Genomic DNA, 113523 nt, shown 5'->3' with positions numbered 1-113523 from the left:
GGTATAACTGTACTGCTGGCTAGTCTCTGTCCAACTTCAAACACTATCTTCTGGAACTCCTCTTCCCCCATGCCTGCTATGTCTGGTTCACTGCTAACTTCTTGGTCTATGTTGTCAGGGATGTCCAGCAACCGCCTCTTTTTAGGTCTCTTTGGTGTCTCTGATGCGTTCAAACAAACAGAGGAGACGTTTCAGAGTTAACAATCGTATTGGGATACAGAGAGTACAGCAGATCCAGGCAAAATTGACACACTAACACTTGAATGTTTCCCCTAGTACGAATTTTTCGTACGCATTTCTCTCACTGACTTTAACTCGTTTCAAGGTGGAAATATCACTGTCACATCCACTGTACTGATTCACCCACTCTGCATGAAGCAAATTTCTGCACTGTTTTTCCAACATAATGACATATTTGTCTGTCCTTATTTTGAACTCCTTTTGTTTTCACAGCCAAGATTTAGACGTCAGTAGAGGCTCCGCAAAAAGATGGTTGAGGAGGATAAGTCAACTCCACAGGACAGAAGAGACATCATCAAAACCTTTGGTTTTTATTTCAACGGTGAATGGGTAAAGAAAGTTAATCTGTAAAGAAAAATCATTGTTAAAAAAATCCCTTTTTAATTAGTGTATCTGATCAATTACACAAATAAACATCTTAATCATTTTTTAAAAAGATACTAAATATCATCTCTGTCTCCATATGTGTAGTATTTATTCCAAGTTAATCCTTTAGTTTTTGGTATATCCATTTAGACATCACGGTACCAATCCAGGCTTTCATTATACCGTATATCCAGTATTTATCCCAATGATCTAATTTTCGGGGGGTTTTTTCGCGATGTCTTTCAAATCGCAAATAATACGCAGAAATAATATTCTGTATTATTTTCTATACGAAACTTTTTAAATCGCAATAGATGACTGACGCAAATTAAAAATGCTAGTACACATTTTTCCCATTTTCGCAAATATTGTGACACGTGAAAAAAAACCCGGATATACTGTGTATACCAACTTTTAAAGCCAGAAAAATACGAATTTAAAGCAAATGTCACGATCACTTACTAGCTCGTCTCCAAGGTTGGGGTTGGGGTCCCATAATTTCAATGCAAACCATAATTTACAACAATGATAATTGTCCCACACAAAGAAAAATCTTATATAACAAAATTTCAAAATCATTTAAGTATGTTATGGAAGTATAATGATGATAATAATTAATTTGTTAAAAGTATGTCTTCAATCAGGAAAAGTGGTTTATAAGATGATATAAGATTGATGGATAGGTATGTAAGAATTTTTAATCTATTTTCCAATTTTGGGCCCAGAAGGCGTACAAGTTTACAATTATTATAAAGAAAGTCCTAAATGAAGGATGAAAAGCGATAAATAGGCCGTACGCATGTGTATATGACCGTGCAGAAGTTGGATATATTCTGTGTATACACATATTATTGTTTATTATAGATTTAATTTTCTATATTTACTTATAGGTTACTAATTGATTGTTGAAGTATATTGGGTAAATGAGTTTCATAGACGGCGAGAGGAAGCAATAGTATATAAATATGAAGATGATATCATGATATAAGTATCATGTAAAGTATTTCACTAGTTCACTTAGATCTCGTGGTATCGTTAGTTTTCGTTTTTAAAGCATTCATTAGAAATTCGCTTAATTTGATAATTATCGTTTTTAAGAGGGGGGGGGGGGTATATAATGAAAAATGATTATGTTTTACTTTCTTCTTTCTATATATATAAATGGGGGACATTCCGTACAGACAGGATGTAGTAAAGTAAGAAAGGAATTTTGGGACCGTGTTATTTTTTTTTACACTTTCATATCTACCTAGTGTTTGTTTTGCTTGTATCATGAGATTTAATTTTAAATTGCAAATTATTAATCACAACAGTGGTTAACTGGGGCTGTGGAAACGTCTTTTGAATTTAATTTTCATCAGTTTAATGTCTTTGGAGTTCATATATATATATATATATATATATATATATATATATATATATATATATATATATATATATATATATATATATATATATATATATATATATATATATATATATATATATATATATATATATATATAATTTACACGATCGTGAACTCAGAATACAGGGCGACTTCGATTCTTTCGGAGGAAATTCCGGCGAAGTTACCGATCATAAAGCGAGTATTTTGGCCGTGTTGATGATCAAGGCAAATAAAATGATTGTAAAACGAAAAAGATGTGGGTTTCCTTAAAAACAAAAGAATTTGGGGTAAATGAGGCTTCTTAAAAAAAATCTCTATTCAATGTGGTTAAAACATAATTCAGTCGGCGGGATTTCATTGGGTCGGTTGCGTTAGGGGAAACATACAAATGTAGATATTTTTAATTTTGGCCTAACGTATGATGTTTAAAGAATTTTTACACTCAGATAATGATAAAATAATTTTCTTACTGAATAGACTACATCAACAGTTAACACATCGGATAGACTTCACAAAGGTTAGTATCTTCTTTATACGCATGGTGTAACAAGGGAGATTTAGAATTCAATTCCAACTTATGCCAGAATAGTAAAATGATTTGAATTATTGAAAAATACTAAGGATTTCGTCATTGTTTAGAGATAACTGCAATTTTTGTACTCCCCCCCCCCCCCAACTCCCAAGAGATAATCACAAAAATTGACATCATCTAAGTTTTCCATTGCCCAATTTTTAAAGTAAAAAGATTTACATTATGTTAATGACATGTAAAGCGTCCTCGTCGGAACCCACGGGTTTTCTATCCGTTACACTGCTTTCAACTCAGTTGAAAGCAGTGTAACGGATAGAAAACCCGTTCGCATGGGTACCGACGATGGTAAAGCGTGTTCGAAAACATATTAGATGTATGCACAGTAATATTCTAACCATGGCAATAGCAAATAGCTTTTATTCAGGATTTTCCACTGTCCAGCTTTTTTGTTGGGAGATAGCGTGACAATTGTAACCTCATCACAATCATTTTGTCCCAAAACCAAAACAAATCAAACCAACGCAAAAATTAGAGTTATCTCTCTTTGTTCGAGTTAAATTGATTTACTAGTATGTACAAACCTGATTGATGACAAATATGAGCATAAAATGTCCTATTTTACCAGACCTACAAATTTCATTTAGCTTATGGTGTTTTGCTCTATTTTATATATTAAATAAAACAATAAAAATATGTAAAACGTTTAAAAATATTTTCCCTGCCTTGTTGATTTTCGTTGTTTTTCGTGCTCAGATAAACATTAACCGTAAGTCTTATCACTTAAAAATAAAAAATTTAAGAAAGGGAAAGTAAGAAAAATATATCATTACATGTTATACAAGCATACGGCAAGATATAGACATTTAATACTATCAAAATTGACAAAATTGTGTTTTTTCATTCTTTTTGTATGAAAGCGAATCGAATTTTCCATATTATGATCACGAAATGTACATGTACATGTGATGAAGTAATCAAATTGATGTGGTGACTTCAAAATATCAATTATTTTTTAATAGAAAACTCTTTGGTGAGTGGGTGGTTTGTTACTAGTAAGTCTTCTATATGCAAAACGTTCCATACGTTATAGCCAATTTCAGCTGAAAAAGTCTCCATGATAACTTCCATCTGGTGTTGGTAAACCGTCGCCACCCTTCTATATGTATATATTACAATACATTGTACAGTTTATTATAACAGAAATTATAATCAAACCTCCGCCAGTGAAAAATAGCCAGTGTTATGGATAAAAAAACCCCATCTACTTTTTGTCGGGAATTGATTTTTATCTAATAATCAATACATTCAAAGTACATGTAGCGCGGTGTTACCGTAATCATACATTGTATTTAATTTCCTTTCTAAAATCTTTTACTGTTTTTTGTTTTTAATTAATTTATGAACTTGATAAAAAAAATTACATATTTTCTGAGAGATATACATGTAGGTCTACAATCATTACCATTTAGTACAGAATAAATATCTTTTGGTATGTCATGATCATTTATGTATCTTAACAGAGAGATTCTCTGAGGATTATAATATTGACAATGAAAGAAAAAATGTAATGAATCCTCATAGGAATAAGCACATCTTAAACATTTACATATAGATGATTCAACCAAGTTTGGATTGTAAAAATCATTAAGATTGCTAGATATTGTCCTAGTTGACAATGGTGTTCCATAACTTAACTGTTGATGGTAAAAAAAAAACCAACTATCATAGTATGCAACAGTTCCAGTAATTTGAATGTGAAACCAGTTATTATTTCGTATGGAATAATTATGTGAAACTGGTGGACATTGTTCAACCATATCATACAAATGGTCATATGTGTATAATTATTAAGTATTTTCTACATAAGTGTAACTTTATGTTTTTTCTTCTATGACTTATTGTTTACCATCCTAATTCATTATATCGGTTTTGTTTTGGAGATATGCTTCTTAATCCTGTGATGATGCGCCCGGTCTCAATTTGTACACTCTTTAATAAATTACTCTGTTCTCGTGTACATTTATCCAATACTACATCACCATATTCTTAAATAGGTCGGATAAAAGATATGTATACTATAATTTCAATCAAAGACTCTCTGTTTAGTTTATTTTTAAGGGTGCGAAGGATATTTAAGCACTCACATGCTTCATAATAATTTTTTTGAATATGTTCAGACCAACTGAATTATTATGGTTAAATTTCACGAGCCATTGTGAAGACCATTTTTAATTTGTTCGAGATCATTTGTTTAAGATATAGCAGGTCCTATTGTATCAGAGTCAGTATCATCTGGAAATAACCTAATTTGATTTTCTAAATTAACAGTTATATCATTGATATATACCAAAAATAGAAATGGACTGAGTACGGAGACTTGGGGAACACCTGCATTTGTACTTTGTTTCTGTTCTCTCTCAATATGTTACAAAATATGGAAAATATTCCTTTGTGGCTATTTTTACATCATCCGATATGATGAGGTTAAATTCGTCTGCGTAACTTTAGGGGGAAAATACAGAAAAAATACTTATACGTCATGATGAGTTCGCTATTTTATTTATTTTTTTTAATGTTATTTACTAATATGCGTCTGTAATTAAGCCGACTTTCACGTCATACGTCAAATTACTTATTCCAAGATCGAGGATTTAAAACAGCATTCTACTATCGCACCTGTAACATTTTAATATTCATTCTTGCATGTTTATTCAATGAATCCAGAAATTTTATGCGGGCGTTCTTTGGTTTGTCATAGCCTATTGTTTTTACACCAATTGAGTACTTTCTCCGGTGTTCCTCAAGCAAATTAAATTGCACCCCTTGTCAGTTGTAAATGCTATACAGCTTGTCTTACCGGACAAATCCTGCTATATGTACCTTAAAGCTTATTTACCGCAAAGGTGGCAACTGGCATTGTATACTACAAAACTTTATTTTCTTCATTTTTATATTTGTTATCACAAAACAAAAACACATATAGCTCTTCAATCTGTGTACCTAACAATCAATAATGCGGACATACGAGATATTAGCTACAATGTATATAACCACACCACACCATAGCGGATGCGGTATATTTCTATCCAAGGGCGGATCCATGAGTATTAAGCGAACCATGGAAGCCCCTGGCTTCTAGAGACTGTGTTCGCCGTATATTTGTTACATTTTTTTGCCATATATAGTTAATCACAAAACTTTAAAATATTATACAAGGTATGTGGAAACAAAAGTTTGAAGTTCATTTTTAACACCCGAAATTAGTACTCTGTTTAATATTAGAAAATCGTTACCTATGTGGTATGGTAACGAAATGTGGACTAAAAGATCATTCACTTTAATTTCTGGGTGTAGATTTAATATTCTCACGACAACGGTAAAGATCAACCGACAAAATCAGTGGTAACACGAAGTAAAATTCACCAAGTGACAACATAAAATCGAACGTTCATGATTTAGATTTGATTTGTTTTGTTCTTAAATTGTTTGTTTGTTCGTTAAATGTTGCTGTTGGTTTTTTCTTTTTTGTTTGTTTGTTGTTGTTGTTGTTTTTTTTTTTTTTTTTGGGGGGGGGGGGGTTTCGGGGGGGGGGGGGCAGTATATATAAATGGAAATATGAAATATCATAAGTGATTTAAAAAGACATATTCGCATGATTCTTCTGTTAGTTTAACTGTTTAACTTTCGTCATTAACAAGATTTGTTTTACATTTCCATGCTGAAGGCCAGTAAGTTTACCACTATGAAACTGATATATATTTTGGGAGTATTTGATAAAATGGAATTAAAATGAGAAAAATTGAAGTTATACATGTAAGTTATAGATATACCCCCCCCCCCCCCCCCCCCCGGGAATAGGAATTTGAAGATCATGGGAAATTGTTTTTTCCCTTTTTTTTTTCTTGTCAAGATTTTTTGGAAGAGTCTGCCCCCTTTCAAAATCGATGCTACATGCCTGTCACTACCCCCCCCCCCCCCCCCAACACCCCCCTGGATCCGCGCATGGAATTTGATTATGCTGAAAACCAAAATGTTTAGAATTGAACCTGGGCCTCATCATTATTTAATCTACATTAAAAAAAAAAAAAAGACAAACGTTACTGAAGATATACCGTCCATATTTTAACTGCACGTGTTTGTTTCATATATTTACATGATCTAGTTCCGGTCAGTTAATGAGATGAGATATGCATAACAGAAAAAATTGATCTTGGACAGTGAAACACCGAACGTTATTTCCAGTGGTCATATATCTACATGGAAACAGTATGTAAAAATATCTGAGGTTCTTTTAAACTTCAATATCGCCCATATATACGGTAAATAATGCTTTTTTAGTTACGAGATATGCAAATGATGTCAATTCCAATATGGCGGCTTGTTTTGTGGTAGGTCAGTGATAGAAATAGAGATTTTTCTACATTTTCACAAGAATACGCTATAGTCATCGCTATAGAGTGCTATAATATGAAAAATTGCATTATCTTACATGAAAAATACACGCTGACAATTAATGGAATCCATCGATTTTCGTTTGAAATGTTAAATGTATCTGTGTACATGGTGTATGGTCTTGGCAAATGGTCAAATTGCTCATTGGGTAGTCAGTGTTTTTTCTGCAGTTCCATTTCTGATTTTCTTAACTATCTGCAGAGATAAATTAAAGTCAAAGCAAGAACATATAATTTTTATGCCGTGTGCATTGTCATCTGTAAAGACATATTGACACACTGCATGGTACACAAATTAGGGCTTGGTCTTAACTCATGTATCAGAAACTGTGTCTTGCCATCTTTTTTTAGTAAGTGAATCTCTCAATGATGCAAGCCAGCTTTGCCTACTTTGAAATGATTAATTATGTGTAAATTGTGCATTCAATTTGCTCATGTTGCACAATTTCAATAAATGCGCAGCCAAAATTTAGATAGATGCATGCTATTGGGTGCATTTTTTGTAGTTATAAATCTAAGCTCAGTTTCAAAACCTGCATGTGGAACTACTGTCCTGAGACAATAGTACAAATTACATGACTATGTAAAGAATTGAATTAATTTATGAAAACATATATTGATATAACTAAATTAAAACTTGTTTTTCTTGTTGGGTATTACCGCTCATGACAGCCCTTAGGTACTAGGCTCTCCCAATTTTAACATAGGTGGACCCTGTCCCCATGCTATTTTATGCTTTTCCAGCTGCCATGGAATCCATCAGTTGTGTTTGTTTCAATACAACCATTGTTTAAATTCATGTCATTGTAAGCAGACTATGTTTACTATCCAATGGCGAATGGCTGTTCATGCTTTTTAGATTTAATGGTTGCTTTTTGTAGCATATATGATAAAGCTGGGATTTGTCATACATAAAGATAAGTGTATATAGGTTAATGCTCTGAAATTTATATCTAGCTACAATGCATAGTGCACATTTTATCTGATTGAGAGGTATATATTAGTAGGTAGTTATTTAAATTTAAATGGAAACAACAACTGATTTTATTTATGGACAAAATATTTTTTCCACATGTACAAAATCTCACAATACCTTATCCATGTACAAGAAATGAAAATGCCTCCATGCATGAACAACTCACTAGCAAACCATATGAGAATTTTTATATTAATATGATTGTAACAAATTTTTCCTCACATTTCATGGTGATTAGTTTATAAATGATTTGAATGCACACAAATTTACAAGATGTGTATGTATGGGATATGTGTACTTTTCGTTTTCATATATAGCTTCTAATATTACTAATGTAAAGATATAAATTTCCTGCAAATATAACAGCAGAGTGAAACATTAAGGACGATTGAATCAGATATGAAATTTCATACTACGTACAGCTGTATCAGTTATGAGAATTTTGATAAAATATAAATTTTTTAAAAGGACTATATTTAGTATGGATACATTTCTGCCCCAAATTTTAAACATTTTTTAAAAAGTGTCATATAAAAATCAAATCTCCATAAATAATTGTACTGAGGATACCTATCACTTTAATCTTGATTTTAGTCATCATTACTCATTCGCTGTTTATCTATGATGTCATCTAAATGACCCTATTTCCGCAATTTTGCAAAGAAATCAAAATATTGTCATTTTTTCTTTATATTTTGCATTAGGAAGTATTGAGCGCAGGTCTGCTCAAGTACGATTTTAACGTATATTTTTCTTCCTATGATTATACACATCATACTAAAAAATGATACTAAAGCAAGCCTGCGCTTGATGTTTCCAAGTCGATAAACTACGGAAAACACCCTTATTTTGCTACAAAAGATCAATTTATCAAAATAATACAATTTTTAAGATGTCATTTCAACCTTATGTCATAACTATGGTGATAACATTTTACACACTTATTTTCAAAATGTTATGTTATCTTATGTTATATGTTATCTTATGTTTCAATATGATTTCAACCGTCTGCCATCTTATTTTCAAAGCTCTTTGAAAAACTTAAATTTTGGGGACGAAAAATGCATAATACAGCATATAGTCCTTTAGACACACACTTTTATTTTGCTGTTTCTGCTTGCACTGCAGAGATGTTGATCAGGTAAAAAAAAAAATTTGAATAAAGTTTACCACAGTAGTTTTTTGGTACTAGTAAACATCAAAGTCATACAGGTATATATATATTGACGGGTATATATGCAACTTGTGTCATTTCTATTCCTTTGCCTAAGCAGGGAAATAAAAAAATCACAACTTGTTGGATAAAAACTATATACCATATAACAATCAGAAGAGATCCTATATGTAATCATATGGAATATTACGCTTTTTTCCCATTCAAAATAAAATTGTACAGATTTTGCCTTTTTTTAATCAATAGTGTCACACTTTTCGGGTCCTTGGCAGTGCCTGACAGGTAGATAAAACTAGGTAAGGTGGTAAGTCCTCTGTCTGTCTGTCTGTCTGTCTCTCTCTCTCTATTTCTCTATTACATCCCTGTGTCTGTCTGTATCTGTCATGTATCTCTCTCTCTCCTTTCTTCTTCTCTTTCTTTTTTTCTTCAGGTCAAAGAGTTAATTACAAATAGCAATATTCTCTGCAAAATCACAAGCTTTCCTTCTTAATTATAAGTTTTTTCATATGTGCTAATGAATTTAACATAACTGTCAAGATTGTGTAAGCATTGTAATGAAGGTGTAGCTATGGTTATCCCTACTAAACAGATTGTTGTCATGTAGATTATAAGTGAATGTTTATTAATCTTAAGAGCCATTTTTCCATGGCAAATCTTTGATAGAAATAGCACCGACAAATTCACTGAATAAAGTTTATAATTTTTAAAGCATAGAATGTCGTCAGAGACAGTGAAGGACTCAGAAAATCCTGGAACAGATGAAAAGAAGCAGGTGTTGAAGTGAGTAGAATGATGTTTGTTCAGTGTAGATTGTGATGCACACCTGTCACATGTGTGCTAAATATAGAGCATGCACACTTTTTTGTTGCCCAATACCTAAGGACAATATGAGCAATCAAATAAAAGCTCCTATTGTTATACCCCCCGCAAACAAAGTTTGGGGGGGGGTGTAGGAATCACCCCGTCCATCTGTCTGTCCGTCCATCTGTCTGTTCGAAATTTGTGTCCGGTCCGTATCTTTCTTATGAAGAAACATTGGAAATTCTTACTTCACACAAAGATTGCTTATGACCTAAGGGCGTGTCATGACCTTGACCCAAGGTAATTCGGGCATGACCAAGGTCACTGGCAGAAAAAGTGCAAAATTTGTGTCCGGTCCATATCTTTCTTATGGAGAAACAGTGGAAGTTCTTACTTAACACAAAGATTGCTTCTGACCTAAAGGTGTGTTATGACTTTGACCCAAGGTCATTCGGACAAGGTCAAGGTCACTGGCAGAAAAAGTGCAAAATTTTTGTCCGGTCCATATCTTTCTTATAGACAAGTATTGGAAGTTTTTAATTCACATTAAGATTGCTTATAATCCGAGGGTGTGTCATGACTTTGACCCAAAGTCAATTGAGAGATTTCAAGGTCATTGTTTAAAAAATGCTTGATTCCTGTCTGTGTCATGTGTTGTATTAATTAGAATAGAATTAAATAATTAGAAGCTAAAATTTGACACAAAGCTTGCTTGTCCCAGGCCGCATAAAATTATTTTTTAGATTCTAATCCCTGTCTTTCTGAAAATGGCCTTCCTCGATTTATGAATTTTTTTGAAAAAAAAATATATGGAAAAAAAATTTCGAAAATAAAATCGGGTTCAGTATACCAATTATTCAAAATGTTTATATAAATGGCTGCTTGACATGGATTTTCATTTTGATTTGAGTCATGTTTATTAACAAAGGTTGCAAATGTCCTCATGCATTAACGGTTAACTTGAAATAAAATGGAATTTAAAGAATTATAGAAATTGGTTTGTGTACTCAAATTAGCATTAACAGTTTTAAAAAATAGAGCAGTTGTTATTTATAGACAATGGATGGTAAAATAGATTCATCCAGTATTTTCTATAATAGAAAAAATACATGAATTATGATTTTTTCTTTGCAGGGGGTATCAATTGTGAGCTTGCTCACAGTACCTCTAGTTTCTAATTGATAGCATGTTATTCCTGGTCATGTATGGATGTTTATCATTACATAATCATGATTTTCAACCCGAGCACCCTTGATTGGTGAATAATATATTATAGATATGTTTATTCACCAATCAAGGGCGCTCGGGGGGCATATGCATTATACCAATAAAACAACCTGATTATAACAAAGAATTGATAAAATACATAGATATTGTACTGTTAAGTAAGCATAGTAATTTACAATGGGAGGTACATCTGATGTAACACATACCAAGTTGTCATACCCATATGCAAGGGTACACATTCATTTGCAGGTACAGAAATAAACAGCTATAAATACACAACCCCTCAAAGCAATACGTTAGTATTGATACAGACACATTATATACAGCCCCCGATATGTATTTGTATTCCATATACAACTGTGTGTAGACATATTATATAATTAAACATTTCTGATATTTTTAACCGGGTTTTCCAACAGAAAAATCCGGTTATTAAAATGGTGAAAATGGCGGGCGGGTGGGCGGCTGTCATAAGCCCCGGCATAAAGGTACCCTTATTGTACGGATAACTCCTCCTACAGTTTTCAAGATAGGAAGTTGTTCTTTTGCAGATCAATTGTACATATATGAGAGGTGTGCATATTGCTAGGATTTTTATTTCCGATAATTTATCGAAAAAATAACAGCTTTTGAACTTAGTCATTTTTTGGCAAAATATTGCATATAGGGTACCCTCATTGTACGGATAACTCCTCCTACAGTTTCCAAGATAGGAAGTTGTTCTTTTGCAGATCAGTTGTACCGGTACTTATATTAGAGGTGTGCATATTGCTAGGATTTTGATTTCCGATAATTTATGAAAAAAAATACCAGCTTTTGAACTTAATCATTTTTTGGCAAAATGTTGCATATAGGGAACTCCATTTCACTGGATACGGGTTGACATGGATTATGGATACAGTTCACATAAGAGAAAACCCGGTTTGCTGTCACATTGACAGCTTTTCACTTGTTTCAAGGTAGGACAGTGAGTGGAAGTATAGAATTTTATATAGAGGGGTGAAAACTGTATTTTGTTGGCCTGACCACATAAGGCACCAAGGGACAATGCCTACTGCAGCATATTGCTATGCATTTTGTCAGAGCCATATCAGTGCGGTCTTGGCCTTGATCCTTATGTTTGAAAAAAATTGATGCTTACATATACTTACTGCACAGCAGCATTTTCTCTATGTTAATATGGTAAATATAAATTTTTGGCAATATGGCTGTCTTTGTCTGACACTTCGCCTTCTCATTTAGGCATTTCATATTATAAATACAGAAACCCAATGCCCTAAGTTCTTAAAATATTTGGAGTAGTTGCTCTTTGAAATTCTTTAAAATTAGAGTAGTTGCCCTTTGAATAGTGATGTCACATTGTTGTGTGTAGAGCAGAACAAAATTAGCGTCGAAATTTGCTCAGATCTCTGCAGAGTAAAAGGGAGAAAATGTTTAGTATTGAATAGCAACAAAACATTGTATGTAAACATGGGTGAATCAAAGACTTTTAAAAAGTATTTGAAAGGTGATATTGGTAATTTTGAAGAGTTTAAATGTGTTAAATTATACGAGATGTAAGGTATCTAGTACATGGCTTTGCATAGATCATTTCGATGTGTGAATAAATTTGTCATTTAAAAAATCCTCCAGAAAACAAAACACTTATTAGGTTTCTTACTGACTGACTACAGAAATATATCGAGTTGATCAATCCCATAGATTGTATCATAGGATAAATATCATATTTTATAGTAGTATATTTATAATTGTTATATACAGTAGTATATTCTCACTATATTACTCTATATAGACAAATTGTCAATAATTGTAATATTAGCAAGTCCGAAAAATATTGACTGGTCAATATTTTTTTTATATTGACCGGCTAGGAATAATATCTAGAGAACATTCCCTCTATTTCAAATAATCACCTCTGATTTGTTGATTTGTAAATGGTGACGTAAATAAATCTCACGACTCCAAAACAGGGTGACGTCATAATAGGCAATCAGTCAGGGCAAGTAAACAACGGACGCACAATGCAATGGTTCGCTATCATAACAGGGATATGGAATTGCACGAATTATTGTGAAGTAAAATCAGGTAAAACATCTTTAGCTTACTTCCTAGTGAAATTTCACCAGTGACCTTTTGATGCCAACGATAATTTGTAAATGAAATTTGCGTAAGTTCAAATATTTGAATTCTATGTTGAGCCGAAAAAATCTGTTTTCAAATCCTTTCTTGAATTTTAGGTTTGTTCCTTTATATAACAAAACAAATGTTGACTGAGTTTTCGGGCAATATTGATTATATAAGCCCCCTTGGGACGAATATATTGCCCTGGAGGTTTCGCGTCAGGCAATATTTTGTCTTTCAGGGGCTCATTAATCAATGTTGCCCTCAACCCCATTCAATATTTGATACAGTATGATATTTACTGTACATATGATATGATAAATATTATCATACAATTTTGTATGTAATATTTTGTCAAACCACAGTACAGTCTCCAATGATTAACTATGATTTTCATATGATATGATAAAGGTGGTCTCATGAAGGTGATGCCTCATTTTGGTGATGCCTCATTTTGGTGAGCTTTGTAATCTGTGAATACCTATGTTTAGTACAAGTCTGAAAATTCAAGAACATATTAGTAAGAATTATGAAGCTACATTTTATGACAAAGCACTACATTAAAGAAAATGGAATTTGTTGGCTAAAAGGCAAAACTTTCAAAATTATGATTCTTTTGATTATCCTTCTTGCTGATGAGGAAAATATATATAATGTTATTGAAACAAACTTATTTAAAATCAAAGCTTATCGAATGAGGGAGACCTTGCTAGTTAATTAAGTTTTTTGAATCTGAATAAGCTGAAAACTGATTAAGTTAGATAGGGATTTGATCAGCCTATGAGAATTATGCTAACAGATTTTAGCAATTAGAAAATTTCAACTGTATTCTTTAATCCACAGTAAATAAGAATAAAATGTGAGTCACCTTCATTTATTTGATTTGAACTTGCATGTATTTTTATTGTACAAAAAAAAAGAGAAAACAACTGGGATTGCATGGGCACACGTTCCATAACTTAGACCACCCTCTCCCAATACAAAGAAATACATTGGATGTGTACAAAACATAAATAAAGGTCAGTGGATAAAATAGCAGTTTACATATATGCAACTGGCATGTATATAATTAGATCAAACAATGGTGCACTAGTAGTTTTAAAATTAGTTAAATCTTTGAGTGTTTTTGATATAATTGTAAACAAATGTAAATAAATGTTTGTTTTCTTGTCACTTATTGCACTGTCAACCCAAAGTAATACATAATTATTGACAATGTTAAAATAGATTTACAATAAGAAAAAATTCACTAAATAGGAGTTATAGGACATTTCTAGCATCTTTATATTTCATTACTTCCTTATTCAAGGATACTATTATGTGGACCGATTCGGATCCAAACTAAAAGCCGAAACCAAACTGTACAACTTGGACTGTGTTTTTTCGGTTATTTTTGAGTACCTGTGATGACCGTAATGAGTTGGTCCAGCGCACAGTCTGTAGGAATATATAACATGGCTATGGTTCAATACCATGTCGTCATGTAGAACTCCATTTCCCTAACTGTGTAGGCCATGTTATATCATTATAATTGATTCACTTTTCATCCTGATATTGAAACGAATTTTTATGAATTTTTATGAATGGACTATGGATCAAAAGTATTAGTGAACTATTCGAATGTCAGATACATTTGACAAATTTTTTTCTAACAATGATACCGATAATACTGACAGAGTACTGATAGTTTTTTTGATAGTATGAGATGAACAATTTTTTAACAGTTAATTAAAAAACTAGCTATGCTAAAACCACAGATTCCATTGATAGAGAGGTATTGTTGACCATTTTCTATTGGCATATGGGAAAGTTTTACAAGGTACGCAAGAATTTTGTTGTGGGCAGCAAACATTTCTTGCTGCAGACCATTCTTCAAATGTTTCTTATATAATTATTATTCTACATCTTTGTTGAGAATATTAGTCACCATAAAGTACTTTACACATTTTTGTTATACTATGAAATAAAGTTGTCACAAATAAAAAATGGTTTACAGTAAGCCATGTGAATAAAATCTATAGGTCTACTAAATTTAGGAGAATGTTTTGTAGGAATAATAATGGAATAAAATGGTATGAAAGTTGTGCATGTGATCCCAGTGGAGACATTACTGCATTCAGTGGTCTGGTCTGTGTGGTAGGATTGTATGTCATTGTCTAAAATGCTTGTTTCATGTATCTTGTTTGCCTTGATCAATAATGATGGTACAAGAAAATCTCCTCTAGAGTAAACAAGTCATTCTGTGCTTCATTACGTTTGTGAAATGTTAGAGAGAGAGAGAGAAAGAGAGAGAGAGAGAGAGAGTGATGACATCCATGAAGAGTCAAAGTTTTGAACATTTCTTCCATTTTTTGTTTTCTTTGCAATAGGTTGGTTTTAATGAATAAGGAAAACAACAGCATTGAATATTTTGCCTGTATAAAGCCTATTGTTTAGCGCTGAACTCTCCCATGGTTTCTTCATTGAAGTGAACTTGGCCATGTTCTATTCACATGGACTAATGAAGACTGTAGTCTTAAGTGTGTACATTTACTATGTTTCAATGGCTTCAAAACTTGAGGCATAAACAACCAAACCCACAGTATATCATGTTTTCTTTTGTTCTATGTGTCCAAAGATGCTGAGAGATCTGGTAGCTAAGACTTCTGTGGTGGTTTCTTTAGCACAGTGGCTAGGATTTAATCAGTGGGCCGGTGTGCAGCTGAGGCTCTGATCGTCTCCAGTTCTCTCCGTTCACACACCACAAGGGTTTGAACTAGAGTAACAGTAGTCATGGTAGTTTTTAGATGCCATTGGGGACACAAGCCTGTGGTTGCTTGGTTACAAAATACAAAGGTTCTTAAGATTTTTAATGATTTCTAGTTTCTTAGCTTGTAAAGTTGTAAAAAGTAATGTACGACCTGTATGAATAAATACTTTTAATTGTAAGATGTGCAGTGTTTTCTGCTTTGATAAGATATATTTTTTTTACATCAAAATTAATAGTCAATCATTGGTTTAATGGGCTCCTCATGTTTTTTGCTGATGTTATTTCAGACATTAATGTTGATTAAAGATCAGTTGCGGAGCTTTTTGTCATTTATATATCCATTGTTGATAGGTAATGTACTTTATCCAACTGTTGTAGACACAGCACTGTGTCTCTCTGTGCTTCCATTGGTTACTTTTCCATGTCCCATGCAGCTGTAACTTGTGCTCAGGGACAATTTATTCCCTTTATCACCACTTCTCTTTTTTTTCCCATCATCTTAGACAAGGCAACCTGACCTGAAGCAAAAAGGTCATGCTTCAATGCAACTGGTCAGTTGTGGCATTCATTATAAGTTTGGGTTTTTTTTTGTCTGCTACCCCCATCTCGTTCAACTGTTTGAAGTTGACCATATAATTGCATGCGCTGATGAATGCTGTAGTATTAATGAAATATCTTTTTCCAGCATACACAGAGACAGTCATTGTCCGATGCCGAGTTTATCATTGTGCACTAGAGTGGCCTTTGTTAAGAAGTCAAACTGAATTATAAGATGGCATCAGGATTTATTTCTTCTACCAGCAACAATCCTGAGTAGAAGCTAATCAAGACCGGGGTTTGGCCAGCTAGTATGCAATCTGTGTTTTAAGATTAGCTTATTCTGTTACCTGAATAAAATTACCAGTAATAGTTTAAAACCAGAATCCATAGTAGTTTTTGTGTTGTCATAGGAGATGGTGTCACATTTTTCAAGACATAAACTGCAGATTTGGTATGAATATCCAACATTTATGTGATAGGGTAATTGCATATTGCTTGACACACATTTTGAGGAGGAGAAATTACATATTGTTTTGACGTGTAGATATATTGCCTCCAATCTCTACGAAACTCGGAATGTCACAAACCCTGCTGCCATCTAAACCTGTCAAATGGCCGTTGATCGGAAATTGGTTCCAGTGTGACAAAAATGGAGAGAAGGCTGAAGGAAGTGGAGTTTGATTTATTGTTAATATGTTTTACTTGGGCATTAGGATTTCTTCAAGGTTATGTTTCTCTGGAACTTGTTGCATATGATACTTGATATGTTTTGAGAAAGAGAAAGAAGATCGAGAGACGTCATGTATTGATCCATAGTCTAGAACAAGCAAGCCGCTTTCTTCTCCTTGTTAGCAACTTGCATCCATGTCAAAGCTTTGCAGTGGGATAATTTTTTTTTTTTTGGGGGGGGGGGGGGGGCTCAAATTTTTTATTTTTGTGGATTTCGTAGTTAAATCCAAACTTGCAAATTATCTTCGTCTACAGATTATGAAACATGATCTTTATTCATTAAACTTTGGGCATAACAATGAAATTTCATCAAAAGGAACATTTTTAATTCAAACCAATAAAAACTCTTACGAAAATTGGCTCACACAAATTTACCTAAATCCACAGTGCCCATTTGACAGCTACTGATGAAAAAGAAGACACATCCTTTAATAGTCCATCAATAAAATCATTGGTCTGTCTTCTGGATTGGAAGGCTGTATTGGAGTTGTTATAATAGTACAGTTAGTCTGTAATAGAAATATGAGTGCAATGACCAAAGGATGACCATGATCTGCCTCTTGTGCAATTGTCAACAACAAACTCCACTTATTATCAAAATTGTACATACATTGAGGTAATGGAACCTAAGGGATGATTTTTTTTTAATGCAGAGCAGACACTCATCTCAAAGGTAGAATAGAAACTGGTTCATTCATGTTGTAGCTGCCATGTTGGCACATATTTATGTGACCTTTAGTCTTGGTGGAAGTGTTCATTAGAAATCACACACTGTCGTTTAAAACAACTTTTATCGGGACTGGCCTTGGATTCCAGAAAAATATGGAGCTCTATAACTGTGGAAAATAATTGAATTAATTAAAGTATTAAAATTTCCCCAATCAAAACTTGATATTAATGTAATGTAAATGAGATCTGTAGAGAAAGTTGCGTTTTACTAATGATTTCGTAGGTAGTTGAGACACCTCATTAATAATCGCAAGTCTTGTCATGGGAAACAGTTGAAACGGTAGTTGTCTGTATGAAGCAGCAGCAAGGGTTTTTTCCACTGAAATTCTGGAAATGTTGAGGACTTAAGGTAGTACATGTATTTCTCTTTCGCTTTGGGAGTATAATGAAGCTGGTTTAGATAATTAAGATAAAAGTCAGCTGCATGCTGTTCAGTAAAACCTGCCTATTGTCTGAGTAAGCATTAAGATAAAGTAGAAACAGGATTTCAAAATCATAAGAAGTACACATTCTGTGCTAATAGTGCAGCAGATATATTTGGAGGTGTAGCAGAGACATAAGTGTTTTATAACAGCAAACAATTTGATATTTTAAGCAATAAATGCTATTCATTAAATGGAATAAATTCAAAGATAATGTCATCCTTGTTCAAGGGCAAGGATCCACCTCAAAGATGTAATTAATGCAAGCAATATTTGCATTACAGGGAGAAGTTGTTAGACACTGAAACAGGTGTCTGAATGCATTCGTCCCTGGGTTTTGCCTAGGAGCTAAGAAATGTATACAACTATAAACTAACTTGTTACTCTTCAGGACAGAATGGGGCTTGTAATTTTGAATGGAGGATGAAGAAACAAGTTGATGCTGAATAAACCAACATTGAAAAGGATCAATCAAGAATACTAAATCCTTCTTTTCTCTACTCACTCGAGCCTTCCTTTGAGGCCATTTTGTATGTAAACGGTACAATTTATTCATCTCTTGAACTTGTTTTAAGTGCTAAATGCATGTTACAGCACCGTCTTATCAAGCTCTCTCACCAGAATTTCTGGGGCCATCTGAAATTGGAAAAATGACTCAGAACTTAAAGCAGTGTGAAATTATCCAAGGGCAAAACATCAAATATTTCTACTGGAATCACACATTTTTCCAGTATGTAAATTCATGAGAATATGATCTATGTCAAGATTTTTAAGATAGGCTTATTAAATACCTTGAGAGAGGGAGAAAACTAGGCAAGCCTAACTAGTCGTTGCTGATGGCTGATGGTAGAGTTTCTTGTCGTTGCTGATTGAGAAGAAAGAAAGAAGATGGGAGATTATGGAAAAAAGGGTCTGCAATAAAGATTGATTGAATCATTGACTGGTTTTTCAGGAGATGTACCTGACACACATATATAATCTTTACATGGGGTCGATCACCTAAAGGGTGAAAGGGGACTATTACCTTTATCTGCACGAGATTGTATTTAGAGCTTATGTCACCAAAGGTCATGTGACCTCGGCCGGTGGAAGAGAACCAATAGTCATCCTGATCAAAAGGAATCGTGAGTTTTTCCTATTCCTAGTAATGGAGAATAGAAGTGATCATCCCCCTGAAGATGATATACATATGTACTCCACGGCATCTGAGAAAGGAAAAAGATGGCAATGCTCCAAGAAGGAATAAAAAGATACATTTTGAATAATTACAGCAGCCGTGGTAAAGCTTTCTCTCGGTTGGCATAGTACCTGTGAAGAGGGGGCCTGTTTGTGTAAGATATGGTGGTTTTTTGCATATTCAGTGAATAAAGTGTTCATTGTATCAGGGACATATAGAACCAAAGTCTATCCAGCTTCTAATCAGAGGAAATATGCATAGTGCCTCACTCACAGACCCCAATGTGTGGACTTTCTCACAACTATGCCTTTAGGCTAATTTCGTAATGGATAAATAATAGAAAAAAAACCCATTGGCAAACAATACAACAAAAGTAGAAGCTGATTTTACTGTCACTACCCAAAAGCGCCTATTCTATTTTCAGAAGACTTTGTTTCTATGATAACATATACCCGGTAAACCCTGTATGTAAATTTGTGAAAGTTTTTTTAACAGAGGGGCATATTCTTTTAATTATGGCAAATAATTTGCAAACTGAATATTGCTGATGTCAGATTAAATCTAATCTAAACCGGTAAACAGATGTCTACAAATTTTTACTTCTAAAACATATCTTGAAATTATGCTCAAATTTTGCAAAGAAGAAGCATTATTCACACCCATCACTGCTTGGACTTTCATGATACATTGTATCTGCCTTCAGTACACTGCATTTAACAAGTCTTCTCAAGGTTAAAAGTCAGGTCTTACATAAGTATTGTTTTTGTCTTGAGAGACTGTCTGTCGTTGACTATACTGTGTAATTACAGTGACGATACCATGTAATTATACGGAGTTTATAGGGACCACTCATAAAATACTTGGATGTCGTCGCTGATTAGTGAATAGTCTTGTGATTTACAGAGCGAGTCGCAATATGTCAGACTTAAGTTAACTTACTCCTACAGTTTCAATAATTGAACTGTTCAAAAGATTTGGAATGATGATTGAACTTAAAGATTTGTAACAAAGGGCGAATTTACAGAAAGTTGTTCTGTTGAAAAAAGGTTGATTGTCTGTTACTACCTCATTTGTACTCATTAAAACATGGAAACTAGTATTTTGTAATTGTATAACCATTGTTTGTCTCTGAGCATTCATAAAATGCTTTTATGTATTAAGGTTTCATGTTGCATGATGAAACTTTTTTTTTTACATTAAAAAGAGGAAAAAAGAATTTAATAATGAATGAAATGAAAACTTATATTAATGTCAGTGGTTAAAAGCCAGCACTCCAGTCTTACAGATGGAGAGAGAGAGAGAGAGAGAGAGAGAGAGAGAGGAGAGAGAGAGAGAGAGAGAGAGAGGAGGTGCAGGTAATGTCAATGATGAATGCACATGGACTCACAATTCGTCATATATAACAACTGACAGCCTGACAAAAGAGAATTGATGACTTCAGCTTCTGTCTTATAGAACTTATGTCATATGGTGAATAAATATTAATATATAATTATAAGGTATTCAGACAATCACCCACTGTAATTCAACCAACACTTGATGTTTACTGAAAACTTCACAGCTTTTTATGGCCCATGTCTTTAATATTTGTATAATTAACGCGAGTCTCGGTAGTTCTTCAATCACCAGCCCAGCCTAGCTATAAATGAATAATTTATTTTATAAATGTATACAGACATTCAACATAATGGATGTATTTTTACTGAAAACACTTTTCTGTTCTATCTGCATGGAAGGTTGTGGAGGGAGTATTAAAGAACTCTTTCAGCCTGTTGAGTTTTAAATGCTCCCGTCTACAACACTGACTCGAAATAATGGCTATTACATTTCAAGTAAATGGTTCAATTTACCAGTAATTCACATGTACTTATAATCAGATGGCAAGTCCCTTGTAAATGGCTCATTGCATGTTTTATCAAGCAGGCAAAAAAACTCGGGCAGTTTTATTTATTTGATTTTCTACTATGCAGATTTTGGATCTTTTTTCTTTCTTAAATTCTGTTTAAAAACAGCTAGCTTTATTTTTTTTTACCATGCTGTGGTAATTTTATGCACATTGTCAAGGCAGAAGTATTTTAACAACTGCTAATCCTCTTATAAATAATGGACAGAGTTAAGTCTGGCTATGTGGCGAGCCATTCTACACACAAAACTTGTAGTCTTTAAAAAGCCTTGAATAGTTGTCTTCATTCCAGTAATCAGTCAGCCATACGGTAACTTATTATGCAGGGGAGAGATAGGTTTTACACAAGCCTGTGTTGGTGTGTATACTGTGACGTAGCGGAGACCTTGAAAATGTGTATCTCTCTAGCGGTGTGCTGTGCGCACTGACATAAACAAGAAGACACTGAAGTATGGCTCAGCTGTTTTAAGTTTTAGCAGACTGATTTCCAGGGAGGGATTGGATCTCAGTTCTGTTTGCTGTACTGGCACGGTGGAATTAATTGGAACAGTAATCAATACTTATTTCTCTGTATAACTGTTCCCCTAATTTTGTGAGGACTTTACTAGTGGCAGGAATTTTCTGGTTTCTCAACCTCTGGGAAACTAAGCATGGTAATCTAGGCTGTATAACACACACCGAGACTGATAAAACTGTGTGTGTGTGTGTGTGGTGTGTGCTCTGACTAATTTTTGGAATTTTACAAACATATCCATAGTCATGTAACAAGTAAGTATGTTTGTAGTTTTTATTTGAACTTAATTTTATATGACAATGCAATGAGGCCTGCCAACACTTTGGGGGAGAGTGCTGTCACAGTTTTCAGTGTCGCATTACTATAAGTATGTCTAAGGGCTGTGACCTCTCTTCTCCTGTACTGGTGAAATATTAAGGAAAAAATGGTAGATTTTCTTGAACAAATCAAACTAATTTTGACAATATTCAGGGAAGTTATTGTGACGGATGCTTTACTTAAGGTGTTTGTTATAGTAGATTTGAATTCTGTGAGCATGCAAAGTGACTTCACATTCTGCTAATATGGTAGGAAATGTGGTATGAATATTTCACCACAATATTTCCTTTTCGTGTGCATGCTCTATTCAAATTTAGAAGCGTTCTAACACAAGAGTACTTCATGCGATTGTCTGTTTATTCAAGTTGTATTTTGAAAACATTTCAACCGTATATGAAGCATTTAAACATTTTGACATGTGAAAAGCCCATGCCATAGAAGGCTTTCTGTTTACATGGGGCAATTTTCATAAACCCAGCAACATACACGTGTTTAGGCATTTTGATCTGTCTTGTTTTTGCTGTCAGTATAGTCCTATTCAAATAAATGTGAGCTCTTCAATAAAAAGAAAAGACGCGGCATATCTAGGCTGAGAGGGAAGATGAGTCTCTAGTTACAGGTGTTTTTTATGTCAATCAAACTTGTCTAAGTTGTAAGTGCAAGTCGCATTATGAATCACAGGCAAATTTAAAAGCCATGGTCATGCAATTGTAGAAAAAGCCCTCGTACACTAAGATTTTGTTTTTCCTCATGAATTATATATTACCGCCTGCACACCTCATATTCTAGCCACCTTTGAAAAGCACAAGTATTAAAACTGAATGGGTCGTGTATGACAATGGCTGTGCAAAATTTGTTCAGTGACAAGATCCCAATGCAATTTGGCTTCATTCATTTGCTCAACCATTTAATGGCTCCTCTCTGACTTAATTGTAGCAGGTAGTATTGATTTTTATCAATATTTACATGATAAAGATTCATGTTCTGCTTTTTTATGTACATTATTTAACCAGAAAAGCTCTCCATTACAATAGCTAGAACGCTGAATTTGGTAACAGGTGGGGTCTGGTCAATTGATGCAACAGCAGGGATGCTTCAGGAATATGTTGTATTGTGTATGAATCGGGACTTGGGTTGTGTTCCACACATAAACTATTGTTACCTTTGATTCACTGTGGGCTTTACTTTACAGTCAGTTTTAAGATAACGATAGATAACATTAAACATTATGTGCTTACAAAGTGCAGTTTTCGATATCTTTTCATTGGAGATATCCTATTTCTGGCAGAGTAGTTCTTTGCATACAATTTCTGGCAAAATAAATCTTTGTATATTTTCATTCCTCACAGAGTTAATCTTGCTATAACTTATTCCTGAACGAGTACAAGCAAAGTAATTCTTGGTACCCATCTCTGGCAGAGTATATATATTCTTAGCTGGCATAGTAAATATTGGTGTAATAAATTTCTGAGAGAGTACCTATTAAAATATTGTAAACCATCTTTTATTCGAATGCAAGAAAATAAGGCAAGGTTCACAAAAGTATTGCTGTCACAAATAGTTCACACCTGACACCCTTGTGAGGTTGTCCTTTTTTTAGTTTATAAACATAGGCTTAGCCCACAAAATAATGTATCCTATGAAAAATGTCATTGTGAATAAAAGTTAATTTACAGTATGTCGTCATGGATATTGTTTTGATAGCCGGTCTTACAGTTTTTACCAGGTTCTGTCATGCCATGGATTCTGTAATTTTTTCTCTGTAATGTAATAACTACATGTGTAATTACAGTTCTTGTTTTGTTGTTTATCAGTCAAAGTCTGTTCTCCTCTAAGTATAAGGTGTCCATAAACAAGAACGTGCAATGATCCAGGCGCTGGTTTCATAGCAAGGGATTCATTTATTCATTACAGTGATTGTACTGAATCTTGGGATGAATGATATAAATAAACACTTCAAACTTCTTTAAACTGGCAAATATGTATTTATTGATTGATAACCGCATAAGTAACTGCAAAAGTAATGTATATTGAAAATGGTTGGCTGAAGTGGCAAGTTCCTTTGTTTTGTTATAGGGTAAAGAATTTAAGCTTTACAGGACTCTCTTTGACCAGTTCTTTAAATTAAGACTTGCAGATTCACAGATTTAAGGACCTTGGAAAAACAACTGTGATATATCCACAGTTTTATATTTGTTCTTCCTATAAATTGCCAAATTTTCTCTCGTTTTTCTACTTTTGAGGCCCCGAAAACATCCTTCCTTGATTTAGAGACAAGGTTGCTCTAAACAGTACCATTACTTGTATATCTTTGAAAGGGAAGTAGTTCATTAACATATTTCTCTGTTAGGAGTGAATTGTATCTAGAGTACAGAGACTCTGTACCGTGACACTGCTAGGACTTCTGTAACTATCAGATGGGGGATTACATTATAAAACATAATTACGCAGACCGGAAATCAGAACTATTTTACATACATGTGTTTTGCATGCACTAGGAGACTGCTCTTGGAGTGATTATGTAGTTAGGTCTGTTCATATCCTCCAGCCTCTGTAATTCTGTAAGTGGTTGACAATTTCAGTTGCTGAGACGTAGTTTGCTTTCATTGTCAAACTCGGTCAAACTCAATCACTGCCTTAGGACTGGACTAAGCTAGAAACTTGAAGTTCAGAGGAAGTTTCACTATGTAAAATATACAGTTCTCAAACCAATCAACACCACATAATGCACTAAAACCACTGAACTATAATCTTTTCTTCATGTTTTTTGTGATGAACCTATAGATTTATATATTATAGCATTGAATCATGATTTTTAAGTATACAGTCTCATAACTGCAGTGGTGTGTGCATACAAATTGAGTAATGCGCGTTAGCGCGTTATGAAAATTTGTATGTAAGCATCGCTGCAGTTATGAGACTGTATGCTTCAAAAAATCATGATTTAATGCTTATATTTACATTATTTTAACTTCATGCCTTGTCTGAAAATGTGATTTATACCTTAAAATTCCTATCTTATCCTAAGGGTAAGTTCATATTAATGGAATAGCCACAGTAACAGCTGCAAGCGTGAAATTTGATTTTCGCTTGTGACGTTGCAGTTAACAACGTTCAATGTTTGTGACGTCATAATAAAACTCGTCATTTTAACCTTTGAGTACCCTGTGTGCATTACAGAGTTTTAACTGCCGTAGCTTTCAACACACTTTACAAGCAAAAAATATGTGGAATGTAAATATAAGGTTATATATATATAAGATATTATGTATTTTCAATGTGAGAAAATCAATAAGGGATATTTCTCAATTTCATTACTGGCTGATGACTAACTGAATGTCGGCAGGTCATTCACTTGGTGAGCAGGACGACACAAAATCCAATTTCTTTACATTTTTTCCGAGTGACCTACTTGTATTTTCATCGCTTGCTGAGCACAGCAGCTCAAAGAAAAATGTAATGAAAATTTGGACGGAAAATAAAGAAAATGAGATTACCACACCATTGCCGATGGATTGTGATGATGAGGGCTGTCATTGACAGAATTACGCTCCGCAGACTCGTAATTTCTGTATTCTTGCACTCTTAGTTTCTAATTATTCAGGATGGAAATGAAAATATTTGAAATAAACTTCATGTCAACTAGGGATTGATGAAGCTATAGATGATGTGATCTCATCTCAATTGATTTCATTTTGGGTACTAGCAAGTCAGCATCCCCAAGAAATGAGAATTCAAATGACAAAAATATCAAATTCCAATCAGTTAGAAATTGCGAAAAAAGAATTAAAGTCCAACTTATTAATGCATGTATATGTGATCCAGTATCAAAGATTTTTTGACTTTGGTCTAATCCATGTTCTTTTAAGGGTTTCTCGTGGTAAAAATGAATCCTGAATTAATGTTTACATATATTGTATACTATGAAGTGAGGGAGCCTTTGTTGGGGTGACAATGGTCTTTTTCAATAACATTTCCAGTAGAATATACTGACAAAAAGTGGACAGGAAATGATCAGGATGAAATCTCAGTATGAATGAATACCGATTGTTAACTCAAATTCACAATGACTCTCAATGGAGATTGTTTAGAAAACTTCAGAAGACTATAATAACATGCTCTCAGACGTTGACTTTTCGGGAAAACGGTCTTTTAATGAAATGTAGGGCTGTTGAATACATTATCAATAGAATCATTGAATAAATTAACAAATTGATCAGAATTCTGATTATAATTAGCTGGAACTAGAAATTAATATTTCAGCACGTAACTAAAATTAGATGCACTGTCATCATTATGTATGCATATCATATCAGTCTTTGAGGATCTCGATTTGTCATTAGTATATAATTAATACAGTAGCACCTCTTTTGATGCCTATTTCCTGTATATAATCAATGTAAATTTGGTTTGAATGCTGTTCTGCTTTTTATTAGTGTTTGTGAAAGTCATGATTGGCTTTGACACTGGCGTTTTTCTTCTAATCAAGAGTCATCAAATGATAACGATATATAGACATCACAGTATAATGACAGTAAATTGAGTAAATTGGAGAGTTGCAAAAAGCAGACTAATGCAGTCCTCACTGTCTCATACATGCAAAGGCAGGTTGCAATTGTGCTACATTAATGATTTATTATAATGTCCCTAGTTTTCCTTGTCTAAAGAGAATTTTTCAGTGGCTTGAGAGGCCTTTGACTTTTATGCAATATAAGATGTGTGCATGTCAAAGTATTGCAATTTTGAAAGTTCAAATAATGTATATGATTTGTCTGTTTTATTTACGCATGCAGTGAGCAGAACATTATGTAAGAGGACTTCAGTGTTGCTACATCAGTCAGCGGACAGGGTCTTTTATGATAAGGAGGAAGATATGTCCAAAATGTATCTAATTCCGACCATAGGATCATGAAACATTTTTAGACACAATTCCAAATTTCAATCATCATTCATAGAATTATAAAATATCATAAAACTAAGCTGATGATTTTTTACTATTGGTGTAATATACAGAGACTTAATAATTGTTTTAATAGCATGTCATTTTTTTATGCATTCAATCATGCTGAGGATTTTGGGTTATGTGTTGAATGATTGTGACTGTATGTAATGTAAGCTGGTGTATTTAATATAGAGAATAATACATACCTTTTTATATATTACACCCTGTATCAGCCCTAGACTCCAATATCGGCTAGAGGACTGAGGCACCGAGGGCTGATATTGGTCGAGGGCTGATACAGGGTGTTATATGGAAAATGGTATGTATTATTCTCTATATTAAATACATACTTAGTAATAACATATCCAAGACATGTTCTATGCCTAAATTCAATGAAGACGTAAAAACATGTGAATTATGTCAGATGTTGTTTTGTTGCGTATGGATCATTGCCTTAAATTTCTACCTAATTCTGAATTGGAAAAAATCATAGGAGTTCCGAGAGGGGTGTGATGTACGGATATGTATCAGCCCCGTAGATCGACATCAGCCCTGCATAATCCATATCAACCTCAAGGGCTGATATGGATTACTATAAAGTTTGCTGTATCGCATATGCAAAAACCCTGTATTTATTACTAAGTATGTAATAAATGTGTGTACATGTAAATGTTTGTGGTTGTGTGTACTATAGGTGACACTTTTAATATCGTGTGTGTGTGAAACATTGTCCTGAATGACATGTTTAAACATCAAATTCCTTTTTCAATACTTTCTAATTTGTTGTTAGATTTTGGCGGAATCAGATAGCACTCAAGATTTGTCAGTAGTAACAGTGTCTATTGAATTTGTCCCCAGTAATTGATAGGTTAGATTGGAGTCTGCGGTTACAAGTTCTTTTTCTATGGAGGGTAATGCTTTTTCCTTGATAATGCAGTTTGCATGAAAATGTCTCTCCATCGTAGAATTTTCCCAGGAGACTGATGGGAATGCTGGTGTCTTATGAAATAGCAAGGGCTCCCTCCATTGTAATGGTAATAGAGATTGACTTGATCTGCTCTTGGTATTCCGAAACCATTCACACATCTCCTACTACAACAACCCACAGAGCACCTCACAATGTAGGTACCATGAGACTCAGAATTGTCCATTATCGCTGGTCTAGAGGTGGCCTTTGTGAAAGATAACATTAGATATTAGGACCTCATAGAGCTGGCTGTACTACTGAAAAAATATAGATGGTATCGCATTGTCTTTGTTATTTTTTTAAGTCAAACCTATATATAAACAGATTGAAATTTCTGTGTTGTGGAGCGTGACACTATGTATGAAGACTTGCCGTGCAGGGACAGGCTGAATGGACAGTAACTCAATTGTTGATTTTTACCTGAGAGATTCTGTCCCCAGGACATGATAACAGACAGGTGATTACATAACCCCCAGGGTCATGTGACTGGTCTTCACACCTGGATGGCTGGACGAGACCAGAAAATTGCTAACACCTTATAGAGAGTCTGTTGATAATATTCCGTAATCTGTGCAGTTTGTGAGATAGTGTATTGATGGTCTGTGGGTTAGAGGGAGAGAGTTCACTGTGTGTTTGTGTGTGTGTGATTCTACAATACAGGTGTATCGATGATCTCTAGCCAGGTAGAGGTCAGTCAACTCTGGTGTTTGCATTCAATGGTTTATGGCCAGTGACTTCAAGTCTGTCCGGGCAGCTAGTTACGTGTCCACATATTTGTATGTGTAATAGCCAACATTCCGCTCGCTGGTGTGGATTATGGACACTGTGTGTGTATTACCTCTAATTAACACTGGATTTAATCATGCTCAAGAGTAATTGGGGTGAGTTTGATCGTAACTTCTGATCTTTTTTTATCATTCACCCATAAGGTCAATTGCATGTAAGCTGACGACAGCTGACTGTGTCATTTTGGTTTAATCCAATATGGCAGAGTTTTTGATTATGAATATGTGGTCTTATTTAGGATTGTGAATGGACTGGAATAAATTTTATTAAGATTTTGATAAAAGATAGTACTTATTTTGTAAATATAAGAGCAGGTGCTTGTGATATTTTCATTGTGACCAAAAAACAACCTTCTGAGTGTATATACTATGTGCCTCAGTCAGTGAATAAACTGAGCCATATCCTCTGTTTGTTTTCTAAGATCCATTTAAATGTTACTTTGTCATCAATATGTCTCAATGTATTAAGGTGTTAAGGTTTTACAAGATTTTTCAGTGTGAACACTCAACCATTGAATCAATGCGAGAGTTGGTCATTCTAGAGGAGATTATGGATTAGAACCGGATCAGTCTGCTTTATCAAGCTACAGAAGTCTGATTTCTCAAATTATAACAGCCTCATGATAATATTCAACTCAATTCTGTTTACATTTTGACCAAAAACATATTATAGTGTGTCAGGGTGAATTCCTTGCTTTGCCTGAAGCCTTTGTAATTTACATAAAAATGTACACTGTAAACATTTTGTAAACAAACATAATTGCCAAATGTATGGTACTTTTTGGTATAAACATATTTCATAGTTATATAAACAAGGTTGATGGGTACAAAGTCATTTTCATCAAATGCTGAGACATATTTTTTTCTTTTTACTGCTGTTCATATCAGCTGTGAAACTGAGAAGATTTTAAATGTTCTTTTAGTCAATTAGTGTGGAGTATTAGACAGCAGTAACTAAAGCTGCTTTAAATTGATCCAAGCCACTTTGATGGGAAGTATTTTCATCATTATTGCACGAATTAATGGAATAACATTTAAGCAGACCCTGTCATGTAGAAAAGAAGTTCTGTATAGATTGTTTAAAAAGGAGGTGTAGGTAAGATTTAATCATGGCACATGATCAATCAAAGATACAAAAAAAATAGTCAGAAATATCATGGAAATATCTGCATTCAATTTACAATTTTATGAGGTTTTAAAATGTTTGATTAGAACTTGATAAATGAGATAATTACATTTTTGGGGGAAAGAAGTTTATGTAGACTAAATGAACTACTGTGAATAATATTACTGTTCTCAGTCCTAATGAACATAGAGGGAAGATGCATACAAACATATACTGGTTACTACTGGGTATTGGTCTCAAGAGGCGGTTGACAAAATTTTTCATGGTGGTATTCAGGATCTGGATTAAAATGAAAAGCAATTGTTGAAAGATTTTATGATGAATAGATTAACTGGATGTTGAAATTGCTGGGTCACCTGCAATTCTGGGTCTGCATGGACAATGGTCAGAAAAGCTCCCCCCTCCCAAGATATGCAGTCTCATTCAGGGACCTTTTGTCATTCAGATTCAATGACAATTTAATTCATCTTTGTTGAGGAAGCAAGGTGCGCTGTTCTTGTGAGCAGGTGGTGTGGTAAGCTCGGAAAGGAAACCTTTGGGACAAGATCTCTACCATCAGTGCCGCCGTTTCCTGTTCCAGAGATATCAAAGGAACAGAATAAAAACCTTCAGGATCTTCTCTACAAAGAAAATTATACCAACGTAATTGGATTATCTCAGTTTTTATGCAATTGTGTGGATGTTATTTAATATTGCAAAGAGAGTCAGAAATAGAGAAATGTTGTTAAGGAGATGAAGACCCGAGAAGAGACTAATGGCTGAGTGTGGAACAGACTGTCTGTCTGGATCTATGGGGTTTATAGGAAATTCGTTTCAGAGACTGAGAAATACATGAGAGTATTGATCTGTTTTTCCTGCAAGCTTTATAGAACCAAAGCCAGGAGGGTTGATACAGTTGTAAACTTGCAGACCAAAACATAGCAACAGAATGTCGTCTGTCCTTGTGTGCATGTCACCACTGACAGAATATCATATAAAACTGAAGTGAGCAGATAAACACACAGCCCTAGTTGTCATTACGTGTCCAGTTTTTAGATGCCTGCCATCAGTCGCAATGCACGTAATGCTAAGTTGTTAGGCTGCCGTGTTTTGTTTCACAAGCCTATGTATTGAAGAAACACAGAACTATTGATTTTAAAACCCTTGAAAAAAGCCTACAATCTTGTGATTGACTTTTTTTTCGCACAAGATATACTGAAAGGTCTTCTGAATAGTAATTATTGAACAGGAGAATAGTGTATTGCTGGCTGCAATTTGATCAGCCATTTCACACCTCGTGGGTGAATCTCTTCCCAACGATCTGGCCATTTTGTTTATAGCCCAGATCAGCTGACTTGTGTTTGTACATGCTAATACACATGCCATGTTGCTCAAGTGCAGCAGGATTTACAGGTGAAAGCGTCAACTGACATTCACTGCATCATGACGGTCAACATAAATGGATCACCCGTGTAGGAGTATTCCCAGCCCTATGTGACAGTTTCTGTTGTTGGTTCCAGGGAATTTTAGCTCTCTCTCTCCTGCCAGAAACATTGATAATCCTCCAGATCTGATGGCTCCACTGCGTTAGTGAGATTTGGGATTTTTTTTTCTTTTTGCCAGCATCAAGAGGGAATGTAGTGGAGCTTAGAATGCTGAAACATCTCCTGACTTCTGAGAAATCTGGGTGAGGCTTTCTATAATGTCACATCTAGCCAGTGCTGCTAGTAAAGCTGGGCTTGGTAAACTAAGGTGTCAGAAGATCAAGCTAGGGGATTTGAAATATATGTGAAAAAAAAGGATTTTTATTGATGTAGAAAAAGCACCAATGTACAATAGTTACAAATACCAATATAATATGCTTGCTATATTTTCTTTTATTAAGGCTATTGTAAGTACCACGTTTGATTGTTATTTGATCTGGTAGGTTCTTATCAAATCAATAGTGATGTCATCATAAAGTTGAAGGAATGTCTTATAGGTTTATGGCATTTGTTAATATGGGATTTATTCATGGTGTTAATCGTAGGTTAAATGAAAGAACACTAAATATATAGTGGTGGGGTAAATACTGATGTGGTCTAATTCTCAGTTTCTAAACTCAATTTAACCTGACATATTTTTCTTGTATTCTTTTTAGAGTACAACTAGCACATGTATTACTGTAATGTTTTCACTGGTAATGGCTGACATGGAATACTCCTAAAGAAGCCGTCCATGAGACATTGCCTGAAGTGGTCCCAATGGTTCAAGTACTTCAGTTACTGATGTTCTAGTTACATGCATTTCCAGCTAATTAAGGTCTGAAGTATGATTCTGTGTCTTGATAGGAATGTTTAACCAGCAGACAGGTGTGTTTTTTTACAGGTTGACTGAAAATTAAGCCAAAGACAATATCCGATCTTCTTTGTCATGTCAGACTGCTAAGTTTTCACATCAGTAACTTTATGACATTTGTTAACAAACCTGATTGCCATCAAGAGGAAATGCAGATTGAGTTAGGCTTTCATCTTGTACATCTTGTCATTTGTACATATCTGTAAGCATTCGCATCAAACCTCAGTGAAATTGATAACACGGATGGTGGATTGCAACAGGTATCTTGGATTGTAACAGGCACCTTGGATGATATAACTTCTTTTTTTTACTATATTGTTGTCGATGAACATTTTATATGTATGCTTTTTCTCCAGTTTGTGTTTGGTAACCTTCCCATATACATGTATATCTATTAAGCTTCTTTCTTGCAATTTGGTGAAGATGAAGCTATTTGTGAGTAATAATTTACCTGACAGCTTTTCAAAAGAACTATGTTGACTTTCAGGACAAGTTAAGCTTTGGTTTCAAAGGTGTTCAGTTCCATACAAAGTTCACCTCACTTTGATGCTAGGAACTATAATGTTCCATAACAAAAAGATAAACCCACAGCAAATTGTGATCATTAAACAAGTGTTTGGGAATTAGAGGGTGTGTTGGTAGAAGATTTTAAGATGAAAGAAATTGATGTATGTTCGGTTTTGTCTTTTAAAAGTTGCACTGCTGCTGTGAAATAGTGTGTTGGTTTCTCAGCAGGGAGCTTGGCTGTGTGGAAGGAGGTTTTGTGGTTTATTTACCACTAGTGGTATGTGGATAAACCTGCCTGTTTGTGTAAACAGCTTTATTGAACAGCCTGCTTACGGGCTGCAGTTATTTTTTCATTACCAGAAAATGGCCTTGAATATTCTATGTGTTACGATAACTGCACACACAAATCAATGCAGTATTGATTTCTCGCTGTGTTTCTTTTTGTTCAGTATGTACAGTAAACAACTTGCTCTGCATTCATTGCTTCTAGTAAGTGCCTTTCTACACATTGAGAATCCATATTTCTTCACTCCGTGTTCCACCTGAATCACGGTCCCTGTGTGTGCTCTAGGGGTGCAGTGATGTGGAGCTGTGCTTGGTTGCTGTCACATGAAGACAACTTGTACCTACCCCGGACAGCTGTGACAGTCCAATAAATGGCTGGCATCCCAGTGGGGCTACAACAGACAAGTCTGCATTATTGATGATGCTTAGATCTTTTCTGTCTTGGATTCAGATGCAATGAATTTTTCTCCTCTGTCTTTCTGAAGCTGTAGGAAATTTAGAGACCATCTATGCTAAGGCAGACTGTCTGCCAGGAATTACCCAGGAATATAACTGATCATGCCTTTAACAGGTAGGCTGTATTCAAGTTGTTCATTTTACAGAATGGTCAAAGCATATGGATGTATAAGTTGTGGGATAGCCTGGAATATTAAGGAAAGTCTTTAGTGTAGTATTGATAACAACTAGTTTTAGGATCTGAAGTTTGTTAAGGGTTTTTTTTGTAATCCCTTACTTTAAGTGAAGGATATAGTAAAATGTGTATTTTGGTAGAATGTTTTAACTTTGAGTGTTTACAGAATTCTTGTAATAGGAAGATATATGCCTTGTTAAGTATTTCATTCCTATATAATTGTTGATTTACTGGGAATGGGATAAGTATGTTTTGGAGACAGCTGATGAGATATGATATGCATTGACTTGTAGGCAGACATGACTGCACATGACATCAGTGAAGACACTGGCCTAGCTAAGTTTTATTGTGGCCATTTTACATGTTTTTTAAATCCAACACTTTGATTCTGGATTTTTAAATCGATCTAACACTGCAAGCAAAACATGGTTTGATTTTCAGCATTTTTAATCTGTTTTCCCAATAGCCCTCTAGCTTAAAATCACATCCATGGTGAAGGTTTAGTTTTATTTCCCCCCTGTTACGATATTGCCAATTGTTTCCATCAGATTAGTGTAACAATAATCCTTGCATTGCAAGCTGTCACAAACCAGAACATCAAATAACATTTTGCAGTGCACCTTGCAGTGCTCCTATGAATGGTCTGTGTATAGTGTGTATTTTGAGATATATGTAGAGTACCTTCAATTTTGTTTTCTGTCCATGTGAATGCTTCGTTGGCTTCACTTACAGACAATTAAAAGTTTAAAAGACTGAGCTAAATTATGTGCGTATAATTTTGGCATTAATTAGATATAGTGACTGAGTTTTAATTCAATATATTTGCACCTTTACTCATCTTTTTCTTTACATTAGAATTGGTAACTATTCAATTTCCACACCATTAGTGAGTAATTACGCCTTTAACATTTACATATGTAGATGGTATGTAGAAATTCATGAAGATTTCATAACAGCTGATTCTTAATGGGGTAAAACACAGCTTAAAAAATGAAATATTAAAGTTGATAGGAATAAACACTGCGGTTTTGTTTAAATGATTATTGCTTGCACTTTAAGATTGGAAGTTGCGGATGAATGTTTATTAGGTTTTAATCATTACTGTTGATATACAGACCAGGTAACTCAATAATATAACATGATTGATCCATTGTTGTGTATATAGTTTTTATTTTTTGGCTGTGGTATTTATAACAAGCTACTGGTCCTACAGAGGATACTAGTATTGTCAATGTAGTTTCCTGGGCAACCGTTACTGCAGCATCATTAGAATTTGTGGTGGCTTAGTTCGTGTTGAATTTGTGGTTACCCCTTGCCCAAGAATTAAAATCCTCATCAAAATATATAACAGTTATGTCCACAGGAACCTTTAAAATATGAACGGTCTCCATGAATTGATGTGATTCCTCGGTGTTTGTTAGTCATTTTACATAATACTGCAAATACAGACTGCATTATTTGGAGACCTCAGAGGTTGTCTGTGAACTCCTCCTGTGGTGGACCTTTTTTGTTAAAAGAAAGAGTATTATATATAAGGTCTAGCTATATAGAGTTTTTATGTGGTTGATTTGCCCGTGTTCTTTTGATGTAGTCTGACACTTGACATATCTGATGGATCAAAACAAACAACAACAAATCGGGTTGTAAAACATTGTTTTCACTGCTCCCTGGAAAGTAAATGGTCTAGTATTATAAAGTATAGCATGTGGAGGGGGGGGGGGTCAATAAATATCTACAGAAAAAATTGTCAAATCACTAAGAAAAATCTCACAACCTTATGAGAAAGGTAAAGATTTGCTAATTCTTTCAATGTTGTTTTAAGAAGGCCCACTTGTACTCTGTAGAGCAGCAATGTCTAGAATGTATCCTCTCACAGTAAGAGACGGTATACTGTATCCCTGTACCCTTAGATTATGCAGACCTTCATCAACTGCCAGCTGAGAGTCGGAGGAATTCCTGGCTGAGATGAAGCTGTGTGTGCAGGCGATGTGTTTGTTCTGAAATGTTTTGTGTATGTTTCCTAAAGTTTGTGTATGTATTGGTAAGTAGGCAATGTATTAAGAACAGGTGTTTGAAGTTGGGCTTGATTATAACACCAAGGCATTCAGTAATAAGATCTCTTTTGAAGGACTTGGCTGTTTAGAATTACATAACTTGGCCTCATGGTATTGTGCTTAATAGGGAAAAAAATATGCATCAACCTATAGTGGATTTCGCATTAAGCTAGCCTGTGTTACAATAATCCGGTAGTTTGAACAATTTCAACCATACCGTAAAAACAATCTCTCATTTTCCTCTGGGTTTCCACCATCATAGAATTAGGAGGGAAAATTTGACATTTATTAACTTTTGGATCTTTAATCAATGCACATTTTTTGCTTCTCAAATTGCAAAGCAAGCAATGTAAAAATGTATACATGCATAATTTTTGTCCCCAAGGGTCTAAAGAGTAGAAGAGAAAATGGCTGAGATATTAGACCTTGTTATTATGGATGAATTTAATGCCTAATTAAGGTCAATTATCTTAGAATGGGTATCTCTGGGCTCTATTGTTTTTCACTGATTGTGGCAGCCACTTGAATACAGGGGTTTTTTTCACTGAAGTGTTTTGAGATGATTTTGGTTTTAGCAGGAAAGTGACGTATAGTCTCCAGTGAGAAATGATATCTTTCCTGGGATTGTTTTCCATGCAGTTTTAATCAGGTTGGATTTAAGAGTCATATCAGATATGTGTCTCCGAAAAATTCCATCAGAAACACTAGATATTGCTTAAACTATTTTATAACTCAAGAAATTCAAATTTTAAGAGATTGTTTCTAAAAAAAAAATTGTTCTTATGCCTCAGCATTTCATCACTTAATGAAGACAATGTTTCCGAGTCGTGCATGTTTAATATATGTTGCATGCAATGTTTGGTTGAAGTTAATTTTTAGCAAGTAAAAAGTGAATTTGAAAAAAAAATCATTTTTTATGTAATCAAGTACATATTTGATGTTAATTATCTTATTGTTTAGTATAAGCTGTGCTCTGCAAAATGTACAAAATAGAATACACATTCAACTGTAATACATTAACAGTTAAATATAAGGCTGGCTGGATATTGTGTAATACAAAATCATTCCAAATAGAGTAATCCTCTTACCATGGAATGATACGAGAATCTGATTTGTGATGATGCAACAATTGATTTGCATTCTTAACAAAACCAGATATACAAAATATCTGCAGAACACAATGTAATTTACGAGTACTAAGGTATCATATTCTTCTGAATAGAGGAGTTGTACAAAACAATTGGTTTTATTAGGTATACAGGTCTATACATAACTTGGTTATGATCTGAAAATTCTCTAATCATAGACATACACTGGTATATATTCATCTGAAACCAACAACTATATTACATATATATGCTTACTGACTATGGAAGTGCCAACTCATTTATTTTTTCTTGTTTGATTAGTAAATCTTAACATTACATGTATTAATGAGAAAGCAAAACTCATCAGTTTTTTTAGGCAATTGAATATGAGAATCAGGTCATGAAAATATGAAGTATTAACATAATTAATGAAATTGTCTTCAAGAAAGTGCGAGGGAACCAATCAGGATAGGGTATGAGTTGTACATGAGATGGAGAAAAACTCAATGAGTTGGCACATGGTCAGTAAGTGGATGTGAGTATGGGTATCTTACAATGACATCATCAGTCATGCAGCACAAAGGTGACAGCCAAAGTCTGTACTCAAAACTCTTACAATCAGCTTCTACCTCTGTTAAACACTCACAGAGCTCTCAGTCACATTTTTTTTTCAAATTGATTTATGCATAGCATTTCTAATTTGTTGGCCCAATGTACTTTATGGTATCTTTACAGTCATATAGTTTATAAATACAAGGAATGTCGTCTTGATTAATAGAGAGATAGACTTGTATTATCGCATTCAGAAAAAAGGTGTTTCATATATACATGTAAATAAACTATGGGTTGAAACCAGAGTAGAGTGAGCTTATCATATATTTTGATGAATGTGAGGGGGGGGTCATATTTGAAATATTTATCTCATCGTGAATTTTATATAAGTTGGGTAATGGTGTAATGCAGTAATCTCTGACATTTCTTCCTTGTATCTGCGGAAAAAACCTGTAGTCAGAGGTGTTTATTTGAAGCTGAGAATTTGAAATCAGTCTTCCTATGACACATTTATTTCTTATATTTATGAAGACATATTGATGTCAAGTTTATGAAATATCAGCCAAACTAAGATAGCAAAAATTCAAGAGCAGTCAGTGGAGGCAAACATTATTTTAGAAAAAGATTGCCATTATAAGTATTCATTCAAATACCTCATGCAAGACACTTCTTGAAATAATAATTTTTATCTTATCCCCAAGATGTAAGGGGATCCCAGTTTGATTAAAGATTTATTAATAATTTGCGTTTTTTGCGCATTAAATATATGCAGGTTGACTGTTGTTGATTTCCATAGTATTTAACACAAAATTGTTTGTTTTTTGACAGAAGCAAGTGCCTACATGAGCGTCGGAGGCGTGATCAGGAGAACGCCTATTTCGAGGAGTTGGCGGAGCTGATCTCGGCCAGTGTGACGGATATGAGCGCCCTCTCAGTCAAGCCGGAGAAGAGTGCCATTTTACAGGAAAGCTTAAACAAAATCAAACAACTTAAACAAGGTGTGTAATCCTACTCCTTTATCGGGCTATATAATACCTGGGGAATCCCCTGTCCCAATGTTTACTTACAGTCAAACCTTGACATGCAGGGAACTGCATACAACCAGTACCTGCATTATTCATTGGGATTTTAGATTTTATTCCTTCCTTTGTCTCTTTAGTCAAGTTGATTGATGTATTTCTTAGGAATTATTTAGATAGGGGGTGAGGATGTTCCTCTCTTGGGTTTCATGGATTTGTGAGCAGATTGAGAAATAAAAATGTAAATGAGGAATGCAATTTCATGGTATCCAAGCTTAATCACACAGCCAGCAGCCATGACAGTTCGTATCTCATGACATAAAAGTTATCATCGAACACTCCAGACTCGTAGTAAACGTATAAGAGGTAGTCCAATTAAAGTATCCTCTGACAGTATTTCATATCATAAAAGTCAGTGCTAGGTTACTTATATGAAAGTATTAGAGGTACTGTTGTCCAATTATCTGCCAGTATAACTGGAAAGAATCATAGTCAGAACATAGATGTCCTTTTCAAGTTATCGTTATACCTCAGTGGGTTGTTTGAGCTCAGATCAAACATTTTCATTTTGTTGTGACATTTTTGGGTTGGGGAGGGTGGGATGGTGGAATAAGCTCAATCATTAGATATATACCTTGGATTTTCTCATTCTTTGGAAAGAGGGCAAGCCTTATGACCTGTCCTTGTTAGATTAATATGCTGACTCGATGACCCAGAACTCTTTGAAGATAATTTGATGTAATTACCTATGATAGCACCCAGTCTTTTTTATATTGCTTTGTCATCTGAAATGGGTATTTTGTCAATCCCTAATGATTCGGAGTTATTGTCCTTGGTTTTTAGAGGTTTAGACAATGCCTCGAGGCTACAAGGACTGGTATCTCTGTACAAGAAAAAACCTGACATTGATTTTATGACAGAGTTTTGTTACATAAACACGTGCTGTATTTTAAAGCAAACACACTATCAAGCTATAGATGAAATAAATATTTGGGCCTGGTGTTGTAAATGTTGCCCCATTAAAGTGTGGGTCTGGTGTCTCTGTTGGTAATACACTTTTAGTGTTTCTTGTCAGTGGTACAAGGCAGATCTTGTGGTGTAACGCAAGGTTCACAAAACCAGAACAAGGACAACTGTGTTGTACAGCTGATAACACCAGATTCCATCACCCCGCTAAGCAGTTGCTACTTCTGAAAAAGCAAGCAAAAATTGGTTTCAATCCTTCAGTTTTTCGTGGATCTCTGTCTTGTAGAGTGCAAACAGACTTGTTATGTGTTGGGGAAGGGAAGGTATAGTTCCCTCAGATTTGTGTTTTTGTGTTCAACTTCGATATTGCATTGGAAACTGAGTCATGCAGAGATATATTGTATTGGTTTTGCACTTATTTTTACCTGAAATACTGAAGGTTTATTTACTATTCAAGGCCACCTTATTTTGGATACAAAACCCCAATGTTCACTTTTAAATGGTTGTTTGTAGTAAAACTTGTTCAGGGTTCTAATAGCGAGTACAAAGGCAAATGGAAGGAACAGAACTGTCCCAATAACAGGGATTATAAATTTTTTCCTATTAAACTTATCAAAATCAAAAATGAAGTTCTCATTTTGTCCATTGTTTTCTAATGAAAGTATGTAATCAAGATTTAAAAAATATATGTATAGAATGAGAAAATAAAATCGGTGTTCGAAAAAGGAAACTCTTTCATCAAATTACAAAGTATAACTGATTTTTGTGTAATATGTACTTTAAACTGAAGAAATCCCCAAGTTTGTGCCAGTTAGCATTATGTTACAGTACTAAGATTTTATAACAGCTTTTTGTCTTTCATTACCTAAAGAAAATATGAGATGGAGAATAAGAAATAAGACAGAAAGCTACACTATTTTGCACAGGTTTTCTACAACTGATGAGAATAATTGCAGCTACTGTATCGTATAATTTTTATTCTGAGTGATTATAATTGTTGTATATAGTCACATGGTACTATTTGAGTGAGTACTGTTTGAGGCGATAGGTAGAGAGAGGAATAAGATCATATTAAATAAGTTCAACAGCATTGGTAGCTGGTGCAGAGGGTGGTAGCTAAAAAGCAGTTTTTTAAAGATCAGGTATAGCCAATATCTCAGTCTGGGCTTAGCTGTGATAAAAGCCAAGAATCGCTAATGGCCTGCCTTCCCCTCACATAAGTTTACACACTTCAATGAATACTTGTGTTTTTGTTGATAAACAGATGAAGGATTGCAGGTCTGCACCAAGTCATATATTGATTGAAGCTGATTGAAATGATGATAACTACAAATCCAAAGTGTAAAAGCTTGCATATTGATTAAATAATGGCCTGTTTTGTACACAAAAAACGATAGCTGGGCAGGGAAGGGATTTGACTGCCTAAAGATAATGCAGACTCCATGTAGGGTGGATTGACTACACTTTTTTATTCCCCTGAGAATTGACATGTTACATGGTTTTAACAGAAAAGACATTTTCCAAAGTACAACTTGCCATTCCAGCAACTAACTTGTTACTGTGATCAGTTCATCCACTAATCCTTGACCGTGACTAGGCCAGGCTGATGTTTTAGATGTATAGAATGTAACAAAGATAATTTACTGTAAATTTTGCGAAAGAAAGGACTCCAATATTGAGAAATTAAATGCTGTGTCTTAGAAACTATAACAACTTTTAACATGTAGTTTTAGTAATGACTTGTCTATACAAAAAAAAGTCCTATTGTGGTTTGCTTGTTTGTTTTTTTGTTTGTTTGTTTTTTTACATCAAAACATTCTGAAAGAGTTACCAAGCATTGAGTTGAATTAAAATCAAGTAAAGCGTTTGTAGATGAAGACTAAAAGGACAGATGATTTAATGGTTGCTTTCAGCTCATTAGCTCTGATTGACCATGATGAAGGTTGAAAGTTTTGATTTCCCAATGAATTATTGAGACTCATTTTGAACTTATTTGGTAAACAAATTGTTTATTACATCAAAGTTCTTCTTTTGTGGTTGTGTACCTATTTTGGGAAAAATGTAGTAATATATGGTAATCTAAATATGAGATTTGGGGAGAACAAACCTTTGCTTGCAATCACTAGTTCAGCAACATGCTTATTGCTATAAATTATTTACTTGCATTTGCAGAAAAAGCGTCCTCAGACGCCGTTCAGCAGAGTCAAGTGTCCTCGAGCAAGCCCTCTGTCCTCCCGACTGAAGTCCTCGGACCACTTCTTCTGGAGGTAGGTTAAAAAACGACATCCATTGCATCAGGTCACTTTTCTTGCTGTCTTGTGTATGTCGACCCTGACAGTAAAATCACTGGCTCTAAGACTTCATAAACAAGTTCCTGCAACAGAGATCCAATCCTCTATTGGTTGAGGTTATTCAAAAGTTATAATGCCAGACCTTTGTAAGAAGAAACCACACTAGAATTTTCTTGTAAACTGTAAAATATGAATCCTGGACCCGTTATGTGAACATAATGCTTCCATATCTCCAAACAATCGCATGTCCCAGTGTTTGCATTAACATTAACTTTGACTTCCGTGTATTATTTCTTTGAATGTTGAATCTATTCTTTGAATGTTGAATCCATTAGTTTCTTAAGAATGATATTACATTGCATAGGTTAATGTAAACTCCACCTCGGTATTTCAATGATTAAGTACAATATTGTTGGATAGTTTGTAATGAGTGAATGCACGTTTAACTGATTATCAGACATTGGGGAATGTAATAATTTATTGTAACGACCAATCTCTTTGATTTCATTGGGGAATGTAATAATTTATCGTAATGACCAAGCCCTTTGATTATTGGGGTATGCAATAATTTATTGTAATGACCAAGTTCTTTGATTTCATTGGGGTATGCAATAATTTATTGTAACAACCAATCTCTTTGATTTCACTGGGGAATGTAATAATTTATCGTAATGACCAAGCCCTTTGATTATTGGGGTATGCAATAATTAATTGTAATGACCAAGCTCTTTGATTTCATTGGGGTATGTAATAATTTATTGTAACGACCAATCCCTTTGATTTCATTGGGGAATGTAATAATTTATCGTAATGACCAAGCCCTTTGATTATTGGGGTATGTAATAATTTATTGTAACGACCAATCTCTTTGATTTCATTGGGGTATGTAATAATTTATTGTAACGACCAAGCTCTTTGATTTCATTGGGAATGTAATAATTTATCGTAATGACCAAGCTCTTTGATTTCATTGGGGTATGTAATAATTTATTGTAATTACCAAGCTCTTTGATTAATTGGGTATGTAATAATTCATTGTAATGACCAAGCACTTTGATTTCATTGGGTTATGTAATAATTTATTGTAATGACCAAGCTCTTTGATTTCATTGGGATTTGTAAAAATCTATTGTAATAACCAAGCTCATTGATTTCATTAGGGTATGTAATAATTTATTGTAATGACCAAGCTCTTTGATTATTGGGGTATGTAATGATTCATTGTAATGACCAAACTCTTTGATTTCATTTGGATATGTAAAAATCTATTGTAATGACCAAGCTCTTTGATTTCATTGGGGTATGTAATAATCTATTGTAATGACCAAGCTCTTTGATTTCATTGGGGTATGTAATAATTCATTGTAATGACCAAGCTCTTTGATTTCATTGGGGTATGTAATAATTTAATGTAATGACTAAGCTCTTTGATTTCATTTGGGTATGTAATAATTTATTGTAATGACCAAGCTCTTTGATTTCTTTGGGGTATGTAATAATTTATTGTAATGACCAAGCTCTTTGATGATTGGGATATGTAATAATTCAATGTAATGACCAAGCTCTTATATTTTATTGGGATATGTAAAAATCTATTGTAATGACCAACCTTTTGATTTCATTGGGGTATGTAATAATCTATTGTTATGACCAAGCTCTTTGATTTCAGGCTCTGGACGGCTTTCTTTTTGTTGTCAACAGCCAGGGAAAGATTGAATTTGTTTCCGACAACGTTACAGAATATTTACAGTATTCCCAGGTAAGCTTTTTCCTATGTTTCCTTCTTGTTTTGATTCACCCTGCTAATACCCACCTGTAACATATTCAACTAGCAGAAAGAGATTTTTTTCTAAAAACTGCCAACCCTTTTTCCAAAGTCATCTTCATTGAATAAACTTGCATGTTGTATGAATTTTCCACTCCTGCCGAAATAAATATTTTCATCGAAAAACAGTGAAAAACAGATGTAGATATAGGACTATGGCCTCATTTTTCCTTGAGAAACAGTTCAGATTATCTGACCACAACAGACATTTGTCAGAGGGTTGGTGTAGTAAATCGTTGTAGATCATAAATTTGAATGTGCCTCACTGCAGACAGGTATATATGCAATTTATCTCAGAAAGCAGTGAAATTGTGGTGTATCGAGATATATTTTGATGACACGTTTTGCTGTTTGTCATATCGGACTTCAAAGATGTTGCCAGCGACGGTTAGACGTGATAAAAAAAATTAATGACTATTAAAACAGTATGGTGGTCAATTGGGCAATAGTTGTGTCACATGCAATATTTTACCTGACAAAATATGTTACCTAGATTAATTGCATGAAAGCAAACAATGACCAGGTGTGAAGGATTTCCACCTGGACGCCTTCTTTCAGCCTTTCTGTATCATCATTGTCTGTGTAGTGCTATCACATGTGTACCAACGTAACAGTACACAGAACAAGGTCTGGTCTTGCCATGCTTGTCAGATAGGTGCTAAATTCATTGCAAGTTGTAAATTACCCAGTGGCCCACTGACCTAGATTTGTGGGTCAGTCTGTGCAGCTAATTCCATGCTGTAATCTGTACTGCCTTCTGCCACCACTGGGGGAACCAGCTCACAGACTCCCCCAACCAGCAGAAGGCAACTGATAAATATACCAGTTTCTATTAGGACATGTTTTGTCTCTATCACCCACAAAAACAAATTGTAGATATATATATATATATATACATCTGGATGTGAGCTGTGAAGGATAATGCTCTGTGATTCAGCAGCGCTGTACAATCAATACGGCTATATGTGTATATACCACCGTGTACTCTCGTTTTCTCCGCAGATACTTCCTTTCTCACTGACTTTCAGTGTGATAATTCTTTAACCCTCTCTTTCTTTACACAAACCCACTGAGCTGGGTTTGCAGGATGTAGTTGATAATTCTGAGATGTTTATTGTTTACACATGGGTGTAGATGTAGTGAGGATTTATAATGGTGGCTACAGAGATTCGGAAGGTATGTAACACACTGAATACATTTATTGCCATAGAGTTCTCAGGCGAACTGAAAATTAACCACCACTAGAAAAGATAGTTAATGAACCGTGCATTAAAGATTCTATCAAAACTTAATGACATCAAGCTTCTCATTCTTTCTCTCTCTCATGAATTTGATCAATGTGTTTTGTTTGTTGGTCTATCTAGACACTCACCCATCCTTCCCTTATGTCAGGGATCACATCATGTGTTAGAGGTATACTTTCAAATACAATAACGTGCATTGTTTTGGGGATTTTTGGCCATATCTTAGCCTCCAAAATAGATATACATATCTGTGGATGAAAAATAATTTTTTTGGGAAATGATCATACCAAACGATTCTAGTAATCTGAGAAAAATGAGGATAGCCCTGTATCCTCTACTAAGGATACTCCAGTGTTACTTGTAAGCTTTTCGACCACAAAAATAGCCCTGTAACTTCCATATGATATCCCTGTATTGTCAGATATTCCACTACTAAGGTTAGCTATGTATCCTCCACTAAGGATAGCTTTGTATTGTCAACTTTTCCTTCAAGAAGGATAGCTCTGTATCCTCCACTATGGATACTCCAGTGTTACTTGTCAGCATTACCTCTACTATAATAGCCCTGTATTTTCAAATGTCAGGATACAGACAAAGGATATAGCTCTGTATTTCATGTCAACTTTTCCTCAGCAAAAGATACCTGGGTGTGAAACCTACACTAAGGATAATTCTGTATTCGCCACTAAGGATAGCTCTGTATTCATCAATAAGGATAGCTATGTATCCTCCATTATGGATAACCCTGTATCCTTCAATAAGGACAGCCATGTATCCTTCACTTGAGACACCTCTGACAGTATCCCTTTATAGGGATAGCCATACATCTTCAACTAAGGATAACCATACATCTTCAACAAAGGATAGCCATACATCTTCAACTAAAGATAGCCATACATCTTCAACTAAGGATAGCCCTGTATCATCCACTAAGGATACCCCTATATCCTTCACAAAGGATACCCCTGTATCCACCTCTAAGGATAGCCTTTTATTACTTGTCAGCTCTCCTCCATAGAGGTTCACCAGTTCTCCATTATTGATTGATGGAACTTTCAAGAGAATATTTAAGGACCACTTATTTGAATAATTAAAGTCTTTAATCCTTGATGAATTTGTATGCATAAAAAAATTATGATCTTTAGTAATAGAATTAATTTACATACAAAATGCTCTTTAAAACATTATTTAAAGGCATGAATTTCTAATCCAATTTCTCAATATATAATTGTTACTCTCTTGTACTTATGTGTACCTATCTGTTCATTTGCTATGGAGTAGGGAATGCAGTTTTTCTTAGTAAATACAATGTTCATCATTAAATATCAGTCTAGTATGTGGTAGCTTGTGTATGACGTTATATGAATTACACATAATATGTGTGTAAATTGTTATGATGCAAATGTTTTTGTGAATTAAACATGTGTAATTTTTGTAATCATCCTCTGTCTGGCCTGTCTCTTTAGTATATGATTTTTTTTTTCAGGATGATCTGATTGGAAAAAGTGTTTACAACATTATACATATCGGTGACCATGATCAATTCAACTACAGCTATCTCCCCATGTCATTGGGTGGGTACTTTGTTGTTTTAATTCACTGTCAGACTATTTACAATAATGCAGTTAAAGTGACAACCAAAAACAAGAACTGTTGATATTTAATAGATTTAAAATACATTCTTATGGAATTTAGAGGAATGAAACTGACTTCTCTTTAAGCCTGAATTTTTTAATAATCATGTTCCCTTTTACTCTGTTTTACTGAACTGTGCATTGCCTTAGCTAAATTCTGTCATCATCTTAAACATTTTTGTTACCAGAGTTTGACATTTGTTGAGTTGAATTAGTTCAATTATTTTAATTCTTTCACTCATCTAGAGTGTCTGATTCAGTTGTAATATTTTTCATGGACGCTAGCGGTAGGTTGAGACATGTTAAGAGCACACCTATTCTTTTGAACATGTTAGAGTCAGCGTCCTGTGTAGTATTAAATCATCCAGCTCTAAGTGTTGGTATAAGAGGGAAAGCTGAATCGACTGATGGAATCAGTATAATTAGACACTACAGTGTAAGAGTGCAGTCCAAGTCAGCTAGCTATAAGAGTGACACAGGTTAACAGTCTCTCAGAACAGTAGAATCAAGCATTGTCATCAGTAAAAATTGGACCTGCTGCTGAATAATTTGATAAGCTTGTTTCGCTGATGAAATTGGAGGAGACAAAAATTGAGCTCATTTCGCTGATGTAGCAATACAGATAAATGAGCGAGCATGTAGCTCATCAGAGGTCTGATAGAGACCATGCTTGTCACAGATGTGTTTTAACGTAACATGTACTTATACATTATCTCCCAAATTAAGGCACAAAAATTGGTTCATATCATAGATAATTCAGCACATAGGACCATCATTGATTATTACTTCCCTTTGATGTCGAAACAGAAGTACAGTGAACACTAGCATGATACTGAGAAGAAAAAAAATAAAAACCATTCTAGCCTACCTATAAAATTATTTTCAGATAACAAACAGAATCCATAGATATATTTGGATCCATTGAGATTTTATCTGACAGTTTAACTTTGTTTTTCATGGAACATAGAGACAGTATGTGTTTGTGTGAATTTCACCTTTCTGATAGCGTATTGATTTGACAGGTATTTTTTGTTTCATCTTTTGCAGGGAGTTTGATACCATGGCCCAGTGACTCCACAGTAGCAAAGGGAAGAACATTTAATTGTCGCATGCTCGTTAAACCCCCATGTGAGTAATTAAAACAAATAAGCACATAGAAAAAAAAGTCATTATCCAGGATTTGGATGACGGCTTTTAATCATACAACACTTAGATTATGGTTTGCTTCTGTTCTCGTACCCTTTACGATGATGGTAATTTGTAAAGATTGGGAAAGATCTAAAAGCAAATTGCTCAAGGGGAAAATTACAGGACAAACGCTTTTGCATCGTTTTATGTTTTTTGTTTACAAGTTATTGAATTCAAAATACATTTACATAGGGTTTATCAAAAAAGAAACTCCTGTTTGATTAAATCTTACCCTTGCATTAACGTTTTCAGTTTTCGTATTTTCTCCAGCCTAATAACGGGGAGAGTTCATTGTCAATTTGGAAGAAATTTTCAAATGTTTAAACATATAAAACAACTGGATTTTGTATTTAGTGTTGTTTCTGTTTGCATTTTCTGTTCATACCATAATTCAGCTCCAAATGTCTATCATTAATTAATTACTACATGGCTGGTGATATAATAAGGAATAGGTCTTGATGTCCAACCCAACAAAATTACATAATTTTAATGACTGCATCTTTGTTTTAGATGATGAGAATGATGATGTAGAAACTAAACAGACTTACGTGTCACAGTATGAAAATCTTCAGATCTCAGCCATCTCACAACCCGGGGAAAAATTCTCAGATGGTGCTGAACACTCAGGTAATCGCAAAGAAAGAGAACTCTTGTGTATTATCAAAAATCAGAATCTGCACTCTACAAAGTGTTGTAATGCAAAGAAATGTTTCAGATCTTATAATGGTGCTTTAAGGGCAGACGACACGTTCCTCAATTTTAGATAACTTTTTCCAGGAATTTGTTAATGGTTTACTACTACTTTGACAAGCTTTCTTGCCAAAAATTAGGGTACCTTACCAGGCATTTCTGCAAAATACTAGAGTATGCAATTTCCAATATATTCTTTTTAATAATACACTTGAATTGCTGATATAAAAATAAATACATATACAGCACAGTGAAATTCACCATATTAGAACTACGGTATATCTCCGCCGGGGCGGGGCTTTGAACTCACGACCTCTAGATCCTATACGCTTCTAACAGTGAGTGGCCACGGTTCTAACCACTCGACCATGTACACATGTAACCAAATTCAAGTAAATTTTGATCATTTTTAAAGTAATTATAAAATTAATATTTTTATTGGAACTCTTTATTACAAGGAGATACAAAAAAGATTCTCGAGGAACGTGTCGTCTGACCTTAAGTCAAATTTTCCTCTGTTCTTGAAAAAAAAAAAATATATATATATATATATATATATATATATATATATATATATATATATATATATATATATATATATAAATATATAAATATATATATATATTTTTTTTTTTTTTTTTACAACAGTAAAATTTTCCGCTGTTCCTTGAAAATAAAGAAAACTATGAGGAAAAATATTCTCATGTTCTGAATTTTTTTTTTTATGACTGGAAAATGCTGTACAGTATGTAAAAAAGTCCTGGTTTTGTTTTCTTGTAGAAGGGCTATCATGCTTAGTGTGTATTGCACGTCGCCTTTCTTTCAACGAAAAGACAAATACAATGCTGGGGATTGAACAGTTTACAACAAAACAGGATATCAATGGAAAAATAATCTCTCACGATACCAGGTAACATTAACATCCTATAGGCTGTGTAATAGATAACACCGAGAGAAGTCAGATGCCTTGATTCAGCAAGCTTCTCTTTACCAGCGAGGGCTGCTGATTCTGTCAAAGATTTATATTTATTAGCTGTGACAGGATGTTGTTTTGTCTTTATATAACAAGTGTGATCAGTATCAGAAGTTTTGATCATTTTAAAGTTGTCTCATTTAAGTATTTTGATTAGAAAATATCTCTGATCAGCATGGAAGGATGTTTTGCAGAACATCATGTTTATGATTAGGATTCCTAATAGCATTAGATATTGTATTGAGGAGTGAGTGGTAGGGTGGGGATGGGGGGAGGGCTCTTTGTATTAGAGTATTTATGTACCCCATATACTGCGATAACACAGGAAATGGAGATCAAATATGAAATGAGGACTATTGGTGACTTTCTGGTGGTTTGAGTAGATGTATTTTGACATGTTTGTTGGTTAGCCCTGAGACATAGACATGGAGTATTACAAGGTCTTACCTATGCGGTATAGCCAAGGTTTTCCTATATTGCATAAATTGACTGTAAACAGGGATGATAAGACAGGACTTCACTTCTCTGTAGGAATTCATAATCAGCTTTCCCAACTGTTTTACCGCATTCAGTAAAATGTAAGGAGAGTTTTTTTAGACGAGAATTTAGAGGTATGGTTGACTAGTTCAGTGTACATTATATATATCCCACATGTAACTGTCTCAATTCTAGGATTAACATGTATATAATTAGAAAGCTTTTATTTGTGAATTCTTATGTGCTGACATAATTCAATTCCATTTTAGAAGATATTGTTTATGTACAGTATTGAATGTAGGATATAAATGTATAAGTATAAAATTGTCTTCAAGTGTAAGCTTTAGATATATTTGTAAATAGATGAACTAGATGAGGGTTGCTATAAAAAAAAAAACTGTCTTAGGTACATCAAATCTTTCAACAAATGTTATTTCATTGTATGTTACCTGGTAACTGAAACTTTATTAATAATTGTTGTTACATAGGTAGCCCCAGTATCAATAACCACCTTTTTAGGTATATGCCTATTTAGTACATAAACATACATAGGCATATTGCTTCAGGTGAGATAAGCTTGTCAAACCGCACCATCAGGTACATGTAGGTGTCAACAAGGTGTATTAAAATTATATCGATGGTCACAAACAGGTGTTTATAATATTATTAATCCCGTTCAACTCAGCCACTGATCTAGTGGTTGATATTTATGGAAACAGAGATAAGTGACCCATCATTCATTAACACCATTATCACAATTTTAATTAAAGAAGAAATATCTCTATTTGTGGAGGCAGCTTATTGAGTTAAACAAGCACTATATCTGGGCTACGATGTACGATGAACCCTGTCCTGGGCATTGGTGTTTTTCCTCTAATGGAAATTTCCAATGCCAAGAAAAGAATCAATTTTAGACTATTTCCTCATTATACATTACATGTTAAGATGTAGCACTTAATATTTTATCTTGTTATGTGCTTCGTGGTTAAGGTAATTAAATTAATCACTAGGTGGATTCTTTTACTCATTTGTTTTTTTCTTATTTTCAGTGGAATTGTTCGAGGTCATTATTCATGCCCAGACTTTACTGGACAAAATATTCAAGATTTCTGTCACCTTAATGATGTTCAAACATTGTCAAAACATTTCCAAGAAGGTGGGTAAAATGGTTACATATGATGGGGAAAATTTTAAGTGGAATCTCATGATGAACTTGAGATCTGTTTCATAAACCGAGTGTGACAACTAACAGTGTTAAATTTAGAATTGTAAAAGGTTTTGATAATATAATTTATTGCAAAGTCAAGTAACAGTTAATTAGCACCTAACTATCTGTGCTGTAGATATACTGGTACATGTAGTCTTTATCGTGTGCTAGTTTTATAAACTAGATTTTTTGTCTTGAAAATAGACATGTTCGTAAGTACTTGTTAAATGTGAATGTCTTTGCAGAAATCTGCACATTAATGTTATTGTATAATGATTCCGCAGTGGAAATTGTTTCATCACAAAGCACTTTGATATTGGTGGACCATTATATAAAGATGGCTTTGAAGGAAGTTGGTTTACAATAACAGTGGTGTTATATTTTTTGTCTGGAATCAGATTGTATCATACTTTATCTTTTAATTTGATTGTATAAGGGTTTAATGACTTAAATGACTGCAAAAAAGGAAAATCATTTGACAAATATTTTGTTTTTACAGTGCTGAAGACAAAGAGTAATACAAGTAGTGTGTACCGTTTTAAACTACAAGACAATCGATACGTATTCGTGCAAACACGTAGTCAGCTTTACGAAAACGGCAACAATGGAGACCATAGCTTTATCATGTCAACCCACTCCATCATACGAGAATGTGACTCCGACGTTGAGCTTAAAGGCTCTGCGTCCACAAGTTTAATGAAATCCATCATTGGACAGTCGAATACTTCGGTGCCCAATAACCAAAGAGAACAGAACTCTGTGCGTGGATTACCAAACAATATATCTCCAATGGCGGTGTTAAGTGCTATTAATCAACCTTTTCAGAACTCTCTGAGCCAGGCTATAGAGGATGTTGGGGATCAATTCGACCCCTCTTCCAATAGTTGGGACTTTTTAGATCCTCCGTTCCCTGGAAATTCTGGACTCGGTGGCGCTATTCCTGTTTCTCATAACAATAACAATGGATTCTCCTCAGGAAATTCAGCCAATCTTAATAGTTGGAATAACATGCAGCCACAAATGAAGATGGGAAACTCCCAACAACAGCAGCATCTGGTGCGGAATGTGTTAAACATGCAGCCACAGCCTAACTCTGACAAACAGAGGCAACTGTCGTTAAACTTTCCCAGAAGTAACTCTTATGAGGGAGGAGGTCAGAAAAGCCCTAGTTTTGCTTCCAGTCCTAGAGGTAATCAGTATCCTCCATCAAGTCAAAGGGGCATGCATGGTGCAATGGGCATGAATAGTCAGAGAAGCCCTGGGAGCAGCATGGGTCAGAACCCTCGCATGTCTCCAGCCGCTGGGGTAATGAACTACCCCATGCAGCGTACCCCGCCCATTTCTTCAGGTAGATACTTGTTTTCTCTTCTCATTATAATGTTCATGAGTTTTTATTTAATATTCAGTGTTAAGTGCTTGAAGTTATGTTATTTTTTATTTACTTTCGTAAAAAGAAATTTGTTTGAATGATAAGGCCTAAAAAAAAAAAAATGGCTTATTTTCACTTTTATGTGAAAAAAATAAGGTTGGTAGGTCAGAAATTCTTTTTGAATTTTTTTAAATATTTTTATCCCCCTGCTTTGAAGGCGATGGGGGTAAACTGTTTTACCCTTGTGTGTCTGTTTTTCTGTCCTTTAAAAATTTCTTAAGCTAGGGTCGATCAGGAAAGCAGAAACAAACCATTCTTCTTCCTTTGCCTTTGACAAAAGATATTTTATAATTTCTGGGTATTCTTAAAATCATAGTAAAATGTTTAAAATGGATTCTCTATTTAAACAAATTTAAGGAGAATAGTTTGAGTAAATTATGTCAAGTGAATGTGTCAAATTTTGATTGCACATTTATTTTATACATAAAGGATAGAAGATTTAGATGAATTTATGAATGAAATCTCTTGTAGTGAGTCAGAACTCTTGGGGGCGTGTTCATCACAGTGGGGGACAGTTCTCGGCCCCACAGACACCAACTAGTAGCATGATGTCTCCTCCCAATGACGGTCACCATCAGGCCTTGCAGAACTTGGGGGGTGGAATTAGCCCCTCCCCAAGGAGGTCCGGAGAGTTCACATTTCCGTCGTCAGCACGGCCGGGAAAACTGAGTCAACTCTTGTCTGGGAGTAATCTTAGCTCGGACCTGTTCAAAGGGAACTCTACAGAGTCTGTCCAGTCCTCAACCAAGGACCGCCCAAGCGGTGAGGGCGTAGTGACAAAATCCCCGGCGGACAGCATGCATCAGTCACCGCAGCCTGGGCCAGGCCAGAGTCCCCCGGAGAAACCACAGAGCACTACGAACACGGATGACTCTGATAAAGAGGCCCACAGGAATGTGATCTTGAAGCAGCTGCTGAGCACGGACGATGACGAGGAGGAATGTAATGAGGCGGCTCCCACGGAGGACACAAAGGGGTCAGACGGCAAGGCCGACATGGAGAAAAATGAGGCCGAACCAAAGAAACCCTCAAACGCTCTGCTAAAGGTAGATCCAATGTGTAAACCATTAAGAAGTCATTTTGGTAGATTAAAATAATATTTTTGGTTTTTATGTACAGCATTTCTTTGGAATTTTATATACAGCATTTCATTGTTTTTCATACACAACATTTCATAGATTTTTATGGCTTACGGCCATCTAGTTGCCGGATAATCTTTACGGCAAAGAGTTCAGTTATCTGAACATGCGCGACAAAAAATAGTTCTATTCGAATGTTGCAATGTTGCAAAGTTAACTGTTTGTTGTTCATAATAAACATCTTTAGGCAAGATTATATTTTCCATATGTTATCATCACTTATGTTATTGTAACCATTATGAATTGACCTTATTTAAATAAACTCGAAATCTAACGCGAATGAATATTAAATGCAGTGTTTTTGCATAGAGGTATACTGGCCCCCGCCATGCATCACACAGTGCCGCCATGCTTTCCGCTATGCATACTTACATGTATTATAAGCAAAAAATCTTTTCCCAATTCTTTCAGATCCTAACAGTGATAAGTAAATGTAAAGTTGTCGTTATTTCGTTCAATCTTCATAAAAACGGTTGCACCCGCAGAGAGCGTCGCTAACTTCGATCGACATCGATCTCAGCAAGGGGGGAAGTGTTTAACGGTTAAAGGAATGTACTTATGATTGAGATATATTGAAACTGGGATTATAAATCGGTAATAAATGCATAAATTGAGGGGCAATTACTACTTGTTTTAATATAATGTGCCTTCTTCGACACCTCCGCCATTATTGAATATTGGGGGTTTTCCAAGATCTAAAAATAGCACAATGTTCCCTCGATGGAGTTACCTTGGTTGTGCTATGTTTGAACTGTTTATTTGTCGTAAAAATATTGGAAACTAGAGACCAATTGTACTCAAATAAGAAAACAATATACAGTTAAGCTTGATTGCAAGTCATATACAGAAGCGATGTCACATTACTATACCATAGAAACATCGTATAGCATGGTATAGTATGCCTCTGAAAATGACTGTGTACACATGTCATGAAAAGAGAGACTGACTGCAAAGTTATAGTGCAGTAATTAATTTTAATTAAATTTGGTGTCAAAACAAGTTTGCTGTAATTGCATTGTTCTGCCTGTTTCTTGCCCCCCCCCCCCCCCAAGAGTTTATCTCTGTACAAAGGGAAAAAAATAAAACAGAAGGTGTTAGAACTGCCTTGTGAATCTATATTTCTTATAAAAGTTTGTGAAGGTCAGCCTCTTAAAAAAGTAGAAAAAAACCAGAAAAATATGAATAAATATACATTTATGAAATACAAATAAAATGGAATAATACTTGTTGGTGTAGATTTTACGAGAATTCATTAATTATAGTACATAACATGCAGTACATTTCATCATTTGGTTATATTATTTTTACGGGCAATGATTTTGCGCTGGCTGTGGCACTGTTACGCCGCACCGTGCACCAACTCTCGCGCAAGTTCATAGTACGTAGGAATTCAAGGTATACTGATATTTGAGAGCATGTTGGTTTTAAGTGTTTTTGTGTCCTATATCGTGGAATGAATTTACAGTTGATGCACTTCAGTCATTGGATATTGGAGTTTGAGTCTGACATCATCATAATTATTTCATGCAGTGAGTCTATGATTTTCCTAAAAGCAATGGTGGTTTCAACCAATTGATAAAAGAGGCGTCTAGATTTCAATCCTGTCTGTTTCGGTCACTAAGGTTCGACCAATCAACAAATGGGGCATGTTGATATCGGTCCTGTTAGTTTCTATAGATCTATGAATTACATGTAGCTAGTTACTTTCTATAGAGCTATAAATAAACTAAAGTTTTCGTAAGAAATAGAGGGAATCATACTCGATCCATGTAAATATAGTCATATCAAACCCGTAAGCCATTATGGCCCTTCAGGCCTTTGATTTAAATACAGCATATTGTTGCTTTTTATATATACAGAAATTACTAAGTGATGATGGAGAGAAAAAAGATGGAAAATCTCGAGACCGCTCAAGACAGACCTCAGGAGATCTTCTGCAGATCCTTCTGAATGAAGAAGAAAGTGGTTCCTCTCCAGTCATCGCCACAGCTGTAAGTGGGGAAAATAATTACCTTCTCCATTGTTACATATGTTTTATCTCTGGTAACTTGATGTAACTGACAAATGATTCAGTTGCTCATTTCAGTTTAGCTTGTGTGAATTGACAAACTTTTGAATTTGAATAGCACCTTAGATAGCATTGTTGTTTTGCAGGAGAGCACTAGTCATGAGAATGATCTCTTCTCGCGCCAGAGACACCAATCTGGGCCCCAGGAGCCCCAGTCTACCACGCCATCTACCTCCCTCCCACAACCCTGTCTGCCTCCCTACTCCCAGGAGCACCATCCAGCCACACCCGTCAGTGCAGCGCCGAGTGAAGCCGGCAAAAAATCGGATGCCATTGGTGACAAGGCACTGAACTCTCTACTGAACTGTCTTTGGGAAAAAGGGGACAATGACCCCCTCCCGAAGCCCAGCAGAAAGAGAAAGGCTTCAGGCACGGACGGAAGTGTTGATAGTACGGACATGGAATTGGGCATGTCCAGTCAACAGCAGGGGAAGATGGGTAATAACTTTAGAAACAAGAATGTGTTACTTGCTCAGTTGTTGTCAAAGCGGACACCCAGTGAAGCGGTGGTGAACACTGGCCGTCTATTGGTGAGTAGTGATCCCTGTGAGTTGCCGCAAAGTCGCTTCACTGTTCCAGAGAAACAAATGAACTTAAGACTTATTGATTCAAAACGTTTGTCAACGGAAAAAGAAAAGGAAAACCTGAAAGATAGTTTTCAGGGATTTTCTAATTCTAGCCAGTTCGGGAGTTTGGACAATTCAGTTAAAACTAGTGTGGGAAGCAGCTGTGCATCCAGCATGATGAGCACTGTGAACACTAGTTCATTCAATGGAATTAGTATACCAAGTTCTGGCACTAATGTAACTTCTGTGTCTAGTGAATATGATGAACTCCAGAAGATTCTGGGATTTGGGTCCAACAATGTGACTTGTGATTCAATGAGTAACCCAGTATCAGGGATGGATATAGATTCCTCAGGGACCCCCGACCCGCTACTGGCAGAGATTCTGAAGCAAGCAGCAGACTTGGAACAGGAGCACATCCTGCATACAAGTAGCAGTATGCCAAATATTAGCCAGGACATGAATTGTTTGACGGGGGCCAGTGGAGGCGACTTGCATCATGTGGCATCGTCCGAGGACCTGCAGCTGTTATCACAGCTAGAGCAGGTGATACAGGACCCGAACTTTAACATCGGATCTCTCCCCGGACTGGAGCAGGAACCCCAGCAGTCTGATGACCGGGCAGCCATCAGGAGAATTCAAAACCAGCTGATGAGTGAGGACCCCTTCCCAGCTGTTTCATCCATGGGACAAATGAACAACTTGGGACAAAACCTCTCCTCCCAGGCTTCTATCCCACAGCAGAACAACTATGGGATGAGCAGCAACCCACAGCACCCAATGTCCAGTCCGATAGGGGGTGGGGGCATGGACATGCAGTACCAGCATATGGCCAGTCAGCAGTCCCCCTTGCCCACTCAGGCTGGACCTCGCTTCCCCCAGGGGGCGCAAAAGTTCCTGCCCCAGGGTCCTCGCCACTCCAACCCACAAGGTGTGTGAAGACTTATTTTGGTTGAAATTCACTGTGATTACTCATACAAGATTAACTAGCTACATGTAATTAACAACATTTCACTTAGAGAATAAATTGACAATTTTTTTTTATATTATGATGACAATTGGGTTTTTTTTTTTAAATTGTTAATTTTCATAATGCTATGGATAGTAATTAATCTTTGAATGATGTTTTTTTTTCGTCATTTTCAAGGCGGGTCCTTAAACAGTGCCTTACAGAGCGGAGGTCCCCAGCAGCAGCAGAGGCCCATGGGATACCAGTCTATGGCAAGTCAAGTACGACAGTCGCTCCTACAGCAACAGAAGCTGAAGCAGCTCAGAGAGCGCCAGGCTGCTCAGCAACAGCAACGCCAGATGATGCATCGGCAACTCAGCCAGCAGTTCAACCAGAGATTTTCTCCGGTATGTTGCTGTGGCAGCAGCTTATAGACTGATAATTGGTGTTGATGGTTTATTGGCCTTATGAAAAGATTCAGAGAACAGTGAGGTTGTATATGACACCATTTATTTACATCACTGTTTAAATTGATTTATTTTCTGAATTTTAGAGCATAGATAACAGCCCCATGCAGCCTTACACTGAGAATTTGAGTGAGCTGATGAACAGTGGGACGGTCCCTAATGTGACCCTACAGGTAGGACTCTAGGGTAGAGGAAGGTCAGCAACGAAACGATCTGTTGAACTGTTAATGTCATTCTCTTAAAAAGCTAAATTGTTATTAATTCAAACACCTGGCAATGTTAATTTAAAATACCGGCCTTGGATTTAGCACCAGTTAAAGAAATATATGGCAAAATTTAACCAATATATATTTTTATTCATCTAAAGAAGTCAGTGTTTGGCAGTATTTCATGAAAATCAGTGTCCTCCCCTGATCAGCTAAATAATGTTAACTGTTTTATAACACAGAGAAATCATATGTTTACTGTTTACTGTGTTATAACACAGAGAAACCAGATGTTTACTGTTTACAGTTTTATAACACACTGAAATCAGATGTTTACTGTTTACAGTTTTATAACACACTGAAATCAGATGTTTACTGTTTACAGTTTTATAAAACAGAGAAACCAGATGTTTACTGTTTATTGTTTTATAACACACTGAAATCAGATGTTTACTGTTTACTCTTTTATAACACAGAGAAACCAGATCCCTGGCCCCATGTCACCCAGGTTTTCTGGGATGCAGCATCAGCAGCACCCGAGCCTGAGTCAGCTTATACGACCCGGCCCCTCCACCCCCAACTCTCAGATGTCACCTCACTTCAATCAGCAACAGAATCAGTGGAACATGAGGCAACAGCAGGCTCAGCAACCAGCCATGCAGAGCCCCATCAGCAACAGTGTGCCCAAGGTGAGAGTAACAGACAGCAACATCAAAACGTTAGCTTACTCAAGCAACACAGTTTAGGGAAATGAGATGGCCATACAAGACACATAAAGCTACTTACTTTTAAAGGTCAAGATGGTTTAGGTAAAATCAAGTTATTTAAACTAAAAATGATAATTGATACATGTATTACTTTAGACACAACCAAGTTTCGACAAAACTAAATGGAGCAAAATATTTAACAAATGTACAGTAATTGGCCAAAAGAAGATAAGCAAAATTAACCCTATTCACATTGACATTTTATGTTAGACATAATATTCCTATGCAATGTGATGTCATATAAAAAGAACTACATTGAATCAGGTGAAAAGAATCTACCTTTATTGATAATTGGTCATTGTAATTATCCTATTAGAGCTTATATTCTTGAAAGCCAACACAGATAAAAAGATAAACATGTACATTAAGAGAATAATACATTTTCAGTTTTCATCCATTTTTTTTTTTGAAGAAAAAATATAATCATGTCACTATTTCTTACAGTCAAACCCGATCCTGATGAATCGTCACCGCTCGTTTTCTGGAGGGACAATGACCACAAATAACCAAGGGGGTCACTTCCAGTTCCCTGACCAGATGGGGAACTCTGGGCAGATGGGTCTGCTCCAACAACAGCAGCAGCAGACGATGATGGCCCAGAACAGGATGATGAGACAGATGAGTCTACCCCCAGGTCAGTGTGCTGGGTAAAAGTGGGCAGGAGAGGGGGGGACTCAACAACAATAAGCCAATCATATTTTCAGTGATATGGTTTGAAGTTCTTTAAGAGGTTAATGATATCAGCATTGTTATAGATAGAAGTTCTCATCAACAAAAAATTAATTATTTTTAATAATATAGTCTGAATTTCTTAAAGACAAGAAATGAATGAAATTTTCTTCTTTGAAAAGTGGTAATCAATTGATTTTTTCTTTTTTTTAGGTCATGCTTCCCCAAGGGCACCTGCTAGTCCCTTTGGGAACAGTCCAGACCCACTGTTGATGTCCCCTCATTCTTCTATATCCCCTCGCCAGAACCCCCAAACCAGTCAGGTCAGCCCGCCCTTCAATCACACGTCTTCATTGGCCAGCTCAGTCATGCCACCGTCGTCAATGGCAAACAGTCACCCCAACATGATCAGTCAGAACTATACAGATTTTGATCTACTAGACAGGTAACTTACATGCACTATTATGGCAATGCCAGAATTAACTCATTTTTCTGTTTACGTAAGTTAGATTGTTATATCTTTAATGGGTGTTTAAATTTAGCAAATGAAAACAGAAATGAGTACATTTTAAAGAATAAATGGTGTTTTAATAAGGAGACCCCAAGTACTTACCCAATTATCTATCACATACACGTACTGATACATACATTTATTTGTTTCTGATATATACATTTATTTGTTTCTATATATCAGCAGTAAGAGTATGCCGATGCAGCAGAAGTCGACCTCTCAGTACGTGAAGGAGGAGCTGAGGAACATTTGTAATGCCCGGTCAGAGAAGCACCTCCAGCAGCAACAACAACAGCAGCAGCAGGGGATGTCCCAGGGGCTTCCCCCACCCCCGGTCTCCCAGACAACACCCTCCACCCCCCAGCCACCCACATCAGTGGAGTACAGTGAGCTCCCCAACTACATCATAGAGCAGAGTAAGTTCTGTACTCAAACTTTCAAAGATGTTCCTTTTATGTGTAAAAGGACAACTTTTGGAATAACTTAAATGTACGTTAATTAAAGAAATCCAAATTGTTTCATTATATTGTTTCAGTAAGCGAGATGCAGCAGGAGCAGCAAGCTAAGACAGATTTTAATTTTGATGATTTCAAGGAAGCAGATGTTTTAGCTCTCAAAAGGAAAGAGGCCAGGGAAATCTACCAGCAGTTCCGACAACTCTCTGAGAAAACAGAGCCGGGTAAGATAAAATGCGTGTGCCAACAGGAGAAATCTACAAATGGATTTTAATCCAATAACCCGGTACTCACTCTATTGCATATCAGATATTTTCCTGTAGATCTAGGTATTCATTATCCTTCCTTTTATTGGAGATTGACAATTGGTTCTCTTCCTGTGAATTGTCAAGCCTTGGATCTACCAGTACTGTAATTTTTATTGGACATTGTCATTCTGTTGTTTCAGTGGTGCCAGAGAACCCTGAAATCAAGGCCTCAGCAGTGTTCCGCAGTCAGCTGATGACCCCCCACAATGGTCCCCATCTACCACTGCCGGATGATCTGGCACGACTAAAGCCAGATCAAGTTCAAGTGGTTGCCAAGGAACCAAGGGTAGGGACATGATCTGAACTCATGAGAATTGCATTGTCACTGAGGATTTTGCACAAAGTTCAATCTTCATATCTCAGTAATTAATCAAGAGATGAAGATATAAAACTTTTACCAGTGTCTTAAGTTGACTTGAAGGATTTTTCAATTTATTCATATCAAAAGGATCTGATGCCTCTTTTTAGCAGTTATTGCCCCTGAAAGTTTCCTAATTTGTTAAAACACTCGCAACTTTTGAACCATACATTATGGAGACATCAAATCACTAAAAAATAAAAAGTGTACCTTGGCCGATCAAAATGACATCAAAGTCAAAGGTCAACGTCAACTAAAAATTCATAGTCTTTTGATATTCTTTTTTAACGCAGAGAAATCTTTTTCAGCGATCGTATAAAAAAAATGATTTAAGCATAAAACTTAATAGGGTGGAAAGACCTTTAAAGGGGCATGGTCACGATTTTGGTCAAATTTTATTTTTATGTTTTTATTATTTACAATGCTTTAGAAATGCATTTCTAATGATCAAATTAAATTTGAGAGTCATTCGTAGAGTTATAAGCAACATGCAGGGCTCACAATTCTTTGTCATGTAAACAAGGCTCGTGCCCTGTTTTTGTTTACATAGGTTCAATATACCAGTAAAAAGTCATTTTCCAGGTTATTTGTCTATCTTTTTATTTATTTTAAGGATAGATAAACAGTTTCTAAGGTTTAACACATTCGTTTTAGGTTCAAAACTGAAATTTTTACTTCAACGCTCAAAATGTAAACAAACGCTTTGTTTACATAGTGAAGAATTTCAAGCTCTGTAACTCGCTTATAACTCAACAAATGAAACTCAAATTTCGGTTGCCCATTAGAATTGCCTTTCTGAAGCATTGTAAATATTAAAATCGGAAAAATGATTTTTTACCAAAATCGTGACCATGCCCCTTTAATTGTTCAGGAACAATTATTCTACTAGTTATCAATATTTCATTTTTATTGACTTATAAATGTTTCTTCATTTGCAACTGATTGACTCTTAAGAAGTGTGAATGTGAATTTTTCAGGGGAACATTGAAGACATCAAGCCTGCAGACCACAGTAAAAATAGCCTTCTGCAGCAGTTGCTCTCAGAATGACATAGGGCTCCTGTATAGGAAAAAACCTCACCAAATATGTATAACAGACTTCAGGGAGTTTAAACCTCCGTGCCTGTGGCACGATAAAAATGGCCAGTGTTAAGTGCCGGACCTCCATGGAGCGTCGCCATGGTTACAAGGCTGTGATGAGAAAACTTTGATCTCAATTTTCTTTGTTGGACAGCTACACCCGGAATCGCAGATATTTTTCTGTTTGTTTTGTGCAGTTACTTGTGAAGAAATGTGATTTTTTTTCTGGAGAAAGACTTTATCTAAGCACAAAGTGCCTGCCATATTAAATATCCAGGGAATTTTTCACATGTGACTTCAGTAGACCTCAAGTGAGCTTGTTTCATGAGGAGAGTGTTTTACAATGGACCGTCACACGGCCTTGTTGGGATAGATTTAATCTATGTCGGTTTATATCTGGAAGACTTGGAGTCGGGAATTTTATTTTTGTAAACACATTTAATGAACTCCAGATACGACAACATAATTGTTTTTCCACCAGAAAAATGATCACACACGTACTCTCTCAGAGGAAAGGATTTATTTTTATCCACACTGCAGTGGAGTGGGTTTTTATTTGACGGGTAAAATAACTAAGATTATAGTCCCATAATGTTGTAGATGGGACTAGTGGACCTTTTTTTTGTTAAAGAGACACAGATTTTAATGTTGTTTTGTTCACTGTTATGACTGGTGTATCATTGTATATTGTATACAAGCATAATGTTTCAGATATATATAAGCTTCATTTCATCGTTTTTGACTTGTCACAGTACTAGCCAACACAAAATTTTATTACACTATATATAGAAATATATGATTATGTAGAGAGATGAGATAGAGTTGTTGTGAACTTTGTGCATAATGTCAATTGTTAATCATTGAATTATACAATGTGTAAATAACTGCATGTACTGAATTCAAGGCATGAAGCTTAGAGAATCGACAGACATCCTGTTTTGTTGGGATCTAGGACAGAGGAAATGCTGGAGGAGACTTATAAACATTGTATTCCTTATAATTGGTGTCTGGTTAAGGATCACCTTTGACCTTTAACCTGTTGAACCCTGGTGGTGTAAATGCATACTATTTTTTTTTGTATTTGTACATATACAATTCATTTTTAAATGTGTCAAACTGCATCGCCCATATATATAATGATAGACTTATTAATGCCAGGGGAGAGCACTCTATTTTGATGTTGTTATATCATTTTACATGTAGAAACTATACTTGTACAATATTTTTAATACGAGGCATATTTCATGTTGGAAAAGAGACAAGTGGTTGTATGAATTAGAATTTTTCTGAATGAAGAGGCTTGACTTGATAAGTTGTTCCACACCAGTGATTATTTAGTGAAGGTCCAGTTCTGTCTGTCTTAGCTTTGGAGTGAAGAACATTTACTCGAAACTGAACAAGACATATTCAAGTGCAATGTGGTTAGAATCAGATGGTTTTTTATCGTTTTGAAATGTGAATTTGTACCAGCTGCCAATTGTCTGGATAAGTAAGCTGTTGATTGCTGTCTGTTACTTACTGATCCACAGCCAGGCGTATTGGAAATTAATTGTCATTCTTCATATGAGTAACTTTAAAAGTAATGATATTGAAGTTTATTTTGTTAAATTCACAGTTTTGGTATTTATTTCTGCTAAAGTTGTGTGAAATTGAAATCAAAAATATTTGAAGTAGGAAATCTAGTGAGCCAGACACTTTTAATATTTTTTTTTCATCATAAAACGGGTTTACAGATTTGCTCAATTTTTAGAGTCCATCTAGCAATGAAAACATGGGTTGTCCTTGTTTTCTGGAGATATTTTGACTCTTTATAGGTAAATATTGCATTGCCAATATCATATATTTGATAGGGACACTTTTAAATATGGCCTTTCCTCAATATTTCTTTTTATGCACACAGAAAAACTTTAGGTGACTTTATGCAGTAGGGTTTGCCCCTTCCTTGAAACATTGGTGATTTTATCAATCAAATCCAGTCCTTTTGTATGGATTATCAAGAACTGGGAGGATAGCTCAGTGGACTTCCTCTCAGGGCCCGGTGATAGAGACTTCTCAATTATTCCAGTGCATTTTTGAAATTAAAACAAATGTTAGGCCTCATTATCATCCCATCACTTCTAGATATAGACATGATGCAATCAAAAACTGACTGGATTTCTCTCCCTTTCTTCTCTTCTTTCTATTTAATAATTTGTCTTTTATTTTATCCACTTTAAAAAAAAAAAACAGCATGTGATTTCATTTCTACATTTATGAACCGATGTGTAGAGGGTGTGAACTTTCCAAGGGTGTATTTCTCCTGGAATTTGTGAAATATTTTAGGTGTCTATGAAAAACGAAGCAGATATGGTTACAGTGAACTGTGGTCTGTTTACTGAGCACAATGTTATTATGGTTTTACAAAACTTATTTCATTTCTGTCAATATTTTCTTAAATGCTGTTTTCCAGATAATGGTTGACCATGCCTCCATTCCAAGTTCTCTTATCTTAAAGTTTTTCAGAAAATGTTTAATTGAATTATTCATATATTTGATAAGAAAGTATTTTTGTATAATTGAAAATTTTGAACTCTTTTCATTTTAGTCCTTGTGATATTTTTGACATTTATTAATCTAGTGCAGAGAAATTTCAAATTCTTTTCAATTCGTATTTCCTCAATGATAATTGTTCATGTACTGCATATTCAAATCATTTTGATTACAATAATGTTAATAAGTAAAATTTTGATATTATGTGAAACAGTTTTATTTGAAATTTCTCTGCTACTAGTCACCATTAATATGATGAAAATGCATTCAACTCGGTTTTTAAGAAGAGAGGTAATAAAAGTGCTATTGTATTATTTTTAAATATTCTATTCTATACATTTTGACACTGTATGTGTTATATATATATACCTTCAGCCCTTCTGTTTACCTCAATACAGTTGGAAGGCATGCCTTATAGAGCATTGTACAGGTGTTGATTGTTAATTTGTTTCTCTGGTTTTGTGATTATGAGGGACCCTCTCCCGGGGGAGGGCTCTCTATCATCTTTAGTTGTTTCAGTGTTACTTGTCTGTTTATCATGAATTAGTGTATCCCATCTTAGATGACTGGAAAAATCAGGAATATGACATTAAACATCAAATGCAGAAAACGTCTTGGTTCTTACTGCAAAACTTTGTGAAATATAGAATTGACAAAACAAAAATTTAATATTTCTTGTTCATGGAATTTCTCAGGGTGAGCATTGTAAAGACAACAGAGTAATGATGAGTGATATTTGATGACTGTGATGTATCGTACATTACAGAACTAAAGGTTCTCCAAATGATATAAATCAGTGTTGATGGCTATCTTGTTGTTTTCAACTCTTGTTGTGTTGTTGGACAAGACACTATATCTACATTCTATCAGACCACCTAGCTGCAGTGGGGTACTGACCTACGCTGGGAGTTAAGATGCATTGGACAAGTATCTAAATGACTTACATCCGCTAAGCACCATGAATACTGTAGATAAGCACCAGCCTCATGCGCCTCAGGGCTGGGAGAAGGATATAAGGTGCCTCACTATACCTTGAAATAGTTTCTCAAATCAGCAAAAAAACAACTTGATTTTAAAAGATGGTATGATGCATAATAAGTATGCAAGTCAAATAGGCGAAAAATAAGTAGTTTTAAAAAAAACATGATTTTCAGAAATTTAATGCGGTAAATATGAACAAAAGCCTCGGGTGGATTTGAACTCGGGATATGTGGTTCACAAGTCTAGTAACTTAACCACTACGCTTTGATGATATTCAAGCACATCAATCGATACAATAATGCCAACAACATTTAAATTGCCATCTTGTGACGTAGTGTCATATAAAAAAATATAAGCTTTGATGTAGTGAGCTACCTTAATTCTCTTTAGATGAGGATGATTTATCAAACAAATGAAACAGTGTAAACCTTTCAACTGGCTACATATCTTGTACAGATCTCATGTGAACATTTAAAAAAAGAAGAAGCATGATGGTGCCAGATTTAATAGTTTAAGGTTGCAGCAATTACATTGTCCCAATATTTTCCTCATAAGCTGTGTTTTGAAGTCAATGACACTGTTCACTTGAGCTTTTTATTCACAGAATTGTTACTCTCTGTAGATTAGTACTGTAGAGGGAATACTATATAGTCGGGAGAAAACAAAGCCAGCTAGGCCAAAAGGCACAGAAGTGGAGGACAACTTTTTAAGGATCCTCGTCACCCCGTGACTTCTACTTTTTATGACAGTACGTCACAACATGGCGATTTGAATGCATTGTGAAGCAGTTTATATCACCAAACTTGGTTGTTTATCTCTGTGGCGCCATGGGTCATGATGGGTGTAGCTTCAATCTACCAATCTGCAGGTCCTGAGTTCGAATACCGCATGGACTTTTATTTTCATGAATAGTAGTACAATTTCAAAAATGATTTCCCCCAAAAAACTGATTTTTTATGTCCTTTTGAAGTCAAACACAAGCCAGAAATCTATATCTTTAAGTAGTTTAAAAGTTCAGTATATATGCAGAACTTTTCCTAAGTGTGTGGAGGTCCCCAGGAATCGGGTAGAACCTATTGGACATTTCTGTTTAGGATACAATGATTACTTGATCACATCCTTAAAACACTATGTGATGTCCAAGGTCAAGGTAACCGATATAAGCTCCAATTCAATAACCGTTGTGTCTAGCCGTTATCTGTGCAATCTGACAAATACGGCGGGCAAGATCTAAGTGCGACAGCCCATTGAGCTTGTATTTGTAGGTAAAAAAAATATCACACAATACTTTAACGGTATTACGCGAAATGTTTGCGAATAAACACAAACCGTTCGGAAATGAAAACGTAACTTTCGCGAGTAAACCCGTAACTTGATCGATTAAACGCAAAACTCTTACGAATAAATGCTAACTTTCGCGATATAACGCGAAACTTTCGCGTTAAATTGCGAAAGCTCTGATTCATACGGTAAAGGTTACATTAAACACATACAATTTACGAATGAAGTATATTCTTTGTCTTTATAAAGATATATAGATTTAAAGCATATAGAAAGTATAGTAAATTCGCCTAACGCATCGCGCTTAACATGAGCACTGTATGATAGAAAATGATGTACCAAATTAAAAATTACAAAATTACAATTAAAAAAAAAGTTTCAATTTTTTCTAGCAATTGTTCTTTATAGAACGTAATTTCGTCCCCTAAGTTTATCACATATATAAGCACATGTAGTATACACTGTTTGTCGTTTGGAAACCACAATCAAGGATTTTCAGATTTCCCATGCTTGAATTTGTTATATAAATCAACGTGAAACAGAAAATATTACATCTAATTTATTCAAAACTAAAATTAATTCGTTTTCTCTCATTGTTCTTTTTTAATGGTTCTTGTTTGAAATAAATCGCTTTTCATCTCGCAAAAGTCATCCGCGGATCCAGAATACTTTTCCAGAGTGAATGGTCGAAGGGTCAGAGGGATATTTTAAATTGGCCGGGGGGGGGGGGGGGGGGGGGGAGAGAGAGACATATTTTTGGTAATTTTACAATGTAAATTTAAGAAACTTGACTTTTCCCAGACCCTTCCACCCGACCCTCTCTTGATCCGCGCATGGAAAGTTACGCGTTTATCTAATCGCGAAAGTTTTGCATTTATTCGCGATAAATCTACTCATTTTCGTAGGTATAAAAAAATATAGCTATTTTTTAAACCTACGAAAATCAGTTCAATTGGCTTTCGTAGATACAAGGAGGGTTCGATCAATACATAACAGATAAAATTATTATATCCAGTTCGATAAATCACCTGATCTCAGGTTTACACATGATGCATCCGTCTCCAAATATGGTACATGAAATTAACGTGCTCTTATTTATATGCCGGTGTTTTATCCCAACATCCTTAATTACATGATTGGGGCTTAACTTCTAAAATTATTTCATCAAAAATAATGTGTATCATACGTGTACACACACCCTCGTTTCTGCATTAATTAGTGTACATGTGCACATGTTACTGGCATCGCCCACCGCATGCGGCCATTCGCCTTTCAACTTCCAATATCAATACATATACACCTGCTGGTACGGGACAGATAGGTGACGGTCTCAGGTTGTGTATTTACTGATTAATACCCCCGTGTACATGCCGCATCTCTCTCTCTCTCTCTCTCTCTCTCTCTCAGTATACTGGTATGTGGCAATATTTCGGTCTCGTTTATTTACATGTCGTCAAAACTAGGTCGGATCCTAGTCAACGCCTCTGTTTCCAACCACATGATTGGTTAATCGGGACGTGCCCCCTGACCACATGAAAATACACGTGAGACATCCTCGTACGTTTCCCTTGTACGTTTAACGAAAACTATAGAGAATGTTGGCCGTTATCTTATTCTGGAATTAGGTAACCGTGTCACGCACTTCTCGGTACAGAATGCATACTAGCGTAAACAAGACCTGTTATTGTGAATGATAAAATATCTGCAAAGCGTAGATGTATACACGCAGTTGCAATTGCTGAACCAAATTGTAAGTATTATGTACATCCTCAATAACATTGTAAATATATAATGTGATTTATTACAATTTAGTCATATATTAAATTGTACATAATCTGTGCATGCCCGCATGTTAAATTGCTGCTGAGGACTGATCCTTCTCCGAGGTCGATATATGGGATGTGTTTTTTTTTTTTTTTTTTGGGGGGGGGGGGGGGGGGGTATAATTTAATAAAGAACCTTATTGGGCAATGTAATACAAATAAAATTTATATATGTCTGTATACAGTGACTGCTACTGCACATTTTAGAATTTCATATAAATTTTCTTTCGATTGATAAACAGGTCTTTATTAGCTGGTCTGATTGATTACCCAATCCCCTTACCCCAAAATTTTCATTCTCTATATATACTACATGTATTAGACTATTAATTATATGTAGGCACTTAGCATCGGAGAGAATGGAGGGGCGTCCCACTTTGTCTCGCCGAAAATTTTTTCGGATGAGTCTTGCCTCTCCCTCTCCCCCGCCTCAAACACCATGAACACACACATATTTATTTGAACCCCTAGAAAAAATTACCCGGATCAAAAGAAAAGATGTGCGTAAAATTAGATCACCAGGTCAGAAGAAATAGATTTATTAGTGACGCATCTTTAGCATAGTACGATTTAAAATATGGTGTTTCCTCATTTAAATCAGCGACAATACATGCAGCAGGTATCATCACATGTACATTGTATATTATTTAATTCTTATCGTTCCTCGAAACACTTGGGGTCTATATTCACTGGTAGGTATATATACGTGATTTTTTTGCATAGATCTGAAATACGCGGACCGTATCGTTTTGGCTACATAAGGGGAGGGGGTCAAATTTTTTAATGTCAATTTAAAAAATTACAGCAAATATATCGGTGTGTACGTTTCCTGAAAAATATTTATCGGTTATGTTACACAATTAAGTGGACTATTCATGAAGGTGTGTTAGTTCAGTTGTGTTAATTTATTTATTTGGTAAATGAAACGAAAATATGAAATAAAGAACAACAAAAAACCAACAACAAAACAAAACATAAATGTGAATGTCTGCATGTCTTACATGTTGGGGCCACTGCACACAGTACTTTTGATTCGGTCGTTATCATGGAAAAAAAAACCCCAAAAACTCTCATACGGGATCCGCCAATGTATTCATTGACCTTTCGCCTCATGCGTCATGTGATCGTGTGATGCAAAATGGTGGACTGAATGGAGACTAGTCACTAGATACACTCATAATATTATCTGGTTCTCAAACTGCGTTCTTTTACAAGTGTATACAGTTCTTATTTAGAGACGCACGGAATAAGGTAAAATTTATCTTTCCAAAGCTATAACGTTACTGTAAGTAATGATAATTTATTGAATAAAAAGAAAAATAAACATGCACGGACTTTTACCGGCAAACGTTCGGATTTGAGTTAAGTACATGTAGGCCCTATTGATTCCAATGCAATAAATGCTTATAAATGTTACAAAGCTATGGAAAGTTGTTTTAATTACAACGCTTAAATGACCAAAAACTTTGAAAGAGGGAATAAACCTTTGATAATTGCGTCATCGTCAGCTGAGCTGTAAATTGACTGTTTTGATTGGGGAAACCCTCGGGCCATAGCATCTGTCGATTGGGCCGCCATGGTATCACACAATATGATCGGACGATACTGAAAGAAAATTGTGTAATACGGACGATTATAAGTCGTCATAAATATAGCCCTGATCTAAGCAGGTAGTTTTTAATGGATCAGCAAAACTGAGACGGTATACTGTACCATTTAATGTCCGTGTATGACCACAGTGTGTTCATAACTAAGCATTGAGTAAGTTAAAATTCTTCCCATAGTTTTGGTAATAGCCAGAATGAGTAAACAATTTTAGTTTGACGTGTGAATGTACATGTGTTAAAAGAGAATTCTAATAAGGTGTATTGCATCTATAGCATGCAATTTAATTCGGCCCAAACCAGTGCTGACTGATTTTTTAAATGTAAATGTATGAGAACAGCAAGCGGGCTTAGTTTCTTCAACATTTGCTTGGAAAAATGTGAATGTGTGGATTTTTTTAGCCTAAAGGTGTGTTAAATTACTGTGAATTATTTCATAGAGGAAAAATGGATTCGTAGTGTACTTGTGTTATTCATATAAATACAAATTTTAGAGATTGGCCCACAATAATAGTATTTAAGGAATGAATTCAATATTTATTTGTTTTATACGATATAAGATGGTTTGGGGCAGTTTACGCTATATAAATTGCGAAGCGATTTATAAAAAGCGTTAACTGTTTCAATCCATTTTATATCGTATAAAACTAATAAATATTGAATTCATTGCTTATAATTTAATTTTGTTACTCTTCGTTGTAGATAGAAATGGTCATTTGTCCTTTAAAATGACGTAAAATTGTACAAAATTCAAACGTAATGTCAGGCATAGTGATACGTTTTTGACGTTAGTTTTACTATGACGTAGGTAACATTCTATATACGATGTAAAATAATTTTTTAGCCTATCAGAAAGCGCCTTACAACCAGAATTAAATTATGCTCACATTACTGCTTTCTTTTAAGATTTTGAAAGTGTAATTTGCATTTGCACTGTTCTGAATGCATTATATGAATCTATAGAATAGTGAAAACTTCTTTTCTGTGTGAACTTATTAATGACGTCTCTTTGAAAAAATTCTAATTATTTGCACTTTCTGTTCATTTTTTCGCACGGGTGTTTGGGGGGGGGGCAATGTTAAAAAGTTTAATAGGATATGAACAAGGTTGGTCACATGATCAAATCCTGTTAATCTTCGAAAAAAGATTAAATATCGATGGTGAAACGTACTTGAATGTTAAATCAAATTTCACTACTGGTGTTTAAACTAATACATAATCATTTGTTTTTTAATTTCTGTATCAAGATAAATTAAAATAAAATGGAGCTTTGATGAATGAATTGAAAGTAGTGTATAGATGTTTAAGGAAAGGAAACTGTCAAAGCATACATTGATAACCCAAACAATGTAAACATTATGTATTTTAATTCAATCGCTTTTACTTTGTATTGATATATATATAGAATATTTACAATATGTTAACATGAATTATTAAGATGAAATAGGAAGAGTTATATGATGAAATATTGATCATTCTCTGATTAGTGATTACTAAGGAAATGAGTAATGCACTCAATACAGACCTATTGAAAGTGATGCAGTATGACATACGGAATAGATAAACTAAGTGTATATTACATCTTTATGATTGTTGTTTTGTAGAGTGCTGCCTGTGATGATGGTTAGGGCATTCTGAATCTGAGAATCCCATCCCAGGGTTCTACAGAGAATAGTATCCCAGGGTTCAACAGAAAACTGTATCCCAGGGTTCAACAGAGAACTGTATCCCAGGGTTCCACTGAGAACTATATCCCAGGGTTCCTGAGAGCAGCTGAGTATGAGTTACTTCAGCTATGTGGGTAGAATTTTCTCCAATGTCAAAGGTTTCTACAACGAGATCAATGCGGCGACCCTGACCGGTGCTATCGATGCGGTCATCGTGCAGCAAGAGGACGGGTCGTACCTCTCCTCCCCGTTCCATGTCAGATTTGGAAAGCTGGGTGTCCTTAGAGCTAGGGAGAAATTGGTAAACATTTTCATGTCAATATAAATGTATTTTACCTACATCTAAGTCTGAATGATTTGCTAACAAATGAACTTCTCTGATATGGGAAATTTGAAGAATTTTTTAGATCTTTTCTTGATATTATCTACCAGTTTATTATATCAATTCATTAAAAACATGTATGTTTAATGTTTCCTTACCAATCATATACAGCATGCTGTGCAATTTTCCTGTCCTTTTGAAAGGTTGACATAGAAATCAATGGTGAGCCAGTGGACATTCACATGAAGCTGGGAGAGTCAGGAGAAGCCTTCTTTGTGGAGGAACTCCCAGAGGAAGACAGTGAAGTAAGCTTTATTCTGTGAGGGTTCTATTGTAGTTAAGGGCATCTTTGCTAGGCAAGGGTCCACAATCTGCTAGCAAAGTTGAATCAAGTGTTTTGTAATGAAATATTAAGTTATAAATGAGATTTGATTGAGGATCATGATTGACACTGCTTTGATTCTGTGTAGGATTTTCCGGCCTACCTGGCTACTTCGCCACTGCCCTCTTCCTCCGACCTGATGAGGGAGGGGGTCCAGGAGATGAAGCAGGACTACCTCCACACGGCGGAGAAGGAGGAGGAAGAAAATGTAGGAAAACATGAGTATGTGAACACTGCCGGCAATACCATTGAGGTGATCCCTCCAAAGTCCCCTGACCCTGACAGCAATGTCAGCATCACCATAGAGGACGAGGAGGGGAGGAAGAAAAAAGTCCGCAGGAAGAAGCGTCCGGTGAGGAGGACGCCCTCTAACGAAGAAGGAGCTAAGGTAAATATTTTTTATGGTCACCTGAGTAAACTCAGGTGACCTATTGCTATCTGTTTTCGTCCGTCATCGTGTGTCGTCCAACGCAAGTTAACAATTTTACATTTTTAACTTCTTCTTAAAAACTGCAAGGCTGATTGTTACCATTTTTGGTGTGAGGCATCTCTGTGGTAAGAGGAATATAAATTGTGAAATTCATGGCTCTACCCCCCCAGGCACCACAGGTGGGGCCAAATATGCAAAATAAAAGCCAAATTTTCAAAAATCTTCTTCTCTACTTCTACACATGCGAAAAAACTGGTTGCATAGTTATGATGTCCATGAGGCCCTCTACCAAAATTGTGAAATTCATGGCCCCTGGGTCAGGGGTTCTGGCTCTTGGGTTGGGCTAATATGGCCATATAGTAAAAATGTATTAAATCTTAGAAAATCTTCTACTCTACTCCCATATATATTTGTTAAAAACTAAATGCATGATTATGAGGTACATGAGGCCGTCTACCAAAATTGTAAAATTCATGACCCCTGTGTCGGGGGTTCAGGCTCTAGGGTGGGGCCAATATGACCATATAGTAAAAATGTATTCAATCTTAGAAAATCTCCTTCTTTACTCCCATATATATTTATTAAAAACTAAATGCCTGGTTATAATGTTCATGAAGCCCTCTACCAAAATTGTGAAATTCAATTCAATGGTTTATTGACATCACCATGTTGGCATACAGTCAAAATGAAAGGAAATCAAATGACAGACAAAAGAAAATTGTAACATAAAGGCTACAGCATGCAAGACAGTTTCATACAATTCTACATAGTCCCTTGAACTGTTTTCTCTGCATAAAACATTTATCCAAGTAGATACATAGAGGTTTTGTAGTATTATAATCACATGGATTAACAATTTCTTTTATGGGATCAATACCACAGTACAATTTATCATTGAAAATATCACAATAATTAAATCGAAGATTGTCATACATAAAACAGTAAAGTACAAAATGTTTTTCATTTTCGACTAATACCGTAATTTACAAGCATAGCATAAACGTTTTTCCTCCGGGATAATTGGTTTACAATGTCTACCTGTTTCAATGACTTATGTTAGCAGGGATCTTTCATGCTTTTTCAAGGAAAACTTTAAGTAATCTTGCAACTTGTACTCATTAGTATTTAATATTTTACTGTAAAAATGAAGTTTTCCTGAGTTAGAGGATGAGATTTTGTTCAATTGCTCAAAGATCATATTAACAAAAAATTTATTTAACTTAAACCTCAAATCCTTATGAGAAATATTTAAAGATGTTAAGTTTAGTTTTTGTTGGAGATTTAAAATCTTGTTTAGCCATGAAGTATAACTCTTTTTTGAAGCTAACTCTTTGTCTTCTTTAAAAGCTGATACTAACAGTGCATTATTATATGTGGTATTTGATTCCATATTTCTTAGTCTCATATAGTATTTAAACATTTAAGAAATGAACTCAATGTCTACCCAAGTTATACTCGTATAACCTGGGTTGGGGCAATTTACGCTTTATAATCCGCGAAGCTTATAATTTAATTTTCTGGAATTTGCTGTACAAATTGAGTCCGTTTTACTTTTAAAAATGAAATAAATCTGTTCAAAATTCAAACGTAACGTCAAGTGAATTAGTACGTTGGTGCATTGTGACGTGTCTTGTGACGTGTCTTGTGACGTGCAAACCAGGTTATACAAATTAAACTAAATTTTTCTATCCAATCAAATGCCGCGTTACAACCAGAATAATATTAATTTAATTCTGGTTGTAACGCGGCATTTGATTGGATAGAAAAATTAAGTTAAATTTGTATAACCTGGTTTGCACGTCACAAGACACGTCACAATGCACTAACGTCAAAAACGTACTAATCCGCTTGACGTTACGTTTGAATTTTGAACAGATTAATATCATTTTTAAAAGTAAACGGACTCAATTTGTACAGCAAATTACAGAAAATTAAATTATAAGAAATGAACTCAATGTCTACCCAAGTTATACGAGTATAACCTGGGTTGGGGCAATTTACGCTTTTTTTATAATCCGCTTCGCGGATTATAAAGCGTAAATTGCCCCAACCCAGGTTATACTCGTATAACTTGGGTAGACATTGAGTTCATTTCTTAAATATCTAAATGGAGAACAACCTGAGGAATTTAGATCTAGTTTATAGTCTGAGATCCATATTTCAGATCCATATGTTATTGTGAAATTCATGACCCCTGTGTCAGAGGTTCAGGCTATAGGGTGGGGCCAATATGGTCATATTGTAAACATGTTTTAAATCTTAAAAAATCTTCTTCTCTACTCCCACACATGTGGGCAAAAAACAGAATACATGGTTATGATGTCCACTTACTCCTCTACCTAAATTGTGAAATTCATGACCCCTGGGTCAGGGGTTCAGGACATGGGGGGGGGGGGCAATATAGTGTTAATGCATATAATGTTTAAAATCTTCTTCTCTATTCTCACTTGTCTGTATGAAAAACTGACTAATTATGTTTACCATGAAGTCCTCTTCTGAAATTTTAATTTTCATGTCCCCTCAAGGATGGGTTTTGACTCTGGGGCAGGGCCAAAATGGATGTATAGGTGTTAATGCATATAATGTTTAAAAATTTCTTCTTTACTCCCACACACCTGAAAGGAAAACTGAATTCATAATTTTGTAGACCAGATCTTGAAGTTTTTCGCCAAAATTATAGGTTTCACAGTTCTTTTTGAAAGACTTCAGGCAGGGAGGTGGTCGTCATTACAAATTTATAATTTTCTACTCCAGAATGAAACCTAATTAAATACATATATGAGACTCCTTGACAAGTTTATGTATGGGTTATTTGCTACTCAGGTGACCATTAAGGCCTCTTGTTTTTTTCTTTGTACTATGAAATGTTGTGGGGTCTTGCATATCCCATGCGGACATAAAATTCCAGCATGTAGAATTCTAGATTTTAAACCAATTTTCTTAAACTAGTAGTTTTTGTATCATGCAGTTTATGTACATGTACCTAGTAAGCTTGCCATTTCTGATTTTTATTTTGGTTAGTTACGTGACTGTTGACTGTTTTGTGATTATTGTGTTGTAGAAAGGAGTAGATAAATCAGATGAGATATTCAACATGGATGATGTTTCCACTGATGATGAACTGGCCAATCTTCCCACCATATTACCAGACATTTCCCCCAGGATGGGGAAGTCTGTTAGCCTTCCGGTGATGGACGAGAGCCAGGAAAGTCGTCTAGAGAGAACCAGTCAATGGGCCCAGTCCCAGTTCTCCTTTGGGCACCCATTTAGTGACACAGATATGTCCCCAATGGCAAGGTTAGAAAGAGTGTTCCCTCATGAACCATGAAAGTTGTCTAGTCAAACATCTAAAATTTTGCCTCTTTATCTCACAGATGAATTGTGAATATACTAAAGCACCTTATCTATTTAAACTAACCTGGGTATTTTTCACCAAAAGACTTACAACTTGCAATTAAAAATGAATGTTCATTAATATTAAACTAATCAGTGTATCAATTTGGTGCCTATGAAGTTTCATCTTAAAATTAAAATAGATGTTAATGAATGGTTTAAATATTTACTGGTATTCTGCTTTAAAAAGATAAATCAAGGTGACTGAAAATTTTCATGACTTTGTCCTTAGTTCTTTAGTAAAAAACATTTATTTAGAAAACTATTTATAATACCTTAATAGCTGCATGACCAAAACTAGCCTACATCAGTGGAACTCTTGTTTCAGCCCCACCAACACCCGCCCTCCCTCCCCCAAGAGTGACACTGAGGTGGACCGCCAGAGACAGGGCCAGGTGGACCGGTCCATCCTGTCGGAGGAGGACAGCACTATGTGGGAGTGGGGGGACCTCCCCCGACGCCCAGAGGAAGGGGAACCCCCCACTGAACCCAGTAAGGAGGCCCTGGACAAAGGAGGTGGGTGTCCATTGTGTGTCCAGTTTATATATCATATATATTTGGTGTATGTCCAGTGCTAATTGTGAAGTGGTGTGATATTGTAATATGGTGACTGGTTTGTATTGAAAATCAGGTTATTTTGTTGTCAAGAAATTTGGGAAGATTTCAGGGTTGTATATTTTTGAAATCAAATTGAATGCAAAACTTGCAGGACAGCCTTATCTTCAATGTATACATGTAGTTTTGTAGATTTAAAGTAGCGTGGTGAAAGTTGTCCCAAGTTGTTGAGAAAATAAATAAATACAGAGTTTATCATTCCTTATATGTTACAAATAAGTAATTTTTTAAAGTGTGTCCATATTCATTTTAATTTAAGGTGGTATGAGACACCTGTCAATATTAACATGGATAAATGTACATTAAAATCAAAACTCTCTCACCGTTTTAAAATTTTCAGATTCACAATATAAAATATATTTTAATAAATATTTTGGAAAGGTGAAAATTATAAAAGCCCCAGCAGGATTCAAAATTATGACTTACAGAGTAGTAGACCCTCTAACTCAATGCACTACACTGTTTGGTAACAATTTAAGGAAAGAAAATGTTTATAAAATTATGCTTGATTTTATTGTATATTTTCATCGTAAGTTCGTCACAATATGGAGGTGTTCCATACCACCTTAATTGCCTGTTTATGATGTGGTGTTGTTTGTAGGAGAATCCCAGGAGAGCAAGGGCCTGTTCCAGTTCATGAAGAAAACAAAAACTGTGAGGCACAAGCCTGAGGGGGAGGGCATATACCTGGACGACCTCAATCTGAAGGAAATGGATCCAGAGGTGGCCAAATTATACTTCCCTAAAAGGTAACACACCACAGAGAATTGACTGTTTTCGGATGTACAGTACCCGCAGCGTTATTTTTTACAATCCTATCCTATCGAATCATGTATCAATCCTATCGTATCGTGCGTGTATACTGCTCTATCCTACGTTAATCCTATCATATCATGCGTTAATCCAATCAGGTTTATCGTTCAATTTTAACAGATTTTCCGTTTAACCTATTGTGTTAATCATTTCGTGCCTTTTCATAAGCAAGTAAATTTATTTCAAATTTGCAAGTCGTTCAGAGCGCCGTACACGTATCAAACAAGAATTGTAAAATCCTATCCAGCATTCTATTATGATACTAATTTCTTAATTTTTTAGATCAAAATTAACCAATATTACATGTAAATTATATCTGTAAGCATTGAAAATGAAAAATTGTAAACTATCGAAGTTCTTAGGAACAAGGTAACAGATTTACCTGTTGATCGAATATATTAAAATCGTACGCGGAGTGTATTCCTGCGTAAACATTAGCTTTATCTAATATAATTTGTTTTTTAGGCATCATATTTTACAGAAACAAAAGTATTTATGATATAATTTATATATAATTAAATCCAGAGTTGTATTTTAATTGAACCCGTTATTTTCTGTGCGACATTTGATTTCGGGCTGAAATGTTCTCGGCAAGGGTGTGTGATAATGAAAACTGTTACAATGTTAACAAATCATACGCGAAATGTGTATCTGCGTAAATATTTATTTAACTTGTATGTAATATAATTCCTTTTTTAATGCATCATTTTCTTACACAGAAATGTATTTATGATAGATTTTATATTTACTTTAAACAAGAGTTGGATTTTTATAATTGAATCCGCTATTTTCCATGTGTTTTTTGATCTTGGGCTGAAATATTCGCGGCGATTGGCTAGGGTGTTCGGTAATGAAAACAATGTTAACAATACAGAAAATTTATTGATCATTTAAGCTCATAATTTTAGCAAAAAAAATGAACTGGTCATTCTTGTACATTCTATAAATGATGCAGTGATGATTAATAACTCGGCAATTGTTACTAAAAAGAAATTCCATGTAAATCTGTATTCGTAAGTGTTCTTTCTCAACTTCTTCCATTATCAGTTTATTCGTGAAGATCATTTAAAGCGATTATACGTTTATCATGAACATCGTTTATCCTTTCCTATCGTGTATCAATCCTATCCTATCATGCTTGTAAATTGTTCTATGGTGCGTGAATCCTATCCTATCGTTTATCTTGTAAAAAGTAACGTTGCGGGTACTGTAACTTGAAATTGTAAAATCTCAGTAGAGATTGGGAAGAAAGTGGAGTGCATTGCTTCATAGATGTCATTGCTTTATGGATGTGGTTTGAACAAGATGTTTATAAAAGAAGGATTTTGTACAACTTCTTAAAAATTAGAATGCCTCTTTTGTATTTTTGTTTACATGTATATAGGTGTCCTCTATCTGGCATGCTCTGCTTGTACTATTTTAACGCATCAATGCTTAAGTTTGCACCTGTATAATTTACTGTATTGTATTTTATAAGAAATCAGCTGTTCGAAAATTCTTGATGTATATGTTTATCTCTGATGCATGAGATGTCAACTTTTGTGAACTACTGAGCAGCACGGTCCTTATGTATCTTGTATTGCAGGCTTTCCTATCAGTAAGTACATACATACTGTGTAGTAGTCTTTGGCCTAGACAACCATTACCTTGTACCTGTCTCGGAGTGTTGTCTTGCTGTGTTCTCTTTGTCCTAGATTCTTTTCACCTTGCATGTGACATTTCTTCCTCCGTATCTGTATAATGTATGAGGGGTATGGGATTAGGGAAAGGAATGCTGCTTGCACACAAGATCCTTATATTAACACACTGTCAAAGAAACAGTTAATGAATCTTGACCTTGGTCAGTGTGCTATAAAGTTGACAAGGTGTGTGTAGAGTTAGTGCAGAATTTGTATTTGTTGACTGCATGTAGACATTTATTGTACATGTAGATTGTACTTAGTGTCCTCTTTTACTCACTGAATTTATAAAGCCAGTCACTGAGTGAACACATACACAGAGTGTTTAAATATATATACATGTACTAACTGATTGCTAAGGGTCAGATTGAACATATACAGTGTAGAGCAATAGGGGTGTGGAATTCAGCATCCATCATACTCCTTTTCTTGTCCAATCCTACCTATTGTTATTGCCATGTAATTAGATTTGTCAATATTACTTTGCTAACTAAATTTTGTTTCCAAAAAAATTAAATCACAAAAATGTGTTTTTTTATCATCCATTAAAACAAAAGTGCACAAAATAAAATTAGAAAAAATTTATTTACTATATTACCCAAAAAAAGTCTATAGATAGGTATAAAGCAAACTAAAAAAAAAAGGTTTATTCCTGGAAAATTTAGGACTTATGTTGCAGTGTTTATTCTAGAGTTTATAACAAAGCAGGGAACCTCTGTCTGTTTTAGATTCCATGACTCAAAGTTTGTGTCCATCAAGGAACGGATTGAGCCTACTGATGAAGACGCAGAGTCAGGGCAAGGGGCCTCACTTCCTGTCTCGCCTCACTCAGTAGAGGGCGCCATTGGGGGCCCCCCGGGAGTCAGCTTCCTAAAGTCTGAGGTCCAACATCTTAGGAATTTCTCCCTCTCCCTCTGTGGAGGCCTCAGTGACCCTGATGGCATGACCTTGGAGAAGTTCATGACCCACATAGTGACGTACGAGGATCTGTGTGAGAACTTCAACATGGTCACTAATCCAGACTTGGTGGTCCGAATTGGAGAAAAGTAAGATCTCTATATCTTCTAGTCAGACTAACTCAATAAGGTAGACAACAGGAATATGAGTGTTATAAGCTTTTAAACATTTCTGTTTCGTTGGTTTAATGGTGATATTTGTAAAACTGTGTTTTGGTTTTAGCTACTACAACTGGCAGACTGCGGCCCCCATTATCCTGTGTCACGTCTGCTTCGATAAAGATCTTCCAGAGGTGAGTATACTTTAAATGTCACCCGGCAGTATGTGCCAAATATTTGGATAATTATTGGGAGATGACTGTTGAAATAATCGATCATTGGCTCTACCATCACACAAATGCTGTGTTAGGATGCTGTGTAATGAGTTTGTATGCAAGCATATTTACACCTCTCCTGACCTTTATTCATCCATAGAAGTAATTATACACCTATGCAATCTTCAATTTTTGCGTTTAGAACTAGGTATGAAAGTTATTTTCAACTTGAGAGCCTGAAACTCTAGTTTTGGAGGCATGATGCAGAGATTTTTAATTATCTTAATGTAAAAGAGCTTAATTCAATAGGGTATGAATTACCTGTATTTATGAGAACAAGAAGAATTCCAGAGAGTTGGTTCACAGACTGTCAATAAGATCACTGGTGTTCTAGACTCGTTCTGTGTTTCTAGCAAGGTGCTGATCAGATGGGGGGGGGGGGGGGGGGGGGGGGAATTGAATGTTGAATGATTCTCTAGAGCACATGCATTGATTTTAAACAGGGTTATTGATACATTATTTCATTTTTGTCCATGACTCTCATTAATAGATTTCTTATTTTGAATTTCATTCTAAATTTCCATTTATATGAATCCCATTTCAATTTCACCCCACTTACAATGAGAGCAAGTGGGGCTAAAAACTTCCCTATATCAACATTCATTGCTGCGAAATTTGAACAAAAGTAGCTTATACCATTGCATTTTTTTCCATACTGTTCTATATAGAAAAATTTTATTAATTGCTTCACAGAAAACCATGAATGATGTTGTAAAAGAACATATGCCAAAAAAGAAACCCAAGAAAGGGGGCATGTCCTCATGGTTCTCATGGCGACGAACAACAGACACGGCCAACCCTGCTGTAGGAAGCAGCCCGGGGGAGGTGGATGTAGCGGTCACTAAATCGGTGAGTGGCAAGGGTTGTCTATAGTGGGACTATGATGCTGAAGGGATTGCAATCTTGGATTTTTTTTTTCATGAATATTCACTTCTTTTCCTCTCAATTTATCATATTATTAGCTTTTACCAAGTTGTAATGAGCTCTCATAAAACAATGGTTTCCGAAATACAGTAAAAATGAGAAGTCATTTAGCTTGTAGAAAATAATAAAGTTAGGGGGGAAACACTTTCAGCATTCTTAAAATGTATAATATACATCAAATTATGTGTGACTATAATATTCTTTGCAAAAACAAATTACATGTATTATAACTAAAAACTTGAATTTTGAATGGCAATAATACACTGTAAAATTTGCTACAAAACCTTTGAAATGAAGCTGAAAAATGGCAAAACACTTACTGGAGAGTATATATCCAACATGATGATTTATGTATCGATTTGCATTAATTTTTTTTTTTTAACAGACGGAGAGCTCAACGACATCCATGTCTCCCCCCATCAGTCAGCCGGGCAGTCCCCGCAAATCTCAGCGAAGAATTACGGACGAAAGGTAAAATGTCTCTATATGGACTGTACAGTTCTGAAACAGCTGAAAAAGGGAAAACGGCTGTGCTTTATGCCTCTACTGCTTACAATTTAAGTGTGACTTTAAAGTTGAACACCGCTTATAAATAGGCACTGTCACACAGGTACCTGGTATATAAACCCTTAGATTTCGTTACATCCGATTGCACACCTGAAACTCATGGCCGACGTGTAATGTTCCTTTCGTTGTCTTTGGATTTTTATGCATGTAATTCTTGAAACTAAAACTTGAAAATTTCATTGCGATAAAGTAACACGGCGAGGCAAGATGTACTTCCACACAGGTGAGACCTCTAGAGTGAAATACTTTAAAATGTTAAGAGGTCTGTGGCTTATAAAGTGGTTGTAGGGAAAGCGGCGCTGAAAGAGAAATATGGTGGACAATGCCTATTTACGAGCGGTGTTCAGCTTAAAGCATTGAATTAGTATGATGACCAGGTGTTTTTCAAAGTTATAGCATCATTTCTTAGTTGATTTGTGATGGAAAATAAATGAAAAGTTTACATTTGAACAAGTATAACAATCTTTATGGGGAGTGTTTTGATGGTCACATCCACATTGTTCTGACACAAAGTAGTGTTTCCTGTGATACTACTGAGGTTGTGATGATAACAATTTGTACTATAAACATCACTTCATTACCGCACGTATTCCAATATGAAAACAATATCCATGATATGAATAAACATTTCCCATATTTTTCAGAGTCCTTGTATTTTCCTTAGCATTAGATATTGTTTTCTTTGCACCAATAAAAATGTGGTTGTTTTTGTTTTGTGACTTACCTCACTCCAGTGTTTTTTTTTCAGCCTGAAGAGTGAGGGGAATGACACTTCTTGTGATGACCTTGACACAGAGGACTCTGACCCAAGTGGTCAGCCAGCAAACCTTACCCCCAAGAGTCGGTCAAGCAGTAAGCCGATTGATGTCACCCCCTCTAAGGAGAAGTTCAAGAAGTCTCTCCGTCTTTCATCAGAACAAATTGTAAAAATTACATTATTTTGCTTTAATTTGAAAAATCGTGGGAATTTATAACTCTATCAAATGTCTTACAGTAGGTTATCAATTTCATGAATAATAATTCCATGAGGTTACACAATTCTTGTAATTGTATTTTACAGAAAAATCTGAACTTGCATGAAGGCCAGAATGATGTATCTTTCTCTGTTACGACGCAGTATCAGGGGACGACCAGATGTATGTCACACATATACCTGTGGAACTATGACGATAAAATTGTGGTCTCTGACATTGATGGAACAATCACAAAGTAAGTTGTTCACCTGAATAGATCGAACGATTTCAATTTTATCATCAGGTATTTAGAACATTTGCGTTTTTATCTAGGTCTGACTAAAATTTCAATTTTATCATTAGGTATTGAGAACATTTTCGTTTTTACATAGATCTGACGTTTTGGGACAAATCCTTCCCATCATTGGTCGAGATTGGTCACAGTCGGGTGTGGCTCAACTCTTCACCCACATCAACAACAACGGATACAAGTTCCTGTATCTGTCGGCCCGAGCCATTGGTCAGTCTAAAGTGACCAAGGACCTGCTGCGTAGCATTAAGCAGGAGTTCCATGTCCTACCTGACGGACCATTGCTCCTGTCCCCAACCTCCCTCGTTAGTGCCTTCCACAGGTAAAAATACATTCTCAAAGTTTAATACCCGATACTTGCATCTGGTAAGATTTTTAAAAGTTTTTTTTTTGCTTTAGATGCATATATATATTGTGCAATACTTACTTTTGTGGGCCAAAGTTTAGATGAAAATGAAAGAGAATTTGTAAAGTGTAAACATTTAGTAATATTGTGAAAGGCTGCAAATTTGCATTGGTCAGTAATGAATATTCTGGATACAAATCTCATCAATATTCCATGATCCTTAAGGATATAAAAGCCAATGAAATATTCTTCATTTTTGCTTTCATCTTTGCATATGTATCAATATATGATGCAGAAGATTTTCTGAATTTTCAGAAGTCTTCACAACTGGTTGCTAAAACAGGAAGGGATGTATGTTTTGGATTTTGTTGTAGGGAGGTGATAGAGAGAAAGCCTCAGGAGTTTAAGATTGCCTGCCTGCGTGACATTGGGGAACTGTTTCCGGGGCATAAGCCATTTTATGCAGGATTTGGGAACAAAATCAATGTAGGCTGTTTGAAAGAATCATATCTATTACATATCTATCTCAAATTAAAAAGTTAATTTTGTTGTCTGAATGCAGGTGTTTTCACTTTATAGAGAATTTTAAAAACAGCACATTTGAATTTATGATTTCTTATATTTCAGGATGTCTGGTCATACAAAGCCATTGATATTCCTGATGTACGGATTTTTACAATAAATCATCGTGGAGAGCTGAAACAGGAATCTTCCTACACATTTCAGTCCTCGTAAGTATAGATGTCTAAAATTAATATCTGTTAAGGTTATTAGCTTACCAGAGCTATAAGCTAAGTAATCTTTTGCTGATCATTGTTTGGCATCCATCCGTCTGTATATACCGTATTTTTCGGGGCATACGCCGATGTGGGGCATAAGCCGAATTGCTCATTTTTAGACAAAATTCAGAAAAAATCCTTAGACTGGCCGATTTGGGGGATTGGCCGAATTTCAATCGAAGATTACTATAGTGAAAGTATGACCGCTGATTAAGAAAGCCACTGCCGGTATAAACACTCTCAGGAATATCAATATAGAAAGTTAAAAGAGTAATTATAATTATTTAATTAGCTTAAACGAATATATTTTTAGCAATTTTAAAAAATAGAACAATCTGGCTCAATCACGTCTGTGTTTTGTGGATGATTGATCTCTTCCGTATTTTTCGGTATAGTTCACATAATATAATTTTATTGCAACACCTACCCCCATGAACTTGTTTAATATACTATGTATACTATGTTTCTAAACATTTTGTATTTCATTGATAACAGCTACATTTAATTTTCATTTGATCAAGTTATACTTTGAAAGCTATACGTAAAATACTGGGTATGGCGTCCATTATCTCAAACACGTGGTTTCATTTTCAAATAGAGTTATCTCCCGTAATCGTTAATAATGAGAAATGGAAATACCCTGAAAAATATTTAAATTATGTTTTTTTCTTTAAATTACTTAAGAAGTGACTTGTCGTTTTGCAAGAAAGTTGTATTCCTAACAAACACAGTTAATGCAACAAAGTGTAACGGTTGGTCTGAGGTATACACTACGCTATCATTTATTGTGCCCGCAGGCTGTGTCTAAGACACGGGTTTCACACCTTTGTATACACACGACACCAGAATACCGTTATTTCAACTAACAGGAGATTAATTGTACCGAATAAAGTATTTGATTTATTCTACACCCAAGACCACTGATTCCTACAAACGCTGCCATGAAAGAATCACAAAAATCAAGATGATGCAATTTATTACCATGAATCAACGAGCATAAAAACATTCTAAAAGCACTACATGTTCACATCATAACATTTTATAAAAAAAAGTTCAACAGCACAACGTTCTAATTGCTTGTACAGCACTAGTTCACAGAATTCACAGTCACTTTACACGTTCTTCAATCCTCATCGGCTGAAAATCCCTCGAAGTCGGATTCTTCGCTGTCGCTGTGGAAGAGGGCTGCGAGCGCCAGGGGGAGGTCATCAGCTGACTTGGCAGGGGCTGGCGGTGGAACCTCGTCAGGTAGCGGGGCGTCGACGATATTAGCTTTGATGAAGCCGTTGATGATGGCTGTGTCGGGGACGGCGTTCCAAGCTTGTAGTACCCACTGGCAGACAGTGCTGTAGGATGCCCGTCTCATCCGGCCTGTTGCAGTAAAGCTTTTCTCCCCCGTCGTCATCCAGTTTTCCCAGATAACTCGCAGTTCCGCCTTGAAGCATCGGTTGACAGATATATCAAGGGGCTGTAGTAACTTGGTAAGACCGCCAGGGATAACTGCCGGGACACTGCCAGTAGCACGGATGCGATGTTTTGTGACGTCACTGATGTGTGCCCTCATCGAGTCTAGCACCAGGAGGCTCTTCGACTGCCGGAAGAATCCACCAGGACGCTTCACGAAACATCTGGACAGCCACAAGTCCATCACGTCATTGTCCATCCAGCCTTTCTCGTTCTGGTGGACAACTATGCCGGGTGGGAACTTCTCTTTTATCGCCGTCTTCCTCTTGAAGATGACCATGGTGGGTTTTTTTACCGCTGGCTGTGCAACCCAGTACAACGGTAAAGCTGGCTTTCTCATGACCAGTTGTACGAATGGTGACGCTGCTGGCTCCTTGGGCGTTGATTGTTCTGTTCATGGGGATGTCAAATGTTAAAGGAACTTCGTCCATGTTGATGATGTGGTCGCTGCCTAAGTTGAACTTCTTAGTCTGCTCTGCGACAAAGGCTTGAAATGCGGCAATCTTTTCTTTGTGATCCTCTGGAAGGGCCTGGGACAGGGTGGTGCATTGTCTGATGGCGAGATTCTTTCTCTTCATAAACCGGAAACACCAGGAGACTGTGCCTTGGAAATTTGTAATGTTCATCTCTTCTGCCATCGCTACCGCTTTCAGTCGTAGTTGAACGGTGTTCAGTGCTCGGCAGGCTGCTCTCTGCTTCATGACAAACGTTTCAAGCTTGTCTTCTAGATCTGGCCAGTGTGGTGCGTGTCTGCGGAAGGCTTTCTGGGACTTCTTTGTCTGTCGTAGGGCATCTTTCTGTTTCCTCCAGGATCGGATGTTCTTCTCGTGAACGCCAAATTTTCTTTGGGCTGCCAGGTTCCCTCCGTTTTCTTCTGCATACTCTATAACTTGCAGCTTGAATCCAGCGGTGTAAGATCTTCTTGACTGTACTGGGGGCATGGTGACTGTGATACCCCGATGGCAGTGTGCCCCCCTTTTTAAACGATTCTGCGGATTGAAATTTCCTCCACTGTCCCCACTGTCAAAACACCGGAAATGTAAAACGACTAATGATTGATTCCTTTGTTTTTTTTATCCCCCTTGCTGATTGGTTAAAACAAAAACATGTAAAATTGTATTTGATTGATTGTTTGTTTTATAAACGATAATTTAATTGGACTTTCATTTTGTTCATTGTTCAATACCAATAGCTGGAGAAAAAAACGTTTTAAGACTACGGTAAATCATAAACATGTACAATTAAACATTTATATGTACCTGTCTTCTTAACTATTTGATATCAAGAATTTCAATTATATCAAATAGATATTACTATCTGCTCCAACTATAAGTACAAGAGCAATTTTTAAACAATTTATGATTAGATCATTACATACCGGTAACTATTGTTTATTGTTCATAGTACTGAATGCACTGATTTCAGCTTCACCTTATTGCCGGTTGATTTGAATTATGATATACGGTGTCCAATCTTTTGATGTCATTCTTAAATATCTATTCTTAATTTCACTTTTTCACTTTAAAACAAAACTGCACACATTCATAATACCGGGTATTGCAATATTCGTTATATCACAGTCTTCCGTAATATTACTTTCTACACGGTTTCCTTTTCTTTTTTTAGTATGCAACAATAGTTTCCTCATTTCATACACGAGCGATTTCGGATTAGTTTATATAATGAAACATGGATATGGAAAAAAGACATTCTTTTGATTTTGGATTGTAAAGAAAATATAGCGTATATTTTATTGAATCATAATGAAAATATCGCGTATATTTTATTATTTATTATGTTACATATTAACGAAAATTATCAACGAGAAAACTATCGAACAATAGTTTAAATGGATGAAAAAAAAACAACCTCTCATAATAAATGATGAATAAAAGCAGTGGATTTGGGATTTTACTGTCTGATTTTTTAACTTTGGGACTACGATAAGCCGATATGGGGGATAGGCCGAATCTCGCGCATCGGTGGAAAAAAATACCGGCGTATGCCCCGAAAAATACGGTAGATCTATTTACATTTCCATAAATGTTAAACTCCAGTGGTGAAAAATAGGTAGTATTTGTGCACGGTCTTTTTTGCATATATATTTTAAAGATTGTATTTTTATACTATATATGTAGATTGGGTCTCTGATTAGTAATTAAGTCTAATAATCTAAATTGTTATATTCAGTAGTATATTCTCACTATATAATTCTATATAGATGAATAGTCAATAATTGTAATATTAGCTCGTCCGAAAAATAATGATCGGTTAATATTTTTTTGATATTGACCAGCTAGGAATAATGTCTAGAGAACATTCCCTCTATTTCAAATAATCGCCTCTGATTAGTTGGTTCGTAAACGATGACGTAAATAACTCTACGCGACTCCAAAACAAGGTGATGTCATAATAGACAGTCAGTCAAGGCAAGTAAACAACGGACGCGCAATGCCACGGTTTGCTATCATAACGAATATAAGGATTTGCGAATTACTGTGAAGTTAGTAGTAGTTATACAATAGGTTTTAATTGGTTATGTACAGAAGGACGAAGGTGGGGCAAAAATGTCACGAGGACGCGCAGCGTCCGAGTGACATTTTTGACCCGCCTTCGTCCTTCTTTACATAACCAATTAAAACCTATTGTTTAAGTCACATGTATCAGAGCAACCAAAAATCATATAGCACGCGCAAAGAGAAATGCTGGCTCTTCATTTCCCGCTTAGAGGTCGACAAGAAAGGACGACATATCAAAAGAAATGGAAGAAGACGACACATGCGAGGGTTTTTTTTATTTGGGTGGGCTATGGGACACCACAATTGACGATATTACTCTTTCGCAAGCAAGTGAGCAGATAGAGAAGGAGATTGAGTGCGAAAATTTGTTGGAGAACATCGCGTTGTCTCAAGCGATCGACTTGCTCAATCCCGGACCTGCCGACATGGAATCGAACTACTTTGTGGATTTTGACCTCCTTGCGAAAAAACTGGAAGTGACTTCTTTCGTCGTTCAATGTAAAACACATGCATGAAATAATCAGACTTTAAATAAAGCCTTTGTATGCCCCTGATTCAAGTCAACATAAGTGTTATGTCACATTAATGTTTGTCTGTGATTTATTAAGCCAAGTTTGAATATTTATTATGAAATATGGATATACAATTTGTTTTTCCTGTGTGGTTGATAGCACAATTACATGTTTATACTGCAGGTACTACAGTCTGTCAGAGATTGCCGACCATTTCTTTCCTCCGCGGGAACGCTTAGGGGTGTACGACAATCACTTCAGCACTGTCAAGTACTGGAAAGACCCCCTACCCCAGGTGACAGAGACTGAGATACTGGAGATAGACAAAGACGACCCGGCCGCTAAATGACAACCACCGTCCGCAGACAAGCAGTCCGTCTCTGTTCCAGTAGATCCGACATTGTCGCGCTCCGACAGCATTCTCCAGAGTGATAATAGCTACGACCTCCTGGATACGTTTTCAGAGAGCGAGACAGAAGAAGACATTAGGCTAACGCAGGCCTTGGAGCCGAGACAGGAATTTCAGAAAACTGGGAAGTACTGGCTAATGCCTTTCAGTTTCTACATGTAAGAAAAAAAAAGACTTCCAAAATTGTCAAATTTTCAAAATTTTATTTTAAGGTTTTAATAGTTTTCAGTTTTTTTTTAAAATAAAAATTAGAATTTTTTTCAAAACTTTGATGGATTAATTTGTTGGCAGTTTGGTGCAGAATAATTCATTATGGCTGATAGTTAGGATTTTTTACCAAACTATTTGTTAGTTTGAGTTGGTCTCTTTTTGTTACAATTTACGTAAATTTCCCCTTCAGTGTTCAAATTACCCCTTTTAGTTGTATCTTCCCATTCCCCTGAGGAAACCCTGTTTGTCTGTGGTACTATGCTGAATTACTGTGTTCTGTTGTTTAAAGTAAGGAAGCACGGGAACAAAATCATGTTTATATACTTATATATTTGTTACAGTTTTTACATTTATATTTGTTTTCATCAATCAGCAGAATGATCAGTTTTGAGAAATTTGCTGCTAGAAGAAAGATTGTGAAATAATTTAAATAAAGGCAGCAAAATGTGATTACTCTGTGTTGATACTATTACATGTGATTCATTATGTGTGTGTATCAAAGACTGTATTGTTTTGAAATCTGTCAGAAATTGGTGCATAATACAGTCAGTCATGAGTACCAATATTTATTTTTGTTGTTTAGAATTCATTTCAGATGACCATATTTTTCTTCCTTATTGTCTGAGTTTAAAACTGTTATTTGTTCAAGTATATGATTATTTTTGTTTTAGTACTGTTTTAAACATTAATTTTTTTTCGAACATGGATAATTGAAAACTTTGACTTGCTATTTAGTGTTCTTTGAAATGGAATTGATTTGTAATTCCTTTCTTAGTTTACATTTACAAATTCTGTAAGGAGGTAAATATCCACTCCCCACATCTCCTCTTGTTTGCTAATGGTCATTTAACTGTCATAGGAGTTCAGAATTTAGTGTTTTATAATTAAGTAAGAGTCTTGTGAACACTGTGATAATTAGACAAATGTGTAAAAAGAGAATAAGATATTTGTATTTACCCTAGTTATGGCTGAAAGCTGGGTGTAACTTGTGATGATGGCTTGATGTAATCTTTAGTGGAGGGCTGTGTCAAACTTTCTGAAATGAAAGTATGGAATAGGATGTACTAGTGATTAAGATATACAGTAGAGATGAGTGAAGCACTTCAGATGGGTAGTATGATTAAATGTTTTATCTAGGTTATGGAGCCAGTTGATTTACATTGTGATGCATAGCACTTCTATATTGATAAGCTAGCTGGTTTAGGGAGTTGTAGAAGGTTACCGAGTTCTTCCACTAGTTCCCCCGCTGCTACAGGTGATATGATAGCTAGATAAGCTAGCAGGTAGTTTAGGGAGTTGTAGAAGGTTACGGAGTTCTTCCACTAGTCCGCCAGCTGCTACAGGTGATATGATAGATTATGATAGCTAGATTCTGTGATACATTAGATCTGGATCCAGAAACAAAGTGATGGTCATTCTGTGATGATGTAGGAACAACCAAGCTTCACCAGTTCCTTAGAGTCAGGGCCACTGGTTTATTACTTATATTACAATATACACAAGATATAACACAAGATATAAGATATCAGGGATACCGTCAAAAGAGAATGTCGATATTAATACTAATGTGACATCTGAATATTACAATTCGATAAAAGTGGTATGTGTGTAGTTTCATTATATGTCCATGAATTCTGTATACAAGTGAAATAGTCATTTGTTAGTGGATTGATCCAGGTAGATGGGGTCAGCTGATTAGCTGTGTGTAGGTAGGAGGGAATGAGTATAAGACTATTGAATGGAGTGTGAGTTACATTAATACACATGTTATTACAACAGGTTGTCTGTGTGTAACCATGTATGTGGAAAATTGTGGCATTTTATAAATGGTCAGTCTTTGTTCACAGAGGTTGACCTAAGCATTTATTCACCCCCCCCCCCTTTTATAGACACTTGTGAATGAACAATTTCTTTTCACTGTTTGATAAATTGTACATGCTGTATATCTGTAATAAATAGACATTTGCACAAGGGTGTACAAATCTTTACAAAAAAATTTACAAATCGATGAAAACATGATTTCATTCAAATATTTGCACATATTGTGTTGAAACAATTTTGTTGTAGCATGTGTCAGTGTAAGTACATGTATATGGTATTTAAACCGTACACTTGTGCCCTTTGCATACAAGTTTTGAAATGTTGATAAACAGATGTGTGTGTCTCTATTGTTTAACCATTTGTATAAGCATTGACATATTTGTACAGGTATTATAGCTGTTGTTAACAGTATTTTGGAGTGGGGCCTGACTTTTGTAAACAGGCACCTGTCTTTTGCTAGGCGACTGTGTGCTACATAAGAGTAATAATGGATGTTGTAGAAAGAAATTATGTTACTGATCAGGACTTTTGTTTGATTCAGACAATAAATGGAATGCAGATTCATTTATTGTTCTACCTCATTTAATTAGCTCTTCTCTTCTGTTCTATTTGTAGCATATGAAGAATTGGTTGTATTGTTAAATTATTTTTCTTGCGTTTTGAAAACAATTACAATTAATTACCATTTGGACAAATAAATCTCCTGAGCTCTTCATGGGAGGCACAGATATGTTTATAGAAATTATTACTGATATAAACTGGTCATACATTGTTCTGTATGTTAATACCTATGAAGGTATATATAACACTTTGGATTGTCTCACTGTTATTGTTTGAAAAATAGGACCTTGAATTTCTTGTTTTTATAACACTGTTATTGCAATAAAGTACTTTAAAGTAAAGATGTCACTTGTTTTTAGAGAAGAAAGAAGTGGTTATAAAATGGTCGCATTAAAATTAACAGTATTTGAAGGGGATTGTAGACAACTTTACATACACCGAGTTCCCCCCTTAAAAAATTGAGAATCTAATAGTCTGCTTACAACAAATAATAGACGTACAGTTTTTAAGTAGATTCTTCTGTTGTCTCGCAAGATCGATACGAATAGCTTTTGTCACATTATAAACAAGGAATTGTGTCAGACTCCGGCCTATTAAGTATTTGACTCACTTTGTGTATATATATAACTATTAGGTTTGAAGAGAGGTTTAAAAAGGTGAACTTTTCCTGATGGATCATAGGGATAAGTAAGCAAAAGTATCTGTTCACAAATTTATGACTGTCGTGGATAATATACATTTTCGATTCGGCAATTATACCCACTACCTTCATACCTGCAGGAACCACCAAAGAAAACGTATTACTGTTTTAACCACTTCAAAGTCGGCTATTGAGACTTAAGAATTAGTAAAATTTCCTGTCACAAAATAAAGAATATTTGATTTTACAAATATATTGGTTGAATTTCTTGTTTATAATTTTCCGTTTTCTGTTTCGTTCCGCCGTCCGTTCCGCCAGGGACATGAATAACGTTAAACACACGAGAAAGCGGCGATTTAAATATTTCTTATAGTACTAGATTTTCACCCAGCTAAAGGAGATTTTGCAAGTCGAGTTAGAGAGTCATATGGGTGGTATGTATGCATCTCTCTCTCTCTCTCTCTCTCTCTCTCTCTCTCTCTCTCTCTCTCTCTCTCTGAAGTTGACGGTAACATAATTCTGAAGTTGACATAACATAAATCTAGTACGAACAAAAAACTAGGCTTACAGGTCCATTAAAATCTACTTAATCATGTTCTATTATTTAGAGTTGTTGTTAGAAGACAAGATATAGAAACAACAGAAAAGCGACCAGTGGTATTGTAAGCACTAACTTTGCGTTCGAATCTCACTTTCTCCATCGACAGTCGATGACCAGTTCGGTGAAAATTAACGAGTACGTCCTGACAACTTGGTTCATTATGTTATTTTAACCCTCCATTGATTCATAACAATACGGTAAGATTTTGCGGTATTTTCTTATTTAAAGTATGCAATTTGGCATTTTTAGTGCTGTATTTTCGGGGTGTTGTGTAATTGGCTAAATTTAAACTTTAGAAATAAGGCAATAAAATAAAACTTGTTTCAAATGTTTCCAAAATATTTATTTTTTGGCTTGTATACATTGTTTATTCTATGAATTTCGCAACGCATGTCAATAACGCGCTTTTATTCTGTATAAACACAAGAGTTTTTTTTACCCCAAACATGCACCTAGCATCGTTTTTGAAAGTGGAGGGGGGGGGGGGGGGGGGCTCATCCAAAAAATCTTGACAAGCAAAAAAAAAATGGGGGGAAAACGTTACTTTCCAAAATCCTGTAAATCCAAATCCGTGGAGGAGTATAATATAAAATAATCAGAGAAATGAAACTAAGGGAAAAAGTATGAAGTATACATTTGTAAATGTATGTTGTTTGTTTGTTAATAGTCAGAAAATACAGTCCTATATCATACATGTACTGATGCACACCTTCAAATATAAGATTTCTTTACGTAAGATGTACATAGGCTATTTAAATTTCCTAGGTGCGTTGTTCGCCTTCTCCTTTCCTTTTTTGTCAACACTGGCAATTTCGCAATTGACTTCTTAAAGAAAAAAATAATTCCGTTTAGTATCAGTTACAATTGTTACACGCCCGTCGTCATTTCGTTTAGCAAAATTTAAAAAATACTATTTGCAGCTAAATTATTAAACAGATCGTTTTCATCAAGAAAAACACTAGAATTTGCAGAAATCTTAAAGAAGTTTTTTGAAAAGATAGTAAATAAATGGAAATATACAATGTGTAAGGACCAAGAAGAGAATGTTACTGTATATGGGCTACCATTCTTACCGTTGTTAAAATGTTCTTTCATTTAAAAATGTCTGATAATTCATTGCAACCAATATGAAACATATAATGTTTTCAGCTACCAAAGATGAGCCTGCTGACCGTGTTCATCGCTGCTGGGACTCTATTCGCTCCACTGATTCTCTGTAATGGCGAGGACGTCCATATTGAGACTAGACTCGGCCCGATGGTCGGCATCAAAAAGAACGACGCAATGGTTTCAGTTTTCTACAACATCCCTTTTGCCAAACCTCCCTTAGGGAGTCTACGATTTGCCAAGCCCGTGCCATATGGAAACTGGACCGGTACCCTGAATGCAACAACACCTGGAAAGCGCTGCATGCAGGTTGCCTTTTTCGAGAGCTTTGAAATGTCAGAAGACTGCCTACAACTCAATATATATGTACCGAACTCAGTTAATATATCGTCTACGGTGCAGACACCTGTGATGGTTTTCATCCATGGCGGGGGATTTACGGGCGGGGGCGCAGACCTGTACGATTCCAGCGAGCTGTCGCGACAAGGAGGCGTCATCATCGTCACAATACAATATAGACTTGGTATATTTGGATTTTTTTCGCTAGGGAATGAAGAGGCGTCCGGTAATTATGGTCTTTGGGATCAGATGCTGGCGCTGAAATGGGTCAACCAAAATATCGGCTCTTTCGGAGGAAATGCAGGCGCTGTGACTGTATTCGGTCAATCTGCTGGCGGGGTCAGCTCGTTATTTCTCTCTCTAATTCCAGAAAATAAAAATGTGTTTCATCGGGTAATTGTCCAGAGTGGAAATTTGTTAGTTAGCAATTCGACACAAGCTTCATACGACATTGGAGAACTGTTGGGTTGCTCAAACAATATCGGAACATCTACTTTTGTTGCTTGCTTGCGAAATAAGGACCCGAATACCATTCTCACTACTTCTTCAACGTATAGGTTTACTGGGGCAGGTTTGCCGTTTACTCCCAATGTTGATGGTGAACTGTTGAAAAAGACACCTGAAAGTCTTTTGAATGACTTTTCATCTGAGGAATACAAATTTTTTTCGTCTCTTGACTTCATGACAGGTACAGTAAAAACGGACGGAAATATATTCTTGGTATCGCTTTCAGAATCTATACAAAATGCATTAGGCATCAATTTAACAGCAGGAGTATCAACTGAGGAGTTCTGTAACACTCTTGTTCCTGCAATTTTAAACGTCCCCTATAAAAACAACACTTTGGTATCCAAAAGACTTTGTGAAGAATACCGGGTACAAAACAACGTCTCGGAGCAGAGTCGCCAGATGCTACAGTTCGTCACAGATTACACCTTCGCTTATCCGGCTTTTGGGGGCCTTCGTGCTCACAGTAGCCAGAACCTTGCTTCGAACACTTACCAGTACGTGTTTGAATTAGAAGCAGAGCGGTCTCGCTTGTTACAGCGTCCCCCTGTGTGGTACATCGGCCCAGGGCATGGCGACGAAATGTTTTACTTGTTTCCTAATATCCATTTGACGGACGTTCAGAAAAACGTCTCTGCTTCAATAATAAAGTACTGGACCAACTTTGCCAAATCTGGGTAAAATGATAAGAACTTATTATCAAACTCATAATGCAATTTTGAATGACATTATTTATATGAACATGACATCATTTAACATGTACATACCTATCGTTTCAGTAATCCTAATCACCCTGCACTGCCACACTGGCCATCCTACAACCACGCGGATCAAGCGTACTTGAATTTTGGGGAAGTTATCGAACCTGGCATGACGTACAAAATGAAACGAATGAAGCTCTGGGATGAAGAAATTCCACAAATTTTGGAGCAGTCATATCCTATCGTTAATACACAATCTGGGCCAATAAAAGGAATAAACAAACAAATGGGAGAAGAACCAAATAAAGGCTCAGTTAGTGCGTTCTACAACATTCCGTATGCAGCGCCACCTATCGGAGAACTGCGATTCAGCAAACCGAAACCTTTCGGTAACTGGTCAGGTACACGCGATGCCACGCAATACGGTCCCGAGTGTATGCAGGCTGAGCTGACACCTTTTCCAAAAAGTGAAGACTGTCTGCAGCTGAACGTATTTGTACCAGGTGTTCCATCCCCATCCTCTAAGAAGACCGTGATGGTTTGGATTCATGGTGGTGGTTACATTGCCGGGTCATCATTAATCTATGATGGCAGTAACATTGCCCACCAAGGTGACGTCATCGTTGTGACAATAAACTACCGACTTGGCATTTTCGGATTTTTGTCACTTAACGATCCCGTTGGAAAAGGAAATTACGGACTATGGGACCAAATCCTTGCCCTCCAGTGGGTCCAACGAAACATTGCTGCGTTCGGGGGAGACCCGTCCTCTGTTACTATTTTTGGAGAATCTGCCGGGGGGTTCAGTGTTTCCCTTCTCTCCCTGATTCCCTCAAACCGGGGCCTGTTTCACCGTGTGATATCACAGAGTGGCGTGGCAGCCTCACGATGGGCCTTTGGAAGCTCGGAACCAGCCACTAGGTCTGTTGGAGACATGTTAGGATGTTCCAGGCAATTAAGTTCTCAGCTTTATATAGATTGCTTACGCAAGGTAAACGCAAGTTCCTTAAATGACTATACTATCGCATATCTCCAGCGAGATCCCTCTACTATTCGCCAATTACTTGAATTCACTCCTTATATTGATGATGAATTGTTTCACCATATGCCATCAAAAATTCTGTCGAATTCCTCTTTACTGGAGCACGAGTTTCTGATATCCCTTGACCTCATCAGTGGGACTGTTAGAACGGAAGGTTCCCTTTTAGCAGGCGTTATTAACCAACCAGCTGTCCAAGAGAAATTCAACATCAATATAACCGCGGGCATATCAACTGAGTTTATGTGTGATAATTTTACGAAAACACTCGTGTCGGAATTTTTCGATGGAAACAACCGAGTTAAGGATCTCATCTGTGAAAAATACACCGTACAGAACAACATGACTGAACAAGGACGAAGAATGCTGGACATATTTACAGACTTCGTCTTTGTGGCGCCATCTTTCATTCAGCTTCAGTCACACAGTCTTCAAAACGTGCGGTCCAAATCTTTCCAGTATGTCCTTGAAAGAAAGAAGGTGACACTCGACGGGACGCTGAGTTACTACCCACCCTGGTACGACCCACCGGGACACGCCGAAGATTTGTATTACCTATTCCCTCAATCTATCGGTTTGACGTCACCAGTGGACCTCCAGTATTCTAAAGTCATGATGTCATACTGGACAAACTTCGCAAAATACGGGTAAATATAATTTGCACACATGAAATACGGTACATAGCTCTGACGTATTTGCAGAAAAACGTGTTTGCCTCCACAATGAATATTAGGGAACATTGCCAAATCTCGGTTAAATTAAAACATTTTCTGTAGTACCTCTCAGTTCGTGGGTTTTTTTTCAATCAATTTAAACAAAGGAACGAGTTTAATGATCTTTTAACGTCATTTTCAATAACTTTATCTTCTATCGTTTCAGTAATCCTAATCACCCTGCACTGCCACACTGGCCATCCTACAACCACGCGGATCAAGCGTACTTGAATTTTGGGGAAGTTATCGAACCTGGCATGAAGTATAAAATGAATTCAATAATAATTTGGGATGAAGAAATTCCACAAATTTCGGAGCAGTCATATCCTATCGTTTATACACAATCTGGGCCAATTAAAGGAATAAACAAACAAATGGGAGAAGAACCAAATAAAGGCTCAGTTAGTGTGTTCTACAACATTCCGTATGCAGCGCCACCTATCGGAGAACTGCGATTCAGCAAACCGAAACCTTTCGGTAACTGGTCAGGTACACGCGATGCCACGCACAACGGTCCCGAGTGTATGCAGGCTGAGGTGTCCACCTTTCCAAAAAGTGAAGACTGCCTCCAGCTGAACGTATTTGTACCAGGTGTTCCATCCCCATCCTCTAAGAAGTCCGTGATGGTTTGGATTCATGGTGGTGGTTTCCTTGTCGGCTCATCATTAATCTATGATGGCAGTAACATTGCCCATCAAGGTGACGTCATCGTTGTAACAATAAACTACCGACTTGGCATATTCGGATTTTTGTCATTAAACGATCCCATTGGAAAAGGAAATTACGGACTATGGGACCAAATCCTTGCCCTCCAGTGGGTCCAACGAAACATTGCTGCGTTCGGGGGAGACCCGTCCTCTATTACTATTTTTGGAGAATCTGCCGGGGGGTTCAGTGTTTCCCTTCTCTCCCTGATTCCCTCAAACCGGGGCCTGTTTCACCGTGTGATATCACAGAGTGGCGTGGCAGCCTCACGATGGGCCTTTGGAAGCTCGGAACCAGCCACTAGGTCTGTTGGAGACATGTTAGGATGTTCCAGGCAATTAAGTTCTCAGCTTTATATAGAATGCTTACGCAAGGTGAACGCTAGTACCTTAAATGACTATACTATCGCATATCTCCAGCGAGATCCCTCTACTATTCGCCAATTACTTGAATTCACTCCTTATATTGACGGGGAACTATTTCACCATACGCCTTTAAAAATTCTGTCAAATTCCTCCTTACCGGAGCACGAGTTTCTGATGTCCCTTGACCTCATCAGTGGGACTGTTAGAACGGAAGGTTCCGAGCTAGCAGGCATTATCAGCCAGCCAGTTGTCCAAGAGAAATTCAACATCAATATAACCGCGGGCATAACAACTGAGTTTATGTGTGATAATTTTACGGAAACACTCGTATCGGACTTTTTCGATGGAAACAATCGAGTCAAGGATCTCATCTGTGAAAAATACACCGTACGGAACAACATGACTGAACAAGGACGAAGAATGCTGGACATATTTACAGACTTCCTTTTTGTGGCGCCATCTTTCATTCAGCTTCAGTCACACAGTCTTCAAAACGTGCGGTCCAAATCTTTCCAGTATGTCCTTGAAAGACAGAGGGTGACATTTGACTGGACACTGAGTTACTACCCACCTTGGTACCGCCCACCGGGACACACCGAAGACTTGTATTACCTGTTTCCCCAATCCTTCGGACTTACGTCCCCTGTAGACCTCCAATATTCTAAAGTCATGATGTCATACTGGGCAAACTTTGCAAAATACGGGTAATTTTAATTTTTTTAAAGGGGTAACTTATTATAATTGTTTTTTCTGCGGAAGAAGTACTGAAATGAAAAAAACTGCTTCTTTGATAGGACCAATCTCCCACAGTAAATGCGGTCTATGTCTCAAATAGTTCTTACCTTGCTACACAATAATGAAACAAGAATATTCTCAGTAATTTGTTTTAAAGAAACATTTTTTGTTCTCCAAATATTCACTAAAAATGACTGAATAGCAGGTTTTGATAATGATAAATCAGTGAAATGCACAAGAGCTTTAAACCAATTTGTTAAAAAAAAGTTTGTAGTTTTAGATTGGATTAATATAATATCATTTTGTAAAATTATTGTTTTTACTTTCCGAGTAATATATATTTGATAATCTAGGATAATATTAGTTTTGAACCTGAAGCATTTTTTCTGGACCATATGGTCGGAACATGACTTTAGCGCAATATTAAATCGAACATAAAAAGTGTTTAATTTCGTTGAATGGCCTAATTAAAAACAGAGGTAGTGAATATTTCCCCTCTTTTTACAATAAGCACTAGTTTTGTTACTCGGAACTGTCCAGAGTTAATAGACTGAATTATTTCTTTGATGACAGAAAGTCAAGTACATCTAAATCACGTCTGGGAATCTCCATGACTCTTTCACACAACGCGCACCTTTCAGTCAAACATTCAATGAACACAATTAAGGAATTATAATGCTCTCACTTTGATGGGAGGAATGACACTAATCTTAAGGAAAACAAACAACACATATACATGTTCTCTTTACTTTGTCCCTGGCCCTGGGGGGATCTGAAGTAAATGTTTTCAATAAACAAATATTTAAAATTAGAGAAAAAAAGAACTATATTGGAAATTGAGATTTTCATTAAAGAAGATGGGGGAATAAGATGGCGCAACTGCCCATTTGGTTTAGTCGTAAAATACAATTTCAAATTTATTATTTTTTCAAATAAATATATTTGATATGATATACAGTAATACAAGTTTACAAGAGGGTAATTTCTAACTATATTCAGTTGGAAATGTTAAAAAAAAAAAGATGGGAAAAAAATTACAAATACTTAAGTTTTGGTGGTATCGAACTTTTAAAAGATCTAAATTCTATAAGGTTACCTTATTACTGGTGCTCTAACTACTGAGCCATCCCATTCACAACAAAGTGTGTTGTTTAAATGCTTTATGAGACGTTGGCCACGAATTTACGGACTTGTATTATTTTTCTTTAACGTTCAGTTGTTGGGCTACAAAATGACATTTTGAAAGTGTAGTGGGTCATCTCTCCATATTTTTGTTGATTGAAATCGGTTTAAATTCCATAAAACCGCATTAAGACTATAACAAAAATATGGAGCTCGGACCCACTCTATAAAATCAAAGTACTGAAGAACTGACGGGAGTTGATTTTATCGATTGTTATTTATTTTAAAATCAACGATATGTCATTTTGCATGGCAAGTAAATTCCTATAAGTATTTAAATTACGCACATTTTTATAATATGAATCCCACAGGAATTTCGTGAAAATCCAATATCAATCTAGCTGCAGAACTGTAGCTCTCCGGGAAAAAAATATTGACAGACCGGAGAGCTACAGGGCCACCCATTGAAAAAATTGTATATTTATTGCGCAGAAAAATGTGCGCTAGTTTTCGACTGATTTACCTTATTTATATGCAAATTCTTAAAAAAAAAACCCAATTAGTACCATTAAATTCTTTTAAAGTCTCTTCACTTGCCTCAGATAGTCTATTAAACACCATCACCAGTCCCGTAAATTCATGTGGTGCACTTTGTTTACATGTAAAAATGGCGACTCTCGATCTCGATGTAAATTCAACATAATTGATTTTCCGAGGTCGGTAGCGTGTTTCGGAGAAAGTCTTAGGCAAATAAAGAGGCGATATCAGTAGTAAATTGCATGAAGAATTTAATGGTACTAATTGTTTTCACAGAATTTGCGTATAAATAAGGTAAATCAGTCGAAAACTAGCGCACGTTTTTCTGCGCAATAAATATACAATTTTTTCAATGGGTGGCCCTGTAGCTCTCCGGTCTGTCAATATTTTTTTCCCGGAGAGCTACAGTTCTGCAGCTAATATCAATCATGTTGTGTAATATTCAAAGAATTATTCCATCAAACTACGTATTAGTAATCGAAATAGTTATGAGAAATTGTATGGATCCAAGCAAAATTGAACTCTACTCTCGTTCAACCAGACTCCCAGCTGTATCCGTTAATCTCCGACAAGCAAGAGGGACTCTAAGCTTGTCGGAGATTTACGGAGACTGCCAAGCGTCTGGTTGAACGAGACTGTATTAAACTCTGGAGTAGGAATACATAAAATGTACGTCTTCAAAAAATATCTAAATTGTTTGTACCATTTAAAATCTGACTATTTACAAGGTATCTATAAATAAGTTTCCTTGAAGAACAATGCTTAAGAACTCATTACATCGAAATTATTGATTAGAACTAAATGTTGTCAGCGGTGTTGATTTGTGCTTAGGTCCAAACACTGTTTCACTTTCGGTTTGTCTGAGTGACTGCATAGGAGAGTTGATTAAAATCAACTCCCAAAAAGGAAATTAAGTTATAAAAATGACACTATTTGGATGTTTTGACACGCATACGCCAGTTTAAATCAACCTATTAAAAGTATTTAAAATATTTCAGGGTTACAAACCGATGCAACTTTAAATATACATCGTTTTTAATTATTTTTAAAAAAATTATTAGATTTAATGATATTTTAATTTTGTAGTATCTAATCATTCCCCATATGGGCATTTTACACGCCTTATTCACCCATCTTCTTTACAACGCGACACATTCACAATTTTTTATGAATTGTTCTTGTTTCTTTCTCCGCTTTAGGGACCCAAATGACCCCTCGCTGCCGTTCTGGCCTACTTACGATGCATCAAAACAAGCCCATCTAACGTTTGGCGACAATATTACTGCAGGAATGAAGTACGAGAAAGACAGAGTAAAAACGTGGGTGGACGACATCCCGCGGACCATGATGGATGCAGGCTACTCTGACGTGGAGGTTCAAACTCCTTTGGGCAACATCCGTGGGGTGAAGAGAGCCGTTCCTCATACGTCTCCCAGCGAAAAAGTCTATGTCTTCTACGGGATTCCATTTGCTAAACCGCCGGTCGGGGAATTGAGATTCGCCAAACCGCAACCGTATGGAAAATTCAATGACACCTTCGATGCCACAAAGATGGGAAGCGCATGTTTACAACCTCCAGTCTTTCCTGATATAAAACATTACAGTGAGGACTGTTTACAGCTAAATGTATATGTTCCAAACAACATATCAACCTCGAACAAAAAATCAGTAATGGTTTGGATTCATGGGGGTGGATATGCTCTTGGTTCAGCCATTCAAACTGACGGATCAATTTTGGCGACCAAAGGTGACGTCATTGTAGTGACGGTAAACTATCGTCTTGGTGTGTTTGGTTTCTTTAGTCTCAATAATGACGCATCACGCGGAAACTATGGGATATGGGATCAGATCCTTGCTTTAAAATGGGTAAAAAATAACATCATGTCTTTCGGTGGAAACCCCGACTCCATTACGATTTTTGGAGAATCTGCTGGAGGTTTCAGCGTTTCACTTCTTTCTCTAATTCCACAAAACCAGGGACTCTTTCACCGAGTTATAGCACAGAGTGGGACAGCTCTAAGTCCGTTGGCGTTTGGTGATTCGCGTCCAGCTACAATAGAAATTGCCAATTTATTGCAGTGTAATTACAATGATAGCGATAATTTCATTGAGTGCATGCGTAATAAGACCGTGGAAGAAATATCAAACAATTACTTAGCATTTGTAAGCAGAAATACGAAACGCTTGGCTCCAGTAGTTGACTTTATGCCAAATGTTGACAACGAGCTGTTCAATCAAACGCCCACCGAAATCATCAGAAACATGTCATCTAAAGAGTTCCAGTTCTTCGCCTCGCTCGATCTAATGTCAGGAGTTATGAGACAAGAGGGATCGGTTCTTTTTGAAATTCTTAATGCTGAAATCCAGAAAAAGTACAATTTTGACCTAGCAGCCGGAATTCCAACTGTGTTTGTCTGCAACTATTTCATCCCCGCCTTCCTCGACTACATCCATATTCCTGGAAATCAGCAACTGATAAAGTCGTCTGCCTGCGACAAGTACCGAGACACCAGGTCAGAGGCAAAACAGGCGACATATGCTTTTGATTTCGCGGCTGACTTAATTTTTACAATTCCATTGGTAAAGGTTCTGGATGTTCACAGCACAAACAATGTACACGCGAGGACGTTCCAGTACCTAGTGACGGAGGAATACCCATACTCGTACTATACATTACCAGGCTGGTATGAAGGTCCTAGTCACGCAGACGACGTTGGTTTTATCTTTCAGTTTTTTATTCCTCCCACAGACAATATAAAGAATTATCTAGCTGTATCTGATAAGATGATTGCTTTCTGGAGCAACTTCGCAAAGAAGGGGTGAGAACTTTCCACGAGATTGTGAATAACTTACTAGAAGCAAATCCTCATTTCTTCTTAAGTGATGTCTTGTAAATCCAAGTGTAATAAATTAGTTAATGTCCATTTTGTATTTTACAGCGACCCAAATGACAACTCCCTGGAAAGATGGCCTGTATACAACAATCAAACTAGAGGCTACATAATCCTGGACAGCGGCACCAAATCTGATATGAAGTACGCAGACTCTAGGGTGAGGTTCTGGTTGGAGGAGCTTCCCGACAAACTTGCGTACAAACCGACAACAACGCCCATAAACCCTTATGTTAAAGATGGAGCGGCAATGCTAGGTCACAGATCTATATATTTTGGTCTATATGTTTTTCTTCAATGTTTGATAGTGTTAACGATTTAAAAATCAGTAAAAGAAATTGTTTTTCAAAATCTACATTCATATAGATACATCGCGTTGAGAAGTGTGTGACTGTCAGTCAATATATCAGGCCTCAGTGATTAGAGCTTTAATTTGAGAGTCTCGTTTGAGACTTGACTTTTCATTCCCTATTACATGAATTGATGTATTTAATGGGGTTTTTTTTTACTTTTAATAATTAACATAAATTAAGTATCATTAGACCATGCATATATGTTTTGGTTTGAAGATCTGTTATTGTATAGAACTCAAGTTCTGTCAACTTACTAGGTTCTCGCCATAAGTACATGTAACTATTTAACTACCAGTTTATCAGCATCGTCATGTACGTAGATAGACATAAGGATGTATACTAACAGTTTTATCGGAATTTAGATCTAGCCAGTAATAATAGGAGTAATGTCAAAATCTCCATTAGGATGCAATGGTTGACTTTAAAAATTAATGAGTTCCCCCCAACTACAAAAAATCGAACGACAATCAACAATGCTATTTGAGTAACTATAATTTTTAAGGTTTGTAATCAATTTATTTCGTGCATGGGTATACTTGTTGCATACAAATAATTATATGAAAGGATAGGAACATCAGACAAAACGTTATAACTTAATGATATTTCTCCTGAGGAGATTGTAGTTCACAATAAAACATGAATGAGAATATTACGAATATCAAGTCGATTGAATAGTCAAAGAAGAAATGAAATGAAACGAAAATGAATGTTGATTTTATTAACATTTTGAATGATAGAGTAAGTCTTGTTCTTGTCCATTGAAATAGCCATTTGTTGTTTGTGTTAGAAACGAGCCTTTTTAAAAATCATATTTTATTGATTTGCATAGCTGAAGTTTACGTTTTGGAATATAATAGATTTTTTTAATTGTGTTTATTATTAGGAAGAGATGCATGCAAGGCTGATATATATCTATTTTAATATATCGTGTGATACATGTAATATATTAACGTTGTTTTTGAAATTGAAAAAAAGTCTTCAATTTTCTGTTAAAGATTTTGTCACTCATGAATTGGTATGAATTATAGTTTATATCTCTACGAAGAAAATACAATATTAAGTATGTAATTTGTTGTCATTACACGTCCCCTTTTAAATGGAAGGGAAAAAAAGGAGTAAGACTGTGAACATGGCTGATATAACAGTTTCGAAGGAGACTTCATCAAAACGTTTTAACACAAATGCTATAGGAGACTTTATCAAAACGCTATAACACAAATACTATAGAAGACTGAATTACGGAAGTGTAATTTTGCCAATCAATATTATTTTTACAAAGTCGTATGAACAAGATTTTAAGTCGTCTCATCATGAGATAATATGCCGCAGGTATGAGATTACAGGTCGTATGTACGAGATGAAAAGTCGTTATAACGACCTAAGTCGTACAACCGACATGATTAAGACGTACATACAAGAAAATGTATCGTATACATGTACGAGATGATAAGTCGTTATAACGAAATAATAAATCGTATGGACGTTATATCACCCCGAACACACTAATACTTGGTTTATGTATTTAATATTATGATTTACTATCCCACATGTACGACTACCTCCTCATTTCGACTTATAAATCTAGGTATTTTTCATCCGTACGACTTATTATCTCTTACAGGCGGTTATACGTTTCCGTACTTACTTTCTTGATCGTACGACTTGGTATCTCGTAATTGCGAATTAGTTTCTCGATTTTTTTTATCCCGTTAGAACGACATACTGGTAGGCCGCACACGTACGATTTAGATGATGTCATCTTAATACCTACTTTCTCTTTATTATAACTAATTATCTCGTACATACGGCATATAATCTCGTATACGAGTAAGCAACATGTACCAAATACAAAGTAAAATATAATATTAAGGTCAAGAGGTGCCTACAGGTTTATGAAATTCAAAATAATTCTTTCAATGATGCTTCATAACAATACATTTGTTTGATAAGATGTACCAGGGATTTAATGTTTGATAAACACAATGAAAAGTCATGTTTTAAACAACCATTTTCTATGAAATATGAAGGATAAAAGTAACAAATCTCGGAGTTTTGTTCATTTTTGACTAATAAGATATATCTAGAATGCCTACAGTCTCTCCAATCGTGACCTTAATTTTGGCAATCATACTATTCCGTACAATACATACCCTAGGTGTTGAAATATGTTTTGCATCTATTATTTCTAAGTAGGTGGAGGCTGATTAATGATAAATCAGATAAAGGAATATTTTTCATGATGTGTCAAAAAACTCATCTCAGAATAATATTGTTTTTACCCCCAAAGGAATACCCATAGTTTAATGTCCTGTGTCCAATAGAGAGGAAGAAGGTACTTGGTTCCGGCAGCCTACGGCCGTTGTAGCTGACCGATCGTTAGGGTTAAATTAATGCTTCGCTGTACATTTGTAAACGTATGTTTTATAAAAAAAAAAAAAAGAAGAAAAAAAAAGAAAGATTCAATACCAAACATATTCGGATTGGACGTTCAAACAGCCAGGACAAATAACCAAGGTAGGTGTATACAGTCGTTATTTAGCATTGGCTTTGATTGTATGGTTTCCGTTCATTATATATAGTTTGTTTTAAACTCTCTTTAAGAAATGGAATTTTTTTTTATCCTTTTAATTTTTATTTTTCGATCTTATTTAAAAATAACAAACAAATCTCTTAGAAGTAGTTTTTGTTTTCTCTTTCCGAGCTAATACAATTCTGGCCTCCGTTAAAGGTCTTATTTTTATTTACCGGGATAATTTTTTTATTCGAATTTTATCTAGTACTAGTATATGAAATAGTTTTCCTCTTTTAATTTACTTTTTCATAAATAACTGATAAAAATCGCTGTTCATTGTGAATGAAAGAAAAAAAGTACATGTTTGCAATACTTCGTTACAAAACACTCTAACGAGAACTGCATGTTCACCACAGCTGGTTAGAGTTGATTTATTTTGAAATTCAGCTCAGCTTAAAATCCCTGTGTTTTAAAATTAGTATGTTGTTTTAAGGAATGTGACAACAATATGATAATCGCTTTTCCTTTATTTTGGCACCTCGGCTTAGATAATGTTATTACGTTTTGAGAAAGGATGTAATTGAAATTTTTGTCTATTTATCAGCACAGTAAAACACGGTTTATCTAAAAATAACAAACAAATCTCTTAAAAGTAGTTTTTGTTTTCTCTTTCCGAGCTAATACAATTCTGGCCTCCGTTAAAGGTCTTATTTTTATTTACCGGGATAATTTTTTTATTCGAATTTTATCTAGTACTAGTATATGAAATAGTTTTCCTTTTAATTTACTTTTTCATAAATAACTGATAAAAATCGCTGCTCATTGTGAATGAAAGAAAAAAAGTACATGTTTGCAATACTTCGTTACAAAACACTCTAACGAGAACTGCATGTTCACCACAGCTGGTTAGAGTTGATTTATTTTGAAATTCAGCTCAGCTTAAAATCCCTGTGTTTTAAAATTTGTATGTTGTTTTAAGGAATGTGACAACAATATGATAATCGCTTTTCCTTTATTTTGGCACCTCAGCTTAGATAATGTCATTACGTTTTGAGAAAGGATGTAATTGAAATTTTTGTCTATATATCAGGACAGTAAAACACGGTTATAGCGAACACGCGTATAATAAATCGACGCTTACATCGCGATGATTTCCATTCCACGTCACCTAATAACAGGTTGTAAACATGGTAAACTTGACTGATAAAACGAATTACGATTATAACGAAGCAAAATCAACCTTCTCTGTCACTTCGACATAGGCGTGTTTTACTGAATATAAGAAAAATTTAAGAAAAGTCTCATTTTCTAATCAACATAGTTAAAAAGAAACATTAAATTGAAATTTCTTTCAAATTTAGATACACAAAAATGAAGATACTCGCAATCAAAATGTTAATGAATACATGGTTTTACATGTACATATCATAATAACTAAAAATGGCCACTACATGTACTACAGTTCCTTGAGACTAGTACAGTGTCCGTGCTGCGACATCCTTTACTTCATCTATTTTTACAGAGATATAAATATGTACGTGGATACGTATTTAAAACTGTTCTTAACATGCGAGAAATCTACAATGGCTGTTCCTGTAAAACTATTTACACGATATACTGATTTGCTATTACCATACTGAAATAGTAAGTGTATGCTATGGTCACCCATCTCTCTCTCTCTCTCTCTCTCTCTCTTTCTCTCTCTCTCTCTCTCTCTCTCTGCTATGTGTACCTGTTATTTTTTGTTACAGATGGAGTGTAGACCATTGGTTTGGGCGTCTGTATGTTTGGTTTCTGTGTTCGTGTTGTGCGAGTCAAGGACTCACTACACAACCAAAAAGTGTCTAGAGAGCGTCAGGTAAATCATTTATCTAATATTAACAAATCTACTTCCTATACAAACGGAGAAACTGTTGGGGTTAACGAAGATTAGTTAACCCAGCGAATTAATCTTAATGGACAACTTTTGACGTTTACGGAGATTGGGGTACTGTAAATTTCCACAGGTACAGTGCTCTTGAGACCTACAGGACTCTGGTGGAGTGTCCTTACTACGTGAGGAGATGTAGGACGAACTGGATGGGCCAGCGGGTCTGTACCACAGAACGAAGGTCAGACTTTTATACAATACTGCTTACAAGCCCATATTTATTAACATACATGTACTTTTAATATGTAACACTTTTAGGATATCATTTACAAGCACATACATGTCTATGCAAGTTTTCTATACTGCGGTTGAGAAATCAATCAAGTTTGAACAGTAAATTATTAAACTACATTCATCGAATTATTAAAATGATTAATATGTGAATTATAGGATTGGACTTTGTTCGAAAATATTAACTAGAACCGTTTTCAAAAACAAAGATGTCCCAGCCTGTTGCACTGGTTACACGGAAACAGCCGACGGTAGATGTGCCCAAGGTAAACCGACACTCTTATTGGCCTCTTGATGTTGAGAAATAAATACATTTGATTTTAGAATCATCTTAAGTTGTTGGTTGACACTTTTTCAGACTGTCACGACGACAAATATGGTTTCCAGTGCCAGAAGAGCTGCGCTTGTCCTACAAATGCGAATCCGTCGTGTGACGTCACAGACGGAAGTTGCACGTGTTATCCCGGCTGGCAAGGCAGTGACTGCAATATAGGTATGATTCAATCTCAACCTCTTAGGCCTTTACGGCAGGCTCAGAAAATAACCTCGAATATATTACATAGGCGTCCATGACAACCCCCCCTTTTTTTTTTTTTTTTTTTATAAAACTTGATAACTTCAACATTTTAACGTGACAATCTATTGAGATATCATGAGTTAAAAGTAATTAAATTCAACGATATACCCTAAAATATACCACAGAAGAGACATACAAGTTGTCTAGCCGATACTTAAATTGTTTCATTTCTTAAATATCAATGCCATTATGGCATGGATATAAGTTCGAGATAGTCCAATGATAACGTCTATTGATGAGCCAACGTGATAAGCTAGAGCGTGCACCATCAAGATCAAAGGCTGGTAGACTAAGAACTAGCAATCTCGGATTTTAAGAGGCTGTTCAAGCAAAATTGAGGCAGGACTTTGCACACGCTGTCTTGGATTTCAATAAATTTTTGTGTGTCACTTCATTTTAACATGATTGTAATATATGTGAAAGAAAAAGTTCATTGTATGCCTTACTAGGCAGAAAAATGTCTATTTTTGAATTTGGAACATGTTTAGTGCAAAAAGGCCTCAGAAGTTGTAAAAATGTTGTGAAGATTGATAAGCTGTAAAACTTCTTAATTCTATAAAACTTTTTAAAAATTACAATACAAAGTTTAAACACACTTAATACTTTCATTTAGACTGCTTTTAAAGTATAAATATATTTCAAACAAAAATATATGCCTTATCAAAGTTGGTGCATATTTTTGAAAAAAAAAATTCTGGTATTCTAATGTAAATTTGAAATTTCAATAAAATCCAATACATTTTCCTGAAAGAACAAAATGAGGCCTCTTTACAACCCTGAGAAATTAAATTTTGAGAAATAAAAATAAATTCAGTGGGAACAGCATCGGTCTCGTAGAAGCAGTTGCACAAAATTACCCATTTTTTACATTGAAAATCAAGTTTTTCCACGTATAAGATGTATAAGGACAGAGAGTGACAAAGTTCACAAGTATTGACTATATTTTAATAAATGAACATACTAATATCTTTATAAAAGGGAATGCTTTACGATGAAAGCAATATTGATAACTCATCAAAAACCAACATGATTTTAAGTGCAAAAAGGTCATTTTGACAAAAAATGTTGAAAACTGAGTTTAATTCTTCTAAAACTATTCACATTTGAAGAAAATTAGCAAATAACAATTCACTATTTAGATGGTCTGATATACATTCAAATTATTTTAAGGCTTTTCACTATTCAATGAAGTATATAAATTTGAGAATAAGGATTCATAATGTGTAAATCACTGATTCAGGAATATTAATTATTGCAGGGTAAACTGTATTTTTCAAATCCAATTATTTGTGTGTTTTCAATAAGTTTTAGCTAAAATTTTCTTCTTAAACTGGTAATAAACTTAGTGGGATAATAATATTAGAGCTGTATTTTAAAATCGTCATTTTGTGTAGATCTTTTTGTAATATATTATTATCCGGTATTTTATTGCGGTATGGTTTTCTTCTCTTTTCCTAAGTGTGTCCATCTGGTACTTTTGGACAGGACTGTAAAAACACTTGCTCATGCGCAGATAATGAGTCGTGCGATTCTGCTGACGGAAATTGTGTCTCTGTTGTGGCGTTGAAGGTAATATACTCGTGTACTGTCAACTGTTGGAATGTTTTTATACGAATTAACGTCATGTATGTTCTAAAATACATATTTAAATTACTTTATCTACTTTGTAGTAGATCAAGATGTAGCACCAACAGAAGAGAAGTTACGTCCGAACAGAACTAAAGAAACTTTCATCAATATTCTAGGAAAATATCTATAACGAGAAGTCTAAGAAAATGGATACAGTTACTGGATTTTTTAAAACATCTTTTTTATCAAAAAGTTAAAATGTTTTCTTGAAATTGTTCTGATTTTGGTTTAATTTAAATAAATAGTTACTGTACGATGACCTAATTTTTGTGTTATTCTCTGAATTAAGGTGTGTGGGGTTATTTGCGCAGTCGCAACTGATATTATAAGTGTCTGGCTGAACGAAGTATTAAACTTGTTAATTAATGAATTAATTAGAAATAATTATAAAGATAAAGGGCCATTTTTATTAATCTACTTAAATAAAAAAAACCGAAAAACATGTTTCTAACACACAAGTTTGTCGTCAAATCCCATCAGTTAAGTACCTACTCTTGACCGTGTGTTTACGGCAAAAATTATCTTTAGAGTATTGTAAAAAAAAAAATCATAGCTATAAGAGACCCATATCATTCAACAAAATTGCCTTTTTCATATAAAAAAAATCAAATGAATTGATGAGGTTTAGTTTTTGAATATTAAGAAGGCTCGATGGTTGTGGCCAATTTTAGAGTATTTTGATCTCCTAACGAAGAAGAGGTGTGTATAAAGATATAGAAAAATGATAGAATTTAAAGCTAAAATATTTGGACTTTTCTTTAAGTATTGGGTACATGTATTTTTGAGATGCAAATAAACAGTGAATAGACAGAAGACGAATACTTATTTTTGACTCAGGCGAATAAAAAAATCGCAGTTGAAATTCCAGGTTTGATTTCGGTGAAAAGTATCTAAGGATAGGAGGTTAACAAACATCGCAATATAACGACTTATATATTTGTATTGAAATTTATATCAACATTGAAAATTCAAATTTGGATACAGACATCTTACTAGATGTCATATTTAGAACGATTCCGTTGGTTACGTTTTCTTCAATGGCCAAAACTAAAATTATTGTCTTCATTTTTTACCCTGGTAAACATCAAACAGTTTGGTCCTGTGGTCGCGTTTTAACAGCAGTGCATGAGGAGTGAAGAAAATGGGTATAGTCTTCCAACTCGCTTAGCAAAGTTTGATACAAAGATACACTTAATGCATTTTAAAGGGACTCGGACACGATTTGACTTAAAATTTTAAGAATTTTTTTTTCCATTTTCAATATTTATACTGATAAATATAGAAGTTTATAATGCTTTGTCAAAATTTGAAAGTCAAATATTAAGTCATAAGCAAGATACAGAGTTCATAATTCTTTGTTTTGTAAACAAAGCCCGAATGTTGTCATTTTTACATATGTGTTATATCGGTGCAAGTTTCAATCAAATGTATCTTTCTTTTATTGATAATAGTATTTATGAAGATACTGAATTAGTTTAAATTGTTTTTACAAATCATTTTGTCAAAGAAATGGTAATTCTCTACATTACATTTTTTGTAAACAACTATAAGACTCGAGCTTTGTTTACATAACAACCAATTCGTACCTCTGTATCTCGCTTGTAACTTGACTTAAACATTTAATATTTTGGTCCATCATTTAAAATGCACTAGTAAATCATTTTATACATAACAAATAAAAATGAATTTTTTTCTCAAATCGTGTCCAAGTCCCTTTAAGTTGCCCATGATAAACATTATTTTAGAAAACGCTTGAATAAATAGCATAGTAACATTCTCTTTATTTTCCATTTATTTAAAACAAAGAATGGGTAAAATCTTCTGTAGATAAGAAAATATTTAACAAAGTTTACAGATATTGCCTAAACTCTTATTCTTACAGATATTGCCTAAACTCTTATTCTGTTGTTAATATTGTCCAATCTGTGTTAACCGTTCAGGGTCCAAAGTATAAGAACCATTTTAGCA

At 35.5% G+C, this 113523-nt stretch overlaps 3 protein-coding genes across 15 annotated transcripts; all 3 read left to right on the top strand.

Annotated features, from left to right (window-relative positions):
• The first annotated feature begins 6673 nt into the window (after window positions 1-6673).
• Window positions 6674-65236, top strand: LOC105320588 (nuclear receptor coactivator 3). 8 transcript variants are annotated; one of them, XM_066086277.1, is made up of 25 exons: window positions 6674-6794; window positions 9376-9425; window positions 9839-9909; window positions 12012-12116; window positions 38441-38610; window positions 41770-41864; window positions 43558-43647; window positions 46444-46531; window positions 47639-47719; window positions 48290-48406; window positions 49250-49379; window positions 50969-51075; window positions 51626-52474; window positions 53027-53601; window positions 55554-55685; window positions 55849-57259; window positions 57476-57684; window positions 57831-57917; window positions 58427-58639; window positions 59162-59351; window positions 59600-59831; window positions 60084-60313; window positions 60433-60576; window positions 60801-60946; window positions 61996-65236. In XM_066086277.1, the coding sequence occupies exons 3-25, from the start codon at window positions 9845-9847 to the stop codon at window positions 62065-62067; spliced, it is 5538 nt and encodes a 1845-aa protein (XP_065942349.1). In that variant the 5' UTR covers window positions 6674-6794; window positions 9376-9425; window positions 9839-9844; the 3' UTR covers window positions 62068-65236. The 8 variants fall into 8 exon arrangements, with proteins under 8 accessions (XP_065942349.1, XP_065942348.1, XP_065942350.1 ...); XM_066086276.1 differs by having other exon boundaries at window positions 60081-60313; XM_066086278.1 differs by lacking the exon at window positions 12012-12116 and having other exon boundaries at window positions 9844-9909; window positions 60081-60313.
• Window positions 65237-68503: 3267 nt separating this feature from the next.
• LOC105320589 (phosphatidate phosphatase LPIN2) lies at window positions 68504-92662 on the top strand. 5 transcript variants are annotated; one of them, XR_010714421.1, is made up of 18 exons: window positions 69839-69962; window positions 71920-72283; window positions 72508-72609; window positions 72775-73074; window positions 76178-76413; window positions 76838-77025; window positions 77726-77873; window positions 80345-80662; window positions 80796-80865; window positions 81640-81795; window positions 82256-82341; window positions 83186-83360; window positions 83498-83646; window positions 83783-84022; window positions 84421-84532; window positions 84674-84777; window positions 89504-91156; window positions 91245-92662. XR_010714421.1 is itself a non-coding variant. In XM_066086274.1 (17 exons), the coding sequence occupies exons 2-17, from the start codon at window positions 72095-72097 to the stop codon at window positions 89667-89669; spliced, it is 2739 nt and encodes a 912-aa protein (XP_065942346.1). In that variant the 5' UTR covers window positions 68504-68638; window positions 71920-72094; the 3' UTR covers window positions 89670-92662. The 5 variants fall into 5 exon arrangements, 4 of the variants coding, with proteins under 4 accessions (XP_065942346.1, XP_019919770.3, XP_065942347.1 ...); XM_066086274.1 differs by lacking the exon at window positions 69839-69962 and adding an exon at window positions 68504-68638 and having other exon boundaries at window positions 89504-92662; XM_020064211.3 differs by having other exon boundaries at window positions 89504-92662.
• A 618-nt stretch (window positions 92663-93280) lies between these two features.
• Window positions 93281-111814, top strand: LOC105320590 (uncharacterized). 2 transcript variants are annotated; one of them, XM_011418583.4, is made up of 13 exons: window positions 93288-93395; window positions 93570-93759; window positions 94712-96192; window positions 96295-97902; window positions 98135-99742; window positions 102632-104251; window positions 104372-107190; window positions 108940-109046; window positions 109195-109299; window positions 109509-109615; window positions 109708-109842; window positions 111386-111495; window positions 111597-111814. In XM_011418583.4, the coding sequence occupies exons 3-7, from the start codon at window positions 94721-94723 to the stop codon at window positions 104643-104645; spliced, it is 6582 nt and encodes a 2193-aa protein (XP_011416885.3). In that variant the 5' UTR covers window positions 93288-93395; window positions 93570-93759; window positions 94712-94720; the 3' UTR covers window positions 104646-107190; window positions 108940-109046; window positions 109195-109299; window positions 109509-109615; window positions 109708-109842; window positions 111386-111495; window positions 111597-111814. The 2 variants fall into 2 exon arrangements, with proteins under 2 accessions (XP_034302231.2, XP_011416885.3); XM_034446340.2 differs by lacking the exon at window positions 93570-93759 and having other exon boundaries at window positions 93281-93395.
• The last annotated feature ends 1709 nt before the right edge of the window (window positions 111815-113523 follow it).

Source organism: Magallana gigas, chromosome 5 (assembly GCF_963853765.1).
Source record: "Magallana gigas chromosome 5, xbMagGiga1.1, whole genome shotgun sequence".
Classification (NCBI taxonomy): domain Eukaryota; kingdom Metazoa; phylum Mollusca; class Bivalvia; order Ostreida; family Ostreidae; genus Magallana; species Magallana gigas.
This window is presented reverse-complemented; position numbering and strand designations above follow the sequence as displayed.

Coding starts and splice junctions, on each gene's coding strand:
- LOC105320588 (XM_066086276.1), top strand. CDS start 9,845: ATGTCGTCAGAGACAGTGAAGGACTCAGAAAATCCTGGAACAGATGAA. Junction 46,532..47,638: donor CTATCTCCCCATGTCATTGG/GTGGGTACTTTG, acceptor CATCTTTTGCAG/GGAGTTTGATACCATGGCCC. Junction 53,602..55,553: donor CCTCAAACGCTCTGCTAAAG/GTAGATCCAATG, acceptor TTATATATACAG/AAATTACTAAGTGATGATGG.
- LOC105320589 (XM_066086274.1), top strand. CDS start 72,095: ATGAGTTACTTCAGCTATGTGGGTAGAATTTTCTCCAATGTCAAAGGT. Junction 73,075..76,177: donor CTAACGAAGAAGGAGCTAAG/GTAAATATTTTT, acceptor ATTGTGTTGTAG/AAAGGAGTAGATAAATCAGA. Junction 84,778..89,503: donor TCCTACACATTTCAGTCCTC/GTAAGTATAGAT, acceptor TTTATACTGCAG/GTACTACAGTCTGTCAGAGA.
- LOC105320590 (XM_034446340.2), top strand. CDS start 94,721: ATGAGCCTGCTGACCGTGTTCATCGCTGCTGGGACTCTATTCGCTCCA. Junction 96,193..96,294: donor ACCAACTTTGCCAAATCTGG/GTAAAATGATAA, acceptor CTATCGTTTCAG/TAATCCTAATCACCCTGCAC. Junction 97,903..98,134: donor ACAAACTTCGCAAAATACGG/GTAAATATAATT, acceptor CTATCGTTTCAG/TAATCCTAATCACCCTGCAC.